The 144179-nt window shown below is 36.0% G+C and overlaps 4 protein-coding genes across 4 annotated transcripts in view; 1 reads left to right on the forward strand and 3 right to left on the reverse strand.

Annotated features, from left to right (window-relative positions):
• Nucleotides 1–41421: 41421 nt before the first annotated feature.
• Nucleotides 41422–56221, reverse strand: LOC111504473 (uncharacterized). Its single transcript, XM_074179574.1, has 8 exons — nucleotides 56063–56221; nucleotides 53165–53305; nucleotides 47815–47941; nucleotides 47604–47758; nucleotides 47300–47506; nucleotides 47093–47243; nucleotides 43202–43371; nucleotides 41422–41592 (listed from the first exon to the last, which is right to left on the reverse strand). The coding sequence occupies exons 1-8, from the start codon at nucleotides 56166–56168 to the stop codon at nucleotides 41474–41476; spliced, it is 1176 nt and encodes a 391-aa protein (XP_074035675.1). The 5' UTR covers nucleotides 56169–56221; the 3' UTR covers nucleotides 41422–41473.
• Nucleotides 56222–63465: 7244 nt separating this feature from the next.
• pwn (calcium-binding EGF-like domain-containing protein pawn) lies at nucleotides 63466–116598 on the reverse strand. Its single transcript, XM_023159050.2, has 16 exons — nucleotides 116016–116598; nucleotides 87144–87472; nucleotides 86758–86989; nucleotides 83800–83958; nucleotides 83273–83742; nucleotides 82229–82703; nucleotides 81741–81974; nucleotides 81456–81628; nucleotides 81081–81199; nucleotides 80646–80910; nucleotides 80039–80309; nucleotides 72111–72327; nucleotides 71352–71477; nucleotides 69376–69556; nucleotides 66311–66598; nucleotides 63466–63784 (listed from the first exon to the last, which is right to left on the reverse strand). Exons 1-16 carry the CDS (start codon nucleotides 116080–116082, stop codon nucleotides 63668–63670), a joined length of 3723 nt encoding a protein of 1240 aa, XP_023014818.2. The 5' UTR covers nucleotides 116083–116598; the 3' UTR covers nucleotides 63466–63667.
• LOC111504488 (tektin-3) lies at nucleotides 72402–77093 on the reverse strand. The gene is made up of 6 exons (XM_023159051.2): nucleotides 76819–77093; nucleotides 76124–76471; nucleotides 75659–75861; nucleotides 73441–73667; nucleotides 72841–73104; nucleotides 72402–72739 (listed from the first exon to the last, which is right to left on the reverse strand). The coding sequence occupies exons 1-6, from the start codon at nucleotides 77036–77038 to the stop codon at nucleotides 72481–72483; spliced, it is 1521 nt and encodes a 506-aa protein (XP_023014819.1). The 5' UTR covers nucleotides 77039–77093; the 3' UTR covers nucleotides 72402–72480.
• Nucleotides 116599–140448: 23850 nt separating the features above from the next.
• Nucleotides 140449–144179, forward strand: part of spdo (sanpodo) — a 6991-nt gene continuing 3260 nt past the window's right edge. The window contains exons 1-2 of the mRNA XM_023159049.2: nucleotides 140449–142252; nucleotides 143670–144179. The exon at nucleotides 143670–144179 is cut by the window's right edge and continues 3260 nt beyond it. Of these exons, the coding sequence (XP_023014817.2) occupies nucleotides 140785–142252; nucleotides 143670–143902 (1701 nt within the window). The 5' untranslated portion in view covers nucleotides 140449–140784 and the 3' untranslated portion in view covers nucleotides 143903–144179. The remainder of the gene's footprint in view (nucleotides 142253–143669) is intronic.

Below are 144179 nucleotides of genomic sequence, written 5' to 3' on the forward strand. Positions count from 1 at the left end.
CACGAAGAATTCAACGCTGCTCATCCACACTCACAAAATAATATTTTCAGCAACAACGTATTCAAAAGAGCGGTGGCATCCTCGCCGGCATTTCAGCAACATACCGAGCCTGATGAAAAAAATGAAGATTATACGACACAGCGTTCTCGTCGTGCCTCGCTCTGAAAAAGGAATAAAGCACGCCGAGCTTTCCACAACTTTTAATTCCAAAGGAATGTTTTAATTAAATTTTTATACTTGATGTACACCTCCACCTTTTGATTATGCATGAGCGTACACTAGTGGGGACGAGGGGAAGAGCGGAGGGAGCGCGGAAATGCGTTTACAGCGACAATTTCGCTGATGTGGAGCTCCACGGGTTTGTAGGTCATAGGTGAATGAGGAGTTTTTTAGAACGATTCATAGTACGATTTTTAGACGTATATCTCTTCACAAAATGAGTATGCAAACTCAACTTGACAATTGGTAGGAATGGAGTACTGCCAAACATTGAAAATCTGATTGGGGTCACCAGACAGAAGAGGCTGACCTTTCAGGAAACCTGTAGTCATCCAAGCTGAACTAAACAGCTCCATTCCACTGATTCTGTGGACCATCTTCCGGACTATTTTCCAAGGGCAGCCATTATGGAGTCTTCGGAAGTTCAAGGTGCAAGTTTTCCACCTTAGTAATCATAGCAACCTTCCCATATAAGGCTTTTGTGAGTCAGCTACACATGATGATGCATTGGATCCAGCCATTCAGGGATTTTCTTGCTTCTGGATCGGATGAATCATTTTGAGTCTGCTGACCTACTCAGGTCAGCAAACTCTGTTGAGGATTCCATATTCTGCTCTTGAGAATGCGATGCTCACACCATTAACCCTGCTGAGTTGGTAGTAGAAAAAAGAGTTGGATGTTTGTTGATTGTTTAATGAATATTTCATAAACATTGGGCGAGACATGTTAAAAAAAATCCCTACAGTAGATTTTCCATACGGTTTTCTAAATTCTACTATGTACTTGGAATCTACGAATGAAAATGAAGTATTTATCTTGATTGCAAATCTCAAAAATAACTGCTAAAATGATAAAACATACTCACACACAGATCATAGGACCCTGGTACATATTATAAATTTATCGTTTCAAACAAGAGCCGTGCTTCGACAATGGAAAGAATCAGTCGTAACACCAGTCTATACAACTGGTAAAAAAATTAATTGAACAACTACAGGCCGATCTCTGTCATTAACAATTTTGCAAAGATTTTCGAATACTGCATTAAAAAAAGATTATTATCATTCTTTGATAAACATTCCGTCATAACTGAACATCAGTTCGGCTTTCTGAATGAATTATGCAATGAAAATGCTATTATGGAACTTGTTGAGAAGGCTGTCGATGCTTTGGAGAAGTCGAGGAAATGTTTAACCATATTCCTTGATTTGGCCAAAGCATTTAACACCGTATCCCATAGTCTACTAATAGAAAAATGATATACATATGGAGTGCGTGATAAAACACTAGATGTCTTGCAGAATTATTCAGCAAATAGATTACAAAGAGTTAAAATTGATGAACAGTTGGGTACCCAACAAGATGTCACTATTGGCGTTCCTCAGGGAACTGTTCTTGGACCAGTTCTCTTTCTTACTCACATAAACAGTATCACAGAAATAACCGACTTCTGTGGTCACCTCATCTGTTATGCTGATGATACAGCTATTGTATACACAGGAGAATCATGGGAAGATAATTTGTGATAAGTTATTATACTGGCTAAGGCCTCTCTTCGAAAATCATGAAGCTTGACGTATTTCTCCAAGTTCCAGTTCCATGTTTCAAGTCTTTACAGTAACTAGTTGAAGTAATTTCACCCTACCTGATTCAAGTGTTTTTCCAAAATAAATTCTTCTCTTTCTACAATCTGAATTCTGAAAGTTACGAAATTTGATTTCATACCTATTGCTGTAATATGTTCAGAATCTATGGAAAACATGAGCAAATGATTATGCACAACATTGATTTCAATTTAAGAGTCACCGGTGGACAGCTGTTTCATCCTGTTGAGCATCGTCAGTACCAGGCAGGCAGTCTTCGATTGAAGACAAAATGTGATTAACCAAGAAAAGAACTTGATAAAAATAACTGCGTAAACGCAAACGAGACACAAGTGGAACCACCTATTGGTGTTACACCCAAATCAACTTGCCAAGTTTTTATGTCACACCCCTACGAACAATAACCCTCAGAAGCAGAAACTTGTGCCAGCCAAGGACTGACGAGGTCTTACCTTTTAACGTGTGATTCCTAACATTGATAAAATACATGCATGAAGACTGAGTGAAAGCTCCTAGAAGGCTTTTTTCACAAAATAGCGTTCAAAAACAACGCAAAATGACAGTCTAGCGAAGGCTCCAAAACCCAATAACATTAGCAACAGAGAAATTGGAGTAAACACTAGAGAAGAGACTACATTCGGCATAAGGCTATAACTATTCATGTGTTCGTATCCAAGTAACTTTATTGTGATAACAGTTTACAAAACCGTGACACGTGTTTCAGTATACAATTATTTGTTTATAAAACACCTAACAAGCTGTTGAAGAGGAAACATGTGTTGTGCGAGTTTCACTACACGGATTCAAACTATACAGAGTAAATCTGTATAGCTAGCCAATGCTGAAAGCTTGTTTCTCTGCCTAGTTTCTTCCACTGAGAAGTTCAATGCCGAGGTAAGCGCGAGCTCACTTGCCCAAAAAACAAGAAATTGCGGAAAATAACCCAATTTGAAGAAATAGAAAGTGCTGCCTCATCATGACATTACGGATCAATGAAAACGATGGCAAAATTGCATAAAATGATCTTCAAATTGTTCCCACATCCACCATAATCACCAGATTTGGCTCCCATCGACTACTGGCTTTTGGCACACCTTAAAAAAAATCATTATTGGTGAGAAATTTCGCTAGAATGAAGAAGTTATTGCTGAAACTAATGCATATTTTGAGGCGATAGATGAAACGTTCTAAAAGAATGGTATTGAAACGTTAAAGCGACGCTGAAATAATTTTCTTTGTTAGGTCCGGTACTTTTCAATCCAGATGTCATCTCTAAATGAATCTGCTCAACTCAAATGTGCCATGAAGAATTTTTCACCTCCAAAACTCGTCGTTGACCTCTTTTTATGTTGAATGAGATCAAGTTCGTCTATAGTCCGTTCATAATTTGTCGATAGCACAAAATGAGGGCCCAAGTCATAAAACGGTCGTAAAACTCGTAAAATCATAGGCGGAGGTTCCTGAGGTGTTTATTCATTAAATATAAAGCTTCAGTTTATATTCGAAACTTGCCTTGAAAGGGTGAAGTTGTTACGAACGAAAATAATTTTTGGTTTAGTACATTTTTTAATCGCATTTAATTTACGGCTCGTTGGTGTTTCGGCGTCTACGGCAGTAATTAACGTCTCTAATATTTATTTTGTGAATTTTGTGCAGTGCGTGAGTAACTTTTTTTCATATTCCTACAAACATATACGTACCTTTCGTTCCTGCTTGTTTTGTTTGATTGCTTGCGATGGCTTCGTCATCATCATCAACATCATCAAGTTTTACACCGGTACTGTTGCGTACAGTCAGTAAGTCTGTCTATTCACCAAGAGAGAAGACTATTGTTTTGAACGTTCACGATGCTCTGGTTTCTCAGAATCCCACAAACACTGTTCAGAACATAATCAAGAGTTGTGCCAACATGACGGGCGTAGGGGAGTCAACAATATATAGGTTCCTATCAGAAAGAAAAAAAAAGGTATAGCTAACCCAAATACAAACGAATACTTAAAGAGGGGGAGAAAACCTATTGAAATTGATGAATTTGCCAAAAATGGTATATGAAGGAAAATTCACGAATTTTTTTACAAAAAAGAAATACACAACTTAAACATAATTTTACAAGAAGTTAGAGACGACCCGGATTTGCCTCATGTCGGACGAACCAAATTGTGGCAAGTTTTGAAAGAATTAAATTTCCGGTGGGAGAAATCAGACCGAAAATCACTTTTGATTGACGGGGAAGAGATAATATGTTGGAGAAGAAAGTATCTAAGATCTATACGGAAAATTCGGGCTGAAGGAAGGCCAATTTACTATCAGGACGAAACGTGGGTAAACGCAGGTCATACTCTCACAAAAATTTGGACAGATAAAAATATATCAAGCTCCAGGCAAGCCTTTATGGAAGGTTGGTCTACTGGTATTTCCCCACCCTCTGGTAAAGGCAGTAGATTAATAGTTTCTCACATTGGCAGTGAAAAAGGATTTGCTAAGCATGGTTTGTTGGAATTTGAATCCAAAAGCACAAAAGACTATCACGAGGAGATGACAGCTGATGTTTTCGAAGAGTATTTTGAGCAGATGATTGAACATATACCACCAAACTCAATTATAGTATTAAATAATGCACCTTATCATTCACGACTAGTTGAAAGACTTCCAACGACTGCGGAATAAGTCCCTGCCTTACGAAGATGGAATGGTTTAAAGCAGAACTTTTAAAAATTGCCCGGCAACACAAATCTAAGTTCAAGAAATACATAGTTGACAAAATGGCGGAAAGACGAAACATCACAGTCCTTAGACTTCCACCCTACCACTGCGAATTAAATCCAATTGAACTCATTTGGGCACAAATGAAAAGCTATGTGGCTAGAAAAAATACGTCATATAAAATACAAGCTGTACGTGAATTGTTATATGAGTCTTTACAACATATTACAGAACAAAATTGGCGAGATGCAGTAAGACATGCAATAGAAGAAGAACAAAAAAAGTGGGATCTTGACAATATAATTGATGCGACTGTAGAGACACAACCGCTAATTATTAACCTGCAAGACGACTCGGATTCCGAAGATGATCCTGTTTATTTTGAATTTGAATAGTTTTGTAAGTAATCGTAGTTTATATCATTTAAAAATAGGTATTAATTAAATAAATGTATCTTTTACAAATTGCAAGTAACTTATTATTTTTGAATAAAATAAAGAAATTTTTTTAAATAAAAAATACAGTTTACAGTACCTACAGTTTAAGAATATTAATATATTTATTTATTTAAAGTAACTAATGTTTTAATCATATACTCTACGACACTGGTCACTCATTTCCACTCAAAATACCTACATAATCGGATTAAAAGTTTTATAGCTGTATTGTATTTCTTCAGATACAAGGTGGGTTAGTCGAAAACATCTTAAACTGCCAGTTTTAGTTTGGTTTTTGTTATTATATCATATTAGCTGTCCTCTCTGTATTTCAGTTCTCTAATGAGGGTCAAACTTGCAGTGAGCTATCAACAAATTATGAACGGACTATAGGAACATTTACCTATCGCTCAACAATTTCACTATCTTCTCAAAAACATACCCCAGCAATTTTTTGTTATTACCTGTGAAATAAAAATAAAATAGTGCCATTTCGTTACGGTTACCAATAGATAAGAATCGTGCTATTCTAAAAACTGTCGAATCTCGTTATTCAGATTGTTCTCATTAAAAACCCCTCTCACATCCCACCTCCTCTCTCTCTTTGCGGCTGTACGTGCCCAACACACGAAAAGAACGAATGAATGCGGTTCCGTGCATATGAATTTTGAACGAGAATTAATTCAAAAGATAATATTGCCATCTCCGCTCGCTAATCCCATTTTCGTTGATTTATTCTAAGCCGTATCCTGAGTTGAGCATTCTTCGACTATTATCGAGTCAGACTCCGTTCGATAGATTCTCAGTGTACAGCGAATTTGGTGAAGTGGAAACACTTGAGTTACTCACCTTATGATCCCAAGTATTGATCAATGAAATTCAACGTCAACTGAGATTTTTGCAACCTAATTCAATCCTTGATACTATTCGTTTCACTAATACTGCATACGTTATTCCATAATCAGGTAATACCCACAGGAATACCACGCAAAATACACAGGACAGTTAACAGTAACACAATACTTTTTGATATTTGCTATCCTCAAAACTTTTTTGGTGTAAGGTATCAACATCTTCATCATGTCATAGAGTCTAGTATCATCTACAAAGATCATGAAGGAAGCATTCATTGCAGCCGAATCAATACAATACAGGAAATAAAATTGGTGCAAGCATTGAACCTTGAGGAATTCCACACTGCCACGGGTATCTCACAATCTGAGTTCTCTTGAGTTGAGATTTCATATACCTACAACTCTGTTTTATAAAACTTTAGAAGCGCAGTTTTTATATTTTACAGTTTAAGTGGTCAAAGTCACAAAATGGCTGCACTCACCTGTCTACTATTGTATAGCGAAACTCGTATTGACTCTTGGAATAATTATCTTGGGAGCTATCGCGAAACTGAAACCATTGGACGATAAATAAATTCAGACACCTGTCAAACTCATTCAACAAGATTCTATTTTAATTTTGCGTTGTCTTCAGGAAGATGGCTACCTTTCTCTGATTTGGCCCAAATTCGTACCATTCAGAACCCTTCACTGAATTGTATCCCTTGTGCTCATCTAAGAATAGTGCCGTATTAAGGTAGGAATGGAGTTTAAAAATAAACTCCAAGAAACAGACCCTTGGTTTGTGCAGCGCACTGATGTCCCACATACCATGTTTCATTCTGTGTACTGTACTCACCTATTTCCTGTGTTAAAATCGAAATTGAAAGTTGTGATCATACTTTCATTCGAGAGAAATTTCATTCTTCGCTCAGGGGGTTGATATGAGGTTGTGTTGCAGTTGGATACTCCTGCCAATGGGTGTCCCATCCATATAAAAAGCACTTCAAATGGTCCACAATGTTCCAGAACATTCATGTTCAGGAATGTCACACACAATGACATGGGATATTCCCAAATGTTCCAGACTACTTCCAAACATTCCTCAGTATTCCATTACTCTGGAATGTTCTGGATTAATGTAGAAAGTTATAGAGGGCTAAACTTTCTGTTTTACATCTTCAATAGCACGTCATTCAAATAGGAACAGGAACCTTGTTCTTGGACGGGAAATAGAGAGCTACCGCTCCATAATTATTTCACAGTAATGAGGGATGTATAATGTTTCCGAAATTCTAGCCCATTTTGATAGATGAGCGATAAAAGGGTTCTATAACACATCACAAATATCTGGAAAAATACGCTTTTCAGATCAAAACAGTAACATACTTCACGAAAGGAAGATAGAGATCTACTACACCTACACTCCCGTGATCGTCACAATGATTCAGAATGTTCGGGGATAATCTCAAATGTTCTAGAGCAGGGGTCTCCAAACTTAGAAGCCTTCAGGCTTCTTTTTTCAGTTTGTTCCAAGGGGCAATTTCTGCCCTTAACTATATTCCTAGACTAGGATAGTCGCAAAGTGCGTGACCTAAGCAAACTAACGCTTTTTTGCATTTCAATTATTATTGTGTATTGTGACACTTAACGACATCTAGTGGCGAGTAGTGGCACTATGTACTATCTTTTTCAGCTACCCGCTAGGTGGCATTAGGCATAATTAAATATTTGGATTCACCGCGTTGGTTCGAGAAAGTTCTGGTTCTTGCTAGTGTATTCCGATCGCCTCGAGATGGCAGTAATAATTGCATATAAAAAGGCTAGCGGCGCAACTGCGAGTTAGTCTGCGTAGGAAAGGCGAAGGAAGCGAAACTGTCTATTATGAAATAAAGTAACACCCGTCAATAAAAGTATTTTGATTTGACTTTTTGTTTTTATATGTGTGATTTGTTAGTATGGAAAAGAAGCGAAAAATCGACAGTGAATGCAGGACGTTCCAAAAAAAATGGAACTTTCAGTATTTTGTGATTGAGTCCAGTAATAAGGCGCTATGTTTAATTCGTAATGAAACCATAGCTGTTCTCAAAGACTATAACATTAAACGACACTATGAATCGAAACATCTTCAAAGTTACTCCAAGTATACAGGAAGTTTGCGGAAGGAAAAATTTGAAGCTTTGAAACGCGGACTCAAATCGCAGCAATCTTTGTTTACCAAAGAGAATACTGAACAGAAGTCTGCAACTCGCGCCAGCTTTCGTGTGGCTCTTGAAATCGGAAAACGTGGCAAACCATTCACCGATGGAGAAATGATAAAAGAATGCTTGATTGCAGTAGCCGACGAAATATGCCCCGAAAAGGTAAATTTATTTAAAAGTGTCAGTTTGTCAGCAAACACCGTGGCTCGGAGTGTGCAAGACATCGCAGAAAATATATCATCTCAACTGTCTGACAAAAATGAACATCATGAGTGGTTTTCTCTAGCATTGGATGAGTCAACGGATGTGTCAGATACTGCTCAGGTGTTGATTTTCATTCGCGGAGTAGATAAAAGCTATGAAGTGTATGAAGAACTTCTTGATATTGATAGTATTCACGGCACGACAACTGGGGCAGATATTTTTAAGAGAGTTGAAAATGCCATTAATAAAAAGAACTCTCGGTGGAGAAATTTGAAATCTACAACAACTGATGGAGGCAAAAATATGTATGGTAAAAATAAAGGAGTGGTTGCACTTGTGTCAAAGGCTGTAGAAAATGATGATGGTTCAAAACCATTAGTCTTACATTGTTTCATTCATCAACAGTCCTTGTGCGGAAAATGTTTGGATATGTCTGAAGTTCTAAAACCAGTCATATCAGTTGTTAACTTCATCAGATCCACTGGGCTGAATCACGGACAATTCCGCGAGTTTATTCAACAGATTGGAGAAAATGATTTACCATATCATACTGCCGTACGCTGGCTTAGATGCGGAAAAGTCCTTAAGCGCTTTTCTGAACTTCGAGCAGAGATTGAAAATTTTTTAAATGAGAAGCAGCGCCCTTTTGCCGATTTAGAAAATAGTAAATGGATGTGGAAGTTAGCCTTCTATTTCGATTTGACAAATAATATGAACGAACTGAATTTGAGATTGCAAGGAGAAAATCAGCTTCTCCCTGATTTATACACACAATATCAAATCCTTCAGGCAGAAAATAATACTATTTCAATCGCAATTTCGTAAAAATGTTTCACACATTTTGAAACATGTGAAATATTCAGCCACACTACAAAGACTGAATTTCTCGTCAATTTTGCAATCGAAACTTTGAGTGCTTTGAAGATAAATTTTGATACTCGTTCTTCAGATTTTGATGTCATTGCGAATAAAATTAAGCTTTTTCAAAATCCTTTTGATTCTGACATTGAAACCCTGGCTCCGGAAGTCCAAATGGAAATTATTGATTTACAGTGCAGTGATATGCTTAAGAACAAATATCAAAATTCATCTTTGTTGGAATTTTATAAGAGTCTTCCACTGGAACAATTTGATAATTTGCATAAATTTGCTCGTGGGTTGTTTTCTGTTTTTGTTACTACTTACTTGTCTGAGAAAACGTTTTCCAAGATGAAGTACACAAAGAATATTTACAGATCTCAATTAACCGATGAGCATCTTAAATCTCTTTTGATAATTGGTACAAGTAAAATTGATCCACAACTACAAAGTATTGTCGGTGGAAAATCACAATTACATAAATCTCATTATCTCAATGTGATTCATTTCAATTATTTGTTAGTTAGTAATATGCTTAAACTTAGATACTTAAGTTAAGTTTTCTTTGTCATCATTCCTGTTAAGTTTTACCTTGCAAGTAAATAAAACCGAGTAATTATCATTCTGTGTTTTCTTCTTCAACTTATCACAGCAATAGTAACAACAATTAGGTAGTCATTGGCTGTCGCGGGCCAGATTGATGACAGTAAATCATTGGCTGCCGCGGGCCGGATTGATGACACTGGCGGGCCGGATTTGGCCCGCGGGCCGTAGTTTGGAGACCCCTGTTCTGGACTACCACCGATCATTCTAGAATGCCCCGAAATTTTATGGAACGCTATCAAATATTCTCGAATGTTCTAGACTGTCCTAGAACTTCCCAGAGGGCGGAATTTACAGCTGCAAAAGCTGCAAAAAATGTTATCACTGATAGATATATTCATTCAAATTGAATTCGACGGTTTGATAAAACCATGTCATGAACTGCATCGATATCTACGTGTCATCTAATTGTTGTGTGCAGTTGAGACGTATCCTCGAAATTCAGATCTCGTCTTCAGATGCATATCATTTGAGTTCCCTTCGAATGTGGGAGTTAAAGGGAGATAGAACGACTGTAACAACTTGTAGCGGAAGTTCCTGAGCTGAAGCTGAAGCGGGCAGTGGCGTCTGTGAAAACTGATGATTTGTTTTAAAAGGAGATCAACGTGAAACCTCGTAAAAGAATGTTATTTGAGAAAATTCCTGAGATCATTTTTTGAAATGATTAATTGGCAGGGTGGTATTTGAGGTATTGTTCCACTTTTTTCATATGGTCCCATAATCTGGTTAGAAGCCACCATAATCAAATAGCTTCATCAGAAAAGATGTTTTTGAATTGTGAGCGGAATGGTTCAGTTTCATTTATTCATTTATTCATGAGGAAAATAAAATATACAAATAAAGTAATACCTTAGAAACTCACCTAACCTAAATATACAGGCTGATTCACGGTGGATGGCACATTAGACGTTTCTGGTGAACCAGACAACGGATCACTTTGAAAATTTAATGGAGGGCATATTCGGACATTCTCTAGCCAACTGAAATATTTTCGACAATGCGGTGTTGCCGCTTCTATTAGAAAGCAGTAGCAACTTTGATTTTTCAAATGGAACACTCTGTATATAATATTATTTTTGGAATCTCCAACAATTGCCCGACAACTTTTCTTGATATTTCCCTACACCTATCTGTTACCGTTTTCGAAATAAAAATTAATTTCAATTTTTTTCTTCGAAAATCATGACTTCTAAAAATGCCGATATCTTTTAGTTAAGAAGTACTATGATATCGAAATTTGGTTTGGAGTTAGGTGATACTTGGACACTTCCCACACGTCAGCCTAATCTCCGTTACTTCAATACAGGGTGGTAAAAAAATACAGTTTTTTCGTTTGCTTGAAAAAGTTGCTGAAATTTGATTATTTTAAATGGAACACCCTATATATTATTGAAAATTCGGAAAGCTGCTGAAATTTGCTTTCTTTCTATGTATATCATACCTATACCTAACTAGTCAAGTTTCGGACTTATGAACATTTATTTGTGAAAATGTCCCTTCAGAATGGTATTTCCATTCGGTATTTGGTAAGCAGGCCATGATTACTATTTGACAGTAGCGTTGTGAAATTCTCCTAATAATATCGACATTTTCGTCACTTCAGAAGTAGCAAATACCTTCAAAACAATGGAACAAAACTATTCAAACGAAGTTCTTATGAATTTGTTTATTATTTTTGGACAGTGTGACAAAATTATCAGCAGAACATGTAGAAAGTTCAATGAAATGTATCCGAATCTACCGCCAATGAACCTCAAGAAATTTATACGAATTCAGAACAATTTCAATGCATTTGGATCAACTTTAAAAGCACCAAGAAACTTGCCTCGACCCGTAACTTTCGAAGACAACCAGATTAATGTCTTAGGATATTTTCACGCATTTCCCGAGTCATCGATAAGAAGTGCTGAAGAAGATTTGGGTATAAAATATTCATCGGTTCAAAGAATCTTGCGAAGACATAAAATGCATGATTATAAATTCACCAAAATTCAAGCAATGAAGCCTCAAGATCCTCAACAGAGAGTAGAATTTTGTGAAATGTTGTTGACACGCATTCAAGAAGATCCACTTTTTTTAAATAAAATTATTTGGACTGATGAATCGAAATTTTCGAGAGAAGAGATTTTCAATAGAAAAAATCGTCATTATTGGTCCAGTGAAAATCCTCACGTCACAAAAGAAGCCGGATTTCAAGAAAAATGTAGTTTTAATGTCTTCTGCATGTTGATGGACAACAAATTGAGGTACGTGATATACGAGGAGTCATTAACATCCAGAAGCTACCTGAATATTTTGGAGAATACTGTAGACAGTTTCGTGGATAATCTGCCACTCGAAGATTATCGAAACTGTTGGTACCAACTAGACGGAGCTCCTGCACATTGCACAAGAGAAGTGAGCGCAGAACTGGATAGACTATTTGACGATCGGTGGATGAGGCGCTTGGGACCATGGAATTGGCCAGCGAGATCACCCGATCTTAATCCATTAGATTTTTATTTGTGGGGAATGTTTAAAGAAAAAGTTTACAAAATGCCCTTGCGTTCGAGAGATGAATTGTTAGAAAGGATTGCCCAAACATTTGAAGATTTGGATCCCAATGAAATCAGATCTGCCACCACGAAAGCAGTCAACACCCGCATTTTAAAGTGCTTGGAAGTGAATGGCCAGCGATTCGAACATATTTTGAAATATTCCACATGATTGTTTTACTTTTTTATAATTATTCATATCAATATTTCCAATTTCAAGTGTCTTGGTGCTTTTTTAAAGTTTATCCAAACATATTGAAATTGTTCTGAATTCGTATAAATTTCTTGAGGTTCATTGGCGGTAGATTCGGATACATTTCATTGAACTTTCTACATGTTCTGCTGATAATTTTGTCACACTGTCCAAAAATAATAAACAAATTCATAAGAACTTCGTTTGAATAGTTTTGTTCCATCGTTTTGAAGGTATTTGAAGTGACGAAAATGTCGATATTATTAGGAGAATGTCACAACGCTACTGTCAAATAGTTATCATGGCCTGCTTACCAAATACCGAATGGAAATACCATTCTGAAGGGACATTTTCACAAATAAATGTTCATAAGTCCGAAACTTGACTAGTTAGGTATAGGTATGATATGCATAGAAAGAAAGCAAATTTCAGCAGCTTTCCGAATTTTCAATAATATACAGGGTGTTCCATTTAAAATAATCAAATTCCAGCAACTTTTTCAAGCAAACGAAAAAACTGTATTTTTTTACCACCCTGTATTGAAGTAACGGAGATTAGGCTGACGTGTGGGAAGTGTCCAAGTATCACCTAACTCCAAACCAAATTTCGATATCATAGTACTTCTTAACTAAAAGATATCGGCATTTTTAGAAGTCATGATTTTCGAAGAAAAAAATTGAAATTAATTTTTATTTCGAAAACGGTAACAGATAGGTGTAGGGAAATATCAAGAAAAGTTGTCGGGCAATTGTTGGAGATTCCAAAAATAATATTATATACAGAGTGTTCCATTTGAAAAATCAAAGTTGCTACTGCTTTCTAATAGAAGTGGCAACACCACATTGTCGAAAATATTTTAGTTGGCTAGAGAATGTCCGAATATGCCCTCCATTAAATTTTCAAAGTGATCCGTTGTCTGGTTCACCAGAAACGTCTAATGTGCCATCCACCGTGAATCAGCCTGTATGTATACATGTCAACTAGGGATAAAAAACAGTACAATTTTTTATCCTCGGCTTTGCTATCCAAAACTGTGACCTTTGCAAATGAATCAAATTTTTGGGAAAATGTATTTCAGTTATCTGGAATATTCCCATCTAGCACAAGTGGTTCGGGGGGTTTGAAACAGTATTCCATTTTTGGCCCTACTCAGTGTCCTGAGGCCATGTGTAACGTGTTCTTACACGTTATTCCTGTACTTACGATAATTTATTAAATAAATAATCCAGACACTCACAACCACAGAACTATAACTTAGTTATAACTAACAACTATGCTCACAACTATAACAATCATTACAAGTCCCAGCGCACGTTACCAAGTCTGTGGCTATTCATAGTATGCCGGTAGATAGGCAACATGTATTACTGGTTGCATAAAGAGCAGTAGTAGACAATTAAAACTGGCACTTGATTTTTTTGTTTCATCCTTTCTCTGATCGAGAAGAGAATCAAACGACGAAAACCCCTTCATTCCTCCAAATCCCAACCACTTAACACGTAAAAACAGCCTTCTGAAGCCGCATTAAAAGTTAACGAGAAGAACATTTACAAAATCGGGACTTATCTTTTCAATTCGCGACTTGAACTCCTTTTGTTCCGCTAAAAATCAAATTAGCTCCGCTTCCCCAGCCTGGGGAATCTCGGGCATCCGAGAAGAAGACGGGGTGAAAGAAAACTCTAATAAGATTAATTCAATAACCGTCGAAACGACCAACTTTCCTTAATATTCGGAGAACAATTACAAGACCTATAAATCGAAGGAGTCCATGGCTGAAAAAACTGACGGCTGCTTGTAATTAAACTATCAAATTCGTTTGTAGGATACGAGTCTGGAATTCCAGATGGAAATGCGATATTTTATGCAGCGAAGACAGACAATTTGGAAGTTGTTTGGGGCGAGTATCAATTGCACTGATCTACGGCGTTGTTGAAATGTTCAAATGTACCTAGAAAAACTCCAGAATTATTGTTCACTTTGCCATTGGTGATGACAGTGTTCTATATGAGTGAAATTCAGTGACGGCTCGTGCATTGGAGAACAAGGGAGGCTAAAATCGTAAAGACTATATACACACAGGAAACCCATAAAACGTTCTACCACATTACCATCTTTAACATATCTAAAAACGATTGAAATTTGTGATGTACAAGTAATATCGGTGGTTTCATCAATTTTCCATGAAAAAAAAAACACTTTCAATCTCCTTGCTTATATTTTCTTTAATAATATATGCCACACTGTCTATAAGCTCATTTTGGTTGGTTTTTGAGGTGCCCGAAAAAACGCTACCGTTTAAAAGTGTCAAATTGTGAATCACATTTGCCCCATAACATTAAAAGTTCCTTGTAATTGCCGCAATTAATCGAATCTTCGGTTTTATTGTGTCCGCGAAAAACTAATTCTTGGGGACCCAAATGAATCGTAATATCGATAAGTTTTTTCAAATTCGACCGATTTCCCTAACCTGATTATTAAAAGAAATTATGGCCTCTTTTTGAGCTGTATCTAATGCTGTTGCTATATTTTGTTTGCTAAACAATTTTAATTTACGAGACGAAAATATATGCTCCTTAGATTTAAAATGTCTTTCTGTAGAACGAGGTAAATTTTTTCAAACGGAGTATCCTATTTTAGATCACGTTTGGTATTCGGTTTGTACGGAAAGTAAAACACAGGGCCAACATAAAAATTTTTCTCGTTTAATGGAGCCGGTTAACCAATCGCATTTCTCGTACCAACTAATATTAAATCCTCGATTTTGTCGATTACCTGACGCTTTAATTGAAATCAAATTTGGTTGAGACCTCCCCAGAGTTTTAATAATGTAAAATTCATTATCATAAGATAAAGACTTGAAATTATTTGTCAGCAATCAATCGACAGTATCGTCAGATTTTTTAATTTCGTCCAACTTATCCATAATAAATGGAAAAAAAACTTACCGAAAGTGAAAACCTGAAACACCTTGAATTGAAAAATCACTGCTATAATACAGTACTGCCTATTTTATACACAAATAACAAATATTATCAACAAACACTAAATGATTTACCTAAATATTTTTCAGTCTCGGTCCGTCACGGCATCCTGCCCGAATAATTAAATGAAAAACAAACGCAATCGTACACTAACGGAGACCAACTGGAGGCTAGCCGCCTCTAACGCTATATTTTCTGCAACTGAAATTACAAATCAGGACGTATGTCGCTGGTTGGATCGGTCTCGCGGAGCCTGTGTTTTTTAAAGCGGTCGGAGGCTTGGCTCCCTTGCAACGTATGGCATTTATTATTCCAGGTTGATGGTTTATTCGTTATTCGTTCATGGGCGATGCGTTTGAGTTTTGTTGATGCACGATACAGTGTGGTACGTACTACGTAGTGAGTGATAGTTTTTTTTTCGGACATATTATGTATTTATATTAAAAATTAATGGTAAAGTAATGATACCCAAACGTTTTTAGATGAAAATAATCATACTTGTTTGTCAATATCTCCCTCCCTTGCTTGTCTGACGAGCCGCCGCTGGTGAAATTTTTCCCTTCATACATTGAGTGGGAATTCTGTGAATGATATCTGATTCCAAAATTATCCGAACAAATTATCCATACCAAGTTGTTTCAAAATGGCAATAAATATAGTGTCTCCAGAGCGACATGTCTTTATAGCTACTGAATCAATGGAATCCAATCTATTTCTTTTCAGTTATTTTGTCTCTGAATGTTTTGAAAATATGTCTCACGTCAAAATCGTTTATACTGATTCCAGAAAAGTATTTGATAAGGTTGATCATGATGTTTTACTGCATAAATTAGAAAAGTGTTTGATAATAGTATGGACATTACAATTATTATTAAATTACCTACAGTTATTCCATGAGCAGCGCTTGCCTAGATGACAGAGTTCTAGTAAACAACTCAGTCGTAGACAGTGACGCCATCTCTTAGTTCAAGTCTAGACTTGAACGCGCTTCAAGTCTAGACTAGAACCTTCCTAATCGATATAAAAGGAGTGCGTCTGCGCGACGGGAGTCTATTGGGTCGAGTAATCGAAGCTCTACGGTCTGATAAGGATTCTAGTTGGTACTGCGAAGTACGACTATAGTCCTTCTCCAACCGTATCGCTTCGGTTACTCGACTCAACAGACTCACGTCGCGCTGACGCACTCCTTTTATATTGATAAGGATGACCCTTTGCAAAATTGAGTTTGACACATCTGATTTAAACTACATAGTAAAATGAAGTTCATTCAACATAAGTAGATGTTTCAGAGAGCTTTTTCTTCCAGTTTGTGTCTGAAAGTAACTTCTATAAATGATTTTCACATCTTTTTGCTTATTTCATTTGAACTTAAATGTTTTCTTTCTCCTTCCAGAAGTTTTCCTCAATTGTTCTGCATGGAGAGGGAGAAAGAGAAATAGAAAGCCAGAAAGCTTTTTTTCCAACCTGAAAATCTATTATATCCACCTGATGAAACAATAGCGCTGAATAAAACAATGACATTAACGATCAATTGAATCAGTAATGATACTTATTGGGAAAATATAGTTGAGGAATCAACAAAAAAAATGTTAAGGGCCCATTTTTTCACCCTACTTGCCGAAATAAAGGGGACGTTACGATCTAAATATCTACGCTACTGACAGAGACAAAGCTCGCCAGCTTACACAGAAAGCTTTACGTTTGGCTTCATTCAGAAGCTGCACGTCTGGCGAACTTGTGTTTGCTGTCGACTGTCGATAACGTCGGATTCCGACATCAAACGAATTTTCTCCGGCCGAGAATTTATAATATGCCCTTACACAAATGGCGGGGGGTCGGTTAATTATAGGAAAGGGTTGGCATTGCCGAGGAAATGTAGGTGGAAGTTCATCGGACGGTTTTTACAGAATGAAATTCCGTGGAAGGGATTGCAGGATTATACAGGATGTTCATGCAAACTATCTTCTGTGAGAGGGTATTTTACATATTTCAGTTGGAAGTCAAAAGCATTCAGACTAGAATGAGCATATTTTCTCCAGAATTGACAATTTGCATTTTTTGAAAATAATTACTTTAATTTTCAGTGAAAAACTCCTTCCATCAACCAAGCGACATGGTTTACCAAAAAAATACCTTTTCTATGATAAATGCTGTATTGGTAAAATCTTCAGGTGATTATAAAAACGCCTATGCGTAAATATGAAAGTGAAAAAATAATTGTCCAACAAAAACAATTCCTTCGAATTACAGGCCATATATTAAACTCTTGAATCACTGCCGATAATAGGTATTGAAATAGAAACAAGAGAAAACATATTACAAGAATTGACTAACAATGAAGAACATTAAAGTAGGGTCAACTGAAGATCTGATATTGAAAATTTCACCGGATTATATTTCAATTCCATCTCAAGTATTTTTACACCTAATAATGACATCACTTACGGTATGGGTCTATGGATCAATTTGAAAAGGACAAAAATCAAGAACAAACGTCCAGGAATGGCAAAAAATTAATGAATGATGTATTTACATTTATTGAAAAATTTAATTAGAGACAAGTATAGACGGGTAGAGGAAGAATTAGCAAAATATACAAAACATGTACAGACAAGAATGAAAAAACACATTGTATATACAATCGAACCCTATGTAGAGTTAGTTGAATAATAATCAGAACATCATAACATACGGTACAATGTGTTCTTTAGGTTGGAAAATTTTGCTCTTTTCAAGTAATTAAATCTACCATAGAATCAATAACCTGACCCTAGATAATACCTTACGTTTAAAAAGTATACAATGGCTGTAATTCAGAATCCAGATTTGGATTTCATCCAGATTCTCGTCGAGTAAGACTGTGGAGACGACCTGGAAATAATGAACGTTTGAGACACGTCCAGGAAGTCCACACATACAGAGGTGGTAGAGTAATGCTATGGGGCGGAATCGTGATCGGCGGCAGAACCGATCTCGTTTTTCCATATCGCTCCCTCATAGCTCGACAGTACCTCGACACCATGATTCTACCTATCGTCCGTCCGTTTGCTGGTGCTGTTGGTGAAAACTTCCACTTAATGCACGATAATGCTCGTCCACATGTCGCGCGTCTAGTGACTGACTGGCTCAACAACGAAGGAGTTGATGTATTGCCATGGCCAGCACAATCACCGGACCTGAATCCCATCGAGCATGTGTGGGACATGCTTCTGTGATGACACTACTCCATTCGTAGTGAAAGTGGCTTCGTCGGTATATAAAATATTTTTTAGGAAATTTCTATTATTCAAATATTCCCCTTGGGCCCATAAACAATATTCCAGGCGTCTTGCTTCATCGCCTTCTTGAAGTATGTGTAAAAATTTTGGCTTTATATTCTTCGCCTTGAGACATCTCCGAATAGTTTCTCGTGGAATATTCAAATCTAAAGTGGCATTCCTTATACTGGCATTAGGATTATACAAGCTTCCCAAATTTCTGCTACCGCAGTTGTCGGTTGATTGGTCAAACCACCAACACTGACATAAAAACTTGTCAAGTTGACTTGGGTGTCACACCAATAGGTGGTTCCACTTATTTTGCGCTTGCGTTTACGCAGCTATTTTTATCAAGTACTTTCTTGGTTTTTCTCATTTTGTCTTCAATCGAGGACCGCCTGCCCGGTACTGACGATGCCCAATAGGCTGAAACAGCTGTCCACCGGTGGCTCTTAAATTGAAATCAATATGGGAATGATCAAAAAGTGCTTATCTATTCATATTTTGATTTTTACGGATTTTTTTCCAGCAGCTTGACTGCATTAACCTTTCTTGATTTATATATATATATATATATATATATATATATATATATATATATATATATATATAGATATACATATGTTAGGAATCCCACGTTAAAAGGTAAGACCTCGTTAGTTCTTAGCTCGCAGAAGTTTCTCAACCTCTGAGAGTTGTCGTTCGTATGGGGGCGACAGTTGATTAACGGAAAAACAGATTTTAAAGCATACGTAATGAATGAATTTTACAAAAATGCAATGTTTCACATCGGTAGTTAGAGAAGGGGCCAGATTCGTCGTTGTAGGGATGACACAGGGTTGGATTAACATAGGTAGGAAAAGTCGCAATAGCGAGCAAGCCTCAAAATAACGGACATGAGAAAAAAAAGAGTTGAAAAGTATCTATTTGTAGTTTATAATATCCACATGGAAATATGCTTAAATATTCGGGTTGTTCAGAGAAAGATATTCGGGAATATTGAATTTTATGGGGATGAGTGGATTAGAAAAGACCCGTACATTGGAAGACAAACTGGAAAACCCCGAATAGAAATAATGGAAAATTAAATAACAAGATTAGTTAACAATACATAAAATGAAAATAATGCCATAAAATAAACTATTTTAGAGCTGTCAACTCTAGGCTACATATTGAAAAATTAAGATTCACTTGAAAAACATAATTTCGATAGCAAGATTTTGAGACCAAACACTTACATTTTCTTAAATTCATCCGAACCTTCAAAATATTCCCTTTTAGTGAAATTGCTGTCGGAAAATAAAGTTCTACACCTGCTTTCTCTGAATATCTTACCCCACACAATTCCTCGATAAACTTAATATCCTGAAAGAACACATGGACGGCAAGTAAGAACGGCCTTGTTATGTTCTTCCACTGTCAGCTAAATAATGGCAATGGCAATATCCATGACGACGGCTATTAGAAGTAGCGACCAGAATGGCTTTCCTTAATAGGAAAGGCGACGAAAAGTGGATGGGTTTCCGATGAAAACATATACTCCATACTGACTGTACTTAATTGTATCGATTCAAGAATAATCGAGGGAGAGGAGCTTCATTATATGCGGAAAAAGAGATGAGTAAGTATGGCAAGAGGGTGATCCTACGAATGTTATCAAATGTGTGTTGCAAAGAGGATTTTCACAATGAAAACAGGTTTATGTACGATAAACTTCCCGAAATAATCCTCGAAGGGTTTTCAAATACAGAATTGACGATCCAAAACGAGTTGTTGAAGAAATAACGTCAGGATTGTTGGTGGGGGGTAGAACATTCGTTTCTGTAATACAATACAATATTTGTAATACAATACAATATTTGTAATACAATACTCTACAGGACATAGCCCAATTTCAGAGCAGGAAATAACAGAGTATAATGAATACATCACAAACAAGTGACTGTAAAGTCTACAAACCCTACAAACAAGTGACTACACAAAAAGAATAATTAAAAAAGAATAGTTTAAAATAACAATTATATTAAGCAACAATAAACCTGAAATGAAATGATAGTGAAATAACCTACAAGTAAAAATATAATAATTGAATGAGGGACTGCCAATGGGATCGCCACTTTCACCAGTCATAGCCAACATATATATGGAGTGGTTTGAAACTCTGGCCATTGAAGAAGCCCACAAGAAACCTCGAGTCTGGTTGAGATATGTTGACGACACCTTCATAATATGGAACCATGGGAATACTGAACTAGACGTCTTTCTGAAACACATCAACAGCGTGAGACCTTCCATCACTTTCACAATGGAGAAGGAAATCCACAATGAATTGCCATTCTTAGACGTTTTGGTGAAGAGGACCGACACTAAGTGGGAAACATCTGTATACCGAAAACCCACTCATACGGGACAGTATCTGAACCACGAATCCAACCACCATCAATCGACAAAAAGAGGAATCATCAAGACTCTATTAGACCGTGCTTTTGGGCTCTGTAATACAAAGGAAGGTGTCGAGAAGGAACTAGACATCATCAAAAATGATCTTCAGCGGAATGGATACTCCAAAGCGATGGTAGAAAAGATTTTGGCTAAAAGACAGCAGGGGCCTCACAAGGAAGAGAAGCCGTCACAACCAGTGCTTGCACTTCCCTACATCAGAGGATTATCGGAGAGGATAAGAAGAATTGGTTCCAAGTACAACATTAAAACCTGTTTCAGATCCGGTAACACTATCCGTAGCAGCCTCACGAAAACCAGGCCCCCAAACACGGACTGCGATTCCAAGAATTGCATTTACCGGATACCCTGTGAGTGCGGAAAATCCTATATTGGTGAAACTAAGAGGCCATTGAATGTTCGCATTGCCGAGCACAAGAAGCACACACAGCGAGGAGAAACCAGCAAATCAGGAATAGCAGACCATGTTTGGACCCATCAACACAACATCGAGTGGTCGCAAGCTGAGATCTTGCACAGAGAGGAACATTGGTTCAGGAGAAAATTTAAGGAAGCCGCATACATGTCCAACAACGTATTTAGCCAGGCCAGCGTAGATATACGAAACATATGGAAACCCATCATCAAACGAAAAATGACCAACTCCCGCCAAATCGGTCATCTCTCACGGAATCAGTGAAGCGGAAAATGGAAAGTAGAGAAAGTGAAAGTATTTCAACGACCTATAAAATAGTCATCTCTCGGAGGAATCAGTCCAGTCATCACCCGAAGACGATTGTAGATACCAACAATCGAAACGTCGTGAACTAACGTGACTTGGAATCTCTACACTTTTTTATTTTTTTATTATTTTCTTTTTTCATTCCTTTAATTTTTATTTATTCAATTATTATATTTTTACTTGTAGGTTATTTCACTATCATTTCATTTCAGGTTTATTGTTGCATAATTGTTATTTTCAACTATTCTTTTTTAATTATTCTTTTTTACTTGTTTCAGGGATTTCAAATCATTTTATATAGTAGACAATGGAAGTCCGAACTAGTGAAATTCATCATGAAACATTGTCAATCACCTTCAAACAAGTGACTACACATTTTATATTTATTATAGGTGACAAAACAATTATTTTAGGAAGTGGGATTTTATATTTGACAATTTGCAACTTAATATATCTAAATTATCGCTAACAGAATTTGTCTCTTTACACATGGTATGGATCGGAGAATCCTCCAGAACATTTGTGCGAGATGTTTTTATATAGAAAGTACTCGGGTGTCTGGAACATATTCTAGGAATGCAAATATTGAACTTTTCCAGTAATGTTGGGCAGTCAACTATGCTTTTGATAATTTTAAAGGTAAGTGCAACACTATAATATTCACGCCTTTTTTCGAGACTGCAAAAGTTATGCTTTTGTAGCAATTCAGAGTGGGTTGTTCCTATTGGAGGATAAATGCCTTCGGTTTTTAGGCTTAGCAGTTTTTAAAATCCTCGTTGAATTGCTTCTATTCTATCAATGTGATATTGTTTGCTGTGAGGTTCACACAATCGTCTATGTTCTCAACGAGGCAGTATAGTTTTAGATCATCGCATATAAAAGGAAATACACATCTATATCATCTGCAATATCATTAATGAATATATTGAAGAGCAACGGTCCCAGATTTGAACCTTGTGGAATACCGGAAGAAGCACTATATTCGGTAGATTTGAAACCATTGAGCTAAACATATTGTTTGTTCAGTCGAATGTCATGGTCAAGCCTGTCGAAGGCCTTATAAAAGTCTGTGTAAATAACATCAGTTTGGGCCCTATTGTGAATAGATTCAGCAATACGTTGGGTTACAGTCAGAAGATTGGTGACCGTTGAACGATTTTTCATAAAACCGTGTTGGTTTATACTTATATTGCAACTAACATACCGATATATAACTCGCTCCAGCAGAATCTCAAAAACCTTCGCAAAGTTGCAAATAATAGAGATAGGCCGATAATTTGAAATATCTCGTCAATCTCCTTTCTTGAAAATGGGACAGACTTTTGATGATTTCCAGATCCTTGGTATTGTAGCCGATCTCAAGCAGATATCAATTAGTATAGATAGAGGACGAGCAAGCACAGGTGCACAATCTTTTAGGATGAAAGCTGGAATATCATCTGGACTAGTGGTCCAGATGAGCGACCTTAGTGCTTCGTATACTTCGTTTTCACTGAAGCTTGATATATCAAGAAAGTGATTATTATCAATATCAGAGTTTGGTTGGAAAGGGGAAGAAGCGGTATACGATTGTTTGAAAAAATTGGCAAAACCGTTTACGATATCAGAGAGCCCCTCTAGCAATTGACTTTCAAAATTCAGTACTAGCCTTCGTCTCAAGTACACAAGTAATATCCAAGGCAGGATGATGCTGATCTTCGACTACAAAAGGATCCATTGATTTCTCCACGTGACACTCTCCATTAAAAAATAACAGGTCAAGAAGTCTATTGAGTTTATTATATACAAAGTTATTTTGAGGTCGAGGATTTGTAAAAAGTTATTGAGAATAGTAATTTCCCTATTAGTTTTATCATAATTAAGATGGCTAGCATAATCGCTTACATTAAAATCTCCTACAATGAGAACTGCACTATTATGTAATATGTGTATTAATTCCAGAGCTTCAGAGAGTTGTTCAAACTCAGCTAGGGGAAGTCTGAGGAGGTTGAGAACCAACCGGATTAAGTCACTTGATATTGGGACTGTAAGAATGTCGTGAAACACGTCAAAATCAGCTTTCAATGGGTTACATTTTCACGTGAACTTTTGGTGTTACCATCTTCTTTGAAAAATATCCAGTGGAGTCAAATCGGGGTATCTGGGTGGCCATTGTGTAGAACTCCTCCTTACGATCCATCTACCCAGAAAGATAATATCGCACTGGTAGTAAGCAATAGAGGATCCAAATGAATGACGTTGTTAGCATACTTGGTTATTGACTCAAATGGAAAAGAGAAGAAATAAATTAAATTCAGAAAAAATTAACATCCTCAATGTTCAAGAGTACAACAGTCTCCATCGGTCTATATGTACGCGACACAGTAAAATATTTATTGAGATACGAGCTTCGAAACGGATGAAACTTTTGAAACAACTATTTTTTGTTATTGACATCTATAACAGACGAATAACGTTATCAGATATGCCACAAGAAGAATTCTCTACCAAATAGCGGTTCCGATTTGTAGCCAATTCATTTCAATTTCAAAATGAAGTTTTGCATCGTCAAAAGCAAAACTAAGCCTTTTGCCTCGTTGTATTTGTCAAAGCGTATAGATTAAAAATGTGACAGGTGTGACACCACGTTTGCACTGGCACAAATCGGAGGGTAAATACTAAATGCAAACAGTATCGATCTCCGACAGTTTATATTCAATTAACGTTTTGGCTATTATGAATTTTGCAGTCCCTGGACGCCACAGATACGAGGGTCTCCAATGAAGTTCAACAGAAAAGGAAATAGGGTTTATTCATTACCAGGGTTGTAAAGAAACTTCGCCTACACATGTATCTCAACAGATTTTTTGTTTATGAAGTAGCAAAATATCCGCACTGGACAACTGCTGAACTTTTGTTAAGAATGGAGTGCTGTTCTAATTTTCACTATAGCAAATGTTCATTCCTCAATAAATTCACTTAGCGGTTTATTTGTTGCATTCGCTAGACATGTTAAAAACTATTGTTTATTTAATTTGTTTGTTTTCAAATGATAGTTGAATTTCAATGTAACTATAACCAAGTTGTAATTTGAATAAAAACTAATGAAATAACTAAAAACGTTCTTAAAGTCCAAAGAAGAAATTGTTCCAGAGTATTGCAAAATGGAACGCCAATTTACTATCTATTCTGCTAAAAAATAATCAAAATGCATGTAGTTATTGAAAATATATTTTTCAAGTGAACTTATCGAACATTTCAATTAAGAAGTGCCTCAAGGGTCGGTCTTGGGACCCACCTTGTTTATAATCTATGTTAACGAAATGGTGTATAAATCACAGCCTTCCTCATGCATTATGAATGCTGAAGATGTAACATTATAATGACCTCTTAGACTTTTTTATTCTATCGGTCGAACAGAAAGCAATTAAAACACATAGAATTCGAATTTTTGTAATCCTTGGTGGAAAAACCAAGTATTTAGTACTCACATTCAAACTGTCTCCGAAATGGAATTGCCACATGTTCAGTCGAGTTCTAAGCTCAACAGACAGTTGAGTATATCTATCGAAACAACTCAAAAAAATAATAAGCTGCGTAGTTTTGGAATGGCCCATTTTCTCTATTTCATTCTCATATCTATTTTGATATAAGGGTTTCTAGTCTATTTTCTGAAAGTTTCAAGTGTCACGCAGTAATTCTGTATTCTGCATGTATCTACAAGTTTATTTTACAAATCCATTCTTAGCTTTAGACTGTACCACCTGATAATATCCTCTTTGAAAAATTCCAGAAGAGGTGAAAAAATTGAGTTATAAGACATTCAAAAAACAAATAACGGGCTAGTAGACCGTGGTGAAATGGAATCTGGAGTACTAAACGTTTCGTCTGCTACTGCAGCATACTTCATTAGTGCTGTGTGCGTTATATCTTGAATTATCCGTAACAAACGTTCGATTGGAGGTTTTTTATTAGTAACTTCTTTTACACTCTTGACGGATATGAACTCATTTTTAGTTTCAAGTAGTTGCAATTGCTACAATTCAGCATTCAGTCTTGTAGGTACCATTTCTGACCTCTATTAATGTTATTATCCTTCTGATCTTAGTAATTCTACTCAAATATTTTTTCTCTCATGTTCATTAACACTGTGATCGATCCCTTTCATTATGTATGTTGATGTATTGTAACTTGTCACACATTATTTTTAGGTGACGCTACCAATTGAAGTATATATCTATCATACCTGGGAGGATCGCCATTTTTCAAACCGTTTGCTGTCAATTTCATCATGAAAATAAGTCCCCTTTTTTCATTTGTTCTTTGACTACAATAATTGACTTCGATTTTCCCCTTTGCAATCGGCACTGGTCCGCCGCTGTCCGGGTATTTGTTGTATGCCCGATGTTCAGATTACCGAGTGAGCGCAGGGGATTATCGGTTTGGGTCATTGCAGTGATTACTCACAAAATTACATTGATCAGATCGGGAAGCACGTATCTGCCGGGATAAATTGCCACTTTGATCGTATACCTTGTCGCAGGTCGACAAAAGTAACTCCCCGAAACTGCATACAACGTGTCAATTCAATTTCATCCATACGAACTGTGTTATTGAGGAAAAACGAATAGAAATCATTGGCGTAGGTACTTTTAAGAAGTTTGAAAGGTGTGAAATCATCAGCATTTTGGGTCTCATTATTTATCGTTCAAGATGCTGTTGTGTCTAAACATCAGTAAGAATATATCAACTACTTAATCAGTCGGGAAGAGCTGTGACTTCTTTTGCTTGCTTGAATGTTTTTGAGGAAAGAACAAGTTGAAATCTAAGGTGGCATAAGGCCCATTTTTCGAAACTTTCCATGAAGAATTACCATCCGCTTTTTCGTGAAAAACACGCTTATTTCGTGAAAAAACATTTCGTGAAACGAAAATGGGTTGATAAACAATGATGATGATAAACAATGGTCTTAGAGATCATTTTTAATAAAAGAATACCAGCTTTTGCAACTACTGTGTGTTAAAGAAGACACATAGCAATATTTCAGTGAAATATAAGCCTCCTTTCGTCATATTTCAGGGCAAGGGCAGAAAATTAAGCATTATTGAAAATTACAACAGAATGTGTAATTGCAATCACGTCAATCACACGCAATTTTTCGGCTATTTTTTCTATACGTACACGTCTGCATTCCAAAATACTGGGAATTTCAATGAAGAATTTTATAGAAAAAAGTTAAACTTTTGAAACTTTCTTCAAAAATAATATTCTGTAATTCAGTGACACCCCAAAAAGATAACTAAAAACTTCGATGAATATTGCTCAAAGTTTCAGATATAAAAATGTATTTTAGTCATGAGAATCCCAAAAAATAGCCAAATAACAACAATTTTTGTTCTCCACACGTACCAAAAAGTTTCCTTTAACATACGATGAAGGAAAAAAAAACATTGGAATCTTCCAAACTATCAAACTTCACATTTTCACCTATTCATTTTCTTCTTTACTATCACGTACTTTTGATTAAAAGCATATTCATTCATTCATAATTTTGGAACATACCAATCTTTCTTCAACCTCACAAATCATCACTCCCTATCCTTTCCTAGCGACATTTGTCTCCCAAAAGGGCCACGAACTAATTCGGGTCCCCTTTTGACGTTTTCCTTCTGTGTGTGATTTCCCAGAATAGCTAAGGATACATTTTCCAGCCAATTAAACAAATAAAAAAGTATGGCAATTGGTTTCTTGTCGTGAGCTCGCCAAAAATCGAGCCAGTTTGAGCCAAAACGAAGTGTGGAAGCCGAGGCGGCGTAGTTTATTTTTTCCGGAGTGAATAAATTGTAATAATGGTCGAAAATTATATATATACACACATACATACATATATAAACACAAAAATAATTGAAAAAATAATAATGTATAGAGAGAAATGTGTATAAAATATGATTAGGAGGTATCATCATAAAATTCTTGCAAACTATAATAGGGCCTCTCGCTAAGACAATCTTTTGTAGATTTTCGAAATTCAGTACAGATTACTACACATTTTAGATAGTTTGGAAGATGATCATACATCTTTAGACCATTATACAATATAGCATTTTTAATTAAAGTAGTGTTTGGTATGGAAAGACTTAAATTTAGGGTTTGGCGTGTGGTGTAATGTTTCTATGTAATGTTTCTATGTTTATGCACTAAACAAACTGTTTCTAAAATGAATAGAGCATACAGTCATGAAGTTTTGTTTGCTACAAACAAAGGCCTACAAGAACCTCGCCGCCTGGCTCTACAGAGAAATCTTAATGACCTTTTCTGCAGAATAAAAATCGACCCGAGTCGAGTTTGATTACTTACCCCCAGAAAGGTATCCCATATCTTAGATGTGAATAATAGACAGTTTTAGCTGCAGTTAGTCCTAGTTCGTTAGAAGTTATTTTTACAGCATAACATCCAGATGAAAGTTTTTTGTTAAGAGATATTATGTGGCCCTCAAATTTCAATTTATTATCAATTAATAACCCAAGAAATTTGTTGCATGACGTGTTCCCAATAACATTCGAATTCGAAGCTAGAGGAATATTATCAAGAATGCAATTAAAGGATAAAACTTTAGTTTTTGAGACATTGAAAGCTAATAAATTTGCCTTACACCAATCTGAAAGTTTGAAAATATCAGAGCAAATGGCATTATATAGATCATTTGTGTTGGTATTGCACCATAACATTGTAGTGTCGTCGGCGAATAAAGTAAATTTACCCTCATATCAATGGTAGTCAAGTCATTGATATAGAGTAGAAATAGGGTAGGTCCCAGTACTGATCCTTGTGGTACTTCGTTAGATATGTTAGAAACATCAGATACTGTTGTATATTTGATCCTTTGACTTCTACCCGAAAGATAAGAAGCAAACCATTTATGAGTAATACCTTCAATACCATAGAGATAAAGTTTCCTGAGCAGAATTTCGTGATTAACACAGTCAAATGCTTAAGAGAAGTCGCAAAAGACTGCTGCTGTAATCTCCCGTCTATTAATGTTACTATACACTTCATATCAAAATGAAAATATGGCATCATGTTTAGTTTTGTTTGACTGGAATCCAAATTGTTTGAGGCTTATTATATTACCGAAGTTCAAATGTTGTGTTGAAGTTTTTCAATAATTTTTCTAACGACGAAATAAGAGAAATTGGGCGATAGTTCGAAGGATTCTCTAGATCGCAACCTTTGTAAAGAGGAATTACAATCGAAGTTTTCAAGAACGAGGGAAATGAACCCATTAGAAATGAATGATTGATTGCCTTTGCCAAAGCATTTAAAGCCGTAACAGGAAGATTATCAAAGATTTTCATGGATAATTCGTCGTTACCAAATGCCGATTTATTTTTAAATAAACCGATTATTGCCTGTAATTCGCAAACATTAGTAGGGTGTAAAACTTATCCCCACTTTCCATTTTTTCCGCTTCACTGGTTCAATGGGAGATGACCGTTTGGTGGGAGTTGGCCATTTTTCGCTCGAAGACGGGTTTCCATATGTTGCGTATCTCTACGCTAGCTTGGCTGAATACGTTGTTGGACAGCATGTATGCGGTTTCCTTGAATTTTCTCCTGAACCAATGTTCCTCTCTTATCTAAGATATCAGCTTGGGACCACTCGATGTTGTGTTGATGGTTTCAAACATGGTCTGCAATTCCTGATTTGCTGGTTTCTCCTCGCTGTGTGTGTTTCTTGTGCACAAGAAACACACAAGAGACAAGTGCGCTGTCGTCAACAAAGCACTTTATTGTATTCTTCATATTTTCCAGTAAGTCGTTGATATACAGTAAAAAGAGGGTTGAAGATAATATGGATCCCTGGGGAACACCATCGTTGATGGTAAAAGAGATATTCATTGACAGCCACTTGCAGGAAACGTTCTTTCGAGAAGCTGAAGATCCATACACAAAAATTATCCGACAAGCTGTAACATCGAAGTTTGTCCAGCAAACCCATGCCCAAATATGGGTGATGTCCAGACATTTTCAGCCTGGTTGCCATTATTGTGGTTTCAAGATGGCACTGCAAATATCCGAATAGTATACTATAAACCGGATCTCCAAACATCTATTCTGAGCTTATCTGCTTTTTATACATAAATCTTAAAGTTGTATTTCCAAAGAATGCCTTCTTTCGAAAGAAAAACGACCGTGCTTGCAGTTTTCCAACAAATATGTAAAACCCCTCCTCCCTAACCGTACGCCCATGCTCGATATAGAGGCAGCGTCAAGCGATCTGTGGAAAATATTGTTAGATATGATTTATGAATGGCATAAAGAAATACCTTTCGGTTGGTTACTTTCTTACCCGTAAAATGGAATTTCTTGTACTTCGGTAATAGATTTTGCTGTGCTTCGCGTAACACGAAAAAGATATTTCATAGCGGAAAAATTCTGCGGGTTATTGATATACAGCGCGTTCGCCAAATGACGGACATAAGCTTTGAGATCATCTGGTTAACCAAAAGAAACAGCGTTTTCAATTATTTCATCGTGTGCAAATAGTAATGATACTATAGCTCATGTCTTGAATTTTGACTGTCTTATTTCATACAAATAATATCTAGCAGCATATATATATCTATATATATATATATATATATATATAATATATATATAATATATAATATATATATATATATATATATATATATATATATATATATATATATTACTATATTCCAAAAGCTAGCTAGCTAGCTAGTTTCCACTTTTGAGCCAGCTTGGATTAACAAGGTCTTACCTTTGAACGTGCGATTCCTAGAACATTACATATTTTTCAATACAAAAAAAGATTATCTCAAAGACAAGTTTGGATGTTACGAAGGTTCTAGAATCATAAATTAATGCCTAATGTTCAATTGTAGACCAGTGTCCAACTGCTCATATCTCAAACAGTTGTGATTTTCCACAGAAATGCCTTCAATTCGAATCGATCCATGATAGGTGTTCGATAGATGGCTGCATAGTCATGGAGTTTATTCTTTCCATCGTCCTGCGTCCTGTTAGATCCGATTCACAGGACGGATATTGTCATTTGTTATTCCGATTATACGACGTTCAATCTTGTGCTGTTTGCATACTGATTCTGTCGTAACCAGTTTCGCCAATGGTCGATAATGTGACAGGCAAACTTTCGAATTGTCCCAATTGTCCCAGACCAGGAAGTGGTGAGTTAAACTGCTTCAAGGATCGTTTAATGCACGCACTGACATTATTATATTCCAAAAACTCATACATTTTTTTATGTGGGGATGTTATTATACATTATGATAAAGGGAATTCTTCTGACACCAAATCTCTCTTTGATATCTTGGCTTGTTTTGTATGTTGGTACCATAGATGTCTTGATAACTAACTTTTCATCAGATGTTTATAGCAGCGAAATAATTGATTCCAACTTGGGTGATCATTGTGGTCATTATTTTAAGCTAAATCAGAAACTGGATTATTCGCGGAAAAATTTACCTAGCAATTACACTATGAAAATACGCAATTTGAAACAATCTAGAATGATTGTAACCAAACTTTGTTAATAAGATGTTAATCTTCAGACAATACAGCATACTTTGACTTTTGACTTTGAATCATTTCTTTAAATTGTTTCCTTTCGTCTGGATGTTGAGGATTGTATACCTCTCGACACCACCATCACATTTTTACTTCCTTTATCGATGGTTGATCTGATTGGTTACTACTGCTTGTCACTTTCGATTAAACAATTCAAGTTCCCACTTTTCCTGTAAAATGCGCCTTCGCCTGACAAGAAATTAATCATCCTCCCCCCGTATTTCTCCAGAAATAACTTTTCCAAATCTAAAATTAATGCAATTATGAGAAAGTTGAGAAACATCAGGTGTGATGGGGAACTGGAAGTGTATTTTCTTCCGCTAAGCATTGATTTTTCGGCTCTCCAATTTACATCATATTAACACGGCGTCGATGAAAAGTGATTTTGCAGTTGTTTTTTTGTAATCCACTTTGAATTTGATGTGAGGCAGATCGATTGAACGAAATATTCCGAGTTTTTTTTTCTTTGTATTTTACGGACGAGTTTTGGAAGATTCATCAGATATTTTGTTGTTCTTTTGCCAAATGAATTATGAAGAACCTGCATTTATGTATAATGGATAGATAACTGAGTTTGGGCGAACCTGCTTCGGTTTATTTCAACATTATGAAGGGTGTTCATCCAAAAAACTTTGATTTCATTATCATTTTGTAAATAACGTTTCAAAACAACTAATTAATACACACTGAGCATCTGTCCGACGAGAGAGGAGGAGCCTGCCTTTCGCTGACGTATGCGTTACGCGTTAGGTAACGAAGCGGTTTACCCTCCCATGAGAAATTATTACCTCAAAAATAAACAGCTCTAATAAACCAAACGGTATTTAATCAAGTCTTTGATGAAAAATGCATCCAGATTTCATCTCAAAATGAACAGACTCGATGAAAATAACAAGCACAACGACAAACAGCGCTTGTTTATTTTTGTAATTGCTCTGTTCTTTGACCCCAATTAGAACTCGTACACCTTCTGTGTTTTAATTTCGGCAGAATTACAGCCGGACACCGCAAACAAAATGCTCCGAGTCCGTGACGGAAATGAATTTATTCGATGTGGCTCTATTTGATTGTCGATGAGAGTGAGGTTGGTTAGAGACCTGACACGCCATTGTCACAAAACGATATGCCCCAAAACCATGGCATTTGAATGCGGTGTTTGAAAAGGTTGGGAATCAGTCATATGTCTACTAAATGAAGGAAGTGTTGTAGCGAGGTCGATTGGGAAATAAAAAAAAATATATATTTCCAACAATTCATCGGTTTTTAGCGCAGTGCCTAATGATTAACTTATCTCGCCAGTTGAGGCTACTGATTTTATATAAGACTACTGATTTTAGAAAAGGATACTGAATTTAGATAAGGCTACTGAGATAGTTTGCCAAAAAAATTGTTCTTGCTGCTTGAAATTCTGAATTCAGTTCTTTCAGCCGAGCGAGATTTAACGTATGCATTGAAAAGAGTTAAGAAACTGTCTTTGCTATGAAAGAGGTGTGTTATTTATGCAGTAATCATGAGAAATAACATTATATTTGTGGGTGTATTTTGAGTATTTACATTTGTTTGTATTGGGGGAAAGATTATTTTCGGTACACCAATTGTACAAAAAGTCAAGGTCTTTTTGTAAGATCAAGCATCTGCAAAGAGTAAGACATTGCTAGAGAGATTATTTCCTTTGTCGTTAATGAAGAGTGAGAATAAAAGAGGTGCTAAATTGCTTCCTTGAGGTGTACCACTGTTTGCAATAAATAGGAACGACTTGTGACCCCTATAATCTACGAATAGGATAAGTTCAGTTGAGTATGAGCGGAAAAGGTTTAAGAGTTGGTAGTCGAATCCATATTGGTGAAGTTTATTGATAAGAATGATTGAATTGAACTGGCTGATACTTGATAAAAATCCATATTAAAAAACCGAAACTAATCAATATCGAAAGTAATTGCTTTTTTCCTATCTATTATATCCTGCAATAATTCCGCGGAATCAAGTTGATCCAACCTCCATTCCAACTAATTCTCTTCCTGAAAACCTCCGTCAACTCCTCCACTCGTCGCAGAAAACAACAATTTCCACGTAAATCGAAAATTGTCCAAACTTCTCCACCGCCCTCATACATAGCATCGACCTCTCGGAAATTCGAAAAGTTCACGTATTAATAACCGCTCGAATCGAAAATTGAAAAGTAAACTCCGGGTAACAAACGCCGCGCGAACTTGCCCGGAAACTCCGTCTCGAAACTTATAGGCATAGTTTCGAAGCAATAACCCGTGTGCTGTGTGCGGAAAACTGGAATGCGGTTGAGGTTATGTAAGCTGCAGAACGCTTTGCAGATTGTGGCTGTTGAAGAGTCTGCGATGGTTGGTGGATGGTGATGTCAGTCTTTCGACTGACCAAGGAAGTTAAGGTAAAAGACCACATACAACGGCGTGTGTTACTGAAAAGTAGTTGTCAACTCACCCTAATTTTCATCGAAAAATCATCTTCAGAGATTAGGCCAATGAATGGGTACGAGAATAAACAATATTGTCGAATTTGGGACGATACCAATCCACATGACAATCAAAAGCGTCCAATACATCCCAAAAAAGTCACTGTTTAGTGTGGATTTTGGGCTGGCGGCGTCATTGGTCCATATTTCTTTGAGAACGACGTTGGCCAGGCCATCACAATCAACTGCGAGCAATAAGGCACCTCGTAGAGTTTCTGACACCTCTGTGTCAATCTGTCGATTGACACAGATTCCTCACACGTAATGTTATCATTTGTTTCAAAAGGTCTTCAGAAAGCCATATTGATGAAAGTACCCAAAAACACTAAGATTTTCACAAAAATCGGTTTAAACGATGAGATTGGAACCTTTGTGTGTAAAATTTGAAAACTTTTTCTTGAGATCAATTACCCCAACACCAAACTGATATTTTTGCACTCGACGCGCGTTTCGCTAACAAGGTTAGCATCTTCAGGAGAAGCAAATTGATACTGAATCTAAAGACAAGGGTTAGTTGTTTATATACCTAAAGTTTTCTGGTCCTTTGTACCTGGTGTACTTTGTTTGTTAAATGACGATAATCCTAATTGATTTTTCGGTAATTAACTAGTGGCACCACTACCTGCAAATCAATTTGTCCGATTTTTAATCTATTGTTGAGAAATTAAGAAAAAAAGAACAGTATTCAAGTTCACCAATATAATAACAAGCTACGCGATTTGTATCTCTATGAATGCTCAATAAATATACCTGCTCATAAGTATCCCACTAGAACAAATTAATATATGTATCCCTTTCATAGACTAACAGCGACTGAAAAAAGCGGCCACTATTTGTCAATCAAGCTTTTCAAGCATCTTCCTAACAGAATAAAACGGACTAAGAAAATTGGAGTTTTCAAAAGAGAACTAAAAAAACTACTCATAGAGTTAGAGCCCTATGACTTGAACGCATATCTCACTGGAACATTCATTTAAAATATTCATAACAAAAAAATCTGAACCTCCTTTTTTCATGCCATTTCATTCTATGTTACCGACCTTTTGCAATAAAAGTTTGTAATCTACTCTGAACTAAAGCTGTTTATTATTATTATTATTATTGTTCACGAAACCCAAAAATATGACTTACTTTTTGTAACACTCTGTATATTCAATTTGAACTTCTACAAAAATAGTTGTATCTGCTTATATCTCGTATAGATCCAAATTTCCATATAGTTCGTTAGTCAGAACTCTGTAATGATTGACATGTTCAACTTTATCGGTCACGATCATGAAATCTAGTTCCTTCAACATTTGCAATGCCGATATTTTCGTCAAAAGCCACACCAAACTCACATTACTGCCCTCCATTCTATCCGGAAATCCTCTTAACCCCTAGCCTTTGTCCAAAACCTCAATAGTTCGTTATTAATCTGAAATCGATAGAATTAAAAACAATATTTGGCGAGCTCTATCCAAACAGGATTCGGGTTTGGCACGGATAACTTTGGCCAAAACAATTTATCGAAGGGAAAGGTATTCAGATGAGGGTTAATAGGACGAGTTACGGAATATAAACGTTTGTTTCTTTTTGTCCAGTCATTTTAGGTCGATTTAGTCCTGTATTTCGGAAAGTTGGCACACCCAGTTGTAAATTTGTATAAACTGAGTATTTTGGCATTATAAAGGTATTTTCAAAATTCACATATGGTTCGACGGCCGCAACTTCAAAAATTGGGGGTCAAAAGTCAAAAAAACCGACTTTTTCCACGTTTTTTGCCAATATCTCGTTTCCAATGGGTTTTATGCTAATTGTATTCAATATCAATATTGTAGAGAATTAAATTCTCTACAACTTTTGTTTCAAACACTTTTTCATTTTGAAATGAAATGAAATATTCATCGAGCTCCTGTATAATCCAATTCATACCCAATGATCTGCTTGATTGCAACGCATGTATGTAACGAACTGACTAACGAGTGAAACAATCTAGAATCTTCGGTAATATGAAACCTCGTGCAATCACATACTTGTCATCGAATACAAAAGAAGAGGGAGCCCAGAGAGCTAATGACAAAGCAGCTTCGCTGACATCCAGGATATTAAAAAACGAGTCTCGTCATTTTCTCTACGTCCCCAAGAGGGGACATTGGCCCATATTCCACTCGTCAATCATGATGAAGAGACTTCCTGGTCGGGGAATATTTACAGAGAGGGATTGAATAGCTCCGTCACGCTGGAAACCGCTTTGAAAAAAAATCTACCTTTTTTAGCCTAATTTACCTAAAAACAATACTGATAAATGTAGTATTGCTCATTTTTTTGTAGTCTTATCGGTTACTGAAAAATCACTATTGATATTAATCAAACTACGAAATACAAGTAACAATGCGCTAAAATGTTTTGGAATAGGTTCTAAATTGATTGTATTTATTGTAGTAACAACAAAATATCAATTTATTTTATATTCTTTTGAAGTGTAGCAAAAAAACTACGATAACTTCAAATCATAAAATCTATTCGCGGGTAGATGGCGCTTTACGTAACCTCCTTGATATATTGACTTTATTGCTTGATCTATTCGCGGGCAGATGGCTCTGTACGTTGGGCTTGGTAGCTGATTTGCAGGCTCCCTCTCCGAAATCGGAAAATATCAATAGTCATTTTTCTAAACAATATACGGCTGATTGATCCCAAAGTTTAGATAAAATAAATATAGTTCAAAAAAGACTAAAAAACACGCTTTTATAGCATACGAAATTGAAAAATGAAAAATAAATATAGTTTCAAAAACTAAAAAACACTCTTTTCAGTTCGATGTTCTTTAAAAACGTGTTTTTTAGTTTTTTGAACTATATTTATTTGAGCTGATGAAAAAGCGTATTTTCTCGATCGAAGAAAACTCTGTATTCATTTAACTCTGTTTTCGCATTGCAAAAATTAAAGAATGAACAATTATTTTGATGTCTTCTTCTGTTCTGGGATATGCTTTGTATATTATTTTTGTACTTCAAATATCTACTTAAATCACAATTGATATTTACACTATACAATTTGAATTATTATATTTTTCAAGTGAATCTAAATTTTTTAGTATTTAGCCTAGAGTTGCCACCTCTAAAATTTGTACAACAAAACAGCCTGTTTTATGGCATTATTTTTATTTTATGTATTGTTTACTAATCTTGTTTAAGTTATTCAATTTTTCATTATTCATAATCAGGGTTTTCCAGTTGGTCACAAATTTACAGGTCTTTCTAATCTACTTATGCTCATAAAATTCAATATTCCCAAATATGTATATTTTCTCAATCAATCCGTACATTTTCAATTCCTTAATTATTCCTTGTATCCCTTATCTTGGGAATTACCCGCTATTATGATCTCTCCTACCTATGTTAATCCAAACCTTTGTTTATCCATCCAAAGAAATTCATTCATTACGTTTCAAACCTTGTAACAGTACAGTTAGAATTGAATCTTGTCTTGTCTACAGTACAGTCCATTGAGCATTCATAATTACGACAAAACAATCGTGGGTCAAAACATAATATCTTCAGAAGTTATCGCAAAATTGAAACTATCGCACGATCCAAGCGGCCTTACCAATCGATGGGAAACGCGTGATGAAGAAAGTTTGCAATTCCGTTGGTTCTGTTTTCCATAGTGAATCGTTTTGGAGGTTGAGGTCACATTTGTGTTTTGTGTCGTCCTTGGGAAGATGGTAGATATTTTGAAATCAAAATTGATAGCTTTGTTTGATAGAGTTTCATCGAAGGTCATTTTTATTTGTTTCGAGATGATACGGCACCGACTAAAAAAAATGTAGACGTAAATGTTCTGGTACCTGATCGAAGCCGGTTACTGTCGATTGTGTAGAAAATTTTGGGCATGATCAAATTCGAAAGAAGACTTGATGGGGGAAATCCATTTGTATACTTGGAAATGTGTTTGAATACACTCCGCTACTTTGTCATTCATATTTGAATGTCGATTGCGAGTTTTCAGTATTTTCTTAGGAATTACGACTGATGACTGCTTTTCCTATATCTTCCCTACAAAGGACATGCTGCAAGTGGATTGAAGTAAAAATAATATAGAGGGATATATAATTGTGTTTGACTTAGTAAAACTGTTTTTGTCTCAGATGGAGGTTAATTTGGTGCAGTTCGGCATTAGAAAGCCTTTCTGAATTGAAAATAGGTCTAATGTCTAATTATAATGCATCTGATGTCATATACAGTGTGTCTCAAATTGTACCTTACACATCACACTCGGAAAAAAAAATCGAATATGACTATTCACTTCGGAAAACTGTTTCATCAATCGTTATCAAATTTCTGTAAATTCACAGGAGCGAAGTGTTATAAATAACAGTTTGGTGTTGGGATAGAGATGCAAACTTGGTTAGCGTGTGTCAAGGGATAGTGTTATAGTATTCATGAGACCAAAAAGTAAGTCCCCCTTTCCCCCCCTGTGCACGCCAGTGTCGAACAAACTGAAAACGCCGTTCAGTAAGGGATAAAAACATCTTCCAGTACAACATACTAATATCGAAGAGCAAGCAATCTAAGCAGGCCGGGTCGGACACATTTGTTTTCGTTATATGCTTGCATAGCTATCCAATACCTTCCAATGTATATTGGAGAGATCGATACGTTTACTCGGGAATCGTGTCGAACATGTGTCATTTGTTTGTGTGTTGAAATGGCCGGGAAGTGAGTCTTTCTTGAGCACGAGGGATGTCTTTATGACTTTTTTGAGGTTTATTGTTAGGTGATGAAAATCTGACGGTATTTGAAGAAAGAGATCGGTAAATATTTGTTTTGAGGGCACCCGGCGATTTTGAAAAAATTTTTGAGTGTACTTACGTATTTTGATGCATAGATTACGAATCCGAAAGAAAAAAGCGGCTCTCTCCTCTTGTTTAAAAAGTTACGGCCCTTCAAAGTTCAGAAAAGGGCAACTTTCAAGCCTTCTTTTTCACAAGATAAACTATTTAAAAACACAAGCATTTATTCACTAGGTCACCTTTACACCTTATTCCTCCTTCCTTGACACTTTTCACTTCAATAATCAACATTTTTCCAGTAAAAATGTTAAAAAATGTACGGAAATGCTTTTTGGTTATATATCTCTGAGTTTTACGTTTTTGAGGTTAAGGGCATAGTTGGTACGACTGATGATGCATTCGATTTTAAATTAAGTTTTTTATAAGAAAAATGTTGATTCTTGAATTGAAAAGTGTCAATGAAGGAGGAATAAGGTGTAAAGGTGACCTAGTAAATAGATGCTTGTGTTTTCAAATAGTTCATATTGTGAAAAAGGAGGCTGAAAAGTTGCCCTGTTCTGAACTTTGAAGGACTGTAACTTGGTAAATAAAGGAGAGCGCCGCGTTTTTTCTTCCGGATTCGTAATTTACCTACGCATCAAAATACGTAAGTACACTCAAAATTTTTTTCAAAATCGCCGGTCCCTCAAAGCGAATATTCACCGAAATAACTGATGTAGGATGTCTTTACTCCTCCTGGAACTCCACATTGAGATAGTCTTAAGGAAAGTGATTTTATTTCTATTGAAAATAGTGTCTGTTAGCCATCTCCTGATGATGCTGAGTTGGTTAGCGAAACACGCGTCGAGAGGCAGTATTTTTGTCCTGGTGTGGGAAAAGTAGGTATTCTCACTCGATATGTCCGGAAAATATGTCACCACAGGAAAATTACAAAAAATGCCGAGAAACCAATACAGTTTCAACTTTCATGTAACTTATCTTTCTCTATAAGAGAATTTCAATGCAGAAAGTTGATCTTTAACTTCATTAAAACGATTTGAAGATTTTACAGCGACATCTTTTATTCAATAGGTAAACTAGAACTCGCTCATTCAGTGAGCGGCCAAGATGTAGACTTTGACAGGCAGAGGGCACTACTCAGAAATAATTGTGATTTTCAATTGAAAATTTGTTAAAAAAAGATTAACGGAAAAAATATCGAAGTTTGAGTTTGAAAAGCAAAGATAATCTTGAGTATTTTCAATAAGTCCGGAAAATATGTCACAACAGGAAAAATACAATAGTTGCTGAGAAACAAATACAGTTTCAGCTTTCATGCATTTTATCATTCACGATAAAGTTACATAAAACTCTTGAGAATTCGAATGCAAAAAGTTGCCTAATAACTTCATTGAAACGATTTGAATATTAATATAGCGACATCTCTTATACGATAGGCAAACTAGAACTCAATCATTCATGAGCAGCCAAGATGTAGACCACGCTAAGGATGATTAGTCAGATGAAATCAACATTATCGAGAAAAATAAGGAAGTTTGAGTTTAAAAAGAGGACATTTATGTGAGAAATGATGCATAAGTAGGCCCCGAGAATCACGGGTATGATTAAATAATAATGACACTTGGAGGTTAATTTCCTGATTGTCTGTTTTATCGCTGTTGAGAAACAGGCGTTTTATCACTGAAAAACTTTATTTGGCTGGCCTAGCCTTCTTTTATCGCTTCGAAGGAAATAATCGCTTGAAATTTACTGTCATATATAGTTGAGGTTGTTTCTCAAAAGTTTTGTCAGTTTTTATGAGTTTTTATGATACCTTAATAGGGAAGGTTCTACCGGTTAGAAAGTTATCGAAGTGCTTGTAAAGATGGAAGTCAGTTGGAGGGAGGTCTGGGAAGTATGATGGGTGACGCAGAACTTCGACGGTGAATGGCTCATCGGTGTCCAACTACTGTCCCGGACATCTTCTGCTGTCGTAGAGGATTCACTTTTGGACGTGACGATCCGGTATAAACATGAATCGTTTTGACTTTTCCAATACCTTTTAAACCATCAAAAGCTTTATGGGAGCTGACGCCTAGTAATTCCGCCACCCCACTGACCGTTTGTGATAGATCAGACTCCACCAGGGTCCTCAAAACCTCGTCCTGGATTACTGTAGGTCGACCTTTTCGGGGCAAAAATCTCCGGAACGAAATTTTGCAAACCAACGTCAAACAATGCGTTCATCAACACTATCATTTTCAAATTCCTGCCTAATTTTTCCGGCTGGCAGCGCTTTGCTTCAATTTGAATTCGTTGAGAAGAATTGGCATGAACGATGTTATAGTTATGAGCTGAAAAGAGGCAAAAAATTGTGAACAGCATCAGTGTAGAAAGTACAACATTCTCTATCGATCTGTATTGAGTTTCAAATATCAAAATATCAGCAAAAATGTTTCACACATCCCACAGAAGATTTCTGTTCTTTAAAAGTGTTTTATTTTCAAGCTGTAATATATGTTATGTTTTCATTCTCACATTATAATACTCCTTGTGTAGTTTATGAAAGTATAGTTTCAGTTGTTGTTCACCACAATGAAGAAGTAATTACATCGATACTCCCCACTTCATTGCTGTGAAAAAACTGGACATGAAATTCCCATCGTCCCTCTTAGAATAAAATTATCCCCGCCAATGCCTCGCGTAGGGAATCTGGGACAGAACAAAATTAACCTGGCAATGCTCCCTCTCCCTGTACAGGTATGAATTCAAATTAGGTGGATAATAAAATATGATTTATTCATCTAACTCTACAATTATCTCTAGATCACTTGTCAAGGACATTTGTTCAACAGCTCGTATTTTATGTTGAATCCTTGTTTTTTGTCTTCTTCTGTGGTGAAGTTTGTCATTTTGGCGATGAAGTGAACGTAGAGGGGGCCGGGGGCATATGCTAAAAAATAAAATAATAATCATAATAGCAGTAATAACAATGATGAATCTTCTTTATTAGTCAGTGGGCTATGCTTCAAGGCAGGCAGAAACAAATCTAAAGAAATGAACCTTAAACGTTCAAGCCAGTCTCTGATATACCTACACAGTAGGTTGAATGGACTGACGCTCATCAGAAAAAACTACTCCTCTGGCTAATACCACGAAGGGCGTTGGATTATATCCGACAGGCGTCAGTGCAGGAATCTTCACAGAAAATTTCCTGCATATGCAATTGGCAATACAACTGAAAGAGTTGACCTTTAATTTGAAACGGGCACACTTGAAGACAGGTTTCGGGCAGCTTAGCCACTCATCAGTGCAATATAGTGGCCATCATTGACCTAAAGTCAATGATATTCCGTAATTGAAAATCGAAATTCTTTCAGAGTATTTCATTCCTCCTCTTAACTTGGAGCGAACATAAAAAATGTTACTCCATCTAGTGGAAGTACTAACCAACTGCATATCAGAAATTTGCCCGATTCCTGTGAATAAGGAAGAAAAACTGTGATGCATATTTTTCCATAAATCACAGCAAAGATGGTATTATTTGAGTTTTTACGACTATTTCTCGATAGTCATTCATTACCTAACCACATTTCTTCTATATTATTTTCACCATAAAATTAAATAGGCTTTGCATCATTTTGTTCAAGTGACTCATATTAAAATGAGCAGGTTACAAAATTTTACTGTACATGAAAAGTAAGATCAACTGAGTGATATCTTCCTTATCAATACAGTAAGTACACATAATTGAAATAGGGCTGGTCCAGGAATTTAACTATTCCGCAAAGGGCAGTAAAAACCTTCTCAATAGCTTACTGAATACATGAATAGAGGTCTGAAAAGTTTCCGTTCTAAAAAAGATACAAAACGCTTTTTCAGATTTTCAGACATAGCCTCCTTTCAACTCTACAGCTTTCTCCCAGCTATGCCTCCATTTTTGTAACCCGTCCAAATAGTACTCGTCGTTTTTTTCTGCAAAATTATTGTTCACGAGGTGATTGCCTCTTCATTCGAAGAAAATATCAGTCGTTCAAGCGCAATTTTTAGACGAGGGAACGAAAAGAAGCCACTTGGGGATAGATCTGGTGGGTGAGGTGGATTGTCAAGCAGTTCAAAACGTAATTCGTGGATTTTCGGCATGGCAACCGCTGAAAATGTTGCATTTCTACTTCTTCATGTTCCGAAGGGAACAAGAAGCAATTCTAGTCGAAATTAACATGAAAGTTTTGCCTCAAAGAGACCTATGGCAGAACTGAGCCACAACATTCATCGCCAAAAGAGAATTTTCTTCCCAGCTTCCACTGCAAAGCATCCCTAATGGTGTTAGATTTAGCCACTGATGAAACACATGGCTGGTCGAAACAGCACTATGTAATATTGAATCATGAATGCTTTGTGTTTGGACTTCGGTGTCATCTGTTTTCGTCATGATGAGCAGCAAAGCTAGTATGAATACCGGTCCAGTTTGTAAAATATCAGATGCCCAGGACAAAGTCGTTCAAAGTAAAATTTCGGTCACCCTGATTCCTCAATATTTCCCTTATTATGTTAATACTTACATCTGAAAACTTCTGGTTCATTCAGACAAACTTTAGCAACCAAGCTGTTGGATGTTGACAGGGGATTGTCAAAGTACAACTCTGGTACGTAAAGGTAGTGTTTACAGTTTCTGTCCGAGTAAAATCCAGTAGGATTTTCGTAGGGTAAAGAAAAATATTCTGGAGTAAACCTGCAAAAGAAAACCATCAGCAATCATCTAAATTAGTGAAATGGCAGGACCAGACATAGCTCAAGTTTGGAACCTCAGAAAAACTGTTATCTCGACTTCTAAATTTGTATTCACTCCCAAACTTTCCGATTTACTTGGCTAATACTAGATAATAATGCTTGATGGAGGTTTTGAAAACTACTTTGTTCAAGTTTTCCTTTTAATATTTTCTATTCAATACATTTGGAGTTGTTGACAGTATCTTTGTGGGGTTAAAATCTAGCCTACAAAATGTAACTTCTGAAATATATTTCCTATTGAGGTTGAAACAGCATATGAATAACAGAACAGGCGTTGAATTCTTTAAGACCCTCCCTATCTTCAATCTCTAAAGAACTTTCAAATAAATGAAGTGTCGAAATGAGATTAAAAAAACAGGTTTCACGAAACTATACAGCGTGACTCACGGTCGATGGTAGGTTAGACGTTTCTGGAAAACGCAAAGCATGATGTTTCTGAAAATTTCACATCTCACATTTCCTTACCTGTTCTATCGATCTAAAATATTTTCAGCATTGCGGCGTTTCCACTTCCATGACAAAGTCCTAGCAACTTTATTTTTTTAAATGGAACACCCCGTATATTGATACATTTTTGGAATCGCTCTGGTATTTTAATACTTTTTTTTAATGATGTCCTATACCTATCTCTATCTGTTTTCGAGATAAAAAATAAATTGTGCTAAATATGGTCCAAAACATAGCCCTAATTGAAATTAAGTACATCAGTACTCTCAATTCATGAAAAGTTGATATTTTGATGATATTTTGGACAAACTCGAAATATTCAAATAACACCAAGAAATCGACTCCATATCATACAGGGCGTGCTAAAATTACTATTATTTCCATTGTGCATAAAAGTAGTCGATAATTCATTTTTTCAAATGAAACCCCCTGTATATTACTCGGTAAATTGAAAGATGGTGAAAAATGCTTCAAGATGATATATCATGTCCCTATACCTAAATCGTCAAGTTTTCTCAATAAAGTCGCTTCTTCTAGAAACATTATTTTTTTTTAGAATTTGGATTTAGGTAGCAGTGGAATTATGAAGCTTATAGCAGTTCGGTTACTTTTATAAGTAATTTACAAAGAGTTATCGACGGTGTTTCGAATCATTTTCCAAAATGAATGCAAATATCAATTATTCAAACGAAGTTCTTATGAAATTATTTATTATACACATGAACAAAGTGATCAAATCATTGCCAGAACGTGTAAAAAATGAACGAGAGGAAGTTTGTAAGGTTACAAAATAAGTTCCTTAACTATGGCCCAAAGTTTCCAGGGAACAACTGTACGAAAAATCAGTCATTTCTAGGTAAAAAGTAGAATTTTGTGGGCTAAAACATGTGAAAGTACAGACAATAACAGAATAGTATGATTAAAAATAACAAAATTGTAAACAAAATATCACATTTTCACAATAAATGCTGAAAATGTTTTCCATTACATTCTAAACACTTCAAAACGTTTTTTTGTACGCGACTTGTGGTTGCTTTTTCAATTTCCTGGGGATCCAGATTTTCAATACTCCGCACTATTCGCCGTCGCAATTTTTCTTCGGTAGGCACTGGAGTACTGTATACTTTTTCTTTTGAAGCACTCCATAAAAAAAAGTCAAGTGGCGTGAGATCGGGTGATCTCGGTGGCCAATTCCACGGCCCTAAACGCCTAAACCAACGATCGTCGAAGAGTTCGTCAAGTTTCCTGGAAACTTCCTGGGTGGAATGAGCTGGCGCTGCGTCCAGTTGAAACCACGAATTCCTATATTCCTCTAAAGGCAAATTTTCAAGAAAATCGGTTACAGTCGTCCCTAATATTTGGAGATATCTCTCTGCATTCAGTGTGTCTTCATAAATAAAAAAGCTAATTTTATTGTTCTTCAGAATACAGAAAACATTCAGGTCAAATTTTTCTTGAAAACCCATTTCTTTTGTAACATGAGGATTATGATCAGCCCAAAAATGTTTATTCCTTCTATTGAAAATACCATCCCTCGTAAATTTTGATTCGTCGCTCCAAATTATTTTTGACAAAAATTCTCGATCTTCCTGTGTATGAATCAAAAGGGATTCATAAAAATGCATTCTACGTTCGAAGTCTTCTGCTTTTAGAGCTTGAACTTTGGTAAATTTATACGGATGCATTCCGTGATTTTTCAAAATTCGTTGTACTGAAGCATGTGATACACCTAAAATCTTTTTCTGCACTGCGAATGGAAGCTTCTGGATATGCATAAAAATATGCCAAAATGTTAACAGTATTGTCCTCATTTGGAGTAACAGGTTTTGGTAATGTTGAAGGCGCTTTTAACGTGAAGCCATAGTTAAGGAAATTATTTTGTAATCTTACAAACTTCCTCTCGTTCATTGGTGTTAATTCAGGATACATTTGGTTGAATTTTCTACAAGTTCTGGCAATGATTTGATCACACTGTCCGTGTATAATAAATAATTTCATAAGAACTTCGTTTGAATAATCAATATTTGCATTCATTTTTGGCGATTTTTTGAAACACCGTCAATAGCCATTTATCAATTTCTTATAAAAGTCACCAAACTGTCATAAGCTTGATATTTCCACCGGCTACCTAGAAATCAAATTCTTTAAAAATTATTTTTTGTACAACTGTTATTGAAAATCTCTTTGATAGAAACACTTCAATCAGAACACCTACCAAAAAATCATTTAGAAAAGTTCACACATGCAGTTCGTGCTATTGGTAATATTAAATCCCTGTGAAGTTACTGACGATGACGAAGTAGTATTCAGTCCAACTGTAGAAAGTCCTTCATGACTAACCAATAATCCTCCTCAAAATAACGTGGGTTGGCGTATGTAGTTGTAACATATGCCTTGTGATCCAAAGATCGTGTGTTCAAATCCCATGGACCCTATAATTTTTGTATTATCAGCAGTAACGTTATACAAAAAAAATTGTATGATACATTTGTTTAAAGTGATTTTATTTTGCTCGTGAGTTTGCTCCACTTGCTGACGCTCGTTTTGTGATAATCCCCACTCACAAAATAAAATGCCACTTTCAACACTTGTAGGTAAAACGTGAATAACTATTTTTCCACAAAAACGGCTTTATTAAGAAAACTTGATGATTCAGGTATAGGGACATGTATATCATCTTGAAGCATTTTTCACCATCTTTCAATTTACCGAGTAATATACAGGGGGTTTCATTTGAAAAAATGAACTTTCCACTTATGCGCAATGGAAATAATAGTAATTTTAGCACGCCCTGTATGATATGGGGTCGATTTCTTGGTGTTATTTGAATATTTCGAGTTTGTCCAAACTATCATCAAAATATCAACTTCTCATGAATTGAGAGTACTGATGTACTTAATTTCAATTAAGGCTATGTTTTGGACCATATTTAGCACAATTTATTTTTTATCTCGAAAACAGATAGAGATAGGTATAGGACATCATCAACAAAAAAGTATTAAAATACTAAAGCGATTCCAAAAATGTATTAATATACGGGGTGTTCCATTTGAAAAAATATAATTGCTAGGACTTTTTGACAGAAGTGGCAACGCCGCAATGCTTGTGAATGTGAAATTTTCAGAAAAATCATGCTTTGCGTTTTCCAGAAACGTCTAACCTACCATCGACCGTGAGTCACGCCGTATATTATAGCAGTTTGCCATTTCACTTACTTTATTCCACATACATTGATTTCTCGTTTAAAGCCGATGGCATAGGATTGCTCGTAAGTGTAACTGATTTGGTTGGTCACAGAACCATCGAATCCAAAGGACTTGAAGTAACCACTTTTTTCCGTGAAATACTGTATTGCACCCAAAGGAGCTGCAACGAAATATTAAATAACCACAAAAAAACTCTTTGTTTTTTAGTTTCAATACCTAAAAGTGGATAGTCTTCTATAATGTCTTTGGAGTAGTCCGGTTTTATCAACTGCTTTCTGGTATCTTCTCCAGGACACTGCAACTGCGTTATTTTTATTTTCCATGAAGGTGCAAAGAGAGTTGGGTTATAATTTCTATCAGACAACGTTAACTCCAGCTGAACGCCCTTCGTAACCCCGTCCGATTGGTTGACATGGATGTAGACTGCAACAAAGATGGAATATGCATACAAAAAATTGGAGCCCCACAAGGTAACCTTGCAGTATATCCTTATGACAATCAGTTTCATTTTCAGTCTCACCGTGTTGTTTGTCGTTGTTTCCGCAAAGATCGGGAATGTTGTAGAAATTGGGGAGGATTCTCATTCTGTCGTTGTTGCATTTGTACACTTTGTCAGTAGCATATTGGGGTAAGACGAGAGTAGCGGGGGCTAGGTTGAATTTCACGAAGTCCAATCTGGAAATTTTTGGTTTTTGAATTTTTATTGTAGGTGTGGATTTGCAAGAACTCACCTTATCTGGCATATGTTGGGGTTTCGTAACTTTATAACGTAGTTGCAATTGGTTACTCCATTGGTCAGATCGCTTGCTTCGAAATACGCTACTTTCGCATCGGTAGTTTTTCCACAAGTGTTTTCATCTGGGTAAAAAAATACATCTCATGGTAACAGACATCATGACGACCCAACCAGCAAAGTTGTTTTTATAATTCCATGGTGTTGCAACAGTTTCATTTTATTAGTATTTTATAATTACTTCGAAAATGCTAATTGATTGTATTAGATGATCGGTGAACACAATACAGTTGTAGGCAATAAAAGTGTTTCATAAATTTGTCATAGAAACGTTTATGAAATAAAATCGAAAAACCATTATAAAATAGTCAGGAAATTATCACATAAACGTTTTTGCAACTAACTTAAGAAACTTATTTTCCTATAAAAGTAAATTGTTATGTAGCAGTTTTATAATACTTTTCAGCGAGATTTTTATGATAGTTATAAAACTATTTCAATTCTATTTTATAACTGTTTCCTGTAGCTTTAATGAAATTATTTCATTGGAATGCTTTCAGATACTATTTTATTTTCATTACCATATTGTCACTTAAATGATAATTTTTCAACTATTTTATAGTATGGTATATTAACTACAATTCAAAAACACTAATATAACTGTTATAAAATTAAATTGCTTTTGCTAATATATATGCTCCCACCAAGAATAAAATGCAGCATTTAAGAACAACCAGCTGATATCGATTCCTAATCACAGCTTTGAAAAATTCTTCAAAATTTTAGTTATGTTTAGTAAGAATATTTTTGTAAGAATATTTTTGAATATATTTAGTTGTGATCGGAAGGTCGTGTGTTCGATTCCCGCTTCGACCACATATTTTTCTCAAGAGAATTTATCTGGTTGAAGCTGGAATGATTCTGCAACCGTGTTAGGAATCACACGTTAAAAGGTAAGACCTCGTTAGTCCTTAGCTCGCACAAGTTTGTCAACTTCTGAGAGTTGACGTTCGTATGGGGGCGACAGCTGATTAACGGAAATACAGATTTTAGACAGATTTTAAACAGAAGTGGGACACCTTCGATATCGTGGTGGAAATTAGTTCTTCAGCAACTTCTAAATATTTGATTTTTATTGAGTATAGGTACCCCATGAGTAAATTCAATATTTTTAATTCATCCTTTATTTTAGACACTATGATATGCATATATATGTGTATATATATGTTATACTTTTAATTTGATAATAATTCCAATGTGTGGATACTGTAGTGGATTTTTCTGTTTGTATACCGAATATATAAATGAAAATAAATAATAACTCAATGGCGGCCATTTTGAACATTTATTGGTGGGTATATAATAGTTTTAGATTCAGTTCGAGGTGCTTCAAATAGACGAAGAAATGACTTTGTGTTCCATAAAAAAACTTTCTGGGAGCTTTGAGTCACCCTGTATATTGGAAATACTGAAGAAACACTTAAAACTATCCCACCCAACCTAGTGCTTCAATTTTTTTGCGAAAAACAGGAAAAGGTTATTATAATGATTAAAACCCGTCGTTTAGCCTTTATAATCGATGAAAGAAACTTCTTAGCCAAAACATCCCGACAGATAATATTAATCCAAACTGTGTGTGAGAAATCCTTCATTCATACAAGCACTTTTGTAGAAACACAGCTTTAAAAGTAGTCCGACTCTGCCGCAATACCATCACTCCCAGAACTAAGTGTTTCTTAACAGTTTTATAGGGGTAACATAGTAGCTAAAATACGTTGAAATGCTTGCTACTGACACCAATTTATTTTATAGAACGACGCCATTTTAAATTATAGCGATCTGGGATACTGAAATTAGATGAGTTGAAAATATGAAATACCGCACATATAGTGATATTTACAGCTGAAAAGTACGTAAATATTATAACATTATATAACATTATAACATTATATTATTCAGAATAAGGTGTGTTAAGTTTGTGAATAGAAAATTAATACGTCGACAGAGTGAATTTTTGTAGAATTAATAATTTTACCGAAAACATTTGTAAATGAGCGGCGCGCTTAAATTTTGCTAATAATAGGCTATATATTTGTCAATTAAATTTCATTTGCAGTAAAAATATCAATTTTCGAAACACAAACAATGTCTTATGAGTGCAAAAGTGAAATTTCAAAATGGTTTCAACCTTTCTATTTCTTAGTTTTCAGTTGGTGACATATCAATTATATTTTCCTAGTGTCCAATACATGTACTAAAAAACTCTTATAAAACTGTCTTCTGATTATTTTATAGGTATTGCTTGAATATGTTGCAAAAGTGCAGTTAGGGAAGTCTTTACAAAACTACTTTTTAAGAGTGTTAGACAAATTTTATAGTTTCTGCCAAAATGTTTATAAAACTGTTTTGTAGTGTTTGTAAAAGGCCTTACAAAATATTGATAATAACTGTAATGTTTTATGAAACGGTGCCAATTTCCTATTTATAGCAGTTTTATGAACACATTGAAAACATTTCTGAGAGAAATGTAGTTTTATAATTTGTTTCACCGACACGTTTCCGCAACTATTATAAAATACGAAATTGCTATAGTCTATTTCAAAAGAGTGTAGAGTAATAAAATCTCATTAAGTATTCAAAAGCGCTACAGGGTGATCCGTCAATAAATTCTGTCACTTCCCTAGTCCGCATTGCAAAATTATGTCGTTTCATAAAGAGCAGGTAGGTATCACCCTGTTTTAAGGGATTTGTCCATTGTTATCGACGGATAAATACTGAGCCAGAGGCGCGCTAGTGGGATAATTGCCAAAAGAATATGCATTCATAAAAATTATATCAAAGGAAATAAAAATTTAATACAGCAGAACAGTGTTATTAAAAAAATATAAAATGTAACAATAAAATATATACGAACCGAAATCGGGAAATACTCACAAACACACACGAACGAACTTTACGTATTGAAACACTTGTGGGGACTTTAAATCAATTTATTCACAAAAACGACAAGAACTTTACTGGATACGTTATTACAATTTGACACTTGAACAATACTAAAACTGTGAACCTCCCTTAACGTTTAACAACACTCTATTTATACCCTAATTGAATGTTCTAGAGATTGCTAGGTACAATTTTCGAGAACCTTCCGAGAAAATAATTATTCAGACTACCCTTAATTCTAAACCCTAACCTAAGCAAAAGTGTCACTGTCACTGATACACTGGTCTCTGTCCAGATTGCTTATCCCGCTACAGTATATTTACAATTCAATTAAATTATTCTACATCAGTATAGTCTTCATCCGAAGAACTGTCATTATCCCCTGGTGTTATAATTATAGGGTCAACCACCTGATCGACCAAGTTGTCCAGTTCCCACATTTTATCTTCCTCTTTTAAAACATGCTGGATTGCTTTTTGCCAGTTTTCTGATGTGATTTCCATAATGGCTTGATCAAACAATACCTTGACATCTTTCATTTTAAATGTGGTATTGTGCCTTGCAACATATCCTTTAACTTGTGCCCATATAAGTTCTATAGGATTTAATTCGCAATGATATGGCGGTAGGCGCAGCACAGTTACTTTATACTTTTCTGCTACATCTTCTACGGCATATTTCATGAAGCGAGATTTATGTTGTTTTACTATGGCTATTAGTTCCTTCTTTACTGAATTCGTCTCAAACTGAATACCTTTATTTGACAGCCAGTTAATAATTTCTTGCTTTCTCCAAGCTGAAGTTGGTACCTTCTCTAAGCGCCTTGAATGGTAGCTTGCATTATCCATAACCACGACCGAATCAGCTGAAAGAAATTTTAACATTTCCCCGAAGTAGTCTTCGAAGACATCCGAATTCATGTCCTCATGATAATCTCCCGTCCGGCACGACTCAAAGCTTAACAAACCTTCTTTTAAAAATCCGTCTTCGCTTCCAATGTGAGCAATTATAAGCCTCTTCCCTTTTCACGAAGGCACTTTAATACCCGTCGAAAGGCCTTCTATGAAAGCTTGGCGAGAACTTGTTATATTTTTATCTTGCCACATTTTTTTGACTATATAACCTTCGTTTATCCACGTCTCATCAAGATAAAAAATTTTCTTTTGCTCTCTGCGGTACTGCTTTATAGTTGTCAAATATTTTCGTCTCCAGCAAACAATTTCATCACTTTCCAGTAATAGTGCCTTTCGATTGTGCTTTTCCCAGGCAAAATTCATACTTTTTAAAGTTTTCCATAAAAGTTTTCTGGATATCAAAGAAATATCGTTATCTTGGCTTATCTCGATAAATATTTTTTCAAGAGTGGGTATTTCCTTTTTAAAATAAAACGAATGAACTTTTCTTCGAATGTCACATTTGGTGTCTTCATCTAAGATTTTTATTGGTCTTCCTGATTTTCTCTTGCATGGACTTACCTGGCCTGATATCTTTCTTTCTCGCAATAATTTAAAAATCGTGGACTGTCCAATTCCAGTCATTCGGGCACATCGCTCAACACTTTCTTGCACAGACAAACTAGGGTGATCGTGTTTTATGCAATCATATACATTTAAAATTATAACTTTTTCGCAAACAGATAGCGGAGAATTTTTTACACTTCTTTTCTTTGGAGTAAATGTCCCCATTTTATAACTTTTTCACTATTTCTATATCACAATATCACTGTACGTTTAATTGGTGTAGTAACAATTACTATTATAACTCGAATGTTTAAGACACCATTACAATATATTTAAACCCTTTTTCTTAATTACCTGGGTTTGATAGGTATTGCATGATTGGTGGGCAGGGTCAAAAAGGGATTATTATAATGACATGGCACCTCGGAACTAAGTGTTAACCCTTTTTTGAGAAATCATGCTCAAGTATATGAACCCAAATTGCATATTAAATAAGTTTACAAGAACCACGACAACGAAATTCAGGCAAATTTTATGACACTTCATGATTTATTACTCTACACTCTTTTGAAATAGACTATAGTTGGGGAGGCACAGAGTATTCAGTTTTTTTTAACAAACTATAATGAAAGCAAATGAGGGTGAGTTAAAGAATGTTGAGAGAAAAAGAGAGAAAGGAAAAGTCTATGGTGAAATGATTGTATATCAACGACCTATTGAAAAAAACAAGAATGCAATGTATTGCTTTGCTGACGACAGCACAGTTGTCTCGTCATTCCAGGAGGTATATCTTCACCAGCAGCAGGAGGTTGCAAATGAGGATCTAGAGGTGATTTGGAATTGGGATGAAAATATTATTGGTTCTAGAGCAATAATAGTTGTTATGGAAAATAAGAAAATCAGTTTGGTTGAGATTTGAATTCAATATGAAACATATGTACTTACATATACAGCAGGTCTGGAGTAAACCACAGAAACCATTGGAAGATCCCCCTGAGAGCATACAACTACTGTACGGTACGCACGAACCATATTTGATGCCGCTTTTCGTCAAAACTCTACATTCCGAAAGTTTTTTCTCGAGTTCTGCAATAAAGAATCATTTCAACAAGAGTTTCGCTCTTATTTTTGCTTCAAACTTGTTTCTTAATAGAGAGTTTCAGCTTCATGAAGAACAAATTTCATGGAAGTTGTTCAGGAATACTTCTGAAATGGATTCTCGAGTTTTCTCAAATCATTTTGGATCTGTGGGTACGGTTCTCGAAAGAAAAAATCTAGATTCAATAATCTGTTCATTTCAGAAGCACAAACTGAATACGATTCTTACCTACGTTTTGAATTAGGTGGAGTACTATTATCATTCTTTTCAGCTCAATACTCCAAGACGGCTGTTCGATGTTGATTTGCGAAATTTCGTTACACTAAAACGGTCAAATTTGAGTGGAACTCAATTATTTCAAATGGAACACCCTGTATATTTCAACATTTTTGAGCTCTACACCCAATTTTAGATTAACTTTGTTCAGATAATACTATTTCTATTTTGAACCGTTTTCGAGATAAACTGTTTCAAATGGAAACTGACGTGGTTTTCTTGCTCGTTTTTTTGAATTTATCACTTATTTTGGATATTCAACATTTTATTTATACTAAGTAATATTTCTTTTTGATCCAGTTTCTTAACTGTCTCAGATCAGTCAAATTGGTCTCTAACGTACAACAGTACACATTAATATTTTTTAATGGTGTGCTTTGGAAAAATAAATAAACCAATTATTTAACGTCAGACTTCCGTTGGTGGTTTTGACTGATTGTGATAGCTACCAATTATAATAGAATAATGTCAAGATTAGGTTACATTGATGAAGATTTCTTGAATTTATTAATAATTTATGGTGTGTGCAAGTAGAACATGCCGAGTATTTCATGAAAGATATCCACAACTTCCGAAGCCGAATAATAATGTGATAAATCGACTACTAAAAAACTGTAGGTTGAATGGAACCTTCCGTCCAAAAATCATTCGTAAGAAGACTAAAGTGGATGATGATGACAATGGTATAACAGTTTTGGCATACTTTCATGCATTTCCAAATGCTTCTCTGCACGAGGCTGAAAGGGAGATAGGTATACCCTACGTGACAATTTGTCGAATTATTAATAAGCATAAATGGCATCCCTATAAGTTCTACTGTGTCCAACATTTGAAAGAGACTGATTTACCTCGTAGAGTGGAATTCTTTGAATGGTTACTTGTCAAGACTCAAGAGGATGAACATTTCCTTGACAATATCATATGGACAGATGAGGCCAAGTTCACAAAAAATGAAGTTTTCAATAGACACAACAGTCATTATTGGCCGCCAGAAAATCCCCATGTTGTCCGCCAAAGGGGTTTTCAAGAAAGATGGCAATTCAATGTATTTTGTGCCATAAAGAATGAGTCAATTTTTTATATCGAGTTTTATGATGATAATTTGAATGCATCAAAATATGAAGATTTACTGAAGAATGGAATTCAAATGATTTTAAATAATAGACTAGGAAGAGAACGTGTATGGTACCAAATGGATGGTGCTCCACCCCATAATTCACGTTCAGTCAGCGAAGCTTTAACCGAAATCTTCGAAGACCGATGGATTGGTGATAATGGACCTTTTCGTTGGCCTCCTAGAACACCAGATGGCAATCCATTAGATTATTTCGTGTGGGGTTTCATTAAAAATATGGTTTACTCTACTCCAATAACAACAATGGAAGATATGAAATCGAGAGTTACAACTGCTTTCAATAGTTTGACTCCAGACTTGATCAGAAGCGCTACACATGACAATCTTTTGAAGAGATTACATGTTTGTTTAAGTAGAGGTGGAGATGTGTTTGAACATATTCTGAAATACACTGACGATTAAATTAACTCATTAATTTATGGGTTTATTATTTTCAGTTCGTGTTTCAGCGTTAATAAAACTATTGTTTGAAGAGAAGTTTCATTCGATGGTCGAGGAGTATTTTAATAATTATCTTTTCATTGTATTATCTGTGACTAATTGAGAAACATCAAACGAAATCTGTTTTACAAAAATGATTGATGAACAAGGAAACCATGTCAATTTCCGTTTGAAACAGTTTATCTCGAAAACGGTTCAAAATAGAAATAGTATTATCTGAACAAAGTTAATCTAAAATTGGATGTAGAGCTCAAAAATGTTGAAATATACAGGGTGTTTCATTTAAAAAATTGAGTTCCACTCATTTTTTCATGAGATCAAAGTATCTGCATTTTTTGAAGACCCTGTATGAGGCATATGAAAATATGACTCGGAATGAAGATCCTCATAGTATCACTCCACTCCATTTCAAATTTGATCGTTTTAGTGCAAGAGAGTTCAAGATTATCAGCATTTATAAAAGTTCATGTTTGGTAAAAAAAAATATCGAAATTAATTTATATCTTCTAAACGGTAATAGATAGGTATAGGGAAATAGTATATGAATTTGTTAACAAAGTGATAATGAATCATAATATGATATTATATACGGGGTGTTCCATTTGAAAAATCAAAGAAGCCGCTACTTTATAGTAGAAGCGACAACGCTGTTTCGTCTAAAATATTTTAGGCGTGTAGGTCATATTGACTTATGCATACTGTGGAATTTTCAGGTTGATCCGTTGAATAGTTTGCCAGAAACGGCTAATTAACGCTCATCATGAAAGGCCCTGTATATCTTTTATATCTCGTTCGAAACAGAAACCGATACCAAGGCCAAATTTTGTTGAAGCTTATAATGAATGCGGACCGGTCACACTGTATATACCGATCAAACAATGAAAATGCTTACTTTCGTTCTGCCACAGAGAAGACAAGGGATCATCTACTTCCGTGAAGTCAAAAAACCCCGCGCGTGCACTGTTTATGAACAGGATGAGACACAAAACGAAGTACATTTTCTATACTTCCACACTCTGTACAACAATAATCTTACCAGACAAGTGTGGTCCTATATATGCCCTCTTCCTGGCCACTGTGTACATAACAGAATTCCTTTTTTAGCCGTGCCCTGCGGACTGATAGATTCTCAATAGGAGATAACGGCATTTTTAATGGTTCAGTCAATATTTTTGTTTGAAATCAAACAAAATCCAGGACCGGTCGGTGTGAAGATCAGGAGCTACAACTATTTTATTAGTGGAAAAGGATCCGTGGCTTGAAATGTTAATACTCCTTTCACACCAGAACAAAAGTAGAAAGTTCTTTTGTTGTGGTGTGAATATTTTTTGGTTTCAAAGGACACAGTATTTTGAATACAAGGTTCGTTAAACTCGATTTTTCTGTGGTAGAAGTCCATTATATCTGTAGATTTGCGAAGCGTAAAAGCTCAAAGTCGTCTCCACAATGTATTATCACCCTCAGATGTTGGAACGGTAAAACCATCAATCAGTACATGTTTCGAACCCATATAGTTTCATCATCAGCTACTTATTTAAAAATTCTACAATAAAAAAAGAACAAAATAAACATAGTTAGTACAATGAATTATAAAATACTTTCTCATTCACTTCATTTCGGATTTCTTTCATTTGAATTCGTTTTCATGTGGCGTTATTGGATTATGATCCTTACTAGTGTGTATAAAGGCTCTAAGCCTCCCATAGCCTCCAGCCTCCGTTATAAACTTTCGTCGTTTACTAAATAGTGGACACAACACTCCAAAAGTGGGGCAAACCGCGGACACGTGTTTCTGGCTATTGGCCTTATCAGCGCGGTGCAGCCAAGTGTAAAGATGAGCAACACTTGTTTGCCGAAAGCAGAAAACAACACATATGCACGTAGTCAACAACAGGAGCCAACCGCACATTTGTGGTTCCAGTTAGAAGACCTACAATTCCCAGGCTACATTTAACATGACCACGTAGGCAGCTATAGCTACCTGCGTGACATCCAGGTCCAGGATATAAATACAAAGAGATATTTTATCAAGTGGGTATGATATAAAAATTAAAAATGAAACAATTAGTGGACACAACACTCCAGAAGTAGGGCGAACCGCGGACACGTGTTTCTGGCTATTGGCCTCATCAGCGCGGTGCAGCCAAGTGTAAAGATGGGCAACACTTGTTTGCCGAAAGCAGAAAACAACACATACGCACGGAGTCAACAACAGAAGCCAACCGCACATTTGTAGTTCCAGTTAGAAGACCTAGAATTCCCAGGCTACATCTAACATGACCACGTATGCAGCTATAGCTACCTGCGTGACATCCGGGTCCAGAATATAAATACAAATGGAGATTTATCGAGTGGGTATGATATAAAAATCAGAAATGAAACAATTAGTGGACACAACACTCCAAAAGTGGGTCAAACCGCGGACACGTGTTTCTGGCTATTAGCCTCATCAGCGCGGTGCAGCCAAGTGTAAAGATGGGCAACACTTGTTTGCCGAAAGCAGAAAACAACACATACGCACGGAGTCAACAACAGAAGCCAACCGCACATTTGTAGTTCCAGTTAGAAGACCTAGAATTCCCAGGCTACATCTAACATGACCACGTATGCAGATATAGCTACCTGCGTGACATCCGGGTCCAGAATATAAATACAAATGGAGATTTATCGAGTGGGTATGATATAAAAATCAGAAATGAAACAATTAGTGGACACAACACTCCAAAAGTGGGGCAACCGCGGACACGTGTTTCTGGCTATTGGCCTCATCAGCGCGGTGCAGCCAAGTGTAAAGATGGGCAACACTTGTTTGCCGAAAGCAGAAAATAACACATATGCATGGAGTCAACAACAGGAGCCAACCGCACATTTGTGGTTCCAGTTAGAAGACCTAGAATTCCCAGGCTACATCTAACATGACCACGTAGGCAGCTATAGCTACCTGCGTGACATCCGGGTCCAGAATATAAATACAAATGGAGATTTATCGAGTGGGTATGATATAAAAATCAGAAATGAAACAATTAGTGGACACAACACTCCAAAAGTGGGGCAAACCGCGGACACGTGTTTCTGGCTATTAGCCTCATCAGCGCGGTGCAGCCAAGTGTAAAGATGGGCAACACTTGTTTGCCGAAAGCAGGAAACAACACATACGCACGGAGTCAACAACAGAAGCCAACCGCACATTTGTAGTTCCAGTTAGAAGACCTAGAATTCCCAGGCTACATCTAACATGACCACGTATGCAGATATAGCTACCTGCGTGACATCCGGGTCCAGAATATAAATACAAATGGAGATTTATCGAGTGGGTATGATATAAAAATCAGAAATGAAACAATTAGTGGACACAACACTCCAAAAGTGGGGCAAACCGCGGACACGTGTTTCTGGCTATTGGCCTCATCAGCGCGGTGCAGCCAAGTGTAAAGATGGGCAACACTTGTTTGCCGAAAGCAGAAAACAACACATATGCACGGAGTCAACAACAGGAGCCAACCGCACACTTGTGGTTCCAGTTAGAATACCTAGAATTCCCAGGCTACATCTAACATGACCACGAATGCAGCTATAGCTATAGCTATAGCTACCTGCGTGACATCCGGGTTCAGAATATAAATACAAAGAGAAATTTTATCGAGTGGGTATGTCGCCATTTGCTTTAGTTTAGCGATATTGACTTCATTCGGCAAACCAGAGTGAGGCAAATCTTTTACCACATCTCAACCGCGTTTGAATACACTGTACCACTCATATGCACGTGTTTTTCTTGAATTGTATCCACCGTTAGTCTTATGCAACATTTTTTGCGCTTTGACACGCGAAATTCCATCAGCAATGCAAAATCTTAGACAAATTCTCTGTTCGGTATTCCTATCCATTGTAAAAATCACATAACATGTTTGACAGAACGTGTTATGTTATATATCCTTTATTTTTGGCAGTTTCAAACACGTCACTGACGTTAATCACGAAATCAGTGTAAAATATTGTTTTTGTTCTAACTGGCTCGAAGTTAGAATTCTATGTAACAAATAGGCTGAAACCGCACCTGTCCAATCCCGTGAAATCTCCGAATATTTCATTACATTCAAATAAATTAGATAATTATTCGTAGTATTGGAATTAGATTTTCTACCTCCGGAAAAAACTGAATTGCCACATTATGGGCTGGGATAGCCATAAAGATAACGTATACATTCTTTTCGAATGAAATTGGTAGGTAATTTCAAAAGCTATTATAGGTATCCGTCATTCTGTGTGAGTAACTGTTAGGTTTTGTAGAGGTATTCCACGGTTCGATGACGGTACATCCACATAGGATGATTTGAATAAATTGTCCAGCCTCGGACAAAATAACACATATATTTTGAAGAAGTTGATTAAGATGCTGCGAAAAAAAGTAACTTCTATTTTTTTGGAGTAGACAAAATTCTAGGACGAGCCGTAGGTCTAGAAGTCTGCGAATTTGAAAAACATCGACTATATTTCATTGTTGAACAAAATTTTGAAAATTTTAAGTCTCATTTGTATTAATTTTTTGAAATTCGAACAGAATGTAGGTACAGAAACATTCGAAATTCTCATTTATATTAATATTTATATGAAGACTCGATAAATTGCTGATTCAATTTGTTGGAGTCTGAGCAGGAATCTATAATAGAATCTATAATAGTTTGGAATTTTTGGATTCTGTTAATTGAGTCATTCACATCATTTTCGGTCTCCCAAAACGTCTCTCGAAAATTGAAATTACTTTATTTACTTCCAAAGTGAACGACAAAACAGATTCCACACTTTCTCTGGCTTTTCCACGGAGAAAACTGTTTGATTTCGCTATATTTTCCCTTTTATCTAAAAAATGTCAACTTTATTTTCATCCATAGACCCCGCAAATTGACTCGACTACGCTTTTTCATCCCTACTAAAAGAAAAAACATTTATCGGACGGATCACCTGAATCAGTTAGCTTTCTTGTTGGTATTTCATTTTCCCAATATTGAACATGATATATTTCTAGACTTTTAGTGTTTTCTGAATCAGAATAACCTATTTCTACTTTCTATAACTCGAATTCTAACCGCTTACCTCTAGTTCTGCGTTTTTCAGTTCCAAAATACCTTTCAGCCCCTCTATTTTTTGTGAACTCTTTTTGGATTTTGATGTCTTCAAATATTTTCCGTTTCCTACTTCTGTTTCTCTTCTACTTTCTGTTTCTTCTTCATTTCACATGCATTGTCCAAGTTTTATACACGCTTATCTATCTCACAGAAGTTATATTTTCATTATATAGATCACATAATCTATATTATTTTTATGACTGACAACTGCTCAAGTTATAATTTTTTATTTAGCCAACTGACTTTTCATCAGAATTAAACATACAAAGGAATCAAATCAGATGAAACAGATTCAACGAAAAATAAAGTATTCATAAATATTCTTCTTCCGCAACAGTCTTCCTAAGCTTCCAGCCAAAAAACCAAAACCCATCCATTGATCTTGAATATTTTCCGATGTTCCGATGTCATGGTTATAATATCGAAGGTAGCTGTGACATTATCAACAGGGTCTTTCCGGCTCACAAATGTCAGCGATTTCAAAGTTATGATATATAGATTGTTTTTCCAAAAACGGCTTTGAGTGAATGGAAGAAGATCCGCCTATGTAAGAGAATCAGAATCAATCTGAAGCAACAGCCTTGAGGAATAGGGATAACGAGGACGTTTGAAAATAAAGTGAACCATGGAAACAACTGAAAGTATCATCAAATGTTATCCAATCCTGAAGACTTCTGAAGAAGACAAAACCTCTGAAACGGTAAGTGCTTGTTTAATTTCGCAGCTTTCTTTGTTAGGCAAAATCATGTGTGTTTCATTTTCGATTTTCTACTGGAGCTCAGGACTGTTTTAATTTGAGAAGAGATCATTTCAATGTTTTGGTACGTTTACGAACGTACGTATATTCAGGTTGAGCAATATTGCCACGTTAGGTTTTCGAATGGAAATTCACAACTTTTTTGAATCAAATCACAACATAAAATAAATGAAAACCTGCTTCAAATTGAAGAGATATCTGAAAAAATAAATTTGGTCATAAATCTTTCGAAGTCGTTTGTTACGTTATTTTGGCCTGTTAATCCAGCTGATATTGACATTCAGTTACAACGAAATCAACTATTTTCAAATTTGGGAACAGAAAATAATCCAAGAAGGCTAAATCTGGCGAGTAGGGTGTTTGCGGTAGCAATTTAAACTTTAATTCGTTAATTTTGGTAATTGCGGCTGACTGAGCTGAATTATGTTTCGATCAACTTCTGCTATTAATATCACGGTCGTAACACTGAAGATGGTTATGCTATCAATGGCAGGGGCCCGCATGTGATTACCATAGTTCATTTGAAATAACACATTAAATACCAATCCCAATACCGATCCCAAAAAATTTCAAAATAATGGGATGGTATGGCAATAAAGATACCCTCATTTCGGACAAATTTTCAGATAATTTCTTCATTTGTAATATTGACTGACACTTATTGACACACATTTATTTACTCAATGTTCGGGAGTCATACGTATCTCAACAAGTATTCAAAATGTAGTTGTTGATTTATTCGATTAAATCTCAAAATTTAGAATTTCTTCAGAACTTTGTGGACCAGTGCAGTTGGGCTCAATTATAAAAAAAATATAGTAATGGTCATGGTAATCAAATAATTGCTACTATTAATTTCAACACTTTGTTATCGTATCTCTATCAACAATTATCATTATGATAATGACAAAAATTTCCCCGAATTATTACGTAATTATTGTGTGTGATACGTGTTTCTTGAAACAATTTATTACAGTCCGCTCAGTTTGACCGACATACTTTGTTGTCGCAATACTAGACTTTTGTTTTTCTGAGTGCCCAAAACTTGTTAATATGTACCGGCAGTTTTGAAAGCCACTTCAATATTAAATTTTTCAAAAATTGACCATTTGACCATTGAATAGTTGGGACATATTTTGTTCATTATGTAAGTGTTGTTATACAGTGTGACCCATTTTTAATGGAAACACCCCCCTAAAATTCAAAGTTGTGAATCGATTTTAATAATTTTTTTTTCAAATGTCAAGTACTAAAAGGTCTACCGTGGGACAAAATTTGACATATTTATTAAAGTTTCAGGGCATACCACTATATTTTTTCTTAGTCGAAAATCGGAATTTTTTATTAGCGATTTTTTTTATTGATAAAATCACTACGCCACTGGATTCAGAGTGCCTCTGAAGTTTTTTCAAATTGGGTTCCAAATGAAGAAACTTGGAATAAAAACTAATCTTTCTGACATGTTGGTCACGAAAAAACAAATATGAACAGGAAACATCGATTTTTTTCTAAATGAAAGCGTTATTTATAGAACATTACAAATTATGTTTTGGGATCAACATAATTTCGTTATTTGATTTGTATTGAAGTTTAATCAACCATATACGAAGGTGATAAAAAATATGAAACACTGTAGAATGTGGATTTTTTCAGTTTTCCTCAATTTTGATAGGTATAAAGAAAAATAAACCATAAGCTGTATAGATAAATGCAAAATAGGCATTTTTCAATGTTTTAATGACCTCCGTCTAGTATTGGAATTGAAAAAATCGTTGAAACTCGTCTTGAAATTCTGTTATTTTTCAAAATTATGAATATTTGGAAAAAAATGTGAAAATCTTCCAAAGAATGGAATGAAGATTCCCATTTTTTTTTGTATGAAGATGAAGTAGAAAATAATCTCTCTTAAAAATATACTCCTTACAATTGGAAAATGTCTGTCTCATTTTTGAATTTTCAATAATTTCATGTCTATTTCGCGAAAACAAATTAAAAACAAAAAATCACTTTTTCACAATTTTCTATTGAAATTTGAGATGATGTTGAACAGTTTTTCATTTTTCTAATATCGATAATCTATGAAACAGTTGGCTCTTGAAGGCAAACCCTCATTTTAACCCCCCAAAATTTTTATTTTCATTCACACAACATACATTTTTGGTCTTTGAAGGTCTTTGACATATTCTGGGTTATTATAGTGGATTGAAGGATTTGTTGAATTCACGATTTTTCTTCATAATCATTTGTATTTCATCGATGAGTGTATTAATATTTAGTAAAAATAAATGTATTTGTTAAAAAATGAACTCGAATACATTTAGTTATATTTTATTGATAACAATGCTCAATTTAAGTACAAAAAACTATAATGTATATATACAGTTCATCCAACAAATATTGAATAAAGAAAAAAAGTATAATTCGCAGAATAAATATTTTGTCAATACACAATAAATGGGGTACAAAATACAAATCGTGAAAATTGAATAATTTAGAAATAAATATAAACCTTAGGTATTATATTGGAATAAACTAAAATAACAAGAATAATTCTAGAACAGAGTTCATAACCTGATTTTTACAATTCTAATTATTTACAAGTACTGGGTGTTTGACTTCAATTCCTGAAAAACGGCTGTCTGCCAACATTGTAAGTGCTCAAAGGTATTCCTCCGGCTTGTTTGTAAGCCTCATTTTGCTCGTAGTCTACGTCATAGTAGATGCCACTTTGATTCTGAAAAACAAATATTAGAGAATACAGTTCTAAATTCCTTTTCACAGATTGAACAAGATTTCAATATCGCAGAACAAAAATTCCAACGCATAACAGGATTTACGTAGTTTTTCGCAGAGTGTATCTATATGTGGTGTCTATGTGAGTCTGTGAACATGATATATTTTTCTGTGAAAATTAAATCTGAATCATCTTCATATATCACCACATGAACTGCGACATATCAAATCATCTGTAAATTTGAGAAAGAAGCGGTCCAAGTATAGATCCTTGGGTGACACCTTGCTGGATAATTCGTGATTCACCTACAGCTTTCTCAAGAACAACTTGTTGGATTCTATTCAGCATATATGATTTTATCAATTTGTGATTAGTTCTCCTCACGCCATAGCGTATAGTTTATCTATAAATAAACCACAAGTATGTATTCTACAATCAGGAGCATTTTAGTTCTCTTATTCCTTGTTAATCCCGTTGATTTGTTTGTTGATCATAGAGAAAGAGAACAATTGTTGATTTTTGATCACTGGTTTTTTGTTACTTACCATATTTTCGAATGATTATGTTGTAATGTAATGGAAATTAAAACAGAGAGAAAACAAAATGGAAATCATAATCTGAAAAGTCAGTACTTTGAGATGTCCATATGAAGCTTTGATAAAAAGTTCTTGATATGAATTTGCTAATTATGGGAAACACAAAAGCTATGGAGAATTGTCAAATCGATAAAAAAATTCTTTCACTATTTAATCATTTTGAAACCTCAGTTCAAAAGTTTAGGAAGTGTTTTCTGTTACCAAAACATCTAGTTGTTGTTTGATAACCACCAAGGTGAATTCCTTTGACATTTTCTTTGGTATTCAATTTCTTTATCTATTTTGTATGTTCGCCTGTACCTGCGGGCAGTATTAAGTCTTACGTTTTAGCAGCTCATTTAGATTTACTATAACAGAAAGCATTTGATACTGTGGACCATGAAATTCTTCTGAAAATAGTACATAATGTAGGTATATTGGTGACATAATCAGTTCAAAAAAAATAATATGTGGGGTACCGCAAGGATCAGTTCTTTGACCTGTTTTGTTTCTTATATATTTTGATTATTTGGCTACAGGAAATTTATTTGATAATTTACAGATGTTTGTTGATGACACCATTTCAATTTACAATGGAACTAGTGAACAAGAAATCAAAATTAATATTTCTGTACTTTCACATGTTTTAGTCCACAAAATCTTACTTTTCACCTAGAAATGACTGATTTTTTGTACAGTTGTTCCCTCGAAACTTTGAGCCATAGTTAAGGAAATTATTTTGTAACCTTACAAACTTCCTCTCGTTCATTGGTGTTAATTCAGGAAGTGACTTTATTGAGAAAACTTGACGATTTAGGTATAGGGACATCTTGAAGCATTTTCCACCATCTTTCAATTTATCGAGTAATATACAGGGGGTTTCATTTGAAAAAATGAACTTTCGACTACTTTTATGCACAATGGAAATAATAGTAATTTTAGCACACCCTGTATGATATGGAGTCGATTTCTTGGTGTTATTCGAATATTTCGGGTTTGTCCAAACTATCATCAAAATATGAACTTTTCATGAATTGAGAGTACTGATGTACTTAATTTCAATTAGGGCTATGTTTTGGACCATATTTAGCACAATTTATTTTGTATCTCGAAAACAGATAGAGATAGGTATAGGACATTATCAACAAAAAAGTATTAAAATACTAAAGCGATTCCAAAAATGTATCAATATACGGGGTGTTTCATTTAAAAAAATATAATTGCTAGGACTTTTTGATAGAAGTGGTAACGCCGCAATGCTGAAAATATTTCAGATCGATAGAACAGGTAAGGAAATGTGAGAGGTGGAATTTTCAGAAAAATCATGCTTTGCGTTTTCCAGAAACGTCTAACCTACCATCGACCGTGAGTCACGCTGTATGTATGTATACTTATATTTTTTCAAGTTTCCGTTCTGATTTATCTTTTTTTAGTGTGCTCCGTTCGTACCTAGTTATGTCATAATTTTTTGAATTATTATTTTTTTACCTGCTATAAACATTGTATGTTTCTTGGGAAAAATAAGTTGTTATTATTATCATTAGATAGAATGATTTTGATACACCAGAAAGCTAATTACCTTTTCTGGAGTTTTCATACAAATTTCAGGAATAGATGGAAACATTGGCAATTTTGAAATCATTAGCACATTGTTCCAGAAGATTATTTGGAATCTCATCATAACCATTTGCGCCCGAGTTTTTCGAGTAATTTTATCGATTCAATCATATCATATTCACATGAGGAATGCTTATAAAATTGAAGATATGATAGATGGGGATATTGCCCTTCATGAATCATAAATCTATCTCATCGTAACTACTCAAAAATGCCATTGATTGTAACAATCCTATTTCCCAAATGTGAATGATGAAATCAATTGAAAAGGAGGTTAGGTTGAACAGAAAAAATCACATTTTTACCCCCAAATTATCGATTTTTTTCCACTCACCGCTATCGAAGCATTGCTCCTACTCTTGGGTCTGGGCACCTGGAAGTTCCTACCCAACAGATCAGCCTTGTCTTCTTCCTCGCTGGAGCTGGAATTGTCAAAAGGGCGCATGCCATGTATACTGGCCGCCCTTCCGGCCAGCTGTGCCTGCAGGTTCAGTCTGGGCATTGGAACGGGAGGAAGAGTACCATGGCCGTGGTGGTGGTGCTGTAAGGTGCCCATGGGTAGGCTCGGATAGCCGAACATAGCAGAGGATGGTCTAGTGGGAGCAGGGTGGCCTGGTTCCGGCTGGCAAATATATCAGAGATATGAATATATTTTTGGGAAAGAAAGGTTAGGTTGGTACAGAAACATTTTGGAATTTTCCAAAGAAAGGAAGACAGCAATCAATCTCAAGCTGAACTCTTCACAAAAATGAGTAGATCATGTGAAGAAGTGAGTTTCGAATACAAACTGATAGAACAAGCTCTCCCGAAACAATTACTTTCATTGAAAAACATTCTTTCGAAACAACTACTTTAACAGGAGATTAATAATAGAGATTCTGCTGAAAACGTTCTCGAACATTGTGGAGCATTTCTGGAGTGATTTAACGAAAACTAGACATGGAGGTTTTGGGTACTGATCTGGTAAATCCTTAAAACGCTCAGACTGGTAGGTTTTTATTGGGAGGGGGGCAGTTTTTCCCCATTTACAGCGTCGTCACTTCAACCCTGGAGCAGAGGGGTGAACAACCCTTGGAATTTTAATAGGGAACTGGGGGCGAGTCACAGTTAGAAAGATCTTGAAATTCTTCAAACCACGGTGTTTTCTTTTTAATTCAAGTGAACCATACCAAATTTAGAGTTGAAGCTACTTACTTTATTCTAATGTTAACATAAGCTCAAAATGGGCATTTCCAGCTTCCATGCAATAATAGAGATTCTGCTGAAAACGTTCTCGAACATTGTGGAGCATTTCTGGAGTGATTTGGCGACATTCATTTGTCATGCAAGAGAACTACAGTAAATTCTGCTTTTCAAATGACCCCACAAAAAAATTTAACGGCGAAAGGTCTGGTGATCGTGGTGGCCATTCAATAGTGCCCCGCCTCCCAATCCAGTTGAAATATTAACAGATCCACCCGATAAATGTGGCCATTTTCGATAATATCAGAGATAAAGGGATTGATAGTATCTTCCAGAAGCTCCAGATACATTTGTCCGATTGAATTGCTTTCTAAAAACAATGTGGACGTTGAGTATGCACTTGAAATGTGAGGATTTGAATCAGCCCAATAGCGACAATTATGGCGATTAACTGTGCCATTTAGGAAAAAAGAACATTCACTGAAGCAAGTGTTGAAAACAAAATGTGGATTTTCCACCGCTCGTTCACTAATCAACTCGCAAAATTGCAAGCGTCGATTGAAATCATCTTCATTCAGTTCTTGCGTTAATTCGATCTTGTTAGGATGCATTTTGTGGATTTTCAAAATATGCCGAATGCTATTTCGTGACACCCCAGAAACAAATGCCGCTTTTTAATCTATTGTTGCAATTAATTTGTCCGCTTTTTAATCTATTGTTGACAAATTAATTTGCAGGTAGTGGTTCCACTAGTTAATTATCGAGAAATCAATTAGGATAGTCATCATTTAACAAACAAAGTCCACATCGGACCAAAAAACTTCAGGTATATAAACAGCTACAGCTAACCCTTGTCTTTAGATTCAGTATCAATTTGCTTCTCCTGAAGATGCTAACCTTGTTAGCGAAACGCGCGTCGAGTGCAAAAATATCAGTTTGGTATAAGGGTAATTGATCTCTAAAAAAGTTTTCAAAAATCGGTTTGCAAAACCACTCACTACCTCGCCTAACCCCACGAACACACGGCACTGATAAAGAAATATTGTGAAACGGACAAAAAATTAGTATTCAGCCAGTTCAGCTAGCCGAACTACATTTGATGGCACGTTCACTAACTATTTGGGCGACTAGGGGCCACAGACAAAAACTGTTTATGACTGTACTCTTATTTTTATTGCCGTTCCAATTGGGAATGGATAGACTATAGTCCTCTCATCAGAGAAGAACTGAAAAATTAATAAAAAAGTAGCGTAAGAAACAAATGGAAGAGTTTCAAATACATTCCAACTGAGCAGTGCCATACAACAATTTGTTGCTATTAACAATATTGGAGAAGTTAATTATCGTAAAGAACTCTTTTAAATACGTCCAAATTCAAAAAAATGTACACCATTGTTTAGAGAATTCCAAGATCTCCAACGATGTGCAACTCGCCCCCAGTATCCTATTAAAATTCAAATTTGTTTTTTTTAATCTGTTTTTTTCTAAATCTGTTTTTCCGTTTATCAGCTGTCGCTCCCATACGAACGACAACTCTCAGAAGTTGAGAAACTAGGGGGAGCTAAGAACTTACGAGGTCTTACCTTTTTACGTGTGATTCCTAACACGGGCTCCAAGGGTTGTTCACCCCTCTACTCCATGGTTGAAGTGACGATGCTGTAAATGGGGAGAAAAACTGTCCAACTTCCAATAAAAATCGCCCTGTCTGAGCGTTTTTTCGGATTTGCAAGATTAGTACCCAAAACCACCATGTCAAGTTTTCGATGACCCACCCTGTATATGCACATTGAATTATACAAAATCCAGCATCTTCAGAGTATGCTTAGTGATGGAGCTCCATACATGAGAACGATACTTCAGAAATGGTCTGATTTGAGCTTTATAAAGCATCAATAGTTGCTGAGGTGTGTAGTTTTCTGGTTCGAAACAGTGTTCCTAGCTTTTGAGAAGTAGCCAAGATATATTGGTATCTATTCTAACCCCAACAAACTTATTCAAGCAGATAGCGGAATTGTCTGTCCTCATAGCAAATCGACTGGTCTATATAATTATTTGAAAAATTTGTGTTGCACTTTCTGGAAATAGGCGTAACACGACCAATCTTCCAACACTTAAAAACATTGAATTATACGAAAGCAAATGCTCCTTTGAAATTTGACAGGATATTCACACCTCTACCCACAGTAACTTTCTGAAATTCATGAATACAAATATTACCGCGTAATGGTTGGCCTGGGCCATAACATCAGCAATCTGCGCCCATCTCAAACGGTCCTCCAGAGTCAACTGGTACGGCGGAGCCCCCACGACTGGAGTTTTCACTGTGTTGCTAGCCGTGGCCATATATCCGAAGACAGGACTGCCAACCGCCGCCTTGTGTTCTCTACTCCACCGACGACTGTGAAAATAATAATAATAATATCAAAATGGTGAGCAGGCTTTCACAGCCAGTGTCCAACCGTAATACTATGTTGAAAAATTTATTAAAACTACAACATACAGGGAGTTAATGAAGTATGTAATAAAAAAAAAGTTATTCGTAAATATCTTAAATATCCTTTACCTAATTTTGTTGTAATTCGGCAATGATATTTATAACATCAAGGAGCTAATTTAGAACGAACGTGATTCACTTTTTATTAAGTCCAGTGGCGTCTCGAGCAGGATTTGAACGACTATTTTTGACTTAAAAATATACGCCACTGACTTTTGTGCAATTATCATTATTCCTTTGGATTCAGCAATTAGGAATACAACTTTTTTGTCTCCCGAATTTTTTTCGCTTAGTTTTTAAGAAAAAAAACCGACCTAATTGCATATCCCTGGACCTCACAAGGAATAATATGGAGAATTAAATGTTTCTTTTGGAAATTATTATTTTTACAATTTTTCATTACTAACTATGTAACAATAACAACAAATTTTACATAACATTAACATCTAGACTAACGAATTGCACTAAATTAAGTGTTGGAAATGGCCTTCTTCGGCTTCAATACAACCGTCCAGCCGCCGCATCATTAAATTTTGCATTTTTCAAAGAAACATTCAATTCCCCATATTATTCCTTGTGAGGTCCAGGGATATGCAATTAGGTCGACTTGTTTTTTCTTAAAAACTAAGCAAGATACGAAAAAAATTCAGGAGACAAAAAAGTTGTATTTGTAATTTCTTGATCTAAAAGAATAATAAAAATTGCACAAAATTCAATGGCGTACATTTTTAAGTCAAAAATATTCGTTGAAATCCCGCTCGAGACGCCACTGGACTTAATAAATTGAATCACGTTCGGGCTGAATTAGCTCCTTGATGTTATAAATAACATTGCCAAATTACAACAAAATTAGGTAAAGAATATTCAAGACATTTATGAATAATTTTTTTTATTTTTATTTTAACACCCTGTATCTTGAGAACGAAGGAATATAAACATTTCGTCTTAAAATTGCCTAAAGAATCGTCTGTTAAAATTATGGTACATACTTAATTAACACCCTGTATATTATATTTTCGCGAAAAATAACAGTTCAGTGTCATGTCGTCGTTTGTGACGTCACGTTAGATTAGAGTACATGTAAACACTGGAATTTCTTTCATAAATTTGGTAATAACCGTTATTAAATATGAATTCGAAAGTGTATCGGTTGTGTGCAGTTCCTCAGTGTGTTTATGCATCAATCAAAACTCCGCACAAGTTATTTGTGTTCGTCCCATACAAAAAAACAACAAGAAATTTGTGACTTGAACCTGCAAGACGAGATTCAACGGGAATATTGCCCAGTATTCAGCTTTATTTTCGTGGAGATCACTTTGACGTAAGTATCCACCTTAATTCGTAGAATATAAACCAGTATTTTCTTGGTTGAGGATTAAATTCAGTAATAAACAACTTTTTTGAGGTTAGGTTTCATCTTTCGTATCTTTCGCCCTCATTATTTTACTTCCAGCGGGCACAGATTTCCTCCGCTTTTCAACTGTACGTTAGGATATGATTTCACGAACAATGGTTTCGCTTTTTCACTTCGAAACAATTGTTTTCTTCAGTCTTAAACTTCATCGACACTTTGAAGTATAGTTTCGATTTCAATCTACAAAAACTACTCAAAATAGTAGGAACTGAAGACAAATTTGAACATTTGAATTATTGACCTCATCTATCGTGCATTTTCAGCGTTATTGCCACAAAATCTCACCTCCACATCACCAGACAGACCAACGTCAATCCAATGATTATAATTGCAGCAATACTGGCTCCTATGGCTACCCCCAATACTTCTCCATCCAGCTCGCACTGCGTGCCATAATAATTTCCGGAACAGCTGCAAAAATATGGACATTGAAAATATTTCTAGTTAAAAATATGACTAACAATTACAACAAATACTTCACACTGAATTATCTCATACTGCGCAGAACTCATGAACTTTCCATTCCCGAATATATAGTGTGATCAAATTCAACAATTAATGCACCTTCTCACTAGTCATTGCTGCTTGTTCATACTTTTTTGGGCAAAACCAACACCGCAATCATGCCTCAGCCACCATATCAACCAGATTTGGCAACCTGCGACTTTTTCCTGTCTCCACGATTGAAGGGGCCCCTGAAAAGATGGCGTTTTGCGGCGAATAAGGAGATAAAAACCCCAGATTACGGCAATGCGATTACCTTTACTCCTGTCGTGCCCTTTAACCCACTCCAGGATAATGTTATTAGCTAGAGAGGCTTTGGCTAAATATTGATGACACTCTAGTACTAGCCCTGAGGTAAGACGTTTTCTGTTCAAGGCTAATAGGTCTTGGCTGCTGTCAGTGCAGGTTGTTACGTTTTTGCCAGAAATTCCTTTCCTGGTTACCAGCCAGTTCTGTTTGGACCACGCTGGTATTTCTTCCCATTCCCCACTCAATCCTAAGGCTTAGATTCTACCCCAATTCTACTACAATTCTACTTACACGCATACTTCTTGGCCGTTCTGGTACCTGCATTCCCCTCTGTTGTTGCAGTGTTGTGGAGAGCATTGTTCACAATGTCTTCCAGCTCGATGTTTATTGTCGGCCCAAGGGTCACGAAACCCAGTAGCACATTCACAGCGGAAGCTGCCGAAGACGTTGACACAAGTCGCCAAAGAGTGACAGTCGTGAAGATCCGGAGACGAACATTCGTCCAAGTCTGGAAAAAAATCGTTACTTGTTACTCCAAATCATTACACAACTGCTAAATCGAGAAGTAAATAAAAAACAACAGCTTGTTGAAGTCATTTATTAACTACACTGAGATTTATTGCCAGCAAACAGAAACAACCACCAAATTCACTTCAGTATTTCAGTATTTGATGGTAGCTGTGATGGGGAAAGACCGCCTCAATCCCATACACTTCTCCCTGTCGATGAAGAGAGCGTTGACTTTGTTGTGCAGGTCGCTTTCCAGATTTGCCCTCGTCTTCAACAGCTGTTGATGCTGAGCTTCGGCCTCTTGTAGCTTCCTATGGAGTGTTTCAATGTTATCCTGGAGGTCTCTGACCTCATTAACCAATCGATCTTGGGCACTATCTCTGCAGAGCTCCACTTCCTTGCGGTGAGTCCTTGAATCAAAAAAGAATTTAGAAAAAGGTTGGTCAAGGTTTCTCAACCATTTTTTTGTCACCAGTTCAATAAATCCAACACTGCCCTACTAACAATCTACCTGGCCTCCAAGCGAGTATGAGCGACCTTCATCGGGTCGCTCTTATCCAAAATTGCCTTCTTCAACAGCTCGATGTTCTTCTCCAGAGTGAACAGCTCTTGCTGAATCTTTTGCAGGTACATTTGTAGCTTGCTCTTCGCCTCCAGAGTTTCTGCACTTCTACGAGCTAAAGCATTGTTGGTGTTGCTCCACGCATCCCAGACTTCTTGGGAGCAGGTGTTCATGAGGTTTTCGATATCCGAACGCATCTGAGCAGACTTGCCCCTAAACAAAATTCAGAGAAACTCCTTCAGAAACCTTCGACAATATCTAGTCTATACAAAGCCACTTCGGACAGCTGAATAGAAAACGTATGTATCTGGAAACTAGTTGATACCTCTCACATATTAATCAGACCTCGTATGAGGTCCACGCCGCCCATGGCATACAAAGGAACTGCCGACGTTCAGTAACTATTTAATTTTTATGCCATTCGAACTGACTTCGCATATACTATACACGTAGGGGAATGCTTATTTTCAAATTGCAATAAGTACAGGGTGTGACTAAATAAGTGTACACTTATTCAGTTAAACCCTGTATAGAAGTGTGGTAATTCACCTTTCTGACTGTGATCTCTGTACGATTCTGTTGCTGTTCGTTGCCCACGTGACTGTCGTGCTTACAGTAGGATCAAATTTTTCGATGCCGCCATAGTAGTTGATGCCTTTGGAAGTGTTGTTGAGCTGATGACACATGTTGTCGATGCCGAGAGCAGAATCTTTGCTCTGAACGTCTGTCTCTAACTCGTTCTGAGCAGCCCTGTTGTTGCTCATTTGGTCTTGGACCTTTATAATAGTGTTGAAGGTTAACAAAACGGTATATATTCATAGAAATCGAGATAACCAGAATCACTAAGGGTTACATCATCAGTTCTTTAGTCCAACAGCAGTTTATACAAAAATTATGTTTGACTCTACTTTGAATCCATATCCAACAGTTACTTCTTCTTTATTTGAACTGTAATTGTGTGTCAAAATTGACTTCGACTTTGTTTTGACTTCATTTAATATTACTATGTATATCCTTGACTCTGACTTATTTTGACTTTGAATTGTTACTAATTCTACATTGTATTTCTCTCTATTAGATTTTGTATTGTATGGCCTACCGTCAACTACAAGTATCACTACTACTTTGACACTATAAAGTGTTTTTATAAAACTCTCTATGGGGAAAATCATACAATAAACTTTATTGATTAATTTTAATTAAGATTTTCATCAAGTATCGGCCAGTTCTATACAATTATTGAATAACTGAATTTTGACTCTGACTATAAATTTTTGACTTTGACTTCTGTTCAAACACTGTTTGACTTAAACGTATACTTCTGTCATCGACTTAGTTATACATATATTTTTCCTAGATATTGTTCTAACTCTTTTGTAAAAATCGTTCTGTGAAGTATATGTGATGTATTTTGAATAATACTTCAAAATCAATCTTAAAGAACTGAATTTTGCCTCTGACTTTGAATTTTTGACTTTGACTTCTCTTTCAACGGTGGTTAAACTTATACAATGGCCATTGACTTAAATATGTATAGATTTTCCAAACTGTTTCAATTATTTTGTAAAAATTGTTCTTTGAAGTATATTTGCAGATGTATTCAGAATGATACTTTAATATCAGTCTTAAAGAACTGAGTTTTGACTTTGACTTTTTGACTTTGACTACTCTTTCAACACTGGTGAAACTTATGCCTTTGCCATTGACTTGAATATGTATAGATTTTCTAAACTGTTTTAATTATTTTGTAAAAATGTTCTGTGAAGTATATTTGCAGATGTATTTTGAATAATACTTCAATATCAGTCTTGAAGAACTCAGTTTTGACTTTGACTTTGACCACTCTTTCAACACTGGTGAAGCTTATGCTTTTGCCATTGACTTAAATATGTATAGATTTTTCAAACTGTTTTAATTTTTTAGTAAAAATCGTTCTGTGAAGTATATTTGCAGATGTATTTTGAATAATACTTAAGTATCAGTCTTGAAGAACTGAGTTTTGACTTTGACTGTTTCACTTTGACTACTCTTTCAACACTGGTGAACCTTATGCTTTTGCCATTGACTTAAATATGTATAGATTTTTCAAACTGTTTTAATTATTTTGTAAAAATTGTTCTGTGAAGTATATTTGCAGATGTATTTTGAATAATACTTAAGTATCAGTCTTGAAGAACTGAGTTTTGACTTTAACTTTTTGACTTTGACTACTCTTTCAACACTGGTGAAACTTATGCTTTTGCTATTGACTTGAATATGTATAGATTTTTCAAAAACGGTTTTAATTATTTTGTAAAAATTGTTCTGTGAAGTATATTTGCAGATGTATTTTGAATAATACTTAAGTATCAGTCTTGAAGAACTGAGTTTTGACTTTAACTTTTTGACTTTGACTACTCTTTCAACACTGGTGAAACTTATGCTTTTGCTATTGACTTGAATATGTATAGATTTTTCAAAAACGGTTTTAATTATTTTGTAAAAATTGTTCTGTGAAATATATTTGAGTATTTCAAGTCATTTAGATTTCTGTCATCGACTTATATATGTACATTTTTTAGAAATCGTGTTGATTCTTCTATAAAATCGTTCTGTGAAGGACATTTAGAGATTTTCCAGTAATTTTGATTCATACTTTGACATCAGTCTCAAATAACTGAATTTCAACTCTGAATTTGAATTTTTGACTTTGACTGCTGTTCTAAGACTGTTTGATTGAAACGTGTGCTACCATTTTCTAAGGATTATAGAAAACTGGGCTTGATACCTTGTTGTAGAGACACTTGAGGCGCTTCTGGTTGTTTCGAAAAATCTCAATTTCTCTAAGAAGTGACTGCTCAGCAATATCGTGCACTAGATCTACCCCTTGTCGTTTTTCTCGATGATAAAGGCATTCTTGGGCAATATGGAGGGGTCCTTCAATGTCGTTCACTGCTTTCTTGATTGCTCTTCTGGCATCTTGAAGGGAAGCTGAAGAAAATCAATGAAAAGTATGGAAAAGGTTTCCCAATCATTACGAATCATACCATTATTTTATCTCAAGTTGGGAATGTTGGAAAAACTCAAAATAATTCATGGAAAAGTGGGAAATTGAAATATGAGTTTGGGAACAATTTAAATAAACTGAGTAGTGGAAATAACAATTGAATGGTACACTCCCACTTGAAATATGTGGGTTGCAGAATTCTGCATCTTCTTTTGCACATTGATCAACAAAAACCTTTCAACAAACCTGCTTCAATCAACAACCTCTCCAACTCCGTCCTAACCTCATTCCTCCAAAACGTAGTATCCGTTATCCTCTCCCCGAGCCTCCTCCCGGACTCTCTCTGTCCCTGAGTCGTCGTTTCGTCCGTTTCCCTCATCACTCTCACGAAATCCCCCCTCAGCCTTTCCGAATAGTTCCTCCCCGTATCGGCCTCGTTGTAGAAGCGCAGGTTGTTCTGCATCCACTCCAGAGGGGTGTACCTGGTGTAGAGAGCTGCTCTAGCTGCATGGGCAGGATTTCTCTCGAAGCCGGTTACCAAGTTGGGGAACTTCAGCGGTTGTGTGGCCATGCCGTACGGGGTGTAACAGGGATCTAAGTAGGGTAGGTATGGGTTAGTGGGGTGGTCAAAAATGTTCGGTTCCTTCTAAAACGAGCGCGATTCACCAATCGAGTTGGCCTCTTCAGGATATGATGAAAACACGTCTCATGTTTTCTTCATCTCCTGAAAAGCTTGTTTAGATTTCTATAAACAATGTTCATTGAATGTATCACTGCTGAATCAGCGTTTGAATTCGGCTATAACTTAAACTGAAGTTTATAATAATCGCCATTTTCGTGTGAATCAGTTAAGATTTCAGTCCTTTTTGACTTTCACTGGTGCAAACCAGCAAGCACAATCTAAACCCCGCTACAAACCAACTATGCTAAGAAATATTTACCAATCACTGCATTTGTAGCATGCTGACTAGGGAGTGGTGTCACCTCTATGTTTTCGTACCCCATCGTAGGCCTCCAGGGGTGGGGCTTTGGCGTCTGATAGTACTGCCCCAATCTGACGGGCATGGGGGGGCCTGCAACCTGTTCCATGCAAGGGGTGGCAGCTACCGTGCTCCATGGTTGCAGTTGGGAATAAAAAACGGTTTCACTCACCTCTGGCATTTCAAAAATTTGATTAAATGAACATCAGTGTCATTCTGACGGATAATTGTCATACCTGACGTTGACTTGGTGACAGATATGCAGGGGGTTTTTCATTTTTGTTTCATATTTCCCGAACACTTAACAAAAGATGAATATTTTTGTTGAAGTTGAATGAATGATGTGTGAGAATTGATGGTTGATTGAACTTACCTTGTGATTTTCCGGTGCTTCATCTGCCAATTCAATTTTGGAAAATGAATACTGGAATATACTCGACTATAATTCTTTGCACTAACTATGAAAAACATTCCCGTGACAATTCCAAAAAAGAAAGATATCTCCTCCCTAATGAGGTTGAACAGGAATACCGCAAAACTGTTCTCATTGCTCTGGATTGGCCAGAGTACAAACAGGGTGTGTCACTTTTCAGAAGGGGTGTATTTCAGGACGATTCCCTCAGTTCCCTTCTCTTCTGCATCTCACTATTGCCATTATCCGTTGCGCTCAGAAATACTCGAGGGTAGCACCCTTGGAAATCGGAGGCACAAGGTCACCCATTTGTTTTATATGGATGATCTTAAACTCTGCCTCTGGAGAGAAGGATCTCCATCAGTCCTTGAGGGTGGTGGAAGAGTACACGCATGCTATTGGTATGAAATTCAGGATAAACAAATGTGCAATGGTCCATCTCAAAAGAGGACGATACGGGGACTACGGAGGGGGTGTACAGTTCGTAGATGGAAGCATCCTACACCATTTGGATGCCGGGGAGACGTATACTCACCTCGGGGTGGAACAACGCCACTCACAAGAGGTAACAACAGTGAAGAACTCTCTACGCGGCAAGTATCAGCACAAACTTCGACGGATCTGGTCATTGGAACTGTCGGGGAAAAACAAAGTTGCTGCAACAAATATGCTTGCCGTTCCAATCTCACTCTACTCGTTTGGAGTAGTGAAGTGGGTTTGGGAGGAGCTGTATCAACTCGACGTAAAGACCTGAAAAGTGATGCATCTCTATAGGAGTTTGCATCCCAAATCGTCCGTTTCACAGTCGCACTTTCCCCGACAACAGGAAGTGTCTACGGGACATAATGGTACTGGATATAGCCTGTAAAGTCGTCCATGGAGCATTTCTCTTTAGAGCAGCTGCCCGAGCAGCTGATGAACTCGGTTTAGTTTTCGACACTGAACGAGGTGACCACAACTCTGTCACCGAGTTGGAACACGTTCAGCAAAAAGCTCATATAAAAGCCGCAGAGATCACCTCACTTCTGTGGAAACACAAGGATAAGCCAATGCATGGGGTCTTCTTCAATAACATTGGAGACCTTGGCTTATCAAAGCGCCTGACTTCCGCTTTCCTCAGGTCGAGTTGGCTGAAGTCGGAAACTGAGGGGTTCATCATGGCTTGCCAGGATGGTGTCTTCAACACCTTAGTCAGGTGCAGTGCCTACCGCGAGGCTATAGTTACACCAGGATATAAACAGAACTTAAATATAATTTGAGTTCTGTTTATATCCTAAAAAAATATTCTAAAAAAACGTGTTCCATTGCTAATCAAACAAATGTTTCTGGCATGTTTTTTGAAAGTGTGAATTGAAGATATTTCGGAAACATCCAGAAGATTGCCGTGAAGAGATATCTGGTAGGTAAATGATCTTTTATAAATTTCTTTATTGTGTGCAGGAATATGGGTCATATTTTTTCTCCGAAGTTTGAAGTTTTGCACGTCTGCCCTATATATAACTTTTCTATATAAATATTCAGGATTTTTTAATTGTAGTATTTTATAGTAAAAAGTGAGAGCGTATAATTTGCGTCTGTTATACATACTCAACCATCCTGCGTCATTGAGCTTATAGAAAATCTGGATAAAAATATGGAGGTCGCAGCTAAAATCCTCAAACCCCAAAATGTTTTTCAAAATAACAAACGAGTTGTTGTGTTGACTTGTAACTAAGTGGCCCAAAGTTCATCAGAATATTTGTGGAATAGAAAAACAAATATCTCGTGTACTTACTTTGCTCATGGCATTAATGCCAATGATACAAGTATATCAAAGAAAGGAAATAAAAAAAATCACCTCAAAGGCGCTGCTTCTTTCCCTCCTCATAAAAGAGAACATATACCTCATCGCTCACAAGTGATTTTGGCGAAATTGGAAACACGTGTGAATCGTTGTATTCATGCCACGTGCCACTATATGGGTGTCTGCAATATGCTGTGTAATGCCCGTTGTAGTAGTCCCACTGTGATTTGAAAGTGCATATAGATTATAACGACAAGGAGACACATTGCCAATTCACTCTGCTCGAATCTAATTGCTGTGAAAAAACGATGAAGGATGTAGGACAGACTGGGTATAGTTGAAACAAAGAACGGTCGAAATATAGCAAAATCTCGTGAACGGTTACGAGGGGTGCAAGGGGGAAATGAAGCGGCTACAGATCCGAATTCACTGCCGCACCGCTTCCCCCTGTATTCGTTGGGTGTAGGCCGCCATATTGTTTTTTAAAACACAAAAGTAAGTATTTTTCTTCTGACATTACCGCATATATTATCTATTATGTTTGAGTGAATGTATTGAGTTTGTGGTTGTGATTATCATGACGCTTGTGGAATAAGGAATACTGTCTATTTTTAATGTGTTATTATTACTGCCGTAACTATTAACTATATTGTACCAAAAGTGGGGTTAGGGACGGTTGAAACATTTTTGTGAGTGCGGTTTTAACAGAAAATTGTTTGTGGATTCCGAGAATTCGGGTAAGGAAGATTTCTAGAGGGGAAATTGACTTGTCAAGCATATGAAGAGGTAGAAGCTGGAGATTCACTACGATATAAACCACTGTTCTCTGTTAAGATATACATTCGAAAACGAGATGCGTCCAGCAAAGACGATGAATGTATGGGGTATAAAGCACACACTTATGTTTTTAATGAAGATCAAAATATTTGATTTGATATATTTTAGTGATTTTCATCCACTAATCGAATCCCCTCTGCTGTACTCACCTTGCAAGTTGGAGACCGATCCAGGAGGACTGTCGACCCACAAAGCACTTTCTCCGACATTGTTACTCCTCCGTTGTATAACTCCCAGCAGGTGGCGCTGAATATCGCCTCTGACTGTCGGTCTCGACGTATCGGCGTTCTCGTCCATCTGCAGGGTGAGGTTGACGAAAACTCCCGCTTGGCCTTGAGATCTGTCGCCTCTGTATATCCCGTTCACTTTGGCGGCAAGGAATTCATCGCTGAAGGGGGTCATGGACATGGCGGATTCCAACTGAAAATAGGGGGACATATTAAAAATGTTAGCTGACCTGATAACCAGTCCCAAGTGACTTGAAGATTGAAGTTGCTGAGTCAACTTTTTGAAAGTGCAGCTCCCGTTTTTGAAAGTTGATGAAAAAGTACCACAAGGGTCGGTGTTGGGGCCCCTACATTTCAGTCTATACCTTCTTTGTTACTCACAGTACTATTATGCTTATGGTTCACAATTATATTTGTAGTTGAAACTTAAGTATCTTCACTTTTCTTTATTTCTAGTAAGATCTAAGAATTATCAATCCAGCATCAACAATTATGTTCTTTTTATTCATTCAATCTTTCAATGACTTACCGCCCTCTCAGCTTCGTAGGACAGCTGCAGATAGCTGTCGCTGTTTTGATCTCCAAGTTCGTTTGCCCAAACCACCTTTCTATCGTATAGTTTATCAACCCTCAATGACAGAAGGATCGACACAATTTTTCTACAAGGGTCCCTGTGCTTTCTTCTAGCGGTGCCAGGTCTGCAGTGACAGGCGCTGACTCCTAATTCTGTTTTGCAAATCTCATGTTGAGAGGAGTCACATGTTGTATCATCTCCAACTATGCAGGTGTCGATTCTGGAAGGGAAGTAGTTCGAGAATATAAGGTTGAATCGTGTTAACATTGATGATATATTAATATTCGGAGACCATGTAATTTAGTAGGAGAAAATGAACTCTTGGTGATCGTTTAATTCAATTATTTTCATTGGATCTGCCGAAAAATCCTTGTGGAATCTTATTCTTACCTTACTGGAGGTTGGCTAGGCCTAGGTCTGCCGTACAAAGGTCTTCGAACGGTGGGCTTTATTGATGCATGCTTCTTGATTTTCTCGTTTTCAACAACAGAATAAGCTGTACCGGAAACCTAAAAAAAATAGTAATTATGGAAATAACCTTAAATCATTTTTCAAGGACAAATTACAAGCATTTTTTTTTTGATTGATTCAGCCGTTACTTGACGAAGATCCATAGTAATTTCAAAAACTACACCTCAACGATTTGATCTCCACAAACTTATTCCAAGTTTTTGAGAGGCAGCCTTTGAAATTCCGACGATATTATTGTGTCAAGACATATTGGTGTCCATGCAGTCGTTCATGAATAATCGAATTCATAGTTACCTGGTTTTTCGCAGTAGTAGGCTCAATCATAGCCCCTAGAGATGTGGAAGGTGTAGCATCCCCAAAGAGATTCAAATACGTTCGTTTTCCATCGATTGAAACGAATCCTTCGTCCCCTATTGAACTGGTGATGACATCAGGTTTGGTATCCATGTGAACTTGTTCGATATCAACTGGAAATTAAGATACGCTGAAGCAATTCATAGATAGTCCCACAGTGCTCCAGTATATATCACAAAAATCAACAAATTCTATCAGAGTACTTCAAAATATATGAATACAGACCTGGTATAACGTACGGTTTACCCTGACCAGCAGAAGATCCCGGACCCTGAATGGCTGAAACCGTTATGTCGAAAATGTCTCCGATTTGTCCTATAACAGGTCTGGTGACTATGGGTTGCCGATGAATTCCTCCAGGTTTGTATTCTGTATCGTCCAGTACTATGCCAGGTCTAGGTCGGTATTGGTAGTAGGGGAAGCTTGAGGTGGTCGACGCGTCATGTGACGAAGAAGTGGCTGAAATAATTCATAGTAGGCAAGGCTCGGCATATCATTTTTCATCTGCTTCACATAAAGCAACGATTACATCAAGAATGTATACATATAGAGAATCAAAGGAAGAGGAGTGAGTGGTTTGGTCTTAGAAGTGATTATATACACATTTTGAGTACATTGAAACCTCTTCTTGATTTGGAAACATTATTTTGTCAAACTATTCATTAAAAAACACTGAATAGTGATATTTTAACTGAACAGTTTTACAACTGTACCTGTAGAGCTGCTTTGAGATGACACACCACCAAGAGTGGAAATACGACCACTTTCCGACGTAGAACTCATCTCTGGCAGTTTCTCAGTTTCAGTACTAGCAAGACTAGTGCTTTCCCCCAGTAGATCCTCTTTCATAGTTTGAACAACTTCTTGAATAGAAGACTCCAGCAAGGGAATCCCAGAACTGCTGTCTGTGCTAGTAGTATTCACGAAGGAAGTATTGAGTATGTTCGAGCTGAATCCACTGGAAAACGTTCCAGTTGCAGACTGAGCTGAGTTTTCTTCAACAGGGGAAGAGGTGGTGGTTGAAGAGGTAGATTCTGCTTCATGAGTGGAAGTAACAGGCAGTTCCGTTTCTTCAGAAAGCGATGGATTGGATTCCTTTGTTATAGCGGGATCTTCTGTTTTCGCTTCAGTGTTGAAAGTCGGTGTCACTATAGTTGTTTTGCTAGTGTACTTGTCTAGTTTAGATACCTGCGAAAAGTCAGAAAACTGGTTTGAATTTCAATTTTACACTAACAGAGTGTTCACATGAAAAAACTAAAAATAGAAGAAGTTGTGAATCACAATGACCGAAAAGAACATCAAGTAAAAACAGAGTCTGTCAGAATCAAAATTAAAAACAGAGAAAATCTGTGGTATAAATTATGATGTATGTAGAGACAGAGATGAATAGGAAATCCATATAACTCCAGATGAAGATGTCAGAAGAAAAATGAAAACCAAAAACCGCAAAAGTATTGGAAGAAAGAGCAGAAATCGGAGAATATAAAAGTCTACAGAATGGAGTCCGAAAGGGAAATAGAAGTAAACCAAGGAAAGTATGGATACATGAGGTCTATATGTCTCTGCTACAGAAAAACGAACTTCAGAAAGAAATTGGTACCTAGGCCAAACACTCTTGACCATCAATCTCGTCTAAAAATGTACAGAATTTCTGTAATATGCTATTTGGAAGAATGAAGAGGATTGTGATGAAACTGATCACTTCTCCAGATCCTCATCCAAAAATAAGTTCGAAATACAAATACTTCAACACTCACCTTTTCCTTATTTTTCTCAAAATCCGATATCTCTTTATCTATCTCCGAAGTATCTGCAACAGCATCCGTAGTCGTATCCACGACTTCTGTAGAATTCCTCTCCCCCACCTGGTCTCCCAAACTGCCCTCCTCCATGCCGGCTCCCTCTTCCCCGGTAGCAGAAAGATGCGTCCCCATATCCAGGGTCAAGATATCATCCATAGGTTTCTCGGAGGTCAAACTAATCATATCAGAAGAGTAAGAAGGCATCGTTTTATACGGGGGAGGCCTTCTATTGGGAGGCCTCCTGCGTTTCCAAGGAGGGAGAGTTGGAGGTCTGTAGAACCCGGGCCTTTTGTTGCTGTGGTCGGAAATGGGGATGCTGGTTCCTGGACCAGTGAATGGTCGAATTGGTGACATGTTGGGCACCGGCACATCGAATGGGTAGGGTGTTGGCATCCTTGTGGGAGTTAGAGGTGGAGGCATTTGTCCTTGAAAAGAATGAAGATATTAAAGAACTTGATTCGATGGATTCGAAGGATTATTACCTAGTGGTGGAGGTGGTAGAGGAGCTGGAACGTCAAAGTCTGGTGGTAGAGCAGGCAAGTCTGTTATCCTTGGTGGTCCTCTATTATTTATTCTCGTTGATAATGGTCGTAGAGGCCTTCCTAGTCCAGGACCTGTGTTTGCCTGCACATTCACATTACCTAAAACGAGTGTGAAACATGAAATGGGATTTATAGGAGTCGCAACATGTCAAAAATGCCTTTGAAGAGAATAGCTGTCATAGTATATGAATTGAATTATGAATGTTGCTGTTGCTTCTAACAACAGCACAGAACAAGCTTCATTTGATACGAAATAACAGGACTCGTTTCCTTCAGTTGAGGATCAATGACAATCATTTTATTTCCTTGAAATACAGGTTATAATGAAGATGGTGCTAAAATTTGATTCTCGCCTTTGCGAGAGCCTAAAGCATCAGTAATTTTAAATGAATCGTATTCTCCTAGTGACCTGTCCAACTTCCTTTAAAGGACAGGATGAACGATGACCGTCCCTACTCTACAGATACAGATATTGTTTAAGATTAGTGGTGAAATTTGATATCTGCTTCAGAAGAATACTTCAAAATGATAAATTGGCCAGAAAAGTGGATGATTCTACCATACTAATAATAATAATGACTTTATTCACAATGTATACAGATTAGAGTACAATTAAAACAAAATATGTGAACAAAGTTGTTTGGCGATAAGAGCAGAGCTCTTGTTTCGCAAGAAGTTATAAAGAATATGTAAGTACATAAATATTTGTATAAAAGTAAGTAGGGACTTCATGGAGTAGAAACTACAAAACATTTCTTCAAATTTTGTGAATTTGGTGTTACAATTAAGCAAATTATATTTCGGCTTGAGGTAAAATAGGCCGATTAAATACTAGACAAACAAAAAGTAAGAAAAATATATAAAACCTTAGACAAATATTACACGTTCTATAAGAATAAAATATTAATGTACAAATAGATGAAATCTTAGGCAATATGGATAAGATTATGCTACTTACAATAAAATATGATACACTTTTGGGATAAATTTGACTAACACTAACGTATTTGACTCTAAAAGATTTTTTTCAAATTGTCTATCTTTTTCGAGAATGTGTTTTCTTATTTGTTTTTTGAATATTGGTTTGGAATGAGAATTTTTTATTCTGTAAGGTACGGTGTAGAAGCCCGAGTATTTGATTTCTCTCAGGGAATCTATCTAAAAGGAAGAAAATTAGTTTTTTCCAGATTCACTGCCAGGAGCCTTTGGTCAAACCATTTTTTGAGCAAGTGGAAATCTGTTTCAACTTTCTTTTTCAAATCAAGCCAAGTGTCTACCTCATAGAATATCGCAGTATCGTCTGCGTATCCAATTATTTTCCCAACGCTGTCCAAATTGAATAATTAATTTAGATATGAATTGGAAAGCAGAGGACCCAGTACCGTACCTTGTGGGACTCCACATTCTATTTGTTTTTGATTGCTAATTGTATCGGCAATTCGCACAACTTGCATTATATTTCGAAGATAGCTTTCAAAAAGCGTTTGGCAGTTCCCTCTGAAACCATTATTTTCTAAAGTTTGTAGGAGTAGTTGATGATCGACAGTATCGAAAGCCTTCGTTAGGTCTATAAATAGACATAAAAAAGGTTTTCCTTTCTCCAAGGATTTATGTATCAATTCTGTCAGTTCAAGAATCGCGTGTTCGGTTGGAGTTTTTTCTTTGAAGCCAAATTGTCTATCCGAAATCAATCGTATTTGCTTATAAATGAGTTTATTATCTTCTTCAGCAATTTTTCGAAAATTTTTGACAGATGGGTGATAAGCGAGATTGGTCTATAGTTTGGGATTTCAGTTTTATCTCCTTTTTTATGGATAGGAGTCACTACTGCAGTTTTGAATGACTCGGGCCACACACCAAGTAATATACATTTATTAATAATAAAAACTAAAGGATCATTTTAGCAGTTCTGCTTTAATTTCGTCTTTTCCTACCGCCTTTTTGTTTTCAAACATTTGTTTCTATCGTTCTTCTGAAGACGACAAATTTTTCAAATTAATGTCTGATAAGTGATTTTCAGAATGAGAACATCAATCAATATTACTTTTTTAATCTTCTTCCATGTTTGATGACAACTTCCTCGGTACAGAAGGTCACCATTGGACTTCCCCATGGGTCAGTTTCAGGACCGACTTTGTTCATTTTATACGTGAATGATTTGAACAAATTACCAATTCAGTCCTGTTTTACTATGTACGCTGATGACACTTCAATCAGTATTTTCGATAAATCCGATAAGTTACTGGTCCATAAGTGTTCTACTGTTATTTAGAATGTCGCTGACTGACTCAGAGCAAATCACTTGTCAGGAACACTGTAAAAACAATATCATTTCTGATAAATTCAATCAATATCGTCTCTCAGTTTCATTTCTCTTTCCTTCATTATAATTTCTTACCACGTAGTAACGGCTACATCCATCAATTTATTAAAAAATTATAGTTCTGTTTGTATTCATATAAAAAATTATAGTTATTTTGCTAATTTTTTCATAGATTCAACATACGCCAAAAAAATGACTTCCAAATTCCACTCAGTAATACACAATTACATTGGATTTCACGTAGAGCTACGGCTCCACGACTGTTTAATTTACTACCGAAATAGATAAAAGGTTCTGAAACCATTTTCAGTTTCAAAAACATTTAAAAAAAATCATGGTGGCCAAATGTTTCTATTCCATAGATTAATTTTTCCGGAACTGATTTTTCCTATGCCGGTTCTCTTGCCCAGTTTAATTGTTTGTTCGTTGAGTCATAGTGTTCAACTATTTTTATTTTGCTTTCAGTTTGCCTCTTTAGACGAACCCTATTCAATTGTCAGATGTCAAATGGAAAATAAATCATTATTATTATTATTATTGTTATTCGAATGATGTGGTGTGGAATCAACACTTACCATTCAACAGCTTCACCAAACCCGTTATGATGTCCTGGATATCAGGGTTCGCCTGTCGTCCTCTGTCGAGTGGGGGAAATTGGGAAGCAAAATTCGTCGTCGTCATTGTCGCACTGGGGGTGATTTCTTGGGACTCCTGCAAAGGCAGTGATCTGGCCTGATGCGGAGCCCCATGACCTTCCCCCGAATGATCATCGGAAGTTTGGTGGGCGTCATTGGAAATGTACTGGTCCTGAGAATCGGATTATACGGGGTGAGGAACGATATAGAAATCCATAGAAGTCAAACAAAAATACGAGTAAAACAAGAAACAAAGAACAAACAAGGAGTTTAAAGTTCTTCGAACAAATGCTTCAACAAATGAATAGTTTGATGAATTTACTCACTGTTTTCGAAGGTTGGATGAAATGCCCCAATCTCCCAGACAACTCCACGTCATTACTGTCCAAGGCCTCCTCAATGTTTTTGAATATAAGAAGATCATCTGTTGCAGCTGTCTTTGATAAAATAGGATCAGCTGATCTTTGCACTCTATTCGCTACAACTGAGGAGGAAGTTTCAATGGATTCATCAAAGCGTGCCGTTGTTTCCTGTAAGGATGGCTGGAGGATTTCATTGGGACCAGACGTTTTGTCTCCTGACTCGACATCATCATCGAAAGGGATTTCTGCTGAATTTGGTGATATGAACGAGTTGGAGTAGGGGTCGTCTAGTGCTGTAAAAAAATAATCAATTATGTGACAGCTTTTACACACCGGTATTATCTTCCAATATTGAATTCCAAAAACGTATTTACGCAACCAAAGCCTCGTACGATGCTGTGGGGGGTAATATTGACCAAGATACCCTCCTAGGGAAGAACCACGACCAACGACCAACTTCTGCGGAGGAACTGAAAGGGAACAATAAAGTCGCGAAGGTCAAAAAGTTTCCTGAACATCATAAACATGAACATTATACACTGGCCCTTAGGTACTTCCCTAGAAGATGAAAGCATGTTGTCGTCTTGATGATCCTGAAACAGGCTCAGGATCCACTGTTTCCGCAGAACCATCGCCCGATCAGTCTGCTGCGCCAGCAGCTGAGCTGGCTGAGCCGTCCTGTAAGTCGAGGACCGAAATGTTCTGCTTGACGAGCCATTCGGTTTCCGGTTTCAGGGCCATTCCACCGAGTTACAGGTTCTGAGACTGGTTGAAAACACCATCAAAGAGCTCTTGGACATTTCAAAGGCCTTCTACCGTGTCTAGCACGAAGGCCTTCTTCATAAACTACTCGAGTTCGGGTCAGGGTAGAGGACTCCCTGTCTCTTAATCAACAATCAACTTCAAAAACAAGGTTTCAATTTGCAATACGACCTTCGAAACTGTCATGGTGTATGCTTCAGGCGTTTGGAGACAAATTGCATCGACTAATATCTCCATCCTGGAGAAACTGCAGAGTAAAATGATACGGATGATTATTACTGGAGTTCAATCCCAACACCAATGAGTTTAATATTTCTCTTGAAGGTGATCACTTCGTGATTGAAACACGTTTCGGGTGTGGTGATGGGATTGAAATAAAGTAATATTCATTACTACACCAAAGGTTCCAAATAGTACAGCACAAGCTACGGATGATAGTGAATGCTGTGTGGTTCATGCGGAATAAAGACATCCATAGAAATTTGCAGCTGCCTTTTGATGAGCAGTCCAATCAGTCAAGGAATCGTCAGTATCTCGATAACACGAAAACTCTGTAGACTGTTCTGCTGTAGACCACTCCACTGGATTCAGCCCTATGTCGAATAATGTAGTTCCTTTCATCATCTGTGTTGGACATCAGTTTAGGTATTTTTGAATTTGAATCGGGTGGAACGCCGTTTTTGACCACTGAATATTCTTTAGGGTAATGGCCATCTACTTCTTATGCATAAATCTTGGAAGCACCATCACAATCGCTCATGATATTCAATGAAGAATGCATTGTTTGGGTAATCACGCGAACCCCCACTTGTAGATGATTAGAACATACTGTTTCCTCACGATGGAATTTGATAGACATCGTTAACTGGCAATGGCATCCTTCAGAATCATGACTGGTAGTAACCACATATTTTGGAAACAAATTATATGGAAATTCCTGAGCAATTTCAACTCGATATCGGTTATTTGCGCTTTTCATACCCAAAATGGCCTGGATGAAGATGAAAAAGTGGAATGCTCCAATTTAGATTCACCTTCCCAGTAACTATTATGAGCAGTTTACTATTTAAATGATTTATTATTGTTATTCTTTATTTAAATTCCGCTGATCCTACCACCCAAGTGGGCTGGACCACTTTCCACTACCGACTGGGCCTGCCTATCGAAGAAATACTCACCTGAGGCGCATGTGTAATCCAAAGCACCATACTGCCAAAGGGGGGTTATAGCGTCGTTCGCTGTAATTTGCTTGTTCCCTCATATCTGGTTTTTTGTTTTTGAAAGCATTCAGTTATAATTTGTTGGAGCTATTTTTTCAATTGGGTTCCAACAACTCAAAATCTGTGATACAAAAACATCACTAAAATATTTTGTCAATACTAAATGAATAAAAACAATGAGAAAAATAGAAATGTGAGACCTTTTGAAAATTACTCTGGTACCGTTATTTTTTCGCAATTAAAATTTGTTCTTCATGAAATTTCCTACTTGTAATCCCGTTTGCGTCGTGAAAGATTCAAAGTATCAGAATGATCGTAGATATAGTTCAGACGATGTTTCACTATTTTTCATGAAGTTATTATGATCATTCATATTTGGTGCAATATGCCACTGATTGAGGAAAATCAGTAAGGAAGTTAAAGAACAGATTAGTGGATATACTATCATTTCTACTAGAGTCTACTATTTCATTAAATAAGTATCGGAAATTGTGAACTCTCACAAGAAGAACAGGAATAACTATTGAACTGAAAGTAAATTGAGAAAATATCCCAGGTAATTTAATTATTCAAAGGTTCTGATTCAAATGTGCCAAAAAAATCAGACTCACTACATTTTTTTTCTAACACTAGCGTAAACATGAAAAAAATCTATGAAGGAAAGTGTTTTGAGCTATTTCGTTATTCACGACATACTATGCTCTTCACAATTTTGTTTGCAAATTTAAAAAATCAGCCAAAGGCAATATTAACTCTACTAAAATATGAGAGAACTGACCAACACTTGCAAATGTTGAAATCGTAATTTGATTCAAAGAACTGATTCTATGCTCTTTTATTCTTTTGGAAAGAGTTCTTCCGGTTTGTCCGATACAAAATTTCAGACAAGAACCACAGGTCAACTTGTATACTGTCGATATATCCGAGACTGGGGTTTTATCTTCATTGATTTCAATGAATTCACTCAAATTATTGTTTCTTGTGTCTTTTAAGATATTATGCGATTTTGTAAACTTTCAAGATGAAGTGGAAATGAAGTGTAAGACATTTCACAGGGATCTCTTCTCGGCTCATGATTGTCCTGCTTCATTTACTTGATCTGGATGATCCATTCGAAGGAAATGAACAATTTCTGCAAATAACACAATGATAATCTGTTCACCATAATAAAATAATCAAGTGGAAGATCCAGGAAACGGATATAGCTACTTTCCAATCTCATTTATACTATACCGCCCGTAGAGGAGAATGGAATTTTAGGTTTCCATTTAGATGATAAATGGAATTTGTAAATCACTTTCTTCAATTTGCTGAAGGATCAACTAAATTTTTCTAGACTACAGCAAGAAAATATTGAAATAATTTGTCTCATGTACCAAAAGCTCAGACATAGCACTGCATTAGTAGCATCTTTATAATATTCAAAAACTGATCAAAACACAGTAGCGAAAGACAAACTAAAAAACTACTGTTGCAAATGAGAATACTATGAAGGAATTTCCTTCGACAAACTGAATTTTGACGATTTATAGAATGAAGAGGTCTTGGAGATATGTTTCTGTAACTGTTCTGCAAGTCATACCTTATTCAGAACAACTTTGCGTTCAACAAAACTGGTATTCTGTAATAAAAAGAAAGTAGATCATGTTTTCGTAGGTAATTTGCAATAACATTATTGTCATTGACAATAGTTATTCATTTATAACCTCTCTGCACATTGTTCAGGCATTTTTATAATATATTTAGTTCTTCAAATGAACAGGATACATCGTTTTATTTTCAGGTGAAACTGAAAGTTGGTCGATACAAATTTCTTCACATTGACGTATAAGACTTATGAATCATCTTCCTGAGAAAGAAACTTCCATCGGGTTATGCTAATACACTTTCACTTCTCTTTCTGTCGTCACAAACGAAATACACGACATCACTTTACTCATAACTCATAACAAACCGAACAACAATGTATCGATTTCAACAAAAAAAAAAAAAGATCAACAAGTGTATGTCATTGAAACTTATAATATTTATACATATAATCATTTATTAAGTCTTGAAAACAAATAGACAGGTGCTTTATAGGAGTATTTATGTGCGTTTCTCGGAAATTGTTAGTTGGATTGTGTCATGTTATTTTACACACTTTCCTTCAGAAAACAGTGCTAGTGTCATACAAATTTGTCCAATATTGTTCAAGATATGAACAAATACATAGGCGTGATGGTCTAGCTTATTGATACGAACTACAGAGGTAGGAAAAAATAAAAATATCTCAAAACCTTCGTCAAAACATCTCGAAACCTTGGTCAAAACATCTTGACATTTTTTCTGACTCATTTCACTTCAGGGAACTGTGCTAGTGTCATAAAAATTAGTTCAATTATTTTCAAGGCGTGATGGTCTAGTTTATTGATACGAACTACAGAGGTAGAAAACAAAAAATATCTCAAAACCTTCGTCAAAACATCTCGACCTTGGTCAAAACATCTCGATATTTTTTCTGACTTATTTCACTTCAGGGAACTGTGCTAGTGTCATAAAAATTTGTTCAATAATTTTCAAGGCGTGATGGTCTAGCTTATTGATATGAACTACAGAGGTGGAAAACAAAAAATATCTCAAAACCTTCGTCAAAACATCTCGAAATCTTGGTCACAACATCTCGAAACCTTGGTAAAATATCTCGACATCTTGCCCAAACATCTTGACATCTTTTCTGTGTCACTTCTCTTCGGGGAACAGTGCTAGTGTCATAAAATTCAGTTCAGTAATTTTCAAGACATGAACGCGTGATGGTCTAGCTCTTATCGATACGAAGTACATAGATAGGAAAACAAAGAACATCTCAAAACCTTGATCAAAACATCTGTAAACTTTGGATGAAACATCTCGAAACTTTGGTTGAAAAATCCCAAAACCTTGGTCAAAACATCTCGAAATCTTGGTCAAAATATCTCGAAACATTGTTCAAAATATCTAAAAACCTTGGTCAAATTCTATGTTATGTAGGAAAACAATAAAAATGACAAAAATCGAATTGAGCTCACCTACAAATGATATTTTAATCCATACCTACACGGAATTGAAATTAGGTATGACACAAATTAGGGGCTAAAAATTTTTTTCAAGTACTGTGACAGTTTTTAGAAAAACTATTTATCTAAAGGCATTTATGCCTCCGCTGGTACTGACTTCAAATAATTATAGGTCCCTAATTTGTTTTTCACATATTTCTGAGCTTTTTGTTGGTTTAATTCTTTCAAACCACTTCTTTCGAAATTGTATTGGCTTCAAAGAAATCGTCTCTACAAAAAATATTTCATAAAAACCAAAACGTAAGTACTCCAATTCCTGAATTGGAATGTCGAACGACAATTACATCAATATAGTCATTGGTCACTTAATCTTGGATATTATGTATTCGGTTTCGATGAGGATTTTTGTACCGTTATAAATCGTGGTTAAGGAGTGCCATTAAAAGTTCATCATAGCCTAAATTCATGATGATCTGTTTTGATAGTACATACAAATGTCACATTATAATCTTATATTCATTTGAGTTTGATTACTGTATCGTCGAGAGATATATACATACAGTGTCATCCCCAAAGTATGCACCGTATGAGGAACTTATTTATTAAGGGTTTTTCGACAAAAAGTTATTCTTGATAAAAGTTTGTGCATCCCCTAAAACTAAACATGCACTAACAAAATACAGTAAAACACACGTAATATACGAGGAGCTTTCAAATATTTGATTTTGAGACAAAAGTAAGTAGTCTTATTTTGAAAAATCTTGGGCAGTGTTATGTAAAAAAGTTGTTTAGCATTGGAAAATACATCTAGATTTGAAGTCATGGCCATCTAAGTGAAGTTTTATTTTTTTACACATTTTTTTTTAATGGGTACTACGAAAAAAATTGCTAAAACGATAAATAGACAGCATCCTTTATACGGCGGTTTATTTTGAGAGCCTGTAATATAATAGGCTCTCTCACAAAAAAAATCTTTCAAAACTTCCCTGAAGTTTACGTTATTGCATGCAAATTTCAGATTTGATGGTAGGTGATTGAACATTTTCAATCCATTATAAATGAAAGAGTCTTCAATGAGATAATATTTTGGAATGGGCAAATTAAAGTCGTTTCTTTGTCGAGTGGCGTTTGTAGGTTTTCACATCTGCTGTTGCTGTTCGAAAGTAATTACAACCCCAAATTTTTGACTTGTAATGTCTTATCATAAAATAACAACGGTTTCCAGTTTCACTGCAAACTCTTCACTTTGAAAACCCCACAATTTGTTTGTGGGGGAATTTTGAAACTTTTAATGCTTGGGATGCCTTTTTTCTGCAAACACCAGAAAGTGAATTTTGTTTTGATTAAATACTACTGGTCGTTTTTCTAAAGTACCTTCTAGCTTACTCTATCACTTGTTTGGGTGTTGGCGGATTTTTAAATCTCTCCTTGCAAAGGATTCTGCCTTCGATCGATATGTTTAAAAACTATATCCTAATAAAAATTAAAGCTCAGTTGTAGTACGGGGGTTGCAACTGAGTTGCCTTATATTATAAAAATATATATCTACTTAATCCTAGTACACAGTTCAAGTGGTAGAGTGAAACCTAGAATGAAGATACTCTAGTTATACGATCAGCAGGGCCCAATCACTAATGGACGACGATATGGTTGACAGACGTGGGATTCATCGATATGTTTCGAGTTGCAATCGCTTGATTGTAAATGTCGCCATCTATCAACTGGCCAAGAAAGTACCAAGCAACCCAGAACTGATAAACTATGGGAGAGATAGAAGTTACGTTGTATTAAATAGCACCTGAGTTGAAAGTATAACATTATTCAAATTATCACATCACACCTTAAGAAATGGTTAAGAAGCAGAAGTGTTCAATTGGTCTGAACAATCAAGAAGGATCTTCTTGCTCTAAAGCTTTTTGAATCTCAGCAATGAGAGGTTAGAGTTAAAAACTAACATACATGGTGTCCCACAGTGTTGGGTCCTTGGACCGTTATTGTTTATCATTTATATCAGGTCTCCCAGGTACAGGCTTACAGTCTCCCAAAGAAATTCACCAGACTATCATGTGTATGATATATTACCATCTGATATCAAGTCCCTCAATATAATTTCCTTTCGAAAAATGATAAAAAAATTTCTTTTGCAGCACTGCTTCTATTAAGTGGTTAAGTTTGAAGAATATATGGTACAACTTGAAGTTCGCTCGACTCTGTTTTATCAGAAGTGATCAATCTGATAAATAGCATCACTATTTCATTTTTTATATAAGAATGATCATAAATATACTCAACGTGGCAATCTTTATTTGTCGCTAGTATGTACTTCTATGTATTTTTACTATATTTTCAATATATCTTTATGTATTTTCAATCTAACTGACTTGCTATAAATGTACTTTTGTATACAACATAGTTGAATAAATATTCTATTCTATTCTATTCTAAATCTTTAGTTGATTTATGTCACTAAGGAAACCGAAAACTTGGAATAAAAAGAGTTATACAGGTTTTTTTTCTATCCTCATTAAACCATTGAATCGTCATTTATCTCTTATTGATGAAATAACATTTTCAAAAAATTTTAGTTATATCATTGCTATCGACAAAGTTAACAATTCGAATTATTGATGATATTAAAGAATGGTGGCCAGAAATTATGGAAACAGCGGTATAACTTCCAAAGAATGCATTTCAGAAAGACTTCTGGCAACTCAGTGGTGTCATCAAATTTGAACTTGACCATTTCTTTGATGGTCACAGGTACAGCTCGTTAGGAATACAGCTCTTTACAAATATGTGTAGATCAGAAACAAACCTGAAGAAAACGCCCTTTTCGAAACAAACACTTTAATAAGAATATTGAGGTATTAAAAAACCCTTCCTCCTATTCAGTTTGTACTCCAAATATTCATTTGGGAATTGAATCAGATATCATTCACAGGATACTACACAATATAGTCGATTTCAATTTATTCAGCACTAAAGTACAACTACACAAATGAAATAATTCATTTTGAACGAGTTAATGACACCTAGACATACAAATGCTTGCATTGTGCTTATTCACTCATCCATGAACAAAATTTGAAGTATGCTATGAATATTGATTTGATATTTAGTGATTGGTATACACTAATAGAAAATAGAAAACTACATAGAATAAGTTCATAAAAAACATTGAAAGAGGGGATGTCGAAAAAAAGCAATGTACATGAAAGAGGTGAAATTTCACTTATATGAATGAATGTTTCGGAGTAACTCCTTCAGCACCAATGGATAACATTACAAAATTAAGCATCCAACCATTCATAAAATTACGACAAATGAGATAAATATTCTCATGTCATCGAAAACATATATTTATACGCTTATTTCATTGAATCAATCCATAGGAATATTCTTTTAATTGAAAGGGTTATCTTTCAGGAGAGATCAATTTTTGTGGGTTTTGGCTTTCTATTTTTCCATCTTCATACAAAAAAATATGGGAACTTTCAGACACAAACTGGCCATTCTCGAAACAACTTCTTTCCCGGCTTATACCACGCTGGACATTGAATTATATTACTACAGACATTTGAACAAGATATCCCACAGCTTCTCTGCACAGCCATGGCAGCTGCTATGGCACTAAAACCATTTGAATTAAATCTGTAGAGAAAACTGTACAGGCAATTCCATATCTGATATATGGATCTATAAGAGCAAAATGAGCTGTTTTCTAATGAGCACCTCAGGAAAGTATGCTGGTTTCGTCAATTTTGGGAGATAACTTACTGTAGTCGCATCATAATGAGGTAGTGTCATCAGCAAAGAGGGTGATCATGTCCATTGGATGTATGAATTTATTTATGTAGATGTGAATATTTTTTTCAAAGATATGGATTGCAGTAATTCAGTGAAAACAAACCAGTTAGTGGAAGGGTCTGACCCCTCTGGACCTGTACGTTAAGGAGGTTGCCTTAATGGCCATGTTAGGATTGCGCACGACTGGTGGAAACCTCGATGTAGGAATGGAACAATTGGGACTGAGCCTATGGCAAGAAAAGCGCTTACTGCGCAACCTCTGCTGCAGGCAACCAGTGATACAATTGAACCCAGGTTTATGTTTACTCAACCCTACAAAATACAGATAATACAGAACACAGAGCCAGATGTTACAAATGCAATACGCATACATACAGACGGCTCAAAAACCAAAGAAGACTCACATCACTAAGCCTAAGGATTAAGTGGGGAACGGGAAAAATACCAGTGTGGTCCAAACAGAACTGGCTGGTATCTCAATCGCCACAAAAGAAATAACCAGGAAAGACATTCTGACCAGAAAGTGAATTTTGTTTTGATTGAATACCACTGGTCGTACTTCCGAAGTACCTTCTAGCTTACTCTATCAGCTTTTTTGGGCGTTGGCAGATTTTTAAATCTCTCCTTGCAAAGGATTCTGCCGTCGATCTATGCTATTTAAAATCGATATAAATCATTGTGAAAATTAGCATAATTGTAATACGATGACTGTAACCAGTTATAAAATTTTGGATCTGTTCTTGGCGAAAGGTTTTGCCTCAGATCTGTGCGACTTAAAAAAATGCCTTAAATTGTAAAAATTGAAGCGCAGGCCTAAAATACTGTTTCAAATGATAGAGTGAAGCCTATAGAATAAAGGTACTCTAGTCATACGATCAGTAGGGTCCAATTACTAATGGACGATGGTATGGTTGACAGACGTGGGATTTATCAATATATTTCGAGGTTGTAATCGCTTGAGTATAAATGGCGCCATCTATCACTTTGTACTGTACAACGAGAGAATTTCATTCGCTGTTTCATCCATTCATCATTCGTAGAAATAATGAAAGAACTCATTTACAAACTTAATTAAATATTTATTGCAACGAAACGGGGAAAATACTTCAGGTGTAAACTTACACTAAAATGTTATTCAAAAATACAATAAATCACCAAAAACTCACATTATACTGCCACCCAGCAGGATCGAAGAAAAGAAGACGTGCTGCATTGCTGGAACCTTCTCTGAAGATCAATAGATTCTGAATGAATTCCTCAATACTGTCTATTAATGATCTTGACTTCCCTCAATATTTCATGATTATTTTCCATATTTGACAATACAGGTACCATCGTATAGAATAGCAACTGAGTTGAAAGATTAACGTTAATCAAATTATAACATCCTCTTGAAGATGATCCCTTGGGGATCGAAACACGTGTCGAAATAACGGTTTGGCGTTGGGACAAAACTACAGTAATATTCATCATATCACACCTTAGGAAATGGCATGTTCAATTGGTCTGAACAATTCAGAAGGATCTTCTATAATCTTTAATAAATTTATTTTATCAAAAAACCTGAAACTCGGATTGGAAAGAGTTTTACAGGGTGTTCTTTCTATCCTCAATGGATCATTGAACCGTAATTTATCTCTGATTAATATACTATTGGTAACAAAATTTTATTGTATCACAGCTGTCGACAAAGACAACAATTCTAATTTATTATGATATTCAAGTATGGTGGCTGAAAACTATGTAAACAGCAGCATAACTTTCAAGGAACGCTTTTCAGAAAGAGTTATGGCAACTCAATGGTGTCAAATTTTAACTTGAACGTTACCTTGTACAGCTCATCGCAAATACAGCTCTTTACAAATATGTGTAGATCAGGAACAATTATGTAGAAGCAGCCATCTAGAAACAACTACTTCTATATGATTATTGAAATATACAAAAACACTTTCTCCTATTCAGTTTGTACTCCAAATATTCATTTGGGAATCGAATCAGATGTCATCCACAGGATTACTACACAATATAGTATATGAAATAGGTGCAATTTCACTTATATGGAACACTGTCACCCTCAATGGCGAATGTTTTGCCTGTGTTTTCGTAGCATTGAGTTACCCCAATTCGAAATCACCTCTGGATCCTCATTGAGATATGCAACCGCTTGCTACTGGTGAAGATGTGCCTCTGTAGCCGAAGTCCTGGTATCCAAATAGAATGACGAGACAATTGTGCTGTCGTCAGCAAAGCAATATATAGCATTCTTGGTGTTGATATACAATAAAAAGAGGGTTGGAGGCAATGTGTGCCCTGATGTTGCAGGTTATTTTGAAGGTTTCGTCTATGACTGCGATAGATGTTATCAAGGACAATGTGGTGAAGGACGAGCAGCAATAATCACATCTGCTGCTGCTGCTGTTCGAGAAGTGATTACAACCCCAAGTTTTTGACTTGTTATGTCTTATCATAATGGGATATCATTTTTGTGCAAATATTTGAAAGTGAACTTTGTTTTGATTGAATACCACTGGTTGTTTTCCTAAAGTACCTTCTAGCTTACTCTATCACCTTGTTTGGGTGTTGGCAGATTTTTAAATCTCTCCTTGCAAAGGATTCTGCCTTCGATCGAAGTGTTGTAAAAATAAATTCTAAAAAATAAAGCTTTGTTGTAGTACGGGGGTGCAACTGAGTTGCAAAATTGTAAAAATGGAAGCGTAATTTTAGTACAGTTTCAAGCGGTAAAGTGAAACCTAGAATGAAGATACTTTAGTTATACGATCAGCAGGGCCCAATAACTAATGGACGACGATATTGTTGACAGACGTGGGATTTATCGATATGTTTCGAGTTGCAATCGCTTGATTGTAAATGATGCCATCTATCAACTGGCCAAGAAAGTACCAAGAAACCTAGAACTGACCAACTATGTGAGAGATAGGGAAAATTCGAATCAATTATGATATTCAAGTGTGGTGGTCTTGATCATTACCTTGATGGTGCACAGGTACAGCTCATTTTTTCAAACGCAAAGACTAATTTTTCACCACAGACTCGAAAAAAGTGGAAAATTTGGTATGGTCTTGATCACCTCCATGGATACGATCTTGACCTCGACTCTAGAAACCACTACGAAACAACTTTGACCATCACATTGATGGTCAAAGTCAAATCTGATAACACCATTGAATAACCAGGCGGAAATCCTCAAACCATTAGTTGAAACTTTTTCTGATATTCAGTCCTCAAAAGTAATTTCGCTGTTTCTATACTTTTGGAACGCCCACCATATTTGTTGTTTTTTATGAAGCGAACCTTGCCTATTTCTTTTTAAACTAATACAATTTCTTCATTGCTTCCCCAAATTCGAAATCACCTCTAGATCCTTAAATCAAAAGGAATGACTGTGTTGTTGTCAGCAAAGAAATATAGTGGATTCTTAGTGTTCTTCAATAAGTCGTCGATGTACAATGAAAAGAGGGTTAAGGACAATATGGATTCCTGGAGAACACCAGCTTTGATGGTTCTATTTTTATATCTTTTGTTTCGTTTATGACTGCGGTAGATATTTCCAAAAGTGATAGGGTGAAGGACATACAGCTTTGGTAATCATCATGCTGCTGTTTAGGAGCTTGTTATGTCCTATCATAAAATAACAACGGTGTCCAGTTTTACTACAAACTCTTCACTCTGAAAAACCCAAAATCTGTGGGCTTGGGATGCCTTTTTACTGTAAATACCAGAAAGTGAATTTTGTTTTGATTCAATACCACTGGTCGTACTTCTAAAATACCTTCTAGCTTTCTCTATCACCTTGTTTGGGTGTTGGCAGATTTTCAGATCTCTCCTTGCAAAGGATTCTGCCTTCGATCTGTGCGATTTATAATCGACATAAATTGTAAAAGTTGAAGCATTATTGTAGTACATTGTGTGAACCTGGGTTGCATAATATCAGATCTGTTCTTGTAAAATGTTTTGCCTCAGACCTGTGCGACTTAAAATCGCCTTAATTCTAAAAATTGAAACTTAAGCCTAATATTGTTGTATCAAGTGATAGAGAAAGCCAAGAATGAAGGTATTCTGGTTATACGATCAGCAGGGCCCAATCATTAATGGACGACGATATTATTGAGAGACGTGGGAGTTATCGATATGTTTCGAGTTGCAATCGCTTGATTGTAAATGCTGCCATCTATCAACTGGCCAAGAAAGTACCAAGCAACCTAGAACTGACTAACTATGTGAGAGATAGACCAAATTCGAATTAATTATGATATTCAAGTGTGGTGCCCAAAAATAATGGAAACAGCAGTAAACTTTCAAGGAATGCATTTCAGAAAGAGTTCTGGCAACTCAATGGTGTCATCAAATTTGATATTGATCATTGCCTTGATGGTCACAGGAACAGCTCAATTTTTTCAAACGCAAAGACTAATTTTTCACCACAGACTCGAAAAAAGTGGAAAATTTGGTATGGTCTTGATCACCTCCATGAATACGATCTTGATCTCGACTCTAGAAACCACTACGAAACAACTTTGACCATCACATTGATGGTCAAAGTCAAATCTGATAACACCATTGAATAACCAGGCGGAAATCCTCAAACCATTAGTTGAAACTTTTTCTGACATTCAGTCCTCAAAATTTATTTCGCTGTTTCTATACTTTTGGAACGCCCACCATATTTGTTGATTTTTATAAAGCGATTCTTGCCTATTTCTTTTTAAACTAATACAAATCCTTCATTGCTTCCCCAAATTCGAAATCACCTTTAGATCCTGGAATCAAATGGAATGACCGTGATGTTGTCAGCAAAGAAATATAGTGGATTCTTAGTTTTCTCCAATAAGTCGTCGATGTACAATAAAAAGAGGGTTAAGGACAATATGGATTCCTGGAGAACACCAGCTTTGATGGTGCTATTTTTATATCTAATGTTTTGTTTATGACTGCGGTAGATATTTCCAAAAGTGATAGGGTGAAGGACGTACAGTTTTGGTAATCATCATGCTGCTGTTTAAGAGCTTGTTATGTCCTATCATAAAATAATAACGGTGTCCAGTTTTACTACAAACTCTTCACTGTGAAAAACCCAAATCTGTGGAAAAAATTTAACTCTTCGATGCTTGGGATGACTTTCTACTGCAAATACCAGAAAGTGAATTTTGTTTTGATTCAATACCACTGGTCGTACTTCTAAAATACCTTCTAGCTTTCTCTATCACCTTGTTTGGGTGTTGGCAGATTTTCAGATCTCTCCTTGCAAAGGATTCTGCCTTCGATCTGTGCGATTTATAATCGACATAAATTGTAAAAGTTAAAGCATTATTGTAGTACATTGTGTGAACCTGGGTTGCATAATATCAGATCTGTTCTTGTAAAATGTTTTGCCTGAGACCTGTGCGACTTAAAATCGCCTTAATTCTAAAAATTGAAACTTAAGCCTAATATTGTAGTATCAAGTGATAGAGAAAGCCAAGAATGAAAGTATTCTGGTTATACGATCAGCAGGGCCCAATCATTAATGGACGACGATATTATTGAGAGACGTGGGATTTATCGATATGTTTCGAGTTGCAATCGCTTGATTGTAAATGGTGCCATCTATCAACTGGCCAAGAAAGTACCAAGCAACCTAGAACTGACTAACTATGTGAGAGATAGACCAAATTCGAATTAATTATGATATTCAAGTGTGGTGCCCAAAATTATGGAAACAGCAGTATAACTTTCAAGGAATGCATTTCAGAAAGAGTTCTGGCAACTCAATGGTGTCATCAAATTTGATATTGATCATTGCCTTGATGGTCACAGGAACAGCTCAATTTTTTCAAACGCAAAGACTAATTTTTCACCACAGACTCGAAAAAAGTGGAAAATTTGGTATGGTCTTGATCACCTCCATGAATACGATCTTGACCTCGACTCTAGAAACCACTACGAAACAACTATGACCATCACATTGATGGTCAAAGTCAAATCTGATAACACCATTGAATAACCAGGCGGAAATCCTCAAACCATTAGTTGAAACTTTTTCTGACATTCAGTCCTCAAAAGTTATTTCGCTGTTTCTATACTTTTGGAACACCCACCATATTTGTTGATTTTTATAAAGCGATTCTTGCCTATTTCTTTTTAAACTAATACAAATCCTTCATTGCTTCCCCAAATTCGAAATCACCTTTAGATCCTGGAATCAAATGGAATGACCGTGATGTTTGTCAGCAAAGAAATATAGTGGATTCTTAGTTTTCTCCAATAAGTCGTCGATGTACAATGAAAAGAGGGTTAAGGACAATATGGATTCCTGGAGAACACCAGCTTTGATGGTGCTATTTTTATATCTAATGTTTCGTTAATGACTGCGGTAGATATTTCCAAAAGTGATAGGGTGAAGGACGTACAGTTTTGGTAATCATCATGCTGCTGTTTAAGAGCTTTTATGTCCTATCATAAAATAATAACGGTGTCCAGTTTTACTACAAACTCTTCACTGTGAAAAACCCAAAATCTGTGGAAAAAATTTAACTCTTCGATGCTTGGGATGCCTTTCTACTGCAAATACCAGAAAGTGAATTTTGTTTTGATTCAATACCACTGGTCGTACTTCTAAAATACCTTCTAGCTTTCTCTATCACCTTGTTTGGGTGTTGGCAGATTTTCAGATCTCTCCTTGCAAAGGATTCTGCCTTCGATCTGTGCGATTTATAATCGACATAAATTGTAAAAGTTAAAGCATTATTGTAGTACATTGTGTGAACCTGGGTTGCATAATATCAGATCTGTTCTTGTAAAATGTTTTGCCTGAGACCTGTGCGACTTAAAATCGCCTTAATTCTAAAAATTGAAACTTAAGCCTAATATTGTTGTATCAAGTGATAGAGAAAGCCAAGAATGAAAGTATTCTGGTTATACGATCAGCAGGGCCCAATCATTAATGGACGACGATATTATTGAGAGACGTGGGATTTATCGATATGTTTCGAGTTGCAATCGCTTGATTGTAAATGGTGCCATCTATCAACTGGCCAAGAAAGTACCAAGCAACCTAGAACTGACTAACTATGTGAGAGATAGACCAAATTCGAATTAATTATGATATTCAAGTGTGGTGCCCAAAATTATGGAAACAGCAGTATAACTTTCAAGGAATGCATTTCAGAAAGAGTTCTGGCAACTCAATGGTGTCATCAAATTTGATATTGATCATTGCCTTGATGGTCACAGGAACAGCTCAATTTTTTCAAACGAAAAGACTCATTTTTCACTACAGACTTGAAAAAAGTGGAAAATTTGATATGGTCTTGATCACCTCCATGAATACGATCTTGACCTCGACTCTAGAAACCACTACGAAACAACTTTGACCATCACATTGATGGTCAAAGTCAAATCTGATAACACCATTGAATAACCAGGCGGAAATCCTCAAACCATTAGTTGAAACTTTTTCTGACATTCAGTCCTCAAAAGTTATTTCGCTGTTTCTATACTTTTGGAACACCCACCATATTTGTTGATTTTTATAAAGCGATTCTTGCCTATTTCTTTTTAAACTAATACAAATCCTTCATTGCTTCCCCAAATTCGAAATCACCTTTAGATCCTGGAATCAAATGGAATGACCGTGATGTTGTCAGCAAAGAAATATAGTGGATTCTTAGTTTTCTCCAATAAGTCGTCGATGTACAATGAAAAGAGGGTTAAGGACAATATGGATTCCTGGAGAACACCAGCTTTGATGGTGCTATTTTTATATCTAATGTTTCGTTAATGACTGCGGTAGATATTTCCAAAAGTGATAGGGTGAAGGACGTACAGTTTTGGTAATCATCATGCTGCTGTTTAAGAGCTTGTTATGTCCTATCATAAAATAATAACGGTGTCCAGTTTTACTACAAACTCTTCACTGTGAAAAACCCAAAATCTGTGGAAAAAATTTAACTCTTCGATGCTTGGGATGCCTTTCTACTGCAAATACCAGAAAGTGAATTTTGTTTTGATTCAATACCACTGGTCGTACTTCTAAAATACCTTCTAGCTTTCTCTATCACCTTGTTTGGGTGTTGGCAGATTTTCAGATCTCTCCTTGCAAAGGATTCTGCCTTCGATCTGTGCGATTTATAATCGACATAAATTGTAAAAGTTAAAGCATTATTGTAGTACATTGTGTGAACCTGGGTTGCATAATATCAGATCTGTTCTTGTAAAATGTTTTGCCTCAGACCTGTGCGATTTGAAATCGCCTTAATTCTAAAAATTGAAGCTTAATCCTAATACTGTTGTTTCAAGTGATAGAGGAAGCCTAGAATGAAGATATTCTAGTTATACGATCAGCAGGGCCCAATCATTAATGGACGACGATATTGGTGAGAGAACGTGGAATTTATCGATATGTTTCGAGTTGCAATCGCTTGATTGTAAATGGTGCCATCTATCAAACTGGCCAAGAAAGTACCAAGCAACTTCGAACTGACCAGCTATGCGAGAGATAGAAGTTGCGTTGTATTAAATATAGCAACTGAGTTGAAAAAATAACATTATTGAAATCATCACATCTCAGGAAATGGTTAAGAAGCAGCAGACAAGGCCCTATCAGCCTTGAACAAACAACGTGTTACCTCAGGGCTAGTACTACAGTGCCACCAAGATTTAGCCAAAGCAAGCCTCAGTAGATAATAACATTATCCTGAGGTGGATTAAAGGATACGACAGGAGTAAAGGTAATCGCATTGCCGACTCTTTAGCCAAGGAAGCGGCTGGACTAAGAATTTTTGGACCCAGTGGCACCCACGGCCTGATGACTTCGACAATTGCGGGACCGCCAAACGTCACACCCATGTTCAATCCCTAAAGAGATGGGATGAAGTGAAAGGATGCAATCTTGCCATGATCAGCCTGGGCGACCCTTCGAAGCTGGCGTCGAAGAAATATCTGGCGATGACCAGGAAAAATCTACGCTAACAGTAGGATTGCTGACTGGCCACTGTACTGAGAAAACACCTCCATAATATGGGGCTGGTGGATACACCTCTATGCAGGATGTGCGAACAGGAAGATGAGACTGTCAGGCATGTCCTATGCGAGTGTTTGTTCGGCAAGTCTTGGCCTACACCTGCCGATATAAAGGAGATGTCTCTCAGTGACCTGTCTACCTTCCTGGAAAGGACAGGATGGACGATGACCTAGGAAGACAACTCCTCGGGAGAATGTACAATGAGTCACATGTAGCCTAAGTGGTGTGGGATTTCACTCACCATCCCTACTCTGCAGATACAGATGGTTAAAGAAGCAGGCATGTTCAATTGGTATGAACCAATAAGAACGATCTTCTATTATCGTCAGTTGATTTATTTCATTGAAGGCTGTGAGAATAGTTAGTCAGATTTCTTCGATATTAATTGCCTTTTTTTTTCCAACTGAACTCATCCCTGTGTTTTGGCATTTCTATTGCTTTTCTAATATGCTCTTGGATAGTAATTTTGAGTTCAATTAAGAATTACTGTATCTTCGAATGCAAACCTGTAGACCACGGCCAAAAAACCCGGAAAATAGCTTTCATACAAAATACTGCTCTATTTTTTCTCAAAGATATGACTTGCAGTAATTCAGTGAGGGCAAACCAGTCAATCGAACAAAATAGAAACATTTGTTTGAAGGTGATTGACAATGTTTCGTGATGAATTTCACTAGTTCGGACTTCCATTGTCTACTATATAAAAAATGATTTGAAATCCCTGAAACAACTAAAAAAGAATAATTAAAAAAGAGTAGTTGAAAATAACAATTATATTAAGCAACAATAAACCTGAGATGAAATGATAGTGAAATAACCTACAAGTAAAAATATAATAATTGAATAAATAAAGATTAAAGGAATGAAAAAAGAAATATAAAAAAATAAAAAGGTGTAGAGATTCCAAGTCACGTTAGTTCACGACGTTTCGATTGTTGGTATCTACGATCGTCTTCGGGTGATGACTGGACTGATTCCTCCGAGAGATGACTATTTTATAGGTCGTTGAAATACTTTCACTTTCTCTGCTTTCTATTTTCCGCTTCACTGATTCCGTGAGAGATGACCGTTTTGGCGGGAGTTGGCCATTTTTTCGTTTGATGATGGGTTTCCATATGTTTCGTATTTCTACGCTGGCCTGGCTGAATACGTTGTTGGACAACATGTATGCGGCTTCCTTAAATTTTCCCCTAAACCAATGTTCCTCTCTGTGCAAGATCTCAGCTTGGGACCACTCGATGTTGTGTTGATGGGTCCAAACATGGTCTGCTATTCCTGATTTGCTGTTTTCTCCTCGCTGTGTGTGCTTCTTGTGCTCGGCAATGCGAACATTCAATGGCCTCTTAGTTTCACCAATATAGGATTTTCCGCACTCACAGGGTATCCGGTAAATGCAATTCTTGGAATCGCAGTCTGCGTTTGGGGGCCTGGTTTTCGTGAGGCTGCTACGGATAGTGTTACCGGATCTGAAACAGGTTCTGATGTTGTACTTGGAACCAATTCTTCTTATCCTCTCCGATAATCCTCTGATGTAGGGAAGTGCAAGCACTGGTTGTGACGGCTTCTCTTCCTTGCGAGGCTCCTGCTGTCTTTTAGCCAAAGTCTCTTCTACCATCGCTTTGGAGTATCCATTCCGCTGAAGATCATTTTTGATGATGTCTAGTTCCTTCTCGAGACCTTCCTTTGTATTACAGAGCCCAAAAGCACGGTCTAATAGAGTCTTGATGATTCCTCTTTTTGTCGATTAATGGTGGTTGGATTCGTGGTTCAGATACTGTCCCGTATGTGGGTTTTCGGTATATAGATGTTTCCCACTTAGTGTCGGTCCTCTTCACCAAAACGTCTAAGAATGGCAATTCATTGTGGATTTCCTTCTCCATTGTGAAAGTGATGGAAGGTCTCACACGCTGTTGATGTGTTTCAGAAAGGCGTCTAGTTCAGTATTCCCATGGTTCCATATTATGAAGGTGTCGTCAACATATCTCAACCAGACTCGAGGTTTCTTGTGGGCTTCTTCAATGGCCAGAGTTTCAAACCACTCCATATATATGTTGGCAATGACTGGTGAAAGTGGCGATCCCATTGGCAGTCCCTCATCTTGTGTAAAGAATTCGTCCTTCAGTTGGAAATAACAGTTTCGTACACAGCATCCTAGTAATTCCATAATTACTTCTATAGGTAGATTCGTTCTCTCTTTTAGGTTCCCGTCTTCGGATAGCTTTCTCTGTATGATTTGGAGTGCTTCTTCGACCGGAACGTTGGTGTAAAGGCTTTCCACGTCGAAACTAATTAGTTGATCTTCCTGTGTAACCTCAATTGACCCTAGTAGTTCGACAAAATGCCTTGAATTCTTCACAAAAGACGATGTTTTTCCTTGTAATGGTTGTATTAAGGGAAGTAAAAATCTAGACAAGTTTTGAGTAGCCGAATCTCTGGAGCTGATGATCGGTCTAAGCGGAACGTCCTCTTGTGGATTTTGGGTAGACCATACAAGTGAGGGGGCTTACTGTGCTGCGGTGTTAGCCATGATCTTTCCTTGTCCGAAAAATAGACTTGGTGTTTTTTCAATAGACACCTTCGTAAAATTCTTGGAATTGGTCATTGATTCCTAACGAAGTTGGAGCGATTGAACTTATTCTGTGTCAACGATATTTTTTGGGTTTCGGAACATATCTGTAGGTTTTTATATCTAACGTTTCAACTATGTCTGTTATAGACATCATCAAAGGCGATCAGGTGAATGATGTACTGCTCTTGTAATAATCACTTATGCTGCTGCTGTTCGAGAGGTAGTTACTACACCAATTTTTCAAAGTATGAAGTAGGGACTATCATAAGATGATAACGGTTTCCAGTTTGACTGCAAACTCTTCACTCTGAAAAACCCAAACAACTTTGTGGGGAAATTTTAACTCTTTGATGCTTGGGATGCATTTTTTCTGCAAACACCAGAAAGTGAATTTTGTTTTGATTAAATACTACTGGTCGTTTTTCTAAAGTACCTTCTAGCTTACTCTATCACTTGTTTTGGTGTTGGCAGATTTTTAAATCTATCCTTGCAGAGGATTCCGCCTTCGATCGTTAAGTTCTAAAAACTAATTCTGAAAATTAAAGCATAGTTCTAGTACGGGGTGCAACTAAGTTGCAGCAAAGTTTTAGATCTAATTTGCCTTAGATCGTTACGATTTAAAATCGCCTTAGACTATAAAATAGAATCTTAATCCTAATACACTGGTACAAGCGATAGAGTGAAACCTGGAATGAAAATACTCTAGAGATGCGATCAGCAGGGCCCAATCACTAATGGACGACTATATTGTTGAGAGACGTGGGATTTATCGATATGTATCGAGTTGCAATCGCTTGATTGTAAATGTCGCCATCTATCAACTGGCCAAAAAAGTACCAAACAACCAGAACCAACAAACTATAGGCGGTAGAAGTTGCGTCATATGGAATAGTAACTGAGTTGAAAGAATAACAGGAACAATGCCCAGGAGTTCTTTTGTTATCTTTAGAAAGTTTTACATGATAACGTTGATAGATATTGATAGATACAATGAGAATCCTAAACCGATCTTGAAGGAGATTGATGAAAAATTGAGCGATAGCGAAAAAATACAAAAGTCATTGCCATTGTAGATAATTTTCTTGGTTAATTGAAATTCACGATGAAGTGCACACACTGTGGACACACATCAGTAACATTTGATCCTTTCTGAAATTTGTCAGTTACCATACCACACAGAATTAGCCAATTGACTTTGTCACAATGCTTGGATTCCTTCACAAGAGAGGAAACTGTAGATGGACATGAAAAACCGACATATTCGAGTTGCAAGGGAAAAAGAAAGCTTCTCTCTAACAAAAATATTTAAAGGCGAGTTTAATGTTGCCATCCAATTTCCTCTAGATGGATCAGATATGAGCGATTAGTTTTTACTTTGTTTTCATTTTGAAGTTGCATCAGATTGCGCCAAGAAACTCGTGATTCAAGATTCTATTCTTCTATCAGATTACTATTGCTATGTAATATAGTGTTGCTACTTTTTTCTAAGAAAAGTCACGTCTTTAGATACACTGAAGGATCAATTCCATCAATCTTTCAACATTCGTTGTGTCATGAAAATTGATAAGTGTAAATCCATGCAAGAATACATTTTTTTCGATCCAGTGGAATATGTCAGGACTTGAGACATATTTTTTGATGAGCTGAGGTTATGTTTTGATTATATTCCACTGGTCATACTACCCAGGTACCCTGTTCATCGATGCTCACACCCGGTGGGTAACCTGGGGTTCAACACCCACCGCAGAAGGCGCCCCCCCGTTACCTTCTGTGCTCGGACTGATCAACAGGGACCTATGAGGGGGTAATATGATCAGCAGGGTCCATCGCACACAGACATCGATGTTGAAAACGGTGTTGTGTTATATGGAATCTTCTTGCGAGATAATTACCAAAATGTAGGTGGCGCCATCTCTTCGAAAAAGAACCTTACTATGCTGTGAAGAGTTTCATATGTTGCAAATGTTTGTGTGATGTGTTTTCAGATAGATGTTAATTGCCAGTACTCCTTGAAGACATTCTGAGAGATTTAATTCGATTATCAGAAGTCTGCTACGACTTTTCTGGGTGTCCAAAATAATTCTCCAAAATAATCTCCAGAAAATTAATGAATTTGTTCCAAAATACCTATTTTATTTTGAAGTTTTGTTATTTGATATCTCTGAATATTAGTTTCTTGTTACAATACTGTATAATTTTGAGTAATTTTCGGTGCTAACAAAAAATAAAAACAACTTTGCACCAAAAACTCCATCCAAATCCATTCCATCCCTTAAGATGGTAGTTGAATAATTCATATCGAGAAGAATATGACTGTCTCAATTCAACTTGAGAGAACGTAAGATCACTCTCAGATTTTCCACTCACATGAATATCTAGGCCTATCTTCTAGGTATGTTTGATTGTAAAGTAACCCTCCAAATACAGAGTGGTCCAACGAAAAGTATGCACCTTGCTTTTCTCCTTTTTTTTGTAACTTAACGCAAAAATTCTCGGACAGGTCAATTTTGCTTTTGAGGGGGACACATTTTAGATGTATTTTTCTACCTGTGCCTTCAACCCCCTAGCGAGGGTGAGTAACAACCCTAAAATTTTAAATGGAAAGTGGGGTCGAACTTCCCGAGATTCAACTTCGTCGAATACGTAATTATTATTGTTTTATAACCTAGAGTGATTGTTTGCTACATTTTCAGTGTTCCCAATATTATTATTCAATTTCTACAAGAACTACATCGAGTACCCACATGCGTTCCACTTTTACAGAGAATATAAAATGATACCAGTGGTACCTGCTTGAACTCAAATAACTATATTGAATCCCATTATTTTCATGGTATGATATTTTGTGACATTTTATCAGGAATTACTGCCGTTAAAGTATCTGTTGATTTATCAATTATCGAAAGATACTACATAACAATTATCAATAAGATATGTTTTACCAGTTACTTTTTCATATAAACTTGTATAAAGGCTACAAAAATAGCTTCTTCTGGTTATTTCTGTTCACGGTCTTTCTTTTAAGGTGTTGCAATATTGTGCACATCTTGCACAATGCAAGATATAATAATAATAGTTATTCGTCATTCAATTTGAAATACACAATAATCGTAGTTGTCGACAAATATAGTTCCCACAGAAGGATAAACCTGTGAGTGGGCTATATCATTTTAATATACAAAAGAGCATAATGAATGAAATATAAAAATGAAGTTTCTTTCAGTTTGAACAAAAAAAGCACTAGAAAAATTGTATACAGATATCACATTTGAATTAAATACAGTTGATACAAATTAAAACATCTAGGTTATATAATGAAACAGTCGCAATAAGTACATTACATCGAAGATCACGCACACATCAATCAAACAAGTACCCTATTTTTTTCAAATAAAACAAACAAACAAACCATGGGGAAAGTGACCTACAGATTACACAACTCCAATCACATACATCTTCTACAGACATTTATAGAATGTAGTAATATGTATTTCTCACGTCAACATATTGGTGTATCTGTGGTCTAGGCAAATCTGAGATCCAAACTTTAAGCTTATTTTTGAACATTAATGCCAACGATAGTTTTGATATGTGCTGGAAATAGAATTATACAGCCGAAGAGCTAAGTACTTAAGTATAACACTATTGTAAAGTATTTTTCTTTGATCTTGATACATAGGTTGAATTCATTTTGTGGCGACTTGCATAATGGTATCCAATTTTTCCAAGTTCGTGTTTATTTTTGTGTTGCCTTATAACAGTTTTGAAGAAGTAAAGTTGCCTTATGTCTAAAATCAATGTTTCCTTGTATAGCGCTTCTGTGGGGTGAGTTCTTTTTTTAGTTGTGATTATTTTCTGAGTTAATTTTGGAATTTATAATAGGACTTTTATACGAGAATTACTTGCTGCTCCCCAGGCAACTGTCCTATAGGAGAGGTGAGTTTTAAACAAGATTTAGTATAGCATGAGCTTTTGAGCTATATCTAGGTAGGATGTCATGTATTTCAATCTATATGTAGCAACATTCGATAGTATGATTTACAGAATATTGAATACTTCTCTTTCAGAAAGGAATTTTCAAAGAGAACCATTTTCTAGAAAACATATTGCTGTCAACAACGGTTACAAGATGGATATTATTGGCTCAATTCTTTCTGAAAAACTGCAGAAACTAGCTCAGAACCAGGTCTATCCTGTTTCAAAGAATGATACTGAACATTATTTTTTAAAAGGCAGAAAATTGGACGTAGCCCACAGAACAAATAATAATTTGAGTGTATAACAAAACAATAGAGATAAAACGCCAGTGTCGGATCGGTGGATACAAGTTGATTTGTGGCTCTTGTCAAAAAATTTGTATTGGACAACCTGGAAGATCTTTTTCCATAATAATAAAAGAGCATAAACGTAGTTTTTGAATGGAAAGACCAAGTCAACATTTGCGAATCATCGAGTAGATTTGAATTGTTTCCCCTAATTGAATTTAGTTTGAAACAAGGAAGTTGATGATTAGAACAGATCTTGAAAGTAAGTAGAATGATAGCTCAGGTAAACATTGTTATTCCTCATTCTCCAGTCTTATGACTTGTTCTTAGATAGGAAAATAGTTCAGGTAATGAATATATCATGAAGAAATTTGGCAGGTAGTAATAATAATAATGATTCGAATTACTACGAAAGCACGGAACTTTCAAGTGAGGTGTGTCTTTTGAACCCGTTTTGCATGTTTTTGAAAACGCATTGAAATAGTTTTAAAGCCACACATCTTCGCAAGGATTGAACCGATTTAAGGAAGCTAAGCTTGCCCCTCTTACAAGTAAATCCAACAAGTTTTTGGATCATTGCAGAAAGTTTTTCTTCTGGCAGACTTGTCTTGCAGTGCTTTGGCGATGGCCAGACAGTTTACGTTCTATTCCAATAATTTCCAATTTCATGAATCTTCCACTCGCAAACCGGGCTAATTACAATTCATTTATTTCAGTCGCTGACATTTGAGCAAATAGCCGGTTCCTTTCTATATTACAATAATTATTATTGCTTCGTATCGCAAATGGCATACGATAGCGCTCTCTCCTCGTGAGTCAACGACACCGGAGTTTTGCAATTATATTTCGTATGACTTCGCGTACTTTCTTACCGACAACTTTCATATTCATCTACTGGAAATGGAATTCGCTCATTAATTTCTTTTATCGTTGTGTCTAGGTCCACGCTCAAGCAGCGATTATAATGAGTCGCTTACCTGTGATTGCTGGTAATTTACATGCGTTTATGATATGACTGCTGGGAATCGGAAAAGCCAGTTCAATACTTTTATTATTGAGTCAAGCATTTATTAACTTTCTTTGCAAATCGCGAGTACGCGTCATGGAACGTCTTTCGTTGAACTGACTTTACTAACCTCACTTTTCAGTGGTAAAGTTAGGTAAGTACAGGCAAGTAAAGTTACTGAAATGCATTTCAGTTATTGTCGAACAATTGCCTAGAATTTGACGTGAAAGAAAAATAACACAAGTCCGCAACAAAAAAGTTTTCTGGACGTTTTCAACTATTTGTATGTATTTAGGTGTTCTGTTAGGATATTTTACTAAACGCGAAATTGTATTATAAAAAAAGGGTTTTTGTGCTAACTTGACGTCATAAATAAATACGTACAATTTTATTTTTATTGCTGTTTTTGAATGTATACAAGCCATAACTATTATTACTTCCTAAATAAAGAACGTCCTGAGCTCTACTTTGCCCAAGAAGACAAGTTGGTTCATTGTACCAATATTTATTTTATTATTTATTTTATTTATTTATTTATTTCATACAATATTCTACAGGATGAACCCAATTACAGAATAGGGAGTAACAGTGGCATTTACAAATATGTACTTACATAATATAATTTGTGAATCTATATAAAAATAGATACATAAAAACAGAACTGTCACTTAGCTAAGAAATGTCTTTTGATTTGTATAATATGGCAGTTTAATATATCTAGGACATGACTAACAGAATAAGAGGTATCGCACACAGAATAAGAGGTATCGCATGATATTTGTACGCGGAGTGTTGAGATAAAATGTGACACTATTCCTAAGAACCCAAAAATTCAAAATATGTAACAGTTGAGAGCAGGTGATGATATTGTTTATGACCTTGAATAAAACAAGAAATGAATAATATTTACGCCTTACCTCGAGACTACAAAAATTACGAGTTACAATCAATTCGTGATAGGGTATTTCTACAGTAGGATATGTGCATTTAAGTTTAAAAGACATACATTTTGGGAAGCCCTCTGTAGGGCTTCTAGTTGATTTATATGCACCTGATAGTAGGGACTCCACACGACAGTTGCATATTCCAGCCTAGATCGAACAAAAGTGAAATAAAGTTGTTGAAGCTTTTTCAAAGTCTTTTGTACTTCTAACTAAGAATCCATACATGCGATAAACTGCTGTTAGAGTAGTGTCAATATGTTTATTGAAAGAGAGGGATGAATCAAAAGTAACATCTAGATCAGTGAGTGTATCAGGACGCTCCAGAACTTGATTGTTTATGACGTAGTTGTGTAAATCCAGGTTGGTTTTCAGTGTGTAACACATTACATTACATTTGGATATGTTGAGAGATAGATTATTCTTTCGACACTATGTAGCAACGCGATTTAAATTCAGGGCGAGACGTTCGCAATAATTAGAACATGTTATATTGTGATAGAGTTTCAAATCATCTGCGTATAAAAGGAAATTGACATCAATCTCAGCTCCGATATCAATAATGAACATATTGAATAGTAGGGGTCCTAGATTTGATCCTTGTGGTACACCAGATATGGGTATACTGTGTGACCCATTTTTAATGGAAACACCCCCCTAAAATTTGAAGTTGTAAATCGATTATAATTTTTTTTTTGAAATGTCAAGTACTGAAAGGTCTACCTTGGGACAGAATTTGAAATGTTTATTAAAGTTGCCTCTAAACAGGTGTGACCAAAATTTCATGAAAAAGTATTCATTATTAACAAAGTTATGACAACTCAAAAATTCGAAAACTCACACAGCTAACAGTCACAATATATCATTCATTTTATGATTTTAACAATAAAGTGCCGCCAGATGAAAAAAAACAAATAGCGTAAATATTTTTAATGAAAATAACGGAATTACATTCACTCAATTCAACTAACAATGAAGCAAAAAATTTTAATAAATATAACTAATAACTAATTATTGAAATGTTTCAATTCAGTGCAACAATTAATTCTAACTCATATTCTAGTAGCCTCTACTAATCCACCACGTATTTCGATACATGTGTCGTAGCGCTTACGAATGTTTCTGATTACGTTCCTTAGTTCTTGAGAGCTAATATCTGCACATACCTGTCGAATTCTTGCACAAAGTTCATTTCTATCTCTTGAGCGGTTTTTGTAAACCCTTTGTGTGAGAGGTCCCCAGAGTAAAAAGTCCAAAACTGTGAGGTCTGGAGATCTGGGTGGCCACTCTATAAACGGACTACCACGGCCTATCCATCGGTTCGGAAAATGTTCGTTAAGCCATTGCCTCACAGCTTTGGCACAATGAACTGAACACCCATCTAACTGGACAATTAAATTTGATCGTTCATTGATTGGCAGCTCGTTCTCTAGAAACCTCTGCGCATTAATGTTTTCCTCAAAAAAGAAAGGACCAATAATTCGTTCGTTCAATATCCCACACCAGACGTTAATTTTTTGGGAATACTGGCTTTTACAGTTTAGTACCTAGTGTGTTTAAAAATTTTGGCTTGGAAGGTTTAATATTCTTCGCCTTGAGACATCTCCGAATAGTTTCTCGTGGAATATTCAAATCTGAAGTGGCATTCCTTATACTGACATTAGGATTAGGGGATTAGGATTAGGAGGGGGTAAAATCTTATCATTGTATTATCATGTTTGTTTTCAATTTTTCGAGAAAAATTGTAATGAACACACTTGCATAAAATAAAATGTCCTACAATTTTGAACGTAATCAATTGTTTCGAAGGATCGTTATTTTTCTATTTATTCCTGTTTATTATTGATGTTTTCAGGAACTGAAATTCACACTGTCAGTGACAGTGTATATTTCAGATGTCAAATCCTAGCTCGACGACGGCGGCGCTAGTAATTTAAAGGATAATTGAGAATGCTTAGCAAACTTTCTGTATTTAAGGTTGTTTTCACTCGTTCAATAGCGATATAGGCTTTATTGGAATCTGACGATCACTTGTAATATGTTTGTTCCATATAATCCCTAGAAAACAGTATAAAATACCTAAGAATGTCGTTTGACTAGAGGAGTGGATATTATCGATAATGAAAGGCTCATTAGGTAAGAGTTTCTGTAGAAAAATTTTTGACAGTAACCGATTTTGGAGGATTAAATTCGATATAAAAAAATACATTACCCTGCAATGTGTTGCTGAAAACCAGTAGACATAGCGTTAAAGTCCACATCAAATCAAAGAAAGCCATGGTGTGTCAGGTCACAACCAGCATCTAGCCGGTTTTGCCGAATAAAAAACAGTTGACGGGATCACCACACAGTCAACACAAAAATCGCCGAGAGACACTACTTTCCGGGCTAATTACTTTCAAATCACATCACTGAAAAGTTGAAAAACTACCGATGGTCAAGCTCAGGGAAGCAAGGTAGCGTTTTTTCCACGACTACAGTAAATAACTGTAGACAGCACGATCAATTACTATAAATTATTGACCCACCGCATTCGTGAGAGATTTTTTCCAATTACAGTTCTTCACGGGAATTTAGGTCAGACGAGTTGAGCACACAAATTTCTTCAATCGCGTCCAGACTTGTCACTATTTGGCGGTTTGTTCCTGTACCGTCACATTTTCACTGGGAGGGTAATTTTTTTAAACACAAGCACAGTTGAAGAACTGAATGTCTTTCTCGATTTCACCACATCCGGAATAGATGACGAGGCTGTCGATGGATCGTTCTTCTGTAGACGATGGCCGAGTAACGGAACCACTAGGACTTACAAGAACCAGCGAGTGTACTCGCGCTCGGGGGCAGGTAGGGGTGAGTGGGGTAACGATAGTTTTACCGCGAGGTTCAAGGATATTCATAGACAGACGGGCGTGAATTTTTCTTGTTTTTGTCAAGGAGTTAGCGTGCACTCTAAATGAGATTCCAACCAAATTCTGAGTATTACTGGAGTTTTTTTCCCAACGCCAGGTTATTGGGTGGTGTGCTTGGTGATCGAAACACTTCGACACGTGTTTCGATCACCAAGTGATCATCTTCAAAGAGGAAGATTAGAACTAGAAACTGATGCGAGCTAACCCTATTTATGCTATGAAGGTAACCCATACAGGTAAACCATCCAGGCGTACCAACCATACAGGTATACCAACCTAAATTAATTTTACAATTTTGCGTTATCTATTATTTTACAATATATGTTTATATAAAACAATTTTACGCTATACAAAAATTAATTTCACAATATTGCCTATCCAATTTTATTTTTGCAATGTGTCCTTATGTAGTAATCAGTAAACCCAACAACATTATTTTATTTTATTTTCAACAAGCTATATACCTAGTATGCTCTTTGGTATAGGTCCGTCATTGTTATTCATGATATTATTGTGTTTACTTATTTCTACACTCTCATAGGCATCTAGTTGCCTGTTGTTGTTAACTTCTCTAACTAATCTTAATGAACTGAAGTCTATGGAATGGTTTTGTTGCAAAATATGATGGGCGACTGCTGATTTTTTAGGTCTTCCATATTTTAAGTGTGCTATATGTTTCTTATATCTTACTTTAATAGATATTTTTGTCTGTCCATAATATTTTTTTATCGCAGTCCTTACATTCAATTTCGTAAATTCCAGACTTTTCCGAATTCTCGACTTTGTCTTTTGGACTTCCTAAAAGGCTCTCTAGTGTATGACTTGTTTCAAAAACCACCTTTATACCTAGTTCCTTGAAAATCTTTCCAAAGTTCCTCGTATATTGATGGTATGGAACTGAGATGCATTTATCTTGGTTTTTGTCCTTTCTGAAAGTCGAGATTTCGTTCATTCTCAACCTAAACTTCTTTTTCCTTATTATGTCATCTACAATACCCCTCGAGAAACCGTTAGTGGCTGCTATTTCCTGTATTGTACGTCTTTCTTTTGTGAACCTATCATATGTTAGAGGGAACGTCAAAAGACGATGCACTAAAAACTTTAGGATTTCAGAAACAAATATCAAGTCGGTTAATATAATCTGTCGACCTGACAGTTGCCAACGGAAAGTCTTCAGGTCTACCGTTGGAGGATCTTGTGGGTCATTCTTCCGTGATGTGTTTAATCGTTTGATATTCTTCGCAGTCGTAGTATGGTGATGGTTGTTTGCCCCATTTGTGCAGGAGGTATGTGCATCTACCATGTTGCATTCTGATTCTGTTACGTTTGGACCAGGTTCTGCGCGGTAGGTCAAAGCCTGGGTGCTTTTGGGTAATGCAGGGCACATTATTGCCCTGTACTTTGCTAAAATAGCCCACCAAGTTATGATGAACAAGCCACGCCCGTCATCAAACGTTAATATAGATTCACATACTTTATATCTAAAGCACATGCAAAACTGCAAGTTTTGCCATGCTTCACCTTCTATTGGAAAATGAGCTAGAACAGTTCTACGATCTTATCATTTCCACTCTCCACTCATCAATGAATGTGAACTTTCATGGCCAAAGATAACTAATCCTTCTCACAGTATAGTAGAGATGTCGCCACATACATCTCGGTAATCTTATCGCCAAAAGCGTCCTTATAACGCAACACCGATTTCAGTAGTTGTGCGATGGACCCTGCTGGTTATATTACCCCACTTGGTCCCTGTTGATCAGTCCGAACACAGAAGGATGCTCACACCCAGGTTAACCACCTGGGTGTGAGCATCGATGGACAGGTTTCCTGGGGTAGTATGACCATTGGAATATATTCCAAACATAACCCTATTAGTTCACCAAAAAAATCCAAAAGGTTCGATAAAACGAAAAGATATTTTGATCCATTTTTCTCCTCAAGTCCTGATGCATTGCTCTAGAAAATTTATCGTTGCATGGATTTGAATTTGTCGATTTTCACGACACAATGTACACGATACTATGTACTTTTTTACTCACAGATGTTTCTTTGAAAGAGTTCCTTAATAAATTGCTGGAATAGTTTTGTCCCTTTTTATTTTTGATCATAACGTCTTCAAAACCGAGTCAATGAACCGTTTCTCATTCAAAATATTAAGAAGAACAGAATATTGACGTAGAAATAATTGACATCCCAAGCTTGGAAAGTGTTTACATTCATTACTGAGTTAAATAAAGGTCTTGTTATGCCTTGTCGATAACCTTGATTAGCGTGAGATTTTTTCTTGCAATGCATTACCCCACTTCCCCCTATACCAAGTTTCTTTCGTTACAGGTGGGGTTTCCATTTCACAATTTGAGTCGCGAGTACTGTGTTAGTCCTACCTTTGTAGGACCTTAGAATGTACGTTGCATTCTTCGACTGTTCCCATTGAAGACAGTATATATTACGATTGTGACTATAATTTTAAAAATGTGGAAAATAGGTAACTACAGATTATGAGGAGTCATGTCAATAAATCGCGGTTTTTGGTGCAAAACAAATTGTAATATGATATCCGCAATTGTTCGTTGTTCTTTTTTCAGTAATATATTTCAAAAACGGGGTTTTGTTACTAGTCAAGCATGGACCAAAAGGGAAGTGAAAATCGAATACATCATGTTGATAAAATTTTATTCATTGTTCAATTCTTGCTCAATTGTCCTGAACAATGAAATCAAAAATATGTATTCAAAATAAGTTTGTAAAAAATATTTTGCAAGCAAATACATCATCTGCTTTCCTAATAAATTTGTTAATATGCTAGCTGTTGAAGATTTCTGATTTCATTACTATATAACCAACATTTTGCGATAACCTTTAAGACTAAAATGGTACTTTACAACATACAGTAAGTACACATGCTCCACATGGTAGAGGATTTGACAGCTTCAGATTTTTGCGCCAAATAAGCCAAAATGACATCCTATGTAACAGTTTTGCATTTTTTCGTATCCATCCATTTCGAGGGGAAATAAACATATTCAGAAATCAAATAGTCTCCAACCAAACATTCCATGAGATTAAAATTGCTTCTTCACTTTCTTCTTGGAACTCCAACAGACGACGGACAAATATCAAAAACCAACTTCAGAAGATGGCAGCGAAAGGCAGAATTTTTTTAAGTGAGTAACAATGAAATATTTAAATTGAAACATACGTAATTCGTTATATCAACAAATATCATCAGAAGTGACAAAACTTTAACTCAATTTTCAGTTTTTTCTAATCATGGAAATAGATACTTCTATTCATATGGCGCCATCTACACTTGAACTGGTGAAATGTTACCACCGAAGACGGATCTCGTCTACAGATTTCTATAGTGAAACGAATCATTTCTAAAATCTGCGTTGTTCTAATGAATCATAGATGGCGATCTTTGGCAAACTAATTCAGGGACACCGTATAAACAACTGTTTTTCTTTATTACGGTTTAGAAATAAACTGAAGGGGCTGTAAATAAACTAGAGGGACCGGTGTCAATACAGTCGTTTCCAAAACATCACCTACTCACATACAAGGTATGTTAAAAAAATAAGGTGAATTTTCATTTTTCTCAAAAATAATTTATTTATCTTTCAATTTTTATTTTGTCCCCTTCAAAATGCAAGCGTTTTTTTCAATCCTCGTAGCAGATCTGATACGCATCTGATGTCCAAGAACTCACTCAGCGAAACGCCATCCTTCCATGAGTCTTTTCAATCTTGGAAAGAGGAAACAGTCGCAGGGTGCTAAATCTGGTGAATACGGTGGCTGAGGCATGATTGCGGTGTCGTTTTTGTTCAAAAAACTACGAACAAGCAGTTATCTTTTGCTTCATTTTCAGCCATGTATAGTTTGTCTTCAAAATATCGTTGTTTGGCAAGCTTCATTAGTTCTCTATAAATTGTTTTATATGTATTGAAATATGATATGAAATTTTCAATAGTAGGTAGTGATCTCAAGCTTATTGCTAACGATTCGCTAATTCAATATACGTAGCCCGTGAAATTTGAACTTTCATCTTATTTTTTGAACTGACCTCGTATACCCTTCGTGTTATTACAAATGAAGTGAATTTCTGAGAACCTACCCCAAAGTTAACGATGGCACGTGCCAACATAGGGGCTCGACCTAGTCAATTTTCTCTTTCCCAAACATCTGCTCCCAACAGCTGATCGGCATGTGGTTTTAGTGAATTTCAATAACGCCCTTCGAGGACTCCTACAAAATGTGACTAGTGAAAGCGTTCAGCTAAATAAAGTTGCCAAATATCGAATTGCCACGTTTGCAATACTTTTGGTTTGATACGAGGAATTACGTAGATTTGCTTCACCTGTCCAAATATGGGACGAATCTTTATCGAGAATATTATAAATGTATTTCGTTCAAAGGGGATTGAGATGAAAAAATCGCTATCGGCGATATCTAACTCGATTTTATGTCAAGCAAATTGACATTTCTCAGATAAGAAACAGAAGACATGTAATACTGACAAAGCATACACTGAACAGTTACTCGAAAAACAGTCGTTAAAAATTTAAAATTGAACATTTTTTGATATCTTCGTTGATATTAAATACTTCTTCTTTAATTAGCTCTATCACCTTCTTATCAAATTATGGAAACTTATTTTTACGCCTGATGATTTCCCCAAATCAACTCGATGGAATTGAAAAAACAAAAATTGGGAGGGAAAGTTAGTATGGTGTGTCTATACTTTTCAGCAATACTCTCAAGGGCTTACACTTTTTCAAATGTTTTTGTCTGTGAAACTTCAAGTAATTGATTTATAGTTATTTTCAAAATACAAATTGTTTCCATTGAAAAACTTTGTATTTCATCTTTCCTCGAATTTTTATTCGGTTCTTTGATGAGCTGTCGCGAAAGAGGAAGCGTTGTCAAGAACTATTACACTATTCTCGTCCAAATTTGGGATCAATGTGTTTTCAAACCATTCATCAAAAATATTAGCTTCCATGTTCTTATGATAGTCAACATTGAAGTTCCCAAGTTTTTTTCCGCATAATTTCAAAGAATTTGGAACCCATCCTACTTCCTCCGCAATGCACAATGATGAGTCGCGATCCTTTGTTTGCAGGCATGTTAGGCGTACACATTCTCGAACCATCAGTCCACCCTTTCGCAACTGTGTCGTCAGTGTCATACCAAGTTTCGTCCAAATAAAAAGTTTCCCGTTGTCCTTGTCTATATTTAGTTATTTCTTCTAACATTCACTACGCAATTCCACTATTCTTCTGCTTTCCATGACTGCTTGACGTTTGTTTATTATTTTAAATCTAAATCCTAGTTTCTTCTACCAATTCTGAAGAGTTATGGCCGGAAGTATTCAATTTCTTCCTAATGATTTCAGTTGTAGGAATTTCATTGCTTTTGTAACAGTCCTTTACTGTTTTTTTCAATAATTTTATTAGATGAAGATGAACATGAAGGTTTTGGTAATACTGTATCACATTGCGTCTTGTATATAAGGTTTGTTTTTGACTATTTTACGTACAGTTGAGAAAGGAATTTCAGTCAAATTTGATGTTGCTTGTGATAGTTTGTTTCCCTCGAAATCAAACCTGAGATGTAGATTCTTATATCCTTTGAAACATATTCTCTGTGTTTCAATATTCAACTGCATCCGAATCTTATTCACTCGCATCTCAGTGTTCATTAATGAATCAAAGTCTGTCTATAAGCAATTCATCATTATGAGTTAGGTAATGTAGTTAGCACTTAGTTGAACCTTGATATAGGTGAGATGTCACTTGGTCAGACTTCTTCTGATATTTGCCAGACCTTCATTGGCATGTGGCCATTACAGTGCCACTTGAGTCATTGTATTTATGGGCTACCAAGATGTGCAGAAAGCTGAGGAAGTGATATTCGGTAAGAATTCGAACCCTCAGGGTTCTCAGGACACCTTCCTCCCCCCAAAGATTTTGACGGTTAGAGCCATAACAAACGTCACCACAGGTCTAACCGGTAAATTGATTTTATATGATTTGATAAAAGATTTTAGTTTGGGTGGTTAAGGGTTGATGACCACTGCCCAGCGTTTATCACTTCCGTTCATAACCAGCTCTCTTGTCTTGAGGGTTTCCTTTACCTTTATCTGGTACAGAATTGTAGGGTGTGTTTCTTGAACACATTATGCATTTTCATCTAGTATCTAGTTAGCAGAGTAACATATAGTAACTCTGCTAACAAAAATTGGGTCCAAGCAGTTTTGGGCGATGCTGAACGTGACAATTATACTCGTATATTTGATCTGAGAACTTTGGTAAAACGGCTTTACTAAAGCCATCTTGGAGAAGAACGTGTGTACTGGGCTCTGGAATCAAGCCATCGTCATTATTTTACTTTCATGAATGAAATCGTATGGTTATTTCTACACTGAAGATACATTTGGAAAGCTCTTCTGCTATTTGAGTGACTATATGATTACTGTAGTTACCTTTTATGGCAAATGACTGTAACATGTTTTCTTCAGTAGATTCTGCGAATCATTTTTCGACACCTCCAAAATATATTCCACATTTGGTTTCGAATCCGAAGAAATTATCAGGAAAATGCCATACATAGTAACGGTAATAAACACAAAAATAATTTTATATGGATCTGTATGAAACGTGTAATAGATGGCGCTTGATTCGAACCACCAAGCTAGTTCCTGTGCCAAACTTTTAAAATGCAACTGCTAGCTTTTCGTCGTCGTCTCCGGACCCCACGTCTTATTCTGTAACACATCTATGTAAATTAGACTATAGAGTGGTCAGTTATGAGACGCGGAATATAATCAAAGCATAATCAAACTCTTTCGTCAGTAAGTGTGGTACTACGTAGGTGGAGGTCTTGTTAATTCATTATAAGACTATCAATAAGTAGTCCCATTGAATATTGAGTAGAATAACTGTTTACTCTGTAAATATCACACTGTAAAAGTCCAACTACTAAGTTCAGTAGCTCCCAACTGTGTTTTTTCCTTCTATGCATATTTCGATTGTTATATGCAGTTTGTACAGTATAAAAGACGTGAATGAAATTTCCTTCTTCGTCAGCCTAGTGTCACTGTCCCGTAGTGTAAGTTTCTACTAATTGTAATACCCAGTTGCGTGCTGACATATCACAAGCTCTGTCGTATTACATCTGAACATTGTTGGACATTGGACATTGTTCGTTTTGAGTATTGAATGAAAGATTTCGGAAATGAATTATTTTACATTTCACTTCTCCATTATCAGCACTAGAAGATTGTGATAGAAGTCAGTTTGAATTGATTTCTACTGGTCATATCCGGAGGAACAATCAAGTTTCATAGTTCATCACACTGACAGTGACTCTGATATCAGCAAAAGGGCCGAGCAATTTGAGATTATGCTGAGCATGACAATGAGAGTTCTATTTTGTGAGGATATCGATATAATATACCGAAAATACGTTGCTAACAGTGCACTTATTGTTGGATATCTCGGAGTTGATATAGAATTTATACTTATTCATAATAACAACACTTCCAAAATACAAATCATTTGGTTTTTCAGCTGCAGGAACACCCGGAAAAACCTGCAGCACCACATCATCTGAAGATTTCGATCTGTCAATGTCAATTCAACGCCAGAACCACAGTGAACAATGACTGCATGAAGATTATAATAGGGGTCTGTTAGATTGAAGTGTTGATTGAAGAGACACTAAAAAAATATTTTTTGGAGAGGTTAATCTTTGGATTAACCTCTCCAACATATAAAGTCATATAAATATATATATAAAGACATATAAAGTCTCAACTCAGATTTGGCTTATCTGTGTCACACGTTCATTGAATGTGCAGAAGGTGTTGATGGATCATTGTTCGGGCCTGAGTTTTCACTTTGATATTGAAAACTCTTTTGTCAAAGTTCTTTCAGTGTTCTTCTCAGGCATTAATGAATCAAAGTCTGTCTATAGACAATTCATCATTATGAGTTGTTAGGTAATGTAGTCAGCATTTAGTTACACTTTAATGAGTGAGATGTCCATGGTCATACTTCTGATATTTACCAGACCTTCATTGACATGTGGCCATTACAGTGCCACTTGAGTCATTGTATTTATGAGCTACCGAGATGTGTAAAAATCTGGAGAACTGCTATTCGGTAGCAATTCGAAGCCTCAGGGTTCTCAGGATTCCTTCCTCCCCCAAAGATTTTCACGATTAGAGCCGTTACAATCGACACCTTATAGGTCTAATCGGTAAATTGGTTTTCTGTAGTTTGACAAAAGATTGTAGTTTGGGTGGTTGTGGGTTCATGATCACTGCCCTGCATTTATCAGTTCCATTCATAACCAGCTCTATTGTCTTGAAGGTTTCCTTTACCTTTATCTGGTACAGGGTTGTAAAGGGTGATTTTTTAAGAGGTATAGGATTTGATTTTCAAAATAACAAAATAAATTTTAAAAAATTTATGAAATCTTTACAACCCTGGTACAGGGTTGTAAAGGGTGATTTTTTAAGAGGTATAGGATTTGATTTTCAAAATAACAAAATAAATTTTAAAAAATTTATGAAATCTTTATTGGAATCGGTAGAACGATCAATATAATTTAATGTTAGAAGATGATTTCATGCAAATTTTGTTCGCGGCTCCGTTTTAGATGGCCTATGCGCAAAGTCCAATTTTGGCACACTCTCTCTAACATATCGACCGGTATTTCACGTATAAATGCTTCAATATTGGCTTTCAGAGCGTCAGTCGTTGCTGGTTCATCTCTGTAGACATGAGCCTCTACATGACCCCACAAGAAATAATCGAAAGACGTTAAATCACATGATCTAGGCGGCCAATTGATGGACCCCAAACGTGAGATAAACTGTTCACCGAAGGCGACTCTTAATTGGGCCATTGTTTCGCGTGCCGTGTGGCTTGTGGCACCGTCTTGTTGAAACCACATGTCAGGCATGTCCAATTCTTCTATTTTGGGCAACAAAAAGTAGTCAATCATCACACGGTAGCGCTCGAAATTTACAGTAACGTTCCGGCCATTGTCGTCTTTGAAGAAGTAAGGCCTGATGAGGCCACCGACCCATAATCCACACCAAACAGTAACTTTTTCGGGATGCATCGGTAGCTCTTGCAATGCTTGTGGCTGGTCTACACTCCAGATGCGGCAATTTTGCTTGTTAACGTATCCATTCAACCAGAAATGAGCCTCGTCCCTGAACACAATTTTTCGATAAAAACTTAGCCAGCGCCCATTTACCCGTGTGGCCTCAATTCTTGCACCAACTGTATCTCATAAGGGTTTACACCCAAATCCTTTCGCAAAATTTTTCACGTAGTGGAGTAACAGAGGCCCAATTGCTGCGAACGGCGGCGAATCGACATTTTACGGTCATCACGAACACTGGCGGATACAGCCGCAATATTTTCTTCCGTCCTCACTCAACGTATGCGTGTTGGTGGTTTAATGTCCAATAATGTAAAATGGGATCAAAATTTAAGTCAGAAGCTTTCGAATAGCTCCCTCAGCAGGCCGACGAAACTGCCCATAAATAGGAAGAAGTGCGCGAAGCACTTCTTCCACCGAGCCTGAATTTTGATAATGAAATTCCATAATTTGCAAGCGTTGTTCATTCGTAAGTCGATTCATGGGTGAATTATAGACCAAAGTGAACAAGTTTGACAATGACACAAGACAGTGTTGCCAAAAAGATACCAGCAAAAAATTACTCATTAGGATCTGTTTCTCGAATCACATACAGTAAATCTGGCAACAACAATACGGTCCAAGCAATTTTAGACGATGCCGAACGTGACAATTATATATTTGATCTGAGAATATTTGTGAAACGGTTTTACTGAAGCCATCTAGAAGAGAACGTGTGTACTGGGCTCTGGAATAAAGACATCGTCATTGTTTTACCTTCATCAATGAAATCGTATGGTGATACGATATGGAAAGCTCTTCTGTTATTTGAGTGACTACATGATTACTGTAGTTATCTTTTGTGGCAAATGACTGTAACATGTTTCCTCCAGTAGATTCTGCGAATTATTTTTAGACACCTTCAAAATGGCAAGATGGCGCTTGATTCGAACCACCAAACTAGTTCCTGTGCCAAACTTTTAAAATGCAAGTGCTAGCTTTTCGTCTTCGTCTCCGGACCCCGCGTCTTATTCTGTAACACATCTATGTAAATTAGACTATAGAGTGGTCAGTTATGAGACGCGGAATATAATCAAAGCATAATCAAACTCTTTCGTCAGTAAGTGTGGTACTACGTAGGTGGAGGTCTTGTTAATTCATTATAAGACTATCAATAACTAGTCCCATTGAATTTTGAGTAGAATAACTGTTTACTCTGTAAATATCACACTGTAAAAGTCCAACTACTAAGTTCAGTAGCTCCCAACTGTGTTGCTTTTTTCCTTCTATGTATATTTTGATTGTTATATGCAGTTTGTACAGTATAAAAGACGTGAATGAAATTTCCTTCTTCGTCAGCCTAGTGTCACTGTCCCGTAGTTTGAGTTTCTACTAATTGTAATACCCAGTTGCGTGCTGACATATCAGAAGCTCTATCGTATTACATCTGAACATTGTTTGACATTGTTCGTTTTGAGTTTTGAAGGAAAGATTTCGGAAATGAATTCTTTTACATTTCACTTCTACATTATCAGCACTAGTAGATTGTGATGGAAGTCGAGTTTGAATTGATTTCTACTGGTCATATCAGAAGGAACAATCAAGATTTATAGTTCGTGACACTGACAGTGACTCTGATGTCAACAACAGGGTCTGAGCAAGTTGAGATTATGCTGAACCGGACAATGCTTACAATTATATATTTGATCTGAGAACGTATGTGGGAGGGTTTCACTAAAGCCATCTGGGAGAGAATGTATGTACTAGGCATTGGAATGAAGACATCGTCATTATTTTTCCTGAAGTTATATTCATAAATGAAATCACCTGGTGATTTCTCACTAGAAAGCTCTTCAGATATTTGAGTGATTACATGGTTGATATAGCTACCTTTTGTGGCTAATAACTGTACCATGTTGTCTCCAGGAGATTCTACAAACCATTTTTCGATGATATTGCCAAAAATATATTCCATATTTGGTTACAAATTTGAAGAAAATCTCAGGAAAATACCATACTACATAACAGTAATGAACATTTCATATATATCTAGATGAAACGCGTAATAGATGGCGCTTGATTCAAACCACCAAACTAGTTCCTGTGCCAAACTTTCAAAATGCAAGTGCTAGCTTTTCGTCTTCGTCTCCGGACCCTACTTTTTATGCCGGGGCAAATCTACGTTAATTTGAACCGATAGATTGTAACGGTATATAAGGCGGAATATAATCAAAGCACAATTGAACTCAAATCATCGATAGTCAGTGTGTTACTGAGTAAATATCCTGTTAATTTTGTTACGGACCCAATTGTAGCGAAATATCTTTTCTGGTATTTCCTTCTTTAGTCAAGGAAGCTATAGATTACGCTGTAGACGACCCCTCCCGATATAGAAGACCCCGACACTCTGTCGAATGAGGCCCCTATGTCCTCCGTTAACAGATGAATAATATCTTCATCTATCTCACCCCAGCCAGGTAGGGGTATAACGCGAAGGGCGGTATGGATGTCTAAGGACTTTCATGCCACCATCAAACATCAGTTGTGACCCATTTGTCTTTCTGACAAACTTCAGTTAAAAGGGGAAGGAGGCCAGGCTTCAACCTGAATAAAATCAAGATGGATTACGTCTGGTATTTCCTTTGTCAGCTTGAGAAGTTCAAGAAGGCCACTGGAGAGATCGTGTCAAACCTATTCCCGAAAAATCGCCTAATTAAAATCAAAAACTTCGGTATTTGGCTCCGGTAGGATTCCCGAGCCGGCACCCACAACATGTACAGGAAATAACAAGATCTCAGTGTTTCTGTAGCTGTAACTTCTTGCTACAGAGATATGGGGGCCCGTCACAGAGCCAGAGCTCATGCTCTACCGATAATCAAAGTGAAAGAAGTCGACGCAAATAACACGAGAAGACCACAAGTTGAACAGTTCCAATATTCAAAAAATCGTTTCCCACTTCAACACAAATCTATGAACCGCTTCTCAGTTCGTAAACCAAGAACATACTTCTTTTAATGAGTTGTGGTTGAAGAATATGTTCTTGGAGACGAGTAGCTTGAAGCGCTTCCCTGAGCGTCTTAAATTTCTCAAAGTTGAGTGGCAGCGAGATGAAAGGTTAGATATTTTCCAGCACGATGTATGCATGAACAAAATGTTCCTGACGAATCGTTGGCCAAGAAAGAATATCGAAGAAAATCGACTTGAGAAATGACTAAACTGAATTATGTTTTGATTGATTTCTGCTGTTAATATCATCAATCCCTCACATATCACGGTTGGTAATACTAAAGGCGGTTGTGAAATTAACAACAGGGTCATTGCTGCTCTTCAATGACACCGAAGACAAATTATCTCATGATATATAAATGATTTTTCCAAGAACCTTGTTGGTTGGATGGAACAAGCTCCATCTTTATGAAAGGGCCAGAATCGATTTGAAACAGTTCGAAACTTTTCTTTTCATCGGCAAACTTTTAGGTTCGCTTCGATAGGTTGGTGTATAAATTCAAAGGTAAAGAAAAGTTCTATTTATCAGCATCTTGAAAACAGATATAAGTTCAGAACTCTTTGAACAACAAATACACTGAGATCTATACCCATGCACACATACAAATTCCAACAACACAGAAGAAAGAACAAAATTGCATCTATGAGATATCTTATTCTTGTGGTGAAAGATATATTGGTGATAAATATATTGGTGAAACTCCAAGACCAATAAATGAGAAATCTATATTTGTAAATGCGAAAGCCACTTAACACTTATCATCTCTGTTTCTTCGTACTGGTGAGTCCTAGGAAGCTAAAATTTGACATGTAGTCTAAGCAACAATTTCAAAAACATGTAAAATAGAGATAAGGGTCCTAAAAATATAAGCGATAGCTCATTCGATTCGGTATCACCTCTAGAATGATGTTTTTGAAGGATTTTGGTGCAGGTGAAAAATTGCAATTGTTATTAACAAAATGAGAGAGTTTATCAAAAGAAATAAATGTTTTATAACAAAAAATGTCATTTTAAAAATTTGAAAAAAATCAAGTATCTTCTTAACACTTGAATGAATCGAGTCCCGTAGAAAAAAAAGTTTTATCATCATTTTTCAGAAGGTTATTCAATTGTTAACTAACAAATTTTTTCCAAATCTCCGTTGCCATAAATAATGGGATAAAAGGTATAAATAAATAAATATATATATATATATATATATATATATATATATATATATATATATATATATATAATATATATATATATAATATAATATATATATATATATATATATATATATTATATATATATATATATATATATATATATATATATATATAGAATAGTAGTTTTTCGGGGATTCGGTCTGATTAGAATAAATATTTACTCTTTTTAGCTGCCCGAGCTTTCGCTAATGTTTATTAGCTTTATCGAGGGCTGTAATATAAAAAGGACATGATAAATATAGATATATAAAACATAATAACGGATAAAACAGAATACCTGTGCTATTTGAGAATATTCAATTTGAAAATTTCAATTTTGAAAGAAGTCTTCAACATCAAAATGACAACTTTTTGACATTGAATAATGTGAAATACTTTTTCAAATTTTTATTATCGTTCATTATGGGGATTTATACTGTGTTACTATTACAGGATGTATTCAGATTTATATTTTTTGTTAGTAAAAATGAATAAATTTTGCTGAGGTTGTCGATGTCTGTCTTTTTGTTGATATTGTTTTCTTTAATTTTGATCTCAGCCATTTCCAGAAATTGCCTTTTATTTGAATCTGGTTCGAAATGGAGAATTTTGGTGTTAGTATAATTGGCTGAATGATCATTATCTAGAACATGTTGTGTGAGTGCACAAGAATTTCGTTTTAAATTTTTACAATTACTTTTATGAAGAGCTATGCGGGTTTTCAAATTGTTTTTTGTTTGACCTATATATATCTTATCACAATTGTTGCAGGGAATTTCGTAAACTACATGTGACTTTTCAAATAACGGATCTTCATCTTTCAATTTTGAATGTAGTTTAGTTAAGGGTTTAACTTTCCTTTGTGAAATTTTTATATTCTGTTCTTGTTTAAATACAACCTCAGCAAAATTTATTCATTTTTACTAACAAAAAATATAAATCTGAATACATCCTGTAATAATAACACAGTATAAATCCCCATAATGAACGATAATAAAAATTTGAAAAAGTATTTCACATTATTCAATGTCAAAAAGTTGTCATTTTGATGTTGAAGACTTCTTTCAAAATTGAAATTTTCAAATTGAATATTCTCAAATAGCACAGGTATTCTGTTTTATCCGTTATTATGTTTTATATATCTATATTTATCATGTCCTTTTTATATTACAGCCCTCGATAAAGCTAATAAACATTAGCGAAAGCTCGGGCAGCTAAAAAGAGTAAATATTTATTCTAATCAGACCGAATCCCCGAAAAACTACTATTCTATACATACATACGGTCGTTACACTATCAATTATATATATATATATATATATATATATATATATATATATATATATATATATATATATATATATATATTACAATGTAGGTATATATACAATGTAGGTACAATGTAGGTATATACAATGTATATATATATATATATATATATATATATATATATATATATATATATATATATATATATATATATACTCCATACGATTCTGTTATAAAAGTTCATAAAAATTAAATTATTTGTTGATTATGATTTTTTATAACTATTGCAAAATGAAATATCTAAAAATTGTTGATGATTTTTTTTTAATTGATATTCAGCTATGTCTGTTTTCACATCAAACAATGGCAGTTATTAACATAGGATATAAATGTTATACGTAATTTGTTTATTAAATTGGTTTAAACAAATAGTGAAATTCAATATTTTTGAAAAATTTTTTTAGCTACTTAGTTGTCTAGAGATAATTATGATTTAAAAAAAATTCCTAATTTTGATTTTTAATTGTTTAAAATCAATTTTTTTTATATTTCGATTGTTTAAATAGTTAGTTAAGAAATAATTTTGCTTTTTAAAATTATAATTTACACTTTTGAATAGTTTGGCAAAAAAAGTATTTATTATTTATTTGTTTATTAGTTTAACCATCAAGGTTATTAGCGGTTTGACATAGTATTTTACAAAAGTTGTTTACAATTTATGTAATATCTTTATATTGGTTAAGAATGAGATGAGTGGTTGTGCTTTCCCCTAAGATGTTTTTTCTGAACACTTTGAGGTCGCTGAGTGTTGTTCTTGTTTCTGTCATGGCATCTGCTTGTTGCGCAGCTTCTTTCGCACTTTGATCGGCTTTTTCTTTCCCACTAATGCCGATATGGGATGGAACCCATACTATAGCTACCTGCTTTTGTCTTTGCTGTATTCGAAAGAGCTCACATTTGATAAGTTTAACAATGGGGTGATGGGTATATATTTTTCGTATGGACTGGATGGATTTTGAACTTGTTGATTAGAGTAGTATGTAGGTTCGTTTTATATTGTAGATGTGTGATGAGAAAGGATTTCTAAATATTCCAACTGGGGCGCCAAACAATAAAACAAAATTGTCGTTTCATCACTGTTTTCCTATGCCCTCAAATTTCCGGTGGGTGAATTTATATTTAGTATCAGCATTGCACCCGTGCGTATCCGGGGCGGGTCGCTAGTGATATCATATGGAGATATCTACACTGAAGATGCATCTGAAAAGTTCTTCTGTTATTTGTGTTGTTACATGATTACTGTAGTTATATTTTTGTGGAAAATAACTGTTACATGGTTTCTCCACTAGATTCTCCGAATTATTTTTCGACACCTCCAAAATATATCCCACATTTGGTATCGAATTTGAAGAAATTCGCAGCAAAATGTCATAAACCATAACAGTAATAAACATAAAAATAATTTTACATAGATCTAGATGAAATGTGTAATAGATGGGGCTTGATCCGAACCACCAAACTAGTTCCTGTGACAAGTTTTTAAAATGCAAGTGCTAGCTTTTCGTCTTCGTCTCCGGACCCTACTTGCTATGCTTGGACTAATCTACGTTAATTTGAACCGATAGATTGTACTTGTATGGCCGGTAGAATATAATCAAAACATAATTAAACTCAAATTATCGGCAGTCACTGAGTTCATGTTAAAATAATGGTACCAACTCGTGGAGCGATCCATCATGGATTTAAAATAATTATGTTGTGGAGAAGCCAATATAGAATAAAGTATAATAGTAATAAATTTGATTAATTCATAATTCGTGATCCTTTTATGAAGGGGAAGGAAATCTCTGTTTAAGATTACTCGAATATTCAAACAATGATCATTGTTGGAAAGTTCTTTGGAAATCTCCAACTATTCAAACAAGTCAAGTTTAAGGAAATTTTTATTATCTATTTTATGTAATATTTTGGGATTTCTATTGAGACCTAAAGTTATGATTGTGAAATTTTATGTGGTGGCTGACAAATCTGCTTTTGGACACCACCAAATTTCTTAACCTTCAAAATTAAAAAAAAAATACAACTTCACTTTTCACCAAACTTCTTTTTCAATTAGATCAGTTACTTTCAAGGGAGCACTGATGATGACGAAAGTCGAAAGCGCTTTGCAAGAATTTTAAAATTATACACTTTAATACAAAAACCTCTTCGATTCATTCATTCAATAAGTGTATTCAGCTTTTCCAAATCTACTCTCGTATATGGTAAGAATTATGGCAGAGGCACGAAATTTGAATTCTATTCGAGATTTGATTCACAACACAACAAAAAAATATTTTTTGAATGTTTCCTACACTAAATTAGTCAATTTCTACTAATTTTGGGGTGATAAAAACGAAAAAAACAATGAAAAATTTTTATTAGCTCTGGTTTTTGAGATACACAGTACTTAATCTTAAAGAGTAGTTATACTATACGTGAAAAGTGAAAGTACATAAAACAATATTGTTATGTTTCTTTTAGAATATTTTAAGTACAAAATAATAAAAAAAACATTATTCTTAGTGTTTTGACAAATAAAAGAAGTTTGTACCACCAAATTTCAATTAAGTCCATCCGATTCATTGTAAGATCGCTGTCGTTTAGCTTGTCTTTTATAAAACACTTCTGGAGCATCCCTACACACAGACCAGCAGTAGTCTGCAAGCATTGCTTCATTCCAACGGCCCTGATATCTCTGTTCCATTAAGGCAATGTCTTGATGGAATCTTTCTCCATGTTCGTCACTCACAGCTCCACAGTTTTGTGGGAAGAAATTAAGATGAGAGTGAAGAAAATTAATTTTTAAGGACATGTTGCATCCAAGTTGGTGGTAAGCTTGAAGAAGCTCTTTAACCAATGCTGTGAAGTTATCATCTCTTTTGTTACCTAAAAACCCATGTACAACCCCCTTAAAGGCTTCCCAGGCTCTTTTTTCATTTCCTGTTAAAATCATGTCAAAAGCAGGATCATTTACGATTTCACGGATTTGAGGCCCAATAAAGATGCCTTCCTTGACTTTAGCATCACTCAACCTGGGAAACTTTGCTCATAAGTACTTAAAAGCTTGTCCTTCCTGGTCCATGGCTTTCACAAAGTTTTTCATTAGTCCCAACTTAATATGTAATGGGGGAAGGAGAACATCCTTAGGATCTACAAGAGGCGCGTAAACTACATTTTTCTCATTAGGGTTTAGGTCTCGTGTAGGCCAGTTCATTTTTTTATAGTGAGATTTTCTATCCCGACTGTCCCACAGACACAAAAAACAAGAGTACTTGGTGAACCCTAATTGCATTCCTAGGAGTATAGCAATGACTTTCAGATCACCACAGATGTGCCACTTGTGTTGTTCATATTTGATTGATTGGAGAAGTGTTTTCATATTTATATACGTTTCCTTCATGTGAACTGCATGACCTATAGGAATAGAGGGTAGCTGATTTCTATTAAGCAGAAGTACAGCTTTTAAGCTTAGTTTTGAAGAGTCTATAAACAGTCTCCATTTAGATGTAGTGTGATCCAAATTCAAGCAGTCCATCAAACCATTAACATCAGAACAAACTACGAGGTTTTCTTTTTTCTCAAAAAAAGGAAGCAAATCTTTTTGACGCTGTCTGTACTGAGATATTTTCACATCATGTTTTAGAAGATTCCACTGTTGTAGTCGCTTACCTCAAAATCAGGGTCATAGGATGTAGAAGGATGGGTTGCTCCTTCTAAACAGTCTTCATCACCTTCCTCTAAAATTTCATAGTTTTGGGGTGGAGAAGGGACTGGCAAATTGTCTGAGTGTGGTACAGGCCGAAGAATATACATATATATAATATAATGATACTATATCTTGAAAACAAGAGCTAATATATAATTTTTATGGTCACTTTCGGTTTTAACACGTGGAAATACATTAAAATCATATAATTTCAACCCCGAAACAAAAACAAACCAAAAGAAAATATATTTTCTTTTGGTTTATGTTTTATTGTAGCATTTTCCAGAACTTGATGGCAAATGAATTTAACAAAACAAATCACATCAATAGCGAAAGGGTTATAAATCGTTATAGCTAAATCATATGTTTTACAAATAATATGCTATTGTCATAAGTGTTAATAGACAGTTAAAAAAGGATAGTCACTCAGTAACACAGTGACTGGCGATAATTTGAGTTTAATTATGCTTTGATTATATTCTACCGGCCATACAAGTACAATCTATCGGTTCAAATTAACGTAGATTAGTCCAAGCATAGCAAGTAGGGTCCGGAGACGAAGACGAAAAGCTAGCACTTGCATATTAAAAGTTTGTCACAGGAACTAGTTTCGTGGTTCGGATTAAGCGCCATCTATTACACATTTCATCTAAATCTATGTAAAATTATTTTTATGTTTATTACTGTTATGGTGTTTGACATTTCCCTGGGAATTTCTTCAAATTCGATACAACATTTTGGATATATTTATAATCACGTGAGTGATTACATGTGAACTGTAATCTTCTGTGGAAAATACCATTGTTATATGTTTCTCCAGGAGAGTATGAAAATCATTTTTCGATTATATCAATAATAATAATAGTTTTATTCATAAAATACATTAAATATACAAAGAAACCCACTAAAACCGAAGTTGTGCGTAGGACTCCTATCGCGAAATGCATAATTAATGAGCTGAATTGGGAAACAATACAATTATTTGTAATATAGCGTACTTTATACAGGGTGGCCCACCACATTCGCCTCGGTATTTCTAGGAGAAATGAAGGGAGTTAGGAAAAAACTTTTAGCACAGTTATATGTGGGTCCATGAGGAGCATATTCCAAAATTATTTTGAAATATACAGGGCGACTCTCAAAAAAGTTACATACCAAGGTTATAGGTTATATTTTTTCTAATGGAACACCCTATATTTTTTTATATTTTTAGATACTATAGATGAATTACTATTTTCCATAGCACCATCTAGCTGCATCCACATCCGTTGACGAATATTAAGAGGTATACTTTCCAGCAGCATAGGCAAATCATCCCTAATAAATCCGAGAAACATGACGCCGTTTGAATGATTGTATGTATGGCAAGACATGCAAGCCAGACATGAATTGAATGCTTCCCTGAAGGCATCACCTTTATGGGATAACGTAAAAACATTATCGCTAACCACTAATATGAGAGTTCAACTTCAAAATGATCAAAGTGCTGCACAATTTTCCAAACAATTGTTAGCTGTTGGAAATGAAAAAGTCCCAGTTGATGCGACATCTGGATTAATTACTCTTACCAACGACTTTTGCCGATTTGTAGACTCTCAATCAGCTCTTACTGAAAATATTTTCCCAAACATTAGTGAGAATTATCAGAATTATGCTTGGTTAAGTCAACGAGCAATTCTTGCCGCAAAGAATAATGATGTACACGCACTGAATTTCACCATTCAATCAAAAATTGCTGGCGATTTGGTGACATACAAATCCGTTGATTCCATAACAAATTCCGATGATGTAGTAAATTATCCAACGGAGTTTTTAAACTCTCTGGAGTTACCAGGATTTCCACCACATAACTTGCAACTCAAAGTTGGTACAGTTATTATGATATTGCGTAATTAGAGAAGTTCAACTAAATAACACTTCATTTTTGTAATCGAAATCAATTCATTACTGTTGTGAGATGAAATAAAATTTTTTATTTTCAAATATAAAACAAAAATAAATGTTTCTTCATCTATTAATCACCAAACGAAATGTTACATAAAACGAAGCCATCTGGTGGCGAAACGGAGTTCGCCGGGTTTGCTAGTAGGTATATGTTGATCCAGAATGACTTCCTGAATAATGACCTAATTGTATTTTGTTTTGATTAATTTCCACTGTTACGATCACAATGATCTCACTTATCACGACCTTAATACTAAAGGTCGTTATGACAGTAACAATAGGGTCCCACAAAGGATCACAAAGGACATCGTAGGCAAATTGTGATTCGATATATATACATTTTTTCCAAGAAGGTCTTTGAGCGAGTTGAAATAGCTCCATCTGTTTGAGTGGCTCAGAAAACATTGATTGGCATTGGCATTGAAAAGGAAATCAGATAACCTGACATGTGGTCTGAATGCCACTTCCACATTGTTTTTTCTGAAGAAACCCGTAATTATCTCTGTTCTTCTTCCAAAATATGTTAGAGTTACCCATTTTTTTATTTCTGGTTGTTTGACCTGAGGGTATATTAATCTGTAAGTGAATTTACGACTTTGTTTTCTGACTAACTTCTGGATAGTTGAAACCATCATTATGACTTACCTCTGTTGTTATATCAATTTCTCTAGCTAAATTGTCTGCAGACAAAGGCAATGAGAATGCTCTGTGCAACATTGAGTTGTAGGCTGCTATTTGATGACTGTCTGAATGGAAAGAATCGCTTGGGATAGTGATGTCTGTATAGATAGGTTTTCTGAAAACATCAAACTCAAATTTATTCTGATTGTGTGTAATGGCCAGGTCTAAGAAATGTATCTGTTTCTCTATCTCTATTTCGAGTATGAACTGAATGTTGCTATTGAGAATATTCAGGAATGTCATGAATTGATTCAGCTGCCGTGTAGTACCTCTGAAACAGATGAGAATATCGTCTACATATCTGTACCAAAAATGAATATGTTTTTAACCCAGGTCGGAGTTTACTATAAAGGTCTCCAAGTTGTTCATAAATGTGTCTGCTAAAAGTGGACTAAGGGGTGAGTCTATTAGTAAACCTGAATCCTGTTTATAAAATTTGTTGTTGAACTGTAGGTAGCTCTGATTTATGCACACATCGAAAGCTGTTGAAACTTCAAAGGAAGTGATATGGTCTACTTTTTCTTGCTCTAATATGTCTAAAATGAGGGGCTTACATACTCTTTACATCGAATGTAACTAAAATTGAATTATGTGGCGTGGTTTGGTTCCTTATGTTTTCAACTAAAATCAGTGAATTTTTAATGCTGTGAAGTGGGACGAAATTGGTAATATTGTTGAACAACTTGTTAAGACGAATTCCTAGTTCTCTTACCGGTCTTATGGGGTTATTCTCTTTATGTGTTTTTATCAGGCCATATAGTTTAGGGCAAGAGGGGTTCATGTTGGTGCTTCTCCGTTTCTCTGATTCTGTGAAAATTATTTTAGTATCTGAGAGAAAATTTTTCAGTTCATTTTGACAATTTTTCGTCGGGTCTTTCTTGATGACAGTAAGGTTTTTATTTTGAATGACTGGTTCAATTATTTCAAACATTCATTTAATATTCGTTTCTATTTCAAACTCCTTGCACTTATCAAATTCCCGAGTATTTTTAGCGAATTAAATGATGGCTATCTTGATTGATGTAATAGTTTGCTGCCAATATATACGAGGGATTGACATTCGACAAAAGCAGAATGGAAACAAAACCTCCGTATAAATCATTAGAAAGTAGTACAAGCATAGGTCAATTATTTAAAAGGTCCTTTCACGTTGTGTACGCGCGGGAAGCATTGAAATGCGTAATTCTTTTGTGCGAAGATGGTCGTTGGTGCGTGCTGATCAGTGGCGTTCATCGGGGGTGTAATTTCTATCAAAAATAGCAACATTATATTCATATAAGAAAACAAAAAAATGATTTTATTCGGTTGGTGTCTGACATTGAGTACTATTTTTAACAATTCCAACAATTTTAATTTTTTTTTTCGGTTTCATAAATTTCTCAAATGACGTTCCAAGAAATAATTCCATTTTCAAATTATTTGACTTGAAACTTCAATTATTATTATAATTATCACTTCGTGACTGTCACACGAGTGGATTTTGGAGTTAGTTCGAGCATCAATGAAAATTTATCATTTTGGAAATATTTATTCCCAGAAATTATTCATTCCAGAAGGTTTTCTACTTTTCATTTGTAATTTCTGCATGGATTGTTTGCAAAGTCTTCAAATAACTGATGAACTGTTGAATTTCAGACATCTTCTTATTTTAAGTAGTAACAGCAAAGCTGATATGGTTTTATCTCTCTGAAATTTTACTAAAAGACTTTTTTACATATATTTTGAGCCCTGTACCGTATATTATTTATTCCCTACAAATATAACATAGAGAAGTAATGGAAAGCTATACTCAACAACAAAAAAACTATTCAACAAAATTTTACTTCCGTCCTAGGGATCGCAGATTAGAAGATAAAACCTCATTCATCCTCAGCTCGTACAAATTTCCGATTGTCAACTTGATATTTCAGAAATGTAGAAATGAAGAAAAGCCTATACTTTCATTTACTTTACTTTTTATTTATTCATGAATGGATTCATAAATAAATGATTGAATTGAAAGAAATGAAACAAGAGTTAGTGATTTTCTGGTTGTTTTTTGTTTCAATTATGTGGATATTAGCTATGGAAAATGTTCAACTATGGAATAATAAATGACACAAATCTCAAAAATGAAAAACACTCTCCCAAAGTGTTCTGCTAACCAAGTTACTACCATTTCTAAGGAATGACCTACAGATTCCAAGATCCTATAAGAAATCATTCATCATCTTTACCAAGCTATAAATATAATCGCATTCTCAATGGACCTGTTTATACAGGATTCAAAATGTATAGTCATCCACCAAATATCAAATAATTCAATGGAACAATTTATTCAGGCCATTCTCAGCTTCCTACACTGTAGGTTAATGGACTGACACCTCTCAGAAAACAACTACTCCCCTGGCTAATACCACGAAGAGCGTTGGATTATATCCGACAGGTGTGACTGCAGGATTCTTCACTGAAATTATTCCTGCAAATGCTGTTGATCTAATTGTTGATAATAATTCCGCAGCATCATCCGTTTTAGAATATTGAAATTTTGTGTAGTTATTTTAATCTAATTTTTTTCGTATAGGCATAATGAAACTTATACTACAGTCGACTTTCTTCTCTTGCAAGTCTTGAAAAATTGATGTGTATATAAAAATTAGTTAAAATATTATATTATTATGTATCAACTTGGAAATAAAATCTAATCGTGTGTTTTATTTTTGCATCATGCTTTAGAAACAAACAACAGTTGAAGGATCGAACCATTTCCACTGAAATTCCCAGAATGAGTTAAAGTAAGCACGCCTATGTAATCTACCCCATGCACACATGACAGCGGGCATATGCAGCTGTCTGGAAGCCCCCCCTAACTGCCGTTACGCTACGTTCATAACCACCAGTCGTACCTTTACCATCGAGCGACACCCATTGAAAAAGCCGGTAACAGTTCGACTTCTAACGGCCGAAAAGTTATCCGTAATAATTAATGAAGTGTTCCTTCAGTAGTGTTGAATCTCTCAGCTATAGTGACTTCGTGTTGAAATTAATGAGCTTGAACCGGGCTAAAAGTATAGTGGTCAAATCTCCAAGTTTTTGCAATGGCTAACAAACAAAACTTCTACACCAACCCTGCATTCTGCCAGAAAAGCGAACTACCTCAACACCCTCCACGAGCTCTCAGTCCCAGAGGTGATATTAGGCAGTCCCCATTAGGAGCACAAACTGTCTACCACCACAAAGATTCCCAAAATCCCGACGTCGAGGCAGGTCTGCAGGAACAAGAATTCTACGAAGAAGTAGTTGTAGACGATAAAGGCTTCATCACAGACAAAAAATTCGTAGTGGTAGCCCAAAACAATGAAGGGAAAAAGTATATCCAAGTTCCTCAGTCAGAAGCCTCTCAAGGAAGTAGATATGGGCTGCCTCAACCTGTTAAAGCCAAAGAAACGAAGCTTGTCAGAAGCCAGAGTCAGAGGTACGAGTATATCCAAATGCAGGAGCAAGATGTAACTCCCAGGAAAAAACAGTATCGAGAGGAAACTGCGGTGGCACCTCCTGCAAGGATCCACAGGTATGCTGTAATAGAAACCGAAGAAGAAACCGAGCTGACCACGAAAAACGCTAGATACGCATTGGTGCCAGTAGAACAGCTCCCGGGAGTTGTTACCAAAAACAGGTACGAGTACATCCCAGACCAACAGAGGTCTCTGTCACCACCTGGTGCCGTGCCACGTAGAAACGACTACATCCAGGACCAACAGAGACCTTTATCGCCCAATGGCTCCGTTACACGTAGCCCCAACAGATACGAGTACATCCAGGATCCACCACGACCTTGTCCACCACAAAGCCCTACTAGATACGAGTATATACAGGACTTCCCGAGACCTGCTGTGGCACAAAGCCCTCAAAGATACGATTATATTCAGAGGCCCCTCTCACCTCAAAGTCAGGGTAGGTATGATTACATCCAAGAGAGGCCTCCAGGACAGAGTCCCGCTAGAGGTAATCCTGCTGCGACTCAGAAGTTACATGAACTTCTATCGACACCTAAGAAGACTCTAGCTGGCCAAAAACACCTGCTTTCTCCTCTACCGGGAAGGAGGATCACCCCTCCTCCTGTGTCACCTATTCTAAAAGAGTTCCAAGCTAAACCTCCTCAAAGGATCAGGACACAACCCTCCAGAGCCCAGCAGAAGTTGAACTACGCTATTGGAGCCCAGCATCTGGGGCAGCAGGATAAGAGACATACTGCTATAGTGGCTCCGATATGCTCGAACCTCAACCAATCTGTGTATAGTGAGACTACTTACTCCAAGTCGGGATCGTCTTCTAATTTGAGTATGAAGAGAGGTGCTGTGCAGAATACTCTGTCTTTTGCTGCTGTGATGATGTTACTGTCTGGAGGCGTCACTTCTGGGCTGTGTTTTTATATGATTTCGGTGTTGGGGAGGCAGTACTTTTTGGATTTTGGGGTCGTGGCCGGTTTCACGTGTTTGGTGTTGGGACTGTTGGGATTCAGGAGCAGGAATGTTTATTGGTTGCCGAACAGGAACTATATTTCTGGTAAGTTTTGTTGATGAAAGAGTTCAATTGTTCGAAAAATTCGCCATCTTGTGCAAATCGCCATATTGGATTCAAAGTGACTTCTTGTTGTTTTTCCTAATCTTTTCAATAAACCCTTCCGTTTGCTATATCAAGGAAATTCTCAAAAAACTTTTCGTACATACATACACACAAGTTGAATAAAATAATAATAAACACGTTCAATTCCTTTGATTCAGATTCACAAAAAAGTAAAACCGGAAAAGTAAATTTGTAAATTGATATAATTCAACTAATGTAAAGGGTATTTTATACAACAGTATATCTGAAAGCCTGAAACCAACTGCTGGAACCAGATTTGTGTAAAGGTCTTTTCTTCAGTTATTTGTTTCAAGTCATCATGTATACAATATAAATAATCGCAAATAATGGATAGAAATACACATATTCTATAAGATCTAGCAAATGCTATGGCTACTCATAGTTTTGAGGTTCAACTCAGTACACCTCGTACTTCACCTCGAACTTCACCTGTATGTGTGTTTTTATGTTAGACCAGTAGTACAAAATTCTTGTCTCAGACGTACTCACCTTATGGTTGGATCTGTCCTGCATTGATGGATAGTAATACTCCCAAAACGGTCTGTTTCTCGAGCAATCAAGGAAAGTCCTGCTGATGAACAAATGAAAAACAACTGCAAAAAATGTTTGTGAACAAAAACCTGCACAAGTGTTGTCCAGGTGTAATTTAATATTTTTCGTGGCAGTAGCCTAGTAAGTAGTTGTCGACAGGCATTTCCAATGTTCCTACATATCGTCAAATGTAGGAACATTGGATATATTCGAAATCTTTATATACTTATTGAATGAGAAATTTGTCCTGGTCACAAATTTCATTCAACCCCATTTCATTTTCACAAACGTGATATACAGGGAGAATTATAAACAGTACTTTCTTGAGTAATGAATTTTATAATAACCAAGAAGTTGTAAGAAATATCAAATCGAATATTCGAAGTGGAAATCATTGGCAGTTCCACAAAAAGTGTAGCATTTTTCATGTTTATTATTGAAAGTCCTTGTGTGAGTCACATTTCTAGGCGAATTCCTTTTTTAAATGGCCAGTATTCTACTCTTCACATCAAAAAATCTAGGGGTATTAAATCTGGAGATCAGAGAGGTCAATCAATTGGGTAAATCTGGAGTAGGCTGCTTCAATTTTGCTGAATGAGGTCTCGATGAAAATCCAACCCAGTAACAACAATTTTGAGTTGAATTGTAGACCGCTTTCGAAGAAAAAGCTTATGTAATTCACACAACAGATATATAAAGCACCCTTTTTACAAATCGTGCTTCAACCATTTTCAACAAAACTAGTCGAAAACAACTATTGATCTATTAGTATCCCAGCCAAAGCTGACCCTCATTATTTTTTCAGGATATCTGGTGCTGAGTTTCTTCAGCCTGCTGACCTGCACAGGTCTTCTGTTTCTTCTGGTGAAGCAACCACGTTCTGGAACACCTTTGGCCGATATGACTTCAGGTGCAGTTTGTGGGGTCTCAGTTCTCTGCTTGCTGATGGCAACCACAGGAGTGGTTTCGAGCTACTGTTGCAAATACCCACCTCCAGATAACAGAGTGCAGCACTGTGCTGAAGGTTTCAGCGTTTGATGCGGTCTTTGTTGAGGAACTAGTGAGAATATTTTTAGGTGAAATTTTGAAAAATGTTGTTTTTGTATTGGATGTGTGTGAAGTACCTACTAGGTTCTCCCTGAGAACATTGGCATCATTAACTCAGTTGCTTATTACTCAAGAAAAAATATTGTTTTAAGTTTTTTCTAATATTCAAAATAGCTTCTTGTGATGTTAAGCCCCTACTTATTGTATAGTTTCCTTTCTATAGTTTAACTTTCCTTGACTCCTCTTCTGATTTGTGACTTTTCTAGGC

Source organism: Leptinotarsa decemlineata, unplaced genomic scaffold, assembly GCF_025532065.1.
Source record: "Leptinotarsa decemlineata unplaced genomic scaffold, Ldec_3_MD MMD2_tig00026282_RagTag_RagTag, whole genome shotgun sequence".
Taxonomy (NCBI): domain Eukaryota; kingdom Metazoa; phylum Arthropoda; class Insecta; order Coleoptera; family Chrysomelidae; genus Leptinotarsa; species Leptinotarsa decemlineata.

Coding starts and splice junctions, on each gene's coding strand:
- LOC111504488 (XM_023159051.2), bottom strand. CDS start 77,038: ATGCCAGAGGTGAGTGAAACCGTTTTTTATTCCCAACTGCAACCATGG. Junction 76,472..76,818: donor TGCTACAAATGCAGTGATTG/GTAAATATTTCT, acceptor TACCCTACTTAG/ATCCCTGTTACACCCCGTAC. Junction 72,740..72,840: donor CATACTCGCTTGGAGGCCAG/GTAGATTGTTAG, acceptor TTTTGATTCAAG/GACTCACCGCAAGGAAGTGG.
- pwn (XM_023159050.2), bottom strand. CDS start 116,082: ATGGCTTTCTTTGATTTGATGTGGACTTTAACGCTATGTCTACTGGTT. Junction 87,473..116,015: donor TTTCAGCAACACATTGCAGG/GTAATGTATTTT, acceptor ATTTTTTTACAG/CACTAGACGACCCCTACTCC. Junction 63,785..66,310: donor GGAGCAATGCTTCGATAGCG/GTGAGTGGAAAA, acceptor TTTGTTTTTCAG/AATCAAAGTGGCATCTACTA.
- LOC111504473 (XM_074179574.1), bottom strand. CDS start 56,168: ATGTACTTCGTTTTGTGTCTCATCCTGTTCATAAACAGTGCACGCGCG. Junction 47,244..47,299: donor AGAAGACTATCCACTTTTAG/GTATTGAAACTA, acceptor ATTTCGTTGCAG/CTCCTTTGGGTGCAATACAG. Junction 43,372..47,092: donor ATCAATGTATGTGGAATAAA/GTAAGTGAAATG, acceptor TTTCTTTTGCAG/GTTTACTCCAGAATATTTTT.